The sequence below is a fragment of the Schistocerca gregaria genome, chromosome 2, assembly GCF_023897955.1.
Source record: "Schistocerca gregaria isolate iqSchGreg1 chromosome 2, iqSchGreg1.2, whole genome shotgun sequence".
Lineage (NCBI taxonomy): Eukaryota > Metazoa > Arthropoda > Insecta > Orthoptera > Acrididae > Schistocerca > Schistocerca gregaria.
This window is the reverse complement of record NC_064921.1, coordinates 416,584,370-416,728,548: the sequence shown is the minus strand read 5'-3', so window position 1 is coordinate 416,728,548 and position 144,179 is coordinate 416,584,370. Positions and strand designations below refer to the sequence as shown.

Here is a 144,179-nt window from a genome sequence, read left to right as displayed (position 1 = left end):
GTCCATTGTGCATTCCGACGGACGTGGCAATTCCAGCAATACTTTGTGACACCCCAAACGTCCAGAACAGCCACAGAGTGGCTCCAGGAACAGTCTTCTGGGTTTAAATACTTCCACTAGCCACTACACTCCCCAGACATGAACATTATTGAGCAAATCTGGTTTGGCTTGCAGCGTGTTGCTCAGACGAGATCTCCAGCCCATTGTACTCTTACGGATTTATGGACTGCCCCACACGGTTCATGGTGTCAGTTCTCTCCTGGACTACTTCAGATATTAGTCGAGTCCACACCACGTCAGGCTGTGGGACTTCTGCGTGCTCGCGGGGCCACGCACGGTATTGGGCAGGTGTGCCAGTTTCCTTGGCTCTTCGGTGTATACACATTTACAGGGGACGGTGCCTGTAACTTTGACCCACTGTAGCGTCGTCGAATTACATTTGCGGACAAAGGTTCCTATTCAGAATCTTATCTACTCACTCTTCTCTGCAAGTCTTACAAGTTCATGAAGGCGAATTTTCAAACAGCCTGTATAGAGTAGCCACCTGCGCTTTCTCCCTTCACGTGTATGCTGGAACGTTAGGCCCGCGTCATTTAGTTAGGGGGAGACTTTCGTCCAGAAGAGAGAAGATGTCTCAGGTGGGGGCGCCATCCAGGGCGACGTAGCGCATCGCGGCGCGACGTAGCACCGATCCATCAGTCAGCGGGGCGGCGCGGCTGGCGGTGACAGCCTCACAGGCACGCACCACACCAGCGGCGCTGACCCCGTAGCCGCTATAGTAACGCGCCTCTCCGTTGGAGTCACACTAATGCACTACATTTCGACAAGTTATTCTCACCTTTTGTCGTTTTAGCCAATAGTATTTCTTCAATTACGTGTGCCCTTATCCGAAGATTGGTTTAGTCCAGTACTCCGAGACAGCCTATCCTTACATTTATTCCTCTTTTCACCGCAATTGCATTATGAAGCAGCTTACTACAGGATGTCTCACATATTTTGGGAGAAACTGATACAGGTGATAGTGTGTCTATAACCGATTTTACTGAGATAGGGAAACAATCGTCGGAAATGCGTATTTATTGTGTTATGGACATGCACATATTACTCCGCAAAACAACAACGTAACTCACAGTAACTGTTCAAAGAGACGACCACCAGTGTGGACGCATGCATGGCAACGGCGCAAGAATTTCTTCCGCACTCTCTGCAAGATCCCTATTATCTGCGGAGGTGTCATACGCCTTGACATCACCCAAGAGGAAATCCAAAGATGTGAGATCCAAAACAATGGTTCAAACGGCTCTGACCACTATGGGAGTTAACATCTATGGTCATCAGTCCCCTAGAACTTAGAACTACTTAAACCTAACTAACCTAAGGACATCACACAACATCCAGTCATCACGAGTTATGAGATCCAGTAAAGGCTCTGAGCACTATGGGACTTAACATCTGAGGTCATCAGTCCCTAGAAATTAGAACTACTTAAACCTGACTAACCTAAGGACATCACACACACCCATGTCAGAGGCAAGATTCGAACCTGCGACCGTAGCGAGATCCAGTAATCGTGCTGGCTCTGGGACAGGACTACTTCCATTCCAACGACGTGGATAAGCGTAGTTTACGTAGTTATTAATATCGAAGTGGGGTGGTGCACCGTCGTGTTGAAAACACATCTTTTCGTGGACAGCAATCCAGTCTGCAGTAACTGTAGCAGCACATCTCGCAGGAACATTAGGTTACATGGCCCAGTCAAACGGGGATGCAGCAAATGAGGTTCTATTAGGTAATCTTAGACAATGCCCGCCCATACATTAAGAGACAATTGTTCCTGGTGGCTAACGACGTGGATGGAGTGGGGATTGTCCTCATTACAGGTATAGTTGTTTCGGTTGAAGAAAACACCGTCTCAGGTGAATGGAGCCTCATCCGTAAACAATAAGAGCTGTACGAAGTTTGGCATTAGGCACTGTCGTCAATTCACTGACGGAAGTGAATGCGCGGCTCAGAGTCTGTTGCTCCCAATGCCTGCACACGTTCTTTATGATATGATATGTAATACCTGTTCTAGCATTACTGTCCACACTACATCCTCCGAAGTGTGCATTTACGGGCAAGTTAACGGATCCTCTTTGCTGGGTGGTTGGGCACCTTGGTCCTCGAAGTCTGGTGTTTGGCTTTGGCAGGAACCTTGGCCTGCTCCCTGCCTCGTGAACGACCCCGCCTCTCGCGAGCTAGTACCCACGAAGGTAAGCTTCCTCCATTTGAGCTGATGCCTGTTGGTCAAGCGTCCTCTACGTTCGTGCTGCTATATGGGCGCTACCTCCCGCTGCACCGTATGTCATATACAGGTCTGCCAACTCTCGCAGCGAGTAACGCTCCATGAGCGTCATGCGCTGTACACAGTGACACTCCTCACCATGTACACAAAACAGTCCTTATGGTGCAATGGACAACGGACTTCCAGGATAGTGATGTGCGTGTGGCACAGGGCAATGCTCCGGTGTGATGCATGCGGTAGTCGTATTACATACATGCTGTGAGATAAGTCGTGTCCAGTGTGTATGTTTGGTGGTCACGGGTATCTACTACTTACCACCTGCTGCGTGCTACAGTGTACGACACCCGGAATTTTTGTGGGTTTGTGACAGAACTGCATGCGCAGACTGACGGTCATCTCTTTGCAAAATTAATGTGTGCTATGTTGTTCTTATGCGATCTACGCTGTTTACACCCATAACACAATAAATATGCCTTTCCCACCTTTAGTTCCCTACCTTGTTTAATCGGTTATAGACCCATTATCAACTGTCTCAATTTAATCCGAAAGCTACTGTGTAGTCAAGGCTTGTTTTCCCTCTATAATTTTTGCAGCCCGCCTCCCCCCCCCCCCCCCCCCCTCGGTCCATTACTGAACTGACGATTCCTTAACGCTCCAGCGTGTGTCCGTATCACGCAGACGCTTCTTTTAATCTATTTGTGCTACAAATTCATTTTTTTCTGAATTTAATTAATGAATCCTGCTTTTCAGATATCGGTTCTACACATCTAATTCTGCTGTTGCACCATATTTCAAAAATATCTATTCGCTTGTTGTTGACGATTTATTATTCAAGTTTCACAGCGAGACAGCGTGGTGCTCTACACAAAACTCTTCAGAGAAGACTTTCTAAGACTTAAATTTATATTCTTCTCTTTTTTTTTTAGAAATGCTTGTCCTTTTATTACCAGTTTGCATTTATTTTGTTGCCCAAATAGCGAAAATCATCCACTACTTTGAGTGTTTAAGTTCGTGATCTAACTCCTTCGCCACAGCCTGAATTGAACCGGCTGCATCCCATTGCCCTTTTCATGTTTACTTTATACCTATTTCCAACTCACTCTCGATTCAGTACTACAGATCTTCCTATTCCTTTGCCGTCTCTGATAGATTTAAAATCGATAAGCTTCGAAATTTTCGTTTCTTCGCACTCAAATTTAATTCCCTCTCCAATCTCTTATTCGTTCCCTTTACTACAGATGAATAGCATAAGTATATTATATAGACACAATGACTCTTAGTTTATTTCGGAAGAACTTCATGTAAGTAGCAGATATAAATTACCTTAAAACACTAGCACTCACCATCTGTCAGATGTTGAATGAAAGAGATTGTTGATACAGTACACTGCATGATATTTGTTTATAGTCTTACCAAGCTAACCAATCCCACGAAGATCTGCCTGTTGTCAGGGCCTGCTCTTCAGTCGTGCTTTACCTGAATTACGTCAAAGGAAGTGAAGAATGAAACCATCTAATATTGTGAATTGTAATTAGTTATTATATCAAGTTAATTACTGATTTTATACAGCATCTGTTTGGTTTCTATTGAAACTGCTTGCAAAATGGCTGCTGACAGGCTCTCTATACATGATACGTTTACATTAATAGTGGTCGTTTATGGATGAATAAATACATAAAATTGTTCAGTTCTGCCTAGTAGTCGAATGTGGTGTGCTTAATAAACCTGTTTTCTGATATCGCTAGAGAAAAAATTCAAGCAAATCATATTAATGAGTTTCACCACGAAATGAGCAATGACAATATTTAAGTTTTGCAAAACAGACATAATGTCTGATGGGATAAGAGCAATCAGTGTTTCTATCATGTTACTTGTAATCCGTCTTGATTGCAAATTTTTTATTCATATGACCGGTTTCGGTCCATTCAGAACCATCTTCAGATCTGATATTTCAGTTACAGGAGTAATCCATCCAAATCCAGCAACTTTCACATGCTGCGTCACATGTCTGAAATGGTTCTGAATGAACCGAAACCGGTCATACCAATAAAAAATTTGCCATCAAGACAGATTATAAGTAACATTATATTTAAGTTTAACCATAACAAAGAAGTGCAACAAGCAAAGGGTGACATCTAAAACAAAAGACGTTCTTCAGTATATACAATTCCTAAGTCGCTGGACTTGAAGTGCCTAACCCTGATACTGCTGTAGAAGTGGGCCGCCACCAGTCGGCCCGGCACTTATGTCCTCTTCGCATAGAGGTCGCTACCGTCGCATTGTCGTCCTGGAGATGGGTCGGTCAATGTGCAATCGACTGCTGTCTTCTTCACAGCCCTCTCTGCTCTCTCGTTTCCGATTGGTGTGCCGGCGCTTGACTTTGTGCCGTAACAAAAATGTTAACCACCTACAGGAGGAAGAATAGCTAAAATCCCCCTGTAGCGCTACAGGGTTCCTTTTTAGTGGGTATAAAATGAGACTAAAAATTCAGTGAATTGCGGAGTACGAGCACACAGCTGGTACTTTGTCAGTATGATGGTTAACCACTCTGACCTCTATTGAACGTATGTGTTTCACTGGAAAAGTTTCCATACAGCCATTGTATCCTGTCCTGTGGTAAGTTGTCCCAAAACTGTAATAACTGACCATTCGTTAACATGGACATCGTTTATGGGATTGAGCTGATGTCCTTGCTGGTCCCACACTTGTTCTATTGCAGAGAATATAATGAATTTCCTTGAGACAGAGAAGTTGCTGTCCATGCATCAGCACGGCTTTAGAAAGCATCGCTCCTGCGAAACGCAACTCGCCCTTTTTCACATGATATCCTGCGGACCATGGATGAAGGGTATCAGACGGATGCCATATTCCTTGACTTCCGGAAAGCGTTTGACTCGATGCCCCACTGCAGACTCCTAACTAAGGTACGAGCATATGGGATTGGTTCCCAAATATGTGAGTGGCTCGAAGACTTCTTAAGTAATAGAACCCAGTACGCTGTCCTTGATGATGAGTGTTCATCGAAGGTGAGTGTATCATCTGGAGTGCCCCAGGGAAGTGTGGTAGGTCCGCTGTTGTTTTCTATCTACAGAAATGATCTTTTGGATCGGGAGCATAGCAATGTGCGGCTGTTAGCTGATAATGCTGTGATGTACGGGAAGGTGTCGTCATTGAGTGACTGTAGGAGGATACAAGATGACTTGGACACGATTTGTGATTGGTATAAAGAATGGCAGCTAACTCTAAATACAGATAAATGTAAATTAATGCGAATGAATAGGAAAAAGAATCCCGTAATGTTTGAATACTCCATTAGTAGTGTAGCGCTTGACACAGTCACGTCGATTAAATATTTGGGCGTAAAATTGCAGAGCGATATGAAGTGGGACAAGCATGTAACGGCAGTTGTGAGGAAGGCCGATAGTCGTCTTCGGTTCATTGGTAGAATTTTGGCAAGATGTGGTTCATCTGTAAAGGAGACTCTTATAAGACACTAATACGACCTGTTCTTCAGTACTGCTCGAGCGTTTGGGATCCCTATCAAGTCGGAACGAGGGAGGACATAGAAGCAATTCAGAGGCGGGCTGCTAGATTTGTTACTGGCAGTTTTGATCATCACGCGAGTGTTACGGAAATGATTCAGGAACTCGGGTGGGAGTCTCTAGAGGAAAGGAGGCGTTCTTTTCGTGAATCGCTACTGAGTAAATTTAGAGAACCAGAATTTGAGGCTGACTGCAGTACAATTATACTGCCGCCAACTTATATTTCTCCCAAAGACCACAAAGATAAGATAAGAGAGTTAGGGCTCGTACAGAGGCATATAGGCAGTCATTTTTCCCTCTTTCTGTTTGGGAGTGGAACAGGGAGAGAAGATGCTAGTTGTGGTACGAGGTATCCTCCTCCACGCGCCGTATGGTGGATTGCGGATCATGTATGTAGATGTAGATGTAGAGAAACTGTTGGGCACCTTACTGATCATGGGAGTATCTCAACATCACGCAGGCAGCTCACAACCACGGAACCATCCAGTACCTGCACGGCACGCAGACCGTCAGCTGCTGCTGAGACAGAAGACACTACAACCTAGAAGTGCTATAGTCTACAAGGGATAAATAGAACAGTATGTAAGAGTGTCATCTTTTTACTTAATATGACCTCTGTATGACAAAGATTGTTGATGTAACACCTCTGTAAATGTCTTATTCATTATTTAGGTCAATCTATATCTAACGATGCAATTTAAAAAAAATAATATTCTGTAAAAGAATGGAAATGTTAATACTTCACTTGTGATACTGGTTCATGCATAGGGAATGTAGATTTACAACCGTGTAAAACTTGGAGGGAAGTCCCTCCGCGATGAAACCGGCTTGGCGGGAATAGAAAAGGTCGAACTGGTGGCCGAATTCCAAGGCTCCTTTGTGGCAAGAGTCAGACTGTGGCCAGCGGTAAAGTGTTCGCGTCTTATGAACTGAACGGGACAACAAGAGCAGCAAAATTAATTTATGTAGCCTCGGTTGTGGAAGAAATTAGTTTCTGAAATGCGAAAATACGACGCCAAGAAGAGAATTGTCAGAGCTTGTTGTACAGCAGGAGCCATAGATAATCTTGCCACCAGTTTTTAACAGCCACAGACTGAGACTGCCATCACCATCTCAAAGAATCAGCTGAGTACTGTGTAATTGCAAGGACCAATTACGCGTTTTATTAACCAATAATAAGTTTGTGTTTCTTAAACTTTGTGTTGAGCATGTGTATTTTACACTTACTCATTTAGCGTAGCCAGGGTCCTGTTCCGAGCGCTACGATATTTCCTAGTAAACTGTTTCACTGAATTGAAAAGTCATTTCAGGAAACTTTCACCACAACTAATAAACGTTGTAGAGTAGTAAACTTCATAATTATTTAGAGAGCGTAAAGTTTGAAGTACTCTGTATATTTTTCATGCAATGATAGTTATAGTTTCACGAAAGCACCAGTACCAGGAAGAGATTTAAAGTATTTAGCTTAAAGATTTCTCTTATTGAAATCTGAGTACATTATTACAGTTACCTGCAAAAACTGTGTTGATTCGCAATAGTTACTGGGTAATAGACTTGAAGGTTCAGCATACGGATTTATTATTATTGTCCAGGTTTGGAAATAACAGTGTTTATAGTTCCATGTGTATAGAGTTAATAGTGTTTCTCGTATTGTGTTTTGACTAAAATTTCAGCCTAGGTCAGAATCTACTAACAGATTTGTTTCTAGATCCTCGTGCTAATAGTTCAAAAATAGTTCAAATGGCTCTGAGCACTATGGGACTTAACTTCTGAGGTCATTAGTCCCTTAGAACTTAGAACTACTTAAACCTAACTAACCTAAGGACATCACACACTTCGATGCCCGAGGCAGGATTCGAACCTGCGACCGTAGCGGTCGCGTGGTTCCAGACTGTAGCGCCTAGAACCGCTCGGCGACTCCAGCCGGCTAATAATAGTTGAACCAGCTTTAAATTTCATGTTAACGTAACGGTACACAAGAAGTACAACTGTCATTCTATTACTTGTATGCACCCTACAGTAGGCAAATAGCTGCAACTATTCAAACAGTACTAGACCCAGACATCACATGTCCCATCTGAGGTGAGTAACATAAAAAAGTGAATGCTCCTTGAAAATACAAATGAGTATCAGTACAAATGATATACTGAGCTGACAAATAACTCTATGATAATATTTTCCAATAATTAAACTGATAAAATAACCTCCTGCCTAAGTTAGTAGTGCTCCTCCGTAAGTAAATCATCTATTTGTAATGACTATTTTACAAATAGGTAAGTGCTGCTGTGAGCTGGTTCTTGACAAGATGTTTTAATATTCCTCCTGAGTTATTCGTGCCAAACCACTTTAAAAGCATCACCAGTGGGTTTGTTCTTCGCGCTTTTAGTTGGCATCTGCGTTTCCTTGCATCTGGTCACGTGCTGGAGCTCGTACTACAGCTCTATTTACGAAACATAATCACGTTTTTATGTTTCAAACTTTTTTCTTACCGCTTTTCATCTAGTTTCCACATAATTGTGACGCACTATTAGTCTTCTGTCGCTAATTATATACATGTGATCGAAGAATTAACTACTTTGAGTTCACTTGGTGTCTCATCCTGTCAAGACACATATTGAACTCAAAGTAGTTACGTCTTGAAATCACAGCACCACTCAGTTAGGAAACCACTAACTCAGCGTACGAGTCTCACTCAGGTTCCATGTCTTCCGTAGCCTGAGAAACTGTAGCGGCAGGCCACCAAGCCATCTCCTCCACATCGGCCCGCATCGGAATGCTCACGACACTGAGTTACTGCGGCTACGTCCTCCCTAGTTACCAACAAACTTTGCAGCGAATCCTGCCGTTCTTCGTGTTTAAGCACTTCTCGGACGGTGAAAACCAGTTGCTATGACTAAATGCACTCTCGTGCACGGCGTTTTCTATTGTTTCACACATGAGTGCGTACGTCAATGCTCGAGGGTGTGTAAATCGATGTATGGCATCCACTAGCAACTTTGTAACATTTGACTTTATATTATGAAATTCAGTACGGTATATTTTAATAACATTTTCTCCATTCTGTTTCACATATTGTATATGATACCCGCAGACTTCTAGAACAATATAATAATTCCAATACCAAAGAAAGCAGGTGCTGCCAGATGTGAAAATTACCGAACAATGAGTTTAATAAGTCACGGATGCAAAATACTAACGCGAATTCTTTAGAGACGAATGGAAAAACTGGTAGAAGCCGACCTCGGGGAAGATTAGTTTGGATTCCGCAGAAATATTGGAACACGTGAGGCAATACTGACCGTACGACATATTTTAGAAGCTAGATTAAGGAAAGGCAAACCTACGTTTCTAGCATTTGTTGACTCAGATAAAGCTTTTGACAATGTTGAGTGGAATACTCTGTTTCAAATTCTAAAGGTGGCAGGGGTAAAATACAAGGAGCGAAAGGCTATTTAAAATTTGAGCAGAAACCAGATAACAGTTATAAGAGTGGAGGGTCATGTAATGGAAGGAGTGGTTGCCAAGGGAATAAGACAGGGTTGTTATTCAACCTGTATATTGAGCAAGCAAGCAAATTAAAAATTCGGGATAGGTATTAAAATCCATGGAGAAGAAATAAAAAGGTTGAGGTTCGCCGATGACATTGTAATTCTGTCAGAGACAGCAAAAGACTTAGAAAAGCAGTTGAACGGAATTGATAGTGTCTTGAAAGTAGGATAAAAAAAGCAAAGCGAGGATAATGGAATGTAGTCGAATTAATTCGGGTGATGCTGAGGGGATTAGATTAAGAAATGAGACACTTAAAGTAGTAAAGGAGTTTTCTATTTGCGGAGCAAAATAACTGATGATAATCGAAGTAAAGGGATATAAAATGTAGACTGGCAATGGCAAGAAAAGCGTTCATGAAGAAGTATAAGAACATCGAGTATAGATGTGTCAGGAAGTCGTTTCTGAAAGTATTTGTATGGAGCGTAGCCATGTATGGAAGTGAAACATGGACGATAGCTAGTTTGGACAAGAAGAGAATAGAAGATTTCGAAATGTGGTGCTACAGAAGATTGCTGAAGATTAGATGGGTAGATCATATAACTAATGAGGAGGTATTGAATAGGATTGGGGAGAGGAGAAGTTGATGGCACAACTTGACTAGAAGAAGGGGAACGGCTGGTAGGACACATCTGAGGCATCAAGGGATCACCAATTTAGTATTGGAGGGAAGCGTAGAGGGTAAAAATCGTAGAGGGAGACCAAGACATGAATACGCTACAAAGATTCAGAAGGATGTACGTTGCAGTAGGTACGGGAGATGAAGAAGCTTGCACAGGATATAGTAGCGTAGAGAGCTGCATCAAATCAGTCTCAGGACTGGAGACAACAACAACAACAGATTGCTTGAATGCGAGAAGTAAGTATAAAATTTACTTACCTTATTTTCGATACTGTCGGGAGATTTTTGTTGTTGAAGTTCATGTGCAGTGTCTTCTTCTCCCAGAATACTGTCATGAGTGGTTCTTAATTACATAAAATTAGCTGAGTTTTGCTTTTCAGATACATACATTAGTCACTAATTTTGATAATCCACGTTTACTACATTATTATTTACACCGTCAGGATTACAACCACAGCTGGAACTGCTTCAGACTGACTTAATATGCGACTCACGAACAGACTCTCTGCAACTTGACATTCCTGCTGTCCAAATGACAGTTGGTATTGATTGTTAAAAATGAGTCATTTACAAATTACAATTTCTGAAACCTTACGTGGCTTCCACATGATAACAAATTGTTTTTCAGTTACATCTACATCTACATCTGCATCATAATTCCGCTAACCACCTGACGGTGTGTGTCGTAGGGTGCTTTGAGTACCCTTATCGGTTCTCCCTTATATTCCAGTCCCGTATTGTTCATGGAAAGAAGGATTGTCGGTATGCCTCTGTGTGGGCTCTAATCTCTCTGAGTTTATCCTCATGGTCTCTTCGCGAGATATACGTAGTAGGGAGCAATATACTGCTTGACTCCTCGGTGAAGGTATGTTCTCGAAACTTCAACAAAAGCTCGTACCGAGCTACTGAGCGTCTCTCCTGCAGAGTCTTTCACTGGAGTTTATCTATCATCTCGGTAACGCTTTCGCGATTACTAAATGATCCTGTAAGTAAGCGCGCTGCTCTCCATTGATCTTCTCTTTCTCTTCTTCAACCCTATCTGGTATGGATCCCACACTGGTGAGCAATATTCAAGCAGTGGGCGAACAAATGTACTGTAACCTACTTCCTTTGTTTTTGGATTGTATTTCCTTAGGATTCTACCAATGAATCTCAGCCTTGGATCTGCTTTATTGACGATCAACTTTATATGATCATTCCATTTTAAATCACTCCTAATGCGTACTCCCAGATAATTTATGGAATTAACTGCTTCCAGTTGTTGACCTGCTATTTTGTAGCTAAATGATAAGGGACCTATCTTTCTATGTATTCGCATCACATTACACTTGTCTACATTGAGATTCAATTGCCATTCCCTGCACCATGCGTCAATTCGCTGCAGATCCTCCTGCATTTAAGTACAATTTTCCATTGTTACAACCTCTTGATATACCACAGCATCATGCGCAAAAAGCCTCAGTGAACTTCCGATGTCATCCACAAGGTCAGTTATGTATATTGTGAATAGCAACGGTCCTACGACACTCCCCTGCGGCACACCTGAAATCACTCTTACTTCGAAAGACTTCTCTCCATTGAGAATGGCATGCTGCGTTCTGTTATCTAGGAACTCCTCAATCCAATCGCACAATTGGTCTGATAGTCCATATGCTCTTACTTTTTTCATTAAACGACTGTGGGGAACTGTATGGAACGCATTGCGAAAGTTTAGAAACACGGCATCTACCTGGCAACCCGTGTCTATGGCCCTCTGAGTCTCGTGGGCGAGTAGCGCGAGCTGGGTTTCACACGACCGTCTCTTTCGAAATCCATGCTGATTCCTACAGAGTAGGTTTCTAGTCTCCAGAAAAGTCATTATACTCGAACATAATATGTGTTCCAAAATTCTACAACTGATCGACGTTAGAGATACAGGTCTATAGTTCTGCACATCTGTTCGACGTCCCTTCTTAAAAACGGCGATGACCTGTGCCCTTTTCCAATCCTTTGGAACGCTACGCTATTCTAGAGACCTACGGTACACCGCTACAAGAAGGGGGGCAAGTTCCTTCGCGTACTCTGTGTGAAATCGAACTGGTTTCCCATTAGGTCCAGTGGCTTTTCCTCTTTTGAGCGAATTTAATTGTTTGTCTTTCCATCTGCCGTCTAATTCGATATCTACTTGTCATCTGTGCGACAATCTAGAGAAGGAACTAGAGTCCAGTTTTCCTCTGTGAATCAGCTTTGGAAAAAGGCATTTAGTATTTCGGCCCTTAGTCTGTCATCCTGTGTTTCAGTACCATTTTGGTCACAGAGTGTCTGGACATTCTGTTTTGATCCACCTACCGCTTTGACATAAGACCAAAATTTCTTAGGATTTTCTGCCAAGTCAGTACATAGAACGTTTCTTTCGAATTCATTGAAAGCCTCTCGCATAGCCCTCCTCACACTACATTTCGCTTCGCGTAATTTTTGTTTGTCTGCAAGGCTTTGGCTATATCTATGTTACATAAAATTTTAAATATTGTATTTAGAACGCACACACATGTTATAAAAAAAATATGTATTTTAACTGCTTCTTCCATCATGGACTATCATTTTCCTTGAAACATAGTTAAATACCTCAATATTATCAAAATATCATAGTACAAAACTCTGTTTTACAAACAATACCAATAATTCGCAATATATTTAAAACAATGAATTACAAAATTATGATTCTGCTTCATGGCAGAACATTTAGCTTATCTCACTATTTACACTATTTATAATTATAGAATTCTGACTTAGCACTATGTGCGTCTTATTATTTTTGTTCCCGTCGCCTCTCGTGGGCTGCGCAGATGAACTGTATGTGTAGTACGTATCTGTGTACAGTTGTTACTAAATGTAGTATTTGTGGCACTAGTGTGTTAACGAACTTCCAGCATCCTCGAATAGCTCTGCGTCTTCAAATTCTGTTAATCAATACAACAAAAACCAGTCCAATGTTGCAAATTTCACTTTTTTTAATTCACTCGATGGCTAGTTTTGGGCCGGGACTCATTTTCAAATCACAGTAACATAGTCAAAACTCGTATTTCCCGAAATGCAAAAACATGTCAAAAATGGGCAAACGAACTGTAAGCGCTGTAACTGCATTTCAATGATTTGAAAATGAGTCCCGGTTCAAACCTAGTCATCGAGTGAATAACAAAAGGGAAATCTTGCAACTTTGAACTGGTTTTTCGTCGTGTTGATTAATGTGTTAATCCTGAGCAATCGTGGTGACACTTTGTGTGGCACTGTGTCTCTCACTTTCACTTGTATATTAAGCATAACTACTTCCAACGAACGATGGTAAACACAGTGGTAGCTTGTGCAAAACTGTACCAACGTGCTACAATGCAGTAGCCTATAGCCTTTTGAGTTACAAGGATAGTAATCATAACTAAATGGAATATACGAATTTTTCATATATAAATCTATGTGTTTAAAACATTTAAATTTTATAATTATTAGTTTAATATTGTTAGGAATCAAAACTGAGTTAGTATCTTGTGGAATCCAAGGCAGGGCAGAAAATTGCCAGTCCATGTATTAGAGCACCCTTCCACACTGCTCTCACGTGAATGGCTCATGAAAAATCCCACATAGTCTACGTGTATGTCTTTGGAGAGCGGTTAAACTTTACCTGTTGGCCACTCAGGCGAAACGTTCTAGGAACTTAAAACGAACATCAACCTGCTACTGCGCACATAGTTTTATTTTACCTGCAGTTTCTATCGAATGAATCAATGACCTTTTAGAAGTCAACAGAAATCTTTTGAATCGAAACTTCGTGGCAGATTAAAACTGTGTGCCCGCCCGAGACTCGAACTCGGGACTTTTGCCTTTCGCGGGCAAGTGCTCTACCAACTGAGCTACCGAAGCACGACTCACGGCCGGTACTCACAGCTTTACGTCTGCCAGTACCTCGTCTCCTACCTTTCAAACTTTACAGAAGCTCTCCTTCGAACGTTGCAGAACTAGCACTCCTGAAAGAAAGGATATGCGGAGACATGGCTTAGCCACAGCCTGGGGGATGTTTCCAGAATGAGATGTTTTCACTCTGCAGCGGAGTGTGCGCTGATATATCAGCGCACACTCCGCTGCAGAGTGAAGATCTCATTCTGAATCTTTTGAATCCATTACGCCTAAACTGTGGAGAATGATTGGCTTCAGATTAAACATTTGTTAGGAATTTGATCTGCCCTTCTAAAATCGCGTTGATAGTCACGCAAATTACTCTCCAGTGTTGCTCTTTTTTATCAATGATCATCATCATCATAATCCTGAACGGTTTCCTGCCATAGGCTGGGGCTATTGCATCATAAGCCTTTCAATCTAGTCCTGTTTTCCCACCACATTTCTGTTTTCACTCTGGAATCTGGAAAATATATTACTTGCAACTAGTTGTAAAGACATTCCTTTGTAGTTGTTAACATCTTGTTTATTGCCCTTCATACGAAGTAGATGTACCAAGGCCACGTTTCAGCGTCTTGCGAGTTTTCCTGTTTTCCAAGTTTTCTCAAAGATTAATTTTGGTCATTTTTTTAAATTTTTGGTAGAGACAATTTCAAAAGTTCTACTTTAATAGTCTTCTCCACTAACTTTATAAGGGTTTGATAACTTTTTTCAGTGTCTTTGACAGTTGGGGGTTAATCTTATTCAAGATTTTCATGAATGAACATTAAAGCTTATGAGTTGTTTCTGGACAATTAAGAGAACTCATCAAAATATTTTTGGAGTATTTCGAAATTTCATCATTGCATAGCCACGCGGCTCGACCGTCTGTTGTTGGATTTACTTTCGAAGTACACCTACCTAACTCTATTTAAATATTACTTTCTGTGATGTAAAAGTACCTCTTCAGCAGATCATCTACAGGGTACACTTTCATACTATTTTTTTAAAGCCAGTACCGCCTTTAGATTGATTTTTATTTGCAGAGTTACATTTACACGATCATGATTTCGCATTACAATGCCATTATCAAGTGTTTTAATGTTATACAGTTCCTACTAAATTTCCTCGTACACTCGATTTCTACCACCATCTAGCGTACAGTAACGGTAGTAATCGTAACTAAATTTAACATACAAAATGTGTTGTTGTTGTTGTTGTGGTCTTCAGTCCTGAGATTGGTTTGATGCAGCTCTCCACGCTACTCTATCCTGTGCAAGCTTCTTCATCTCCCAGTACCTACTGCAGCCTACATCCTTCTGAATCTGCTTAGTGTATTCATCTCTTGGTCTCCCTCTATGCTTTTTACCTTCCATGCTGCCCTCCAGCACTAAATTGTTGATCCCTTGATGCCTCAGAATATGTCCTACCAACCTATCCCTTCTTCTAGTAATGTTGTGCCACAAACTTCTCTTCTCCCCAATTCAATTCAATACCTCCTCATTAGTTATGTGATCTAACCATCTTATCTTCAGGAGTCTTCTGTAGCACCACATTTCGAAGCTTATATTCTCTTCTTGTCTAAACTATTTATCGTCCACGTTTCACTTCCGTACATGGCTACACTCAATACAAATACTTTCAGAAACGATTTCCTGACAGTTAAATAAATATTCGATGTTAAGAAACGCTTTCCTTGCCATTGGCAGTCTATATTTTATATCCTCTCTTCTTCAAATATCATAAGTTACTTTGCTCCCCAAATAGCAAAACTCCCTCACTACTTTAAGTGTCTCAATTCCTAATATAATTCCCTCAGCATCACCCGAATTAATTCGACTACATTCCATTATCCTCGTTTCGCTTTTCTAGATGTTCATCTTATACCCTCCTTTCAAGACACTGTACATTCCGTTCAACTGTTCCAAGTCCTTTGCTGTCTCTGACAGCATTACGTTATCGGCGAACCTCAAAGTTCTTATTTCTTCTCCATGGATTTTAAAACCTGCTCCGAACTTCTTTCTCGTTTCCTTTACTGCTTGCAGATTGAATAACATCGGGGAGAGGCTACAACCCTGTCTCACTCCCTTCCCAGCCACTGCTTCCCTTTCATGTGCATCGACTCTTATAACTGCCATCTGGTTTCTGTCCAAAATGTAAATAGCCCTTCGCTCTCTGTATTTTACCCCAGCCGCCTTCAGAATTTGAAAGAGAGTATTCCAGTCAACATTGTCAAAAGCTTTCTCTAAGTCAACAAATGCTAGAAACGTAGATTTCCCTTTCCTTAATCTTTGTTCTAAGATAAGTCGTAGGGTCAGTATTGCCTCACGTGATCAACATTTCTACGAAATCCAAACTGATCTTTCCCGAGGTCGGCTTCTACTAGTTTTTCCATTCACCTCTATAGAATTCGCATTAGTATTTTGCAGCTGTGGCTTATTAAACTGATAGTTCGGAAATTTTCACATCTGTCAAGACCTGCTTTCTTTGGGATTGGAAGTATTATATTCTTCTTGAAGTCTGAGGGTATTTCGCCTGTCTCATACATCTTGCTCACCAGATGGTAGAGTTTTGTCAGGACTGGCTCTCCCAAGGCTGTCAGTAGTTCTAATGGAATGTTGTCTACTCCGGGGGCCTTGTTTCGACTCAGGTCTTTCAGTGCTATACATGGTAAAACTGAAAATGACAATAAGTGTGTAACTAAGTGGCAAAACTGTCACCACAGCGTAACTGTAATAATTGTGCTTCATCTTTATGTAAGTACAAATATATTTTCGTAGAATGCTGCCTTACCACCTACAATTGTCCCACTTGTACCTGTGTAGTCACCAGCAAATAATTTTTTGTCTTTTTACAGTCATCTGCAACAGTATAAACATGTGCATGAATGTTTAAACACCTGAGGATGGGCACAAGCCCGAAACCGGTCGTGTGACAAATAAATAACCTTTTATTGTGACTGGTAGCGGATATTTTTCTACACCCTATAAAGGAATAATCACGGAGTTCAACAGCATCCACTACGTATAAAATTCATTCAATATAAATTAATATAACGTGCCTTAAATGTAATACGCCCTGTTGATTTTAGTAACTGTTGTTAACCCTACTGTGCGCTGATACGTGGACAACATACCTAATTTTGGCTCATGACCATCTAGCCCATTTAGCATAGTACAGTATTCTATTACGTTTTGCAGCCTTTTGGAATAAAATGTTACCCTGTGTTGTCATACGCTTGTGACCTGTCCTTGGCGCTTTAGCTAAGACACCGCGCCAGGCGTATCGATTAATAGTTCCAATGTTGGCATCACACAATATCAGAGGCAGCCACATCAACCGTGGCCGCTAACTAGCGACCGCCCTATGGACACGCCCCTCCCGCCTGGGGCAGGCAGCACCGCTAAGGAAGTGGATAAGAGCCACCGCATCCCACCAACAGCCCTTCAGCCTTGCTGTAGCAGTGTGTGAGTGGGCAGCCCCTCTCTCTTCGTCAGAGACGTCCTATACATTTGTTTGCATGTATATTCGGCAACTCATTGAGTTAAGTAAATGCCTGTTTCAAATTGTGATTGTGTCTCTCATTCTTTGCTTTCTGCCTTTAGAATCCACGCATCACAGTAGGATACAACAATACACACTCTCGTTGTAAATGCTTCTTAATTCTAGGTGTAAAGTATTTGGCAATGTTATTAGATGACACTTCACATGTGTAAGCCACATAATATCATTGTACTAACATTTCGGCCTATGACTATGTGGAATTGTAACTTAACGTACAGTTGCACTGCAGCATAAGAACATTAAGATACCTCACAGCCGAAAAAGTAAAAAAAATTTTAACATGTTGTGTCGTCAGGGGAGACCACTTGCAGCTATTGTCCACAATAAGCGAAGTTTTCTTATGAAAAATTTTACAGGAGAGAATATTACAATAAACTGTCTAGTTTACTTAGCTTGTCTTGTTGTGTTGGCTCCAATTCTTCTTGTCTAGGGGTCTGATTCTTGATACCGAAATGTCACATTTTAGGCCCTCACAGTTGGATTGATCTAAATAAATTTGAAGAATGTTGTTGCAAAATGTTTTTTTGTGTAAATCTATTTAGTATATCATAGAGTCTTTTGATTTTTGACTTTAACAAAGCCTAAATTACATTGTTCACACAAAATACAAAAATACGTCCGTTCACATCAGAGGCGTGCTTACGACTCTCACACTCTGCGGAAATAACCGTATTCCAAAGGTTTTGCAATGTTTCTTAATAAATGGATTTCTACAAGTTTCTGTTAGGTAATTACATTCGGATATTATTTCATAAATGAATCCAGGAATAAACATAGTAACCAGTACAGTTTAACGTAATTAATAATAGAAATTTTAAATGTGCCAATCATTTGTAATTTCAGATGCTCCTAAAAAAATAATTTGAACTGTACGTTCAGAACTAGTACTTATCTTTTATAACATTGAGACTAAAATATTTTATAAAGTAATTTATATTGATAAATTTTAGATTCACTGTGTATAAAATTACGTGAAAGGCTTCAGAAAAGCAACTGAGATAATACTGAACTGTCCAAAATTCGAAATATTATACTGGTATCGACAAGTTCTGTTGAGGAAAAGTAATGCTAGAGTAGGATGTCCCGTTACAGTGGTCAAAGCTTGTCATATCTACGCACCAGCGTAATGCAGTTTTCAATTTTTATAGAAAGTGAACAAATGCATCTGAGGATGCGGCTGGTAACCCCAAAATGGATCGTGAAATAATAAAAAGAAAGTGAGGAGCATTTTTCCAGCAAGAGGTAATTTTTATTGATAATCAGAACTTACCTGTAACTCTTATGTTTTTCTTCTAACGTTATGAAGATTATTTAGTTCAACAGTTAATAGTCGTGACAAACTGTGATGCAACCCTCACATTAACCCCTCCGTGTGTTCTTCTATGATATGATGATAACATTTTTCTGGAAGGGTGTTGTGAAACAACCCTCTTCATGACTTTTTGACACTAGATCACGTAAGTTTCTAGTTCCTATTCATCGCATAGATTTCACTGACTCCGAAACTGTATCAGTGAGTCACACTAGCCCCTCAGGGCAAGATATTCAGTCGTACTGGTAACCTTGGCTGCGTTACTGTCACGTTATTTTATATAAGAAAACGTTAGCTTTCCCAGTTAAGGGTAAATACCTTTCCAAAATTTCTTGGCAACGAGTATTGTGCCAGGTTATAACAATCCATAGTTCAGAAAACACTACGTATTATCAAAAAGTATAATTTCAATAAGCTGGCCAGATTATCATCTCAGAGACACGTTGCCAGCGACGGTAACATCTTCTGTGGCACATAAAATCTGTTAATTCATAAACTAGCGAAGTTTCATTTTCTGTTGGGAAATTCAGTTCTATAAAATGTCTGTCCGAGGTGCCACGAAAGCAGATGTAGACACCACGTACAAAGGTCGACATATCCTCTCAAAACACTGAGAAAAATCACAGAAAAATATCATATCAGCTAACTCGCGTGTTACAATCTTCAGGAAAGTTAAAATCTTGGGAACCCAGTCTTAGAGCCCGTATCAGATAAAGATATCTTTCCGTACCTTTACAAATGAGGCTTATCTCCAGTGCACATGACTCTGTGGACTGTGCGTCACCACCAAGCGTTTCTCAAGCTTCCGCATCCTGTTGTGAAACCAACACCTCAAGCTTTACCCAGGCTATCTGCATGCTTCTCTAAAAGTTCTTCGGAGTTGCGTCGGATCGTACTGTCTAAAATGCACAATGTTTCCACGGGCAGCTGTTCGTCATCTACAAGTGCAAGTGTTGTGGATCGCCAATTTATACACTGGTTCGCTGGAGAAGCGTAGACGTCAAGAAGCGAGGCTACAAATTCAGCGCACGCGCTTGCCGTCTATAGGCAAACTGCTTACTTTTTTGCCGTCAGTAATACATAATACGCGGCTGCGTCTCCTGTTCGCGATAACGTATAGACCGGAGAAGCAATGAGTGCGGTTTTGATGTTATACTTTCCCGTCTATAGCTATTGACTTGACGGGCACGATCCAGGTATATCATCCCTCCCTTATGGTTTCTCATGCACAAATTAAGTCTTAATAGTGTTTCATTTATTTTCACCTTACCAATGAATCTCTGCGCTATAATTTGTTGAGGACTCATCCACCATATTCGACTGGAATCCAACTGTTTTTATTCAGTGATACACCGCCTTTTAGCGGTGTTTTGTTCTGACTGAGAATGATTGTTGGTTACCTACTTCCGAACATTTTAGCTCTAATGTTTTAGTTGCTTGAGTACAAATATTTTGCCTTTCTCATGTAAAAGTTTTAATGGCTTTTTAAATTGTTTTTCAAAATCATAAAATAATTTTTAAAAGTTCTAATATCAGTGGATGTCTAAGGGCTGTCTTTACTTCTGGTTTTACTGTTATACAGATGTTAACTTCAAGATGCCATGAAGCTGGTAATTATCTAAAATGAAGGAATAAATAAAAAAATGGTTCAAATGGCTCTGAAGACTATGGGACTTAACTTCTATGGTCATCAGCCCCCTAGAACTTACAACTACTTAAACCTATCTAACCTAACGACATCCCACACACCCATGTACGAGACAGGATTCGAACCTGCGGCCTTAGCGGTCTCGCTGTTCCAGACTGTAGCGCCTAGAACCGCTCGGCCACCCTGGCCCTTTATTAAAACCCAAAGTGATACCTGTGGTGGCCCTAACTACAAGGTTGCCATCAGAAGATTTTATGCGACGACCTTTGGACAACCGACATATTAGTGACTTTCGATGTGGTCTCTCTGCTCAAACAAATGTCTTTGGTGTACTGACTAAAACTCACACGAGCTCAGCTGCTAGAGAACATCATATATCTTTTCAAACATACTCTCACTTTTTATTGCGCTATGATAGTAGTATTCGCTACAACATCATGCAACTTTTCCAACATGTGCTTACTTCGGCTTCGACGTACATTTTGTTCAAAGATGACAGTAGCATTTGCTACAGCGACTTTTTTTAAATTTATGAAGTCACGTGAGACAAGTCACTAACATACCCATAGCAGAACTAGCTTATTGTACTTTGTACCCCCGCTCCTTCTCTCCAGCCAATCACAGCGTGGAATTAAAATGCACCAGCCGCAGTCAGAATGGACACTACTGGCCATTAAAACTGCCACACCACGAAAATTGCTACAGACGCGAAATTTAACCGACAGTAACAAGATGCTGTGATATACAAATGATTAACTTTTCAGAGCATTCACACAAGGTTGGCGCCGGTGGCGACACCTACAACGTGCTGACATGGGGAAAGTTCCCAACCGATTTCTCATACACAAACAGCAGTTGACCGGCTTTGCCTGGTGAAACGTTGATGTGATGCCTCGTGTAAGGAGGAGAAATGCCTACCATCACGTTTCCGACATGATAAAGGTCGGATTATAGCCTATCGCGATTGCCGTTTATCGTATCGCGACATTGCTGCTGGCGTTGGACGAGATCCAATGACTGGTCGCAGAATATGAAATCGGTGGGTTCAGAAGATTAATAAGGAACGCTTTGCTGGATCCCAACGGCCTCGTATCACTAGCAGTCGAAATGACAGGCATTAGTCCGCTTGGCTTTATCGGATCGTGCAGCAACGTCTCGATCCCTGAGTCAACACATGGGGACGTTTGCCAGACAACAACCATATGCACGAACAGTTCGACGACCTTTGCAACCGCATGGACTATCAGCTCGGAGACCGTGGCTGCCGTTACCCTTGATGCTGTATCACAGACAGGAGCGCCTGTGATGGTATACTCAACGACGAACCAGGGTGCACGAATGACAAAACGTCATTTTTTCGCATGAATCCAGGTTCTGTTTACAGCATCTGTGTTTGCCGACATCGCGGTGAACGCACATTGGAAGCGTGTATTCGTCATCGCCATACAGGCGTATCACCCGGCATGATGGTATGGGGTGACATTGGTTACACGTCTCGGTCACCTCTTGTTCGCATTGACAGCACTTTGAACAGTGGATGTTACATTTCAGATGTGTTTGACCCGTTCCTCTACCCTTCATTCGATCCCTGCGAAACCCTCCATTTCAGCAGGATAATGCAAGACCGCATGTTGCAGGTCCTGTACCGGCCTTTCTGGATACAGAAAATGTTCGGCTGCTGCCCTGGCCAGCACATTCTTCAGATCTCTCACCAATTGAAAACGTCTACTCAATGGTGGCCGAGCAACTGGCTCGTCACAGTACGCCAGTCATTACTCTTGATGAACTGTGGTATCGTGTTGAAGCTGCATAGGCAGCTGTACCTGTACACGCCACCTAAGCTCTGTTTGACTCAATGCCCAGGCGTATCAAGGCCGTTATTACGCCTAGAGGTGGTTGTTCTGTGTACTGATTTCTCAGGATATATGTACCCAAATGACATGTCACTTCTAGTATAACATATTTGTCCAATGAATACCCGTTTATCATCTGCATCTCTTCTTGGTGTAGCAATTCTAATGGCCAGTAGTGTATTTAAAGAAAATAAGAAAATTAAATAAACAAAACTTTCCAATTTGCCCATTTGTGCTTTGTAACACGTTTCCCTCCAACAGTCTCTTGTGCCACTCACAGGTTAGCATTATGAAGGGCGTTCAGTAAACAATGCATTATTTATTTTTTTTTTTTTTTTTTTGTGAACGCAGACTGGTTTTATTCTGGAGTTCCTACTCTTGTGGCTACAAAGTTTTGCGAATTCCTCTTGGATGCCCAGTCATACATGAGTTTTTGCATTTTCATGGAGAAGGACGAATTCATTTGCCATTTTCTTTCTTAAATAACGCAAAATATTTCAAAAGAGAATATTGCACTATGAAGGAGGATACCAAACATAATAACCCCTCCAGAGGCCTAAAAGACAGTCACCCTAACTTTACCGGCTTTGAACTATACCTTCGGAGACGAGTTGATGTGGTGCCACTCCATGGATTGCCGTTTTTCTTTCGGTTCGAAGTGATAAACCCCTCTTTTCGGCCTGTGACGATATTCGACAAACATCTGTAACGATTAATATCGTAAGTCGCAAGCAGTTCCGCACATATTTTTTTTTCTATAAGTTTGGAGTCTCTCCAAGCCCACACCGACATGATGGCCAACACAAAAAGTCTACTGCCATCTCTCCCTATTGGTTAGTTTTCACGAAGTGAGGTCTCGCAGGTTGTGGGTATTGCAATGTTTGCGTACTTCTGGTTATGATTAACCATTAATACGCGCTCATTTGGAAATAGATTGGGTCCAAAGTTGAAAGAAGGGTAGCGGTTTAAAGCGCAGAGAGGGAAAATAATGTTAAGGCAAGAGCCTTTTGGAAAAAAGACTCTGCGATAGTTGCGTGGGATTGTAAGTGCATTAGCGATTTTCTTGATGCTTGCGACAGGTCATGCAGGCGTAGGCAATGTTAGCAGTGAGTATTACGCACATCGTTACAGCTGTAGCGGTATTTTCAATCTCTAGTTCAGATATCACTTATATATACCCTACAATTAGGCATGAGTATATGTGGTAATATTAATACGTTGCTGTTTAAGAATAATACTGTTCACTACTGCTATAGTACGCTAAAGTCCAGAGCCTCTCGGGTTCGATTTCAGGCCGGGTCGGAGATTTTCTCCGCTTGGTGATTGGACATTGTGTTGTCTTCAAATTCCTATCGTCATAATTGACGTTTCACTACTGAGATGGCAGTATGGGCTCATCCCGAAAGCCAATAAATTAAAAAATGTGAGAGAAAAAGAAAAAACTCCACAGACGTTCTCTTGCATACTTTACGGTGATATTACTCGTGGTAGGAGGGAATGTCGCAAAAACTGATTAGCCACAGCCTAGGTTTTCGAGTTTGAGTTCCGGTCCTTCACACAGTTTTATTTGTCAACAAGTTAAACGATTTATCTTGTTTCTTTGAACCAGACCACCATTCATTTACCATACTGAAACAACATAGTCGTGAATACAATAACTAGAAGCACCTCTCTCCTAAAATATCTGTGTAGTAGACATATTAAATTATGAGCGCGGTTCGTAGTAGACAGAACATACTATTAACTGCGTAGAAGATTAACTGCTAAACTGTTATTGTGATGTTACAACCCATACGGAAAGAGCTGAAAATGATTCACATCATTCTATGAAGATCTGAAAAACGAGTGAATTTTTTTATTGGCAATTAACAGCATTTGTTTCATGTACAGGATGTTTCATTTGTCTTGACCACTGCGGGTAATTCTTTTTAAAGCGAAAAACAAAGGTATGAAGCAAAATATTGTTTAACTATTAGAGGAACACTAATTAGCATAATTGTCTTTCTACAGCTACATCTACATACATACTCCGCAAGCCACCGTATGGTGCATGGCCAAGGGTACCTTGTACCACTAATGGTTACTTCCTTTCCTTTTCCACTCGCAAATAGAGCTAGGAAAAAGAGTGTCTACATGCCTCCAAGCGAGCCCAAAATTTTCATATCTGCGTGGTACTTACGCGAAATGTCCGTCGGCGGCAGCAAAATCGTTCTACAGTCGGCTTCAAATGTCGGTTCTCTAATTTTCTCAGTACTGTTACTCGAAAAGAGTGTAGCCTCTCCAACTAGGGATTCACATTTCAGTTCCCAATCCATCTCCGTGATACTTGCGTCTTGTTCGAACCTGCCGATAACAAATCTAACAGCACGGCTCTGAATTTCTTAGATGTCTTCCATTAATCCGATATTGTGCGGGTCCCACACGCTCGAGCAGTGTTCAAGAATTGGTAGCAGAATAGTGTTCTACAAGCGGTCTCCTTTACAAATGAACCACTCTCTCCTAAAAATCTCCCTACAGATCGAAGTCGACTATTCGTCTTCCCTACTACATCCTTTCACCTCATATAGTTTTGCAATATAACGGCTAGATATTTCTTCAAATGTGTGTGAAATCTTATGGGACTTAACTGCTAAGGTCATCAGTCCCTAAGCTTACACACTACTTAACCTAAATTATCCTAAAGACAAACACAAACACCCATGCCCAAAGGAAGAATCGAACCTCCTCCGGGGCCAGCCGTACAGTCCATGACCGCAGCGCCATAGACCGCTCTGCTAATCCAGCGAGACATTTAATCGAAGTGAATGCGTCAAGCAGAACACTACTAAAGCAGTGCTTCAACATGAGGGGCTGTAGCCTTCTCATCTGCATAAACTTAATTTTTTGTACATTTTAGAGCCAGCTGCCATTCTTAGCACCAACTACAAATTTTGTCTAACTCGTCTTGTATCCTACTACAGTCACCCAACTTCAATACCTTACCGTAGACCGCAACTTCATCAGCAAACAACGCAGACCACCCTTTCACTTAAATATGTGGAATATAACACATTTTCCTGTGGTACCCCTGCCGATACCCTCTCTTGCCGGTGAGGACGACGTACTGGATTCTGTTACTTAAGAAGTTTTCAAGTCACTCACATATCTGGGAGCCCATTTCGTATACTCGTACCTTCGTTAAAAGTCTGCAGTGGGCATCGAGTCAAATGCTTTTCTGAAGCTAAGAACATGGAATCTGCTTGTTTCCCTTCATCAACAGTTCGTAGTATATCATGTGTGAGAAGGCAAATCTGAGTTTCGCATGAGCTATGCCTTCTAAAACCGCGCAGACTTGTGGACGCAAGGTTTTCCGTCTCGTGGAAATTTATTACATTCGAACTGAGAATATGTCCAAGAATTCTGCAGCAAACCTGTATCAAGGACAATGGTCTGTAATTTTGAAGGGGCAGTCTTTTACTCTTCCTCGTTTTTTTGTAGTCGCTTTGTGGGGCGGCGAAGAAGTCGTCGAATGAGTTGTTTGAATGTTCATTTCACGTAACAGACTATTGCCGATGCAACATATGTGGGACGGCGAAGAAGTCGTTGTTTAATGTTGAATGAAAGTTGAACATTGCCACCTTAAATCACGCGAGCCTGGCAACTAATTTGGTGGCCAGTCAGAAAGCGAAGGGAAACTTACTGACCTTAGTTCCCAGTCTGCACGGCCACATTCCTGTACAGCCCAGCTAAACGAAAAATATCCATAGTTCTTCACGGGATTAGGGCTGCTTCAATAAAATTTAAAGTTCCAAACAAGATTTTATTATCTTAAAGGCTCACACAAATTACTCGAAACTTCTGAAAATGCTAAAGACATTAAATATTGTTAATTCAGCCAATCGTTTAATAGTTCAGAGGCGACTTCTACAGCAAGTTCCTCCCGAATAGTTCATTACTCTAACTAACGGTGCTCTATTAATAGTTCGCAATAATGTTAAAAAAAAAATTAATGCTCGCCTTAAAAGTGGAGTTAGTCACCACTTGCCACGCGGAATTATACTTCACACGGACGGCACAATAACAGTTTGTTACCGAAGTCTAAACGATCCAGGACGGTGTACAGTCCTCGCGATTTTCAATGTCCGTTTACATTGCTAAGTACGCGCATGTCGCAGCCCGCTATGACGTCACCCGAGGCGAGGCGCGATCGGACGTTAAGCTCGCGTGGACTAAGCGTTGGTCTAATGCGGAGTGAGCTTACTACTGCCTCTGCCGCTCTTTTTATATAGCTCCGGCGCGTACCGCCAAGAGAGCATCTGTTCTTTTCGTTCCTATGCAGATGCCTGCAACCTCCAAATGATCGCTATCTCAGGCACATAATCTTAAATATCACATTTAATAATAGCTTTACAAACTTCTCAATTTTTGTATACATACATCTGAGCAGTACAGAAGCACGTAGAAAATCTCAGCCCGCTAAAATTAAAACTTTACTCTCTAGAATTTTTACAATGGAACTAACGGTAGATTGTTACCTCTGAACCATAGCTTTATCAAGACTTGTATCAGCTGTTAATTATGCTACAAGACTAAATTGTTAATTGTCCTATCTGATCATTGGTCTTAAATAATTTGTTTTATCATTAAAATTTAAAGTACTTAATCTATAATGCTTATGTACATTTTACTCACAAAAGTAGTTTTTACTAAATTACTAAAAAACTAGAAGAGGTAACTGATTGTGGTATTTCCATTATTATTATTAGGGTGAACTGAAGCATCCTACCAATTTTCAATATTGTAGCTCTATTATTTCGCGCCTCTGATTTTTCCGAAAAACGCGGATTCTGGAGTCAATTTTAGTTTTATGGTTTTGGAAACCAGCACCACTCATTAATGACTTCTTACTGCACCTTCTCACCAAATTTTGGCTTCCTAGCGTCATTATTTAGCGCCTCCTATTTTTCTTTCAAAACGTGAATTTTACGTAAACTACTAATTCTATAACATTAAGATTTGTTACCTGAAACATTATTACATAGAACTATACTTTAACAAAGTTTTACACACAAATCTTAATTTTTACTTTTATGTTAAATGTGGTGCAATACTATATGCAGGCGCGTTACGATGACGTGACGCTACTAGCAGTGAACTAGGGTAAGTCCCGTGCACTCGCTCGCCTCTGTATCTTATACATGATACAGCGCTTGCTTTGCTTCATCACCCCCTTTTTAATTTTCGTGAAAATCTATTTTTGAACAAAATTAAATTTCTAAAAGAACAAACAAGCGATGGATTACTTTAGTATACCTCTTTCAACTTAAGTTGCTTCTTCTTAGGAAATTCCTTATTACTACATACACAAAATAACCATACTCATATACACATAGAAAACCTAGTACAGAAGACATTCACAAATTATTTACATACATTTACATGGAAATATAAATTTTTCAATGGTTACAAAATAGTTATTTTTTTTTTTTTAAATCAGTCTCTTCCTGAAAAAGAAAATACACACGACTTTTATCACTGCAACGCACTCACATTTTTCTTTTACTATAATACTCGGCACTGTGGTGGGTGTCCTATTGTAACACTCATTTAATTTCACTGATTGACAAAATTGTGGGAGGAAATTGTATTCACTGTGGTTTGCGTCTCTACTTCCAATCTCCCTACCGCTTGTTGTCAGTCATTCATGCAGCCTGCATGTCCCTGAGAAACAGACAATACAGTCTAAGTTTCTGTTTTGAACTTATATCTAAGGTAGGACAAAGTACATTTTATAGTTTATATTCTAGCACTATTTTACTAATTGTGAAGTTGTCAGAAAGACATTTAGCACTAAGTCGTATCTGATACAATAGCTCCTACTTTCTTCTTTCATAAATAATCTTTTAGGTTCCTAAATAGTGAAAATTCTTTTAGCAAATTAATATATTAAGATCTTGCTTCAGCTTAGAAAATTGAGTAACCTTTTAGTTTTAATGTACTCTGGCTTAATTATCGTATGGATTAGTTCATCAAAGAAGTCATTTGCTGACCAGCACTTTGCTTTATTGTATGAATTACTAAAGAAATTAGTTATTTTCAGTATACCGATTCCAAATTTCTGCATTTTCCAATATTTGTGTGTTTCTGTTGTCTGTTTAACTATTTATTTGCCTCAAGCAAGATTTAGCGTTTTTCACCATTTCACGAGACGTGAGGGAATTATTCTTTAATCCTACATCATTTACTTCAATTTACTTACTTCACTTCTTCACCTTATTCATTTTCTCCCTTTACTTCCAGATTCAAAATACTTCATTTCTCCACTTCTTTCTCCCTTTTCCTTTTGTCAGCCTATTGACGTCCTGTTTCTATATATTTGGTGCGATCCTCACACCACTTCCACACATCTCCATTTATTTAATTCTAAAACGCCATTGCTTGCCTCTATGAGCATTACCTTCTTACGCTGTTTTCCTTCAGACAACCTTATTTCTAGCAACATACTACCTTCTGCATAATCTCATGGATTATTCATATTCATACCGTACTTCGTATACTGCAAAGTGTCTCTCTTAGTTGTAGTTCCTAACCCTTTACAATTACATGAAATATTTTAATTTATTTATTTTAGCCATGTTTGCCTCTTATTGGTACTCAGACTTTTGTTTTGCCATCCACTAGGTAGATCCTTACTAAGAATACTTAAAACCTAATAGCATATATACAACATGAAGACATATGTGATTCTTACCTGTTATGATAGACCAGAAGAAGGGAATGAAACTTGAAAAGGAAATAAAGTTTCACCCAGCTGGGACTGCACGGTACGCCAAACCGTGTATCCGCCAAAGAGTGGCAGACTCCCTACAGTAATTAATTACTGTTAATTTTAAATTCCTTTAGGATGTGTCTCTCTTCAACCTTAGCACTTTCCTCATTCTCACTGAAAACCAAATTTTCCTGCAAGTATCCTTTATTCTTTATTACTCTAATAGGCAGTTCCCAAGTTTCATTACTACCGCCTATATGACTTCCTATAAAAGACTCTCTTATCACTTTAGAGTCAGGTAAAGTTAAAATTAAGTTGTTCTGATCAAAATTGATCTTTCCCTGGTACTTTGATAAGAAATCAGTACCAATCAACATATCAACACTTAAGCCTAGCACAATCAAACAAGGATGATCTATTACTACGTCATTTATACCAATGGGTATCAAAGCTTCGTGTTGAACTGGTCTAGAGACTTTTCCAGTAGCACCTATAATCTTTAAGCCACTTACTTTCATAACTGTTAACTTCTCTTTATTGGGTATGGTGTCAAAAAATGTTTGTGATAAAGCACTTGCTTCACTGCCACTGTCAAGCAGACAACGCACAGTGACTCCTGATATGTTTACTTTGATAACAGGGTGAGTTATTTTACATTGAACAGGTTGCTCACACACCTCGTCTAATAAATCTCGTTCTATGTTCTTCCAGCTAAAGTAATTCTGATCAGTTGCAATTACATTTACATTTACATCCTGGGGCTCATCATGCTCTATAATCCTAGCTGCTTTCTCTAATCTGTCCACTAACTTTAAATCGAAGCATCTGACGACTTTTTCTACTTTTGTTTGCTGCACATCAGCCAAACTATCCTCTACCTCTGAGCAACTGCGTCCCTGCGCAATATTGCTGTTCATAAGAATGTCGTCACCTTCAACCATTTGTGGCACGTTTACACAGCTACTAGATTCTTTCACCTCGTTACTATTTCTACCCCCTTCATTCATCATTTCCTCCTCTCTAAAGTTTTGCAGTACTGATTCTACTTCTGCTACTTCTACTTCAGCTTTTAGATTGCCATTTTCATCGAAGATGTAAGCTTTTACTTCATCATTATTCCCATCAGACTCAAACCCATTATCTACCTTGAGTTCCTGTTCTTCCTTGACCCATTTTTCTAGTGTATCCAAAATACTATCCACTATTTTGTGAGAGTGGCTTAACACATCACTGGTATTATCTGTATTTATTTCGTCATCCATGTTGTCTGTCTGTGTATGTTGGCTGATTGTCTGTGTTTCCGTTACTGGCTGTGTTACTGTTACCGCCTGGTGAGCGCCAGTTTCCTCATAGACGGGATTTAGTTTCCCACACGCGGCCTGTTGTGTTCATCTGTAACACCACTAGATATAGTAGCATCATGACTCCCTTCTTGTCTTAATGGCATAGTATTTACTTCTCCACTTTCGTCATAGTAGTTGTTACGAAAGCGTGGTGAGTATCTACCCCCTCTTCCTCTGCCACGGCTTTGGTTTCGATAGTTTGTTTTGGTGTGCCTAACTTCCCTATTTCTAACGTTCACGTTTCCATTATTTTGTACGTGATTGTTAGAAGATTTGTTATTCTGCTGCACCTGCTCCTCAGCAGCAGCTACTCTTTCCACTCTTTCCAGATATTCAATAAATTTGTCTATATTGTCTCTAGGGGCGGAAATGATCCTCTTCTGCCAGTACCACGGCAGCTTACCTTCTAAACCCATAATGATCATATCTGGCTTCATCTTTTCTGTCAAATGTGACAGTCTTGAAACCCACTTCCTAGCGAAATCCTTTACTGATTCACGCCCTGGGAAAAACTTCTTACCACTCCAGAATTCCCTTAACACATCATTTTGTTTGTTATGTGACCAGTATTCGTTGAGAAATGCAGACTTAAATTCAGATAAAGTTTTACATTTGATCATTACATCCGCTGACCATCGCAAAGCATCACCTGACAAATGACTTCTTATAAATGAAATTTTTTCTCTTTCTGACCAAGTGTTGGGGAGAACATCCTCAAAGTCATTCCAAAATTCAAGAGGGTGAATGTACTTATCAGGATCAAAGCGCAAAACCTGTCGACACCCTATAAAAGCGGCGTCAACTGAAGTCACATGCTGTACAGTAGAATGACTAGAATTAACAGAGGTTACTCTATTTTCTAGGTTAGCAATGTTAGTATTTAATTCCTCTACTTGTGACTCTACTGCTTCTATCCTGGCAGAACATCTTTGTTCCACTGCACCACGAATTTCGGTACAGGTTTCTTTTACTTTCTCAATGTTTTTCTGACAAGTATCTACTTTAATTTGTACCTCTTTAACTTTGTCAGAGCAAAGTTTGGACTCGTTGCTCAATCTTTCGGACAACCTCACTTCCAAAAGTTCATCTGCCTCTTGATAATTTTTTTGAATTTGATCTATTTCACATTTGAAAGTACTATGCATTTTAGTTAACTGTTGCCCTACTTTTACTTGAATGTCATGATGAATAGCATCTATCTTATAATTCAAACTATTCCATTTTGATTGCAGTTCTTCTTTTAGTTCTTTATTACTATCCTCAATTTTATTCTCCAACTTTTTATTACTATTTTCAATTTTATTTTCCAACTCTTTATTACTAACCTCAATTTTATTCTCCAATTCTTTATTACTATTTTCAATTTTAGCCTCAATTTTATTTTGGTTTGATTCGAGTTTGGCAAACAGTATTTGCATCCAATCCGGAGCTTCTACCTTGATACTTTGTATCTCTTGACTTGACTGAGCTGGAGATATATTGAGCTCAGTTTCACTACCTGACAAAGTTAGCAACTCTACTGGCTCCCTTTTGACTTCTATTTCACTTATTGATTGCATCCCTGCACTCTCATTTAAATCAAAGTCATAATTTACTGGTGACAAATTACGTTCTAGTTCAATATTTGAGGGATTAATGGAACCATCCTCATTAAACTCAATTCCTGATCGTGAGGATTCTTGGTCAGAGACCGGTTCCCTTCTGAAATGTACACTACTTTCCATATCTTTTAGTTTGTTAGCAGCAGTTAATAAATATTTTAAAAGTCTTTGACTTAACTTAAATGCTTGATTTCGACGAATGATGTCGTCGCGGTGTACCAGCAATCGTGATGCGACGCGTCGCGACGTATTGAAGGCAGCAGCAGCAGCCGTAGCGTCGAGTACCGCCACAGGAATCGCCTACTGCAATAGCTCCAGGGGGGGGGCAGCAAGGCACCGTTGACCGCTCGGCGCAGCCGGCAGCTGTCTCGCAGATCAGCGCAGCTCCGCGATGACGCACCGTCTTCCTTTAGTCTCAGCGCCGTCGGCAGCCGCGATCCAGCATCGTCGCCTTCCTCACCATCGTCACTAACCAACGTACAGCGGTAGACACTTATTGTTTATACACTACACCTGCCTTTACTGGTAACACTGTTCCCACACTAGCTCAATTCAGTGTCCTGTTATTGCCTACCGAGTTCGTTAATTTATACCAATCGCTTTCACACATCGAGCACTTTTATTTGCTTTTAATTCAGTTTTCCCGGCCGATAAGCACCATATGTGGGGCGGCGAAGAAGTCGTCGAATGAGTTGTTTGAATGTTCATTTCACGTAACAGACTATTGCCGATGCAACATATGTGGGACGGCGAAGAAGTCGTTGTTTAATGTTGAATGAAAGTTGAACATTGCCACCTTAAATCACGCGAGCCTGGCAACTAATTTGGTGGCCAGTCAGAAAGCGAAGGGAAACTTACTGACCTTAGTTCCCAGTCTGCACGGCCACATTCCTGTACAGCCCAGCTAAACGAAAAATATCCATAGTTCTTCACGGGATTAGGGCTGCTTCAATAAAATTTAAAGTTCCAAACAAGATTTTATTATCTTAAAGGCTCACACAAATTACTCGAAACTTCTGAAAATGCTAAAGACATTAAATATTGTTAATTCAGCCAATCGTTTAATAGTTCAGAGGCGACTTCTACAGCAAGTTCCTCCCGAATAGTTCATTACTCTAACTAACGGTGCTCTATTAATAGTTCGCAATAATGTTAAAAAAAAAATTAATGCTCGCCTTAAAAGTGGAGTTAGTCACCACTTGCCACGCGGAATTATACTTCACACGGACGGCACAATAACAGTTTGTTACCGAAGTCTAAACGATCCAGGACGGTGTACAGTCCTCGCGATTTTCAATGTCCGTTTACATTGCTAAGTACGCGCATGTCGCAGCCCGCTATGACGTCACCCGAGGCGAGGCGCGATCGGACGTTAAGCTCGCGTGGACTAAGCGTTGGTCTAATGCGGAGTGAGCTTACTACTGCCTCTGCCGCTCTTTTTATATAGCTCCGGCGCGTACCGCCAAGAGAGCATCTGTTCTTTTCGTTCCTATGCAGATGCCTGCAACCTCCAAATGATCGCTATCTCAGGCACATAATCTTAAATATCACATTTAATAATAGCTTTACAAACTTCTCAATTTTTGTATACATACATCTGAGCAGTACAGAAGCACGTAGAAAATCTCAGCCCGCTAAAATTAAAACTTTACTCTCTAGAATTTTTACAATGGAACTAACGGTAGATTGTTACCTCTGAACCATAGCTTTATCAAGACTTGTATCAGCTGTTAATTATGCTACAAGACTAAATTGTTAATTGTCCTATCTGATCATTGGTCTTAAATAATTTGTTTTATCATTAAAATTTAAAGTACTTAATCTATAATGCTTATGTACATTTTACTCACAAAAGTAGTTTTTACTAAATTACTAAAAAACTAGAAGAGGTAACTGATTGTGGTATTTCCATTATTATTATTAGGGTGAACTGAAGCATCCTACCAATTTTCAATATTGTAGCTCTATTATTTCGCGCCTCTGATTTTTCCGAAAAACGCGGATTCTGGAGTCAATTTTAGTTTTATGGTTTTGGAAACCAGCACCACTCATTAATGACTTCTTACTGCACCTTCTCACCAAATTTTGGCTTCCTAGCGTCATTATTTAGCGCCTCCTATTTTTCTTTCAAAACGTGAATTTTACGTAAACTACTAATTCTATAACATTAAGATTTGTTACCTGAAACATTATTACATAGAACTATACTTTAACAAAGTTTTACACACAAATCTTAATTTTTACTTTTATGTTAAATGTGGTGCAATACTATATGCAGGCGCGTTACGATGACGTGACGCTACTAGCAGTGAACTAGGGTAAGTCCCGTGCACTCGCTCGCCTCTGTATCTTATACATGATACAGCGCTTGCTTTGCTTCAGCTTGTGACTTTGCGCTGGACGAGAGATTCGCGATAAATGCAAACTAAGTAAGGGACCATTCCGTAGAATACTCTTTGTAAAGTTGAACTGGTATTCCATTGGGACCTGGTGACGTATTCGTTTCCAACTCTTTTATTTGTTTGTCTACTCCTGGGATGCATATAACTATGTCCTCACATGAGAGTCTGTGTGGCGATCAAACGACTTCTAAAACGCGAAATTTATAACTTCTGCTTTCCGTTTACTATCTTCTACTGCCACTCCACACTATTTAACTTCGACCGGCTGAGCAATTATACATAGAACCGAAATTTGCCCGGGTTCTCGGCAGGAACGTTTGCTAAGACATGTGTGGATAAAAAACACTACGTCAAGATCTAAAATCTCTGCGATCTTGACGTAGCACTTTCACATGATTTAAATCAACTGATAGCGTATCTCCCCATTGACAATGTAAAAGAATAGCATATTTTGCTAAGGTATGACGGTACTCGTCGCTGTACGCTTCTCGCGTCTACCTTCTTGCAGACGTTTGACTCTCTACTTACTTCTGCTTGTCATCATTTGCGCGTTCTCTTTTGAAGCGAGAGTACAAGAGCCCCTACTTCCTCAGAGTTTGCAGAATCTTGTTGTTAAGCCACAATGGGTCTTTTCCGTTCTTAATCTAGTTACTCTGCATGCACGTCTTAAAGACACGACTTGCGATCCTTTTAAATTTTGCCCAAAGTTCTCTGCTGCCATCATGTGTAACTAAAAGATTTCAGTTCATTGTTAAGTTGGACGCTAGCAGTTGCTCATCTGCCCTTTTAAGCAGAAATACTCTCCCATCCTTCTTCAGTGATTTATAAAATTTAGTAACCTCCTTGCTATGATGGCGCTTTGATTACTAATCCCCGCCTCTATACTGCCAGCGTCGATAATGTCAGACCTTTCTGCAGCTACAGGGTCTACAATATTTCAATTGCGTGTAGACTGCCGAACCAGCCAGTTCAAGACAGTTTTCAGAAAAGGTGATCAAAACTACATCTCAACACTGCCCGTACCTCCTGAAAAGAATCTCTGGATGTCCGAGTCTATACTGGATAGGTTAAACTGGCCTCCATCTAATACTCCATGACCTGCATATTTCCGCGATACTGAGTTTATACTTTCTTTCAATAACTTTAAAACTGTCACAGCGGAATCGGGTGGCCGGTAGAAACACCCGACAGTTAACTATATTTCACCTAGACCTATTATACACATCCGTATAACATGAATGTCATACTCAAATTCTACCTCAATAGAGACAATATTTTTGTCAACTGCAGTCCTCCAATGCATAGTTCGTTGCGAAGATTTGAACTGTTATACCTCTTTTTAGATAGGAAGCTATACATTTTACTCGATAATCCAGTTCCTCTCCTCAAGACAAGTTCAAAATCGTATCAAAGTGTACCAATCACCTAAACATGACCTTATGAAATACCTCACACAGATCTGACTTTGACCCTCCTGTATAGCACACCGTGTAGGTACCCAGAATAACGTAACTCTCACACTTGCTGGAGCTAACAGTAAACAAATGGGAAAAGTGAGGACAAGTAGAGCTCGTTTTTTTTTATTACCGCGAAATAGCGGAGAGAGTTTCACTGATATGAGACGCAAGTTGGGCGACAATCATTGTAACAGAGCGTTTATCTTTGCGGCGAGATCTTTTCAAGAAATTTCAATCACCAAATTTCTCCTCCGAATTCAGGAATATTTGCTGGGTACCATCTACACAGCGAGAAATGACCATCGTAATGAAATTAGAAAAATCAGAGTTCGGGCAGAAAGATTTAAGTGTTCCTTTTCCCCACGCACTGTTCGAGAGTGGAACGGTGGAGAAATAGCCCGAAAGTGATTCGAAGAACCCTCTGCCAAGCACTTGAACGAGAACTGCTGAATATTTATGAGGATGTGAATGCAAAAAATGTACATCAGCAATCCAGTTAGCCGCCTTCAAATTAAAGGTCTATGTCAGTACAGTGCATGCCAACGAAGAGAAGATACATTGGCTACTCAGCTACGGTGAATGTAAGTTAGCAAAACGGTAATAGCAATAATATTTTACTATTCACAATGCTGGTAACTGCAGTACTTTTAAACGATATGTTAAGTACAGTAAAGGAATTCTTGATTCAAAACTGCGTCATCAAAACTTTTACGTTATTTTGGTTCAAGGTAGGAGCGCTAGAAGACCGTGTACACTGGTTTTAGGGATGCCAGTCTCCCGTTTAAGCAGTTGTGCGCTAACGTGTGAATTCATTGCAACCCAGCTGACAAATATAGCTTCCTCTGTGTGACTTCTACGACTATTCCGTTTCCTTGCGTTGAAATTTCCCATTTTCTGAAGCGCCACAAGACGAGAAAACATCGGTCGGGAATGTGGATTCTTGCCGGGATGGCGCTCTCCGTAGGGTTGCTCTGCCTGAGTAGCAATGCGCCGTCTTTCAACCGCAATAAAAGAATAGTAATGACGATGTAGGTCTTAATCAAGGACTGCGTTTAACGTACACAACAAACAGAAAGTACTTCAGTACTGTACTGCATATACCGGACTTGCAAATAAGAAATAATTACTGCTGTTATTGTTCTGCTAATTTACATTCTCCGTTGATGGGTAACATTTCTGCCTTCTCTTCGTTGGTTTACGTTGCAGTCTCACAGACTTCCAACTGGAGACAGGTGATTAAATGAGCGGTGTGCAGTTTCCTTGCGCTTCCGTTTGTTTACTGTCAGCTCCGGCAAGTGCTATTGCGGGGGAAGAGAGTCAGATCCGTTTTGTGTTCTGTTTTTAACAACGTCATGTTTACTTAATGTTACGATGTGATACATTTTTGAACAGGTCTGGAGGAGATGAATTGCGTTATGAAATGAAACAATAGGGTGCTATTTCAAATGCTTACTGCTGTCGATTTCTTCGTAATAAACATAGTTAGAAGAGAAAAAATAATACTGTTAATTGTTGTTCTGGTCCCCAAGCAACATTTGCTCGATACGTTTCTTATTCGGCTTCTGGACGAAAAGTTATTTGGGGTGGCCAAGATAAACAGGTCACCAAGCGTGTGACAGTCGCCAGTCAAATAAAAGCATAAGTTAAGACATTACTCCAGCTCTAGAGTAATTAAAACTGCAAATCTAAGGCGGCATGGTCCTCATCAGCGAATTTACATCCAGCGCCCCTCTAGAATTTTCCGTAGGTAGCTCTCCTCTGCTATGTACTTACATGTTGTTCCTGCATGTTTTCTAACGTCGTTTTCCACTAGATGCTCGTCTCGGTGTTTTCTTAATCCCTTGGAGAATCTACCATCCATTCGCCTGGCTACATTTTCCGCCTCCTCCACTCCTTTTAAATTTCTATTTATTCAAAATTACACTTATCGCTACTTACTGCTTCCTGATAAATTTGCTTTCTTGTCTCTTCTACTTATACCCATCACACAATGTGTGAGAGAAAAGTAATGAGACTAATTTTATATTTACCAATTTTTTTATATTTTTCAAACAGCAGTATTCTGTCCTTCAAAGTAGTTCCCTTTGGCAGCTATAAACAGGCGGAATCGTTGTCCTCGGTCTTCGTAGCGGCGCTGATAGGCTTCAGTTGCTAGGTCTTTTAACATGTCCATCACAGTCTTTTGAATGCTTTCAGAAGTCCCAAAATGACGTCCTTTTAAGGCATGTTTTCAATTTGCGGGAAAATACGAAATTCATAAGAATTCAGATTAAGTGAGCAGGGAAACCGTGGAATAAGAGGAATGCCCTTTTGTGGTAAAAAATTCCATAATATAAATGGCCATATGACATGGGACACTGTGGTGATGCAGCATTCACTTATCTGCAATGTCCTGTCTCACTAGACTGACCCTCTTCCTGAGGCTTTCAAGAACATCTCTGTGAAACACTTTGTTGACAGATTGTCCTGCAGGAACAAACTCTTTATGCATGATACCCCTACTGTCAAAAACCAAACCAGCATTGTTTTGTCTTGGATTTGCTCTTTCGAGCTGTTTTCATTCCAGCAGATTTGTCAGTGTGTGACTTCTCACTTTGTCAATTTACCTCAGGATCGTACTCAAAAATCCAGTATTCATCACCTTCAATTCCACGACTGAATCATTTCTGGTCATTGGTAATCTTCTAAAGAAGATCAAGGTACATGTTTCTTCATTGTTCTTGTACTTAGTTGTGAGGTTTTTCGGCACCCTTTTGCACAAACCTTTCACAAGTGCAGAGTTTCGGTCAAAATTTGATTTACAGTGAAAGTTTAATAGGTCACCACCATCGTTACTGTTAAACATCTGTCTGACCTCACTAGAGCGTGCAAGCGTTGTACATTTTCGTCGGTTTCTGAAGCTGAAGGCCTCCCTCAGCGAGATTCACGTTCATTGTGTTCTCGGGCTTCCAAAAATTATAAGTGTTCGTGAAAAACTTGGGCACTTGATAAGGAATGTTCCCCATAGCTCTGTTTCAACTTTTCAAGGACCACACTCGCTGATTCCCCACGTTTAACACAAAACCTGAGGCATAACGTTGCTCTAAATATCGCAGTTCCATTTCATAACACATAACGATAACATAACTTCACTGACGGCTCTCTCATAAATCACGCGATCGGTGTACGAAGCTGAAACTCGGACTGAGCACCTGGAAGAGATGAACACACTGGTCTACACAAATAGAATAATACAGCGTTGCCATATCGATCGCCGGGTTTACAGTCTCATTACTTTTCTCACACACATCTCTTGTGCATCATCAACAAATGGTAATGTTACGGTAGTTTATGGACAACGATTGGAATATGACCTTAGTGAAAAAATTGATACTGTTTCTTGAACTTTTAGTTTTATTTTATTTCATATCTTTATTCAAATATGTATAGGTAAACTGATAACAATTTCATCGATTTGTGATATTAAATACTTTTTATTCGTTATACACACAAATTAAAGAGCAACATACATAAACCAAAAAGCAGCAATGTTTGTTAGACACCATGGTTAGTGAGGTACATTCAGTCTATCACGTTTCAGTTCGTTAGCTTCATTTGCTGCATTTTATTCTGAAAGTCATACCTAAATGTGAACTACATAGTACTACGATCAATTTTATGAAGCAATTTCTTTATGTGTGAAACGGAGAAGCTATATTTCAACATTACGTTGTTACATTTGTTGATATTAGTGCAGTCATCTATTATGTTCGTTCTTTTGTTTCACATGTGGATAGCAGTACCACATACCATGGCTTGCTGTAGGAAACTGTCACTTGTGATGCCCATGCCATTGCGAAACATGAGGGGCTTCATCACGTCATTAATATGGCGTCATTCGTTGACTAATAGCTAGTCGAAAGATACTGACGGGAACTGGGCCAGTCCTGTACACCTCCTGCCTTTGCTAGCGCAGTGATGCATCGAGAGAACAACCGAAAGCCGTATCAGTTGCCCCGCAATTACTGGCAAACACACTTGCATCCCTTTATGAGGTCGTGGATCACTTGCTAACGAGTTATCATATGCGGGTAGCCAGCCAATATCAGCACGTTGAACTTGAGCTGTCTTGAAGTTTGTCATCATAAATTGTATTTGAATTCAAAACCAGATTCTAAAGTAGGCGTCGAGACGCAATGGACGTGCAGGTTTACATAACACTACGACAGTACACCAAATTCAGCGTATTTACTTGTGAGACGATATTCCGCAAAACACAAGTGCTAAACCTTGATAGAGTCGTTAGTCGTCATCCTTTGTAGGGAAATGTCTGGAAGGCATAAGTAGTTCGAACTGAGACGAGCAGTTTGTGCGTGATCCTAGTTGTACGAGTGTCGCACGAGCAGCCACACACTGCAGGCGATGGTCATCAGCTTAAGAGCCGACGTCGCCTCCACGCCGGACAGCGAAAAGGTTCCCTCCACCGCGAGGTGAAGGTAAGGCACTTTGTCATTGAATTCGCCGTACTCGCAGCAGTAAGCCCGGCCGGCCGTCTGGTTGGTTGGTTTCCAGTGCAGCCAGTTCACTCTGCAGGCGTCCTGCTTACATAACCTGTACTCTTCTGGAAGCTTACTGGAACTGAGGTAGGGATTGTTTACGCCCACGAACACAATCGCCCGCTTAGATTTCGGCTCGTAGACGACCTTCCAGAAGAACTTAGGCACCGGCACCTTCTTCTCCGACGTGCCTACGTATAAGTAGATGTCCGTCTGGTTGCCGTTCTTGTCCTCGAGTTGCAGTGTACCGTAAGTGCCCGTGTACACCTCAAGGTCGAAGTTGTTGTTGCTGGCGAAGTCGCGCACGTCCAACTCCAGCTGGTTCCAGTTGCCGGAGTTGAAGGCGTACCACTGTGGGGCCGAGTTTTCGTAGTAGAAGGTAGCCGACTGCTGCACGCCCAGCCCGAAGTCCGCCTTGGAGGCCAGGTGTCCTCTGCTGAGGTAGTTCTTGCTCATGTTCTCGGGCGTCGCACCTAGTAGATTCACGAGGGTGTCCCGCTGAGTCCTGTACTGGTTTGACATGTCCACTGAGCCGTACAGTTGGCCCTGCTCCCATTGATCGGGTCTGGGGAAGGAGGCCTGGAAGCCCTTGATGCCGGCGATGACGGTGGCTTTTGTAAACAACGGTGTCAGCTCCTTCGTGTCGAAGCACACTTCGTACAGTTTGTTGAACTCCTCCTCCACCGTGAAGCCGATCTGTACCTGTTTCGAAGACGTTTATCACATTACTTAAGGTTCAAAAGCATTAAAAACAAGAATTCTGCATTAGACAATGGATTAATTTATCTACTTAGGCACATAAAAGAGTTCGGTATCAGAACTATACAGACATTAGATGAAAGTAAACTAAGGTAGTTAGGTGATTAGTTACTTGTAGACTGCATCAGACCAAAGGGCTCAGTTTCAGAACTATACAGACTGCAGGGGACAGTAAACTAAGATAGTTAGTTACTTGACTAGTTACATGTATAATGAGACTTCATCACACATAATGAGTATTGTAGTACCCTATAACGTACTGAATTGAATACACTGGGTTTTCCTAAATTTAAGAGAGACCGCCTGCGGATAACCGGTCAATAACAATTCTAAACTTATTATTTCCAGGCTAACAGCTGCATTATGCAATACACAACTGTAACAGTATATTTTATTAGAGACTGTCGATTTCGGCCTTAAATCCGACCATCTTAGAGTCCAGAAACCATCCCAGCTATGCCTTTCCGTTATTGGAATAACAAATGTACATTGCTCCGCCACGAACATTAGTTGCACATAAACAGCCGCGCGGAGTGGCCGTGTGGTTTGAGGCGCCATGTCACTGACTCCGAGGCCCCTCCCGCCGGAGGCTCGAGTCCTCCCTCGGACATGAGTGGGTGTGTTGTTAGCATAAGTTAGTTTAAGTTAGCATACGTAGTGTGTAACTTTAGGGACCGATGACCTCAGCAGTTTGGTCCCTTAAGAATGCATACACATTTGAACATTTTTTAGTTTGTGTAATGACACATACTCTATGAGACTGAATGGACATAATGTTACGTATATATAGTTACTATGAGTGATGGAACAATTCAGATCCTATAATTGTCATTCTAGTTACGCAAATGCAAAGCTGAGATGGTTTCTGGAGTCGATGACGATCCGATCCTTGACCGATCGTCTCTAATAAAATACACTGTTACGCCTGTGAACTACATGATATAATCCTTAAGATTCATTAACGCTGTGCAACGCCACATCCAGAAAATATTTCTAATATTACAGTTATATTTGTCATGTAGGTAGGAAAAATTCCATCTTTGGCAAATAACCAAACACGTTACTCCTATTCAAGTTAGGCATCGTTAGTGGTCTATAATATAAATAAAATAACTTAATTGTACATATTTTGTTAGATCTGTAGCCATGCTAGGCAGCTGATTTAAATTGCTTAGCTATTTACAAGCATATAGTTTTTCTATCGTTTTCACTTATCCATTTGTTCTTCTGTAGGCAATAGATGAAAATTTCCAGTATATAGGTCACTTTTATAAATCATTAGACATAAGCTATCCCCTTGCCCACTGCACATGAATTGCTTACTAGCTATAGAGTGGCTGAGAGATCATGAGAGCTGAAGAGCAGAGGGTGTACAACTCGCAACATGTGGCGCAAAGAAAGTGTCATTGCGGCCCAAGAATTAGGCACCTGTCACACGAACAATAAAATAATTAAAAAATTAAAGTTACAACAAATTCGATATCTTCTGTTTGAAACTCTCTCTATACGATGCTATTCTCTTATTGAATCATATCATTCTTTTTTTTCTCTACAATTATTGTTAGTGCTAAACATATTATGTGCAACCAAAAAATAATCGTCTTCTTCCAATGTGTCGTAGGTGAGATAAAAGGTTGGACAAACTTGCTATAGAAGGTAGGAGTGGAGCATGGTGTCGGGGATTGGGACGGAGGGAGGGGGTGCAACGAGGACATTCAGTATGCATGTGTGTGTCTGTGTTTTTTGTTTATTTGTTTCCTTGTCTCTTTCACTTCTTTTGTAGTATGTTATGAACTGGTGGGAATACTGTACTCCTGCTGTTGCTTTTTTATACACAGCTCCCTGCAATGGAACTCTATTTTTCGTCCTCAAGGAACTATCAGGCAACACCAACCTGCAAACACACACACAAACAAACATACATACGAAACTGAATAATTAAACAAAACCCATAGACCTTCAGCTACTTAGATGCACACAGACACACACACACACACACAAACACACACACAAAATGCAAATACACCTCACAAAAATTCAAACCTCCCGCCCATAAAACATTCAGCTGTTTCACTGACCTCTATCTTGTATTTGTAGTTTGTAAACGGTGATATTGAAAGTCACGTTGTGCAGTTTTTCGTATTAAGATTATTGGGAACCAGAACAAATAAGGGAAACGTACTACAAAGATACAAACATGCACTCTTCCTCATACAATTAATTAACGCTAGGGCTAAGCACAAAATACCCAGCCGTACAATTTCTAAATAAATAACTTTTCTGCATTATGCTCTATACGATTACAGATGAAAAACTGTGAAAGAAAAAAAGTATAATGCAAAACATAAAAAAACATGGAAACCACAGCATGTGGTAACAATCTATAGTCTTAGACATAAAAACTGACCGAAGGCCGGCCGTCACTGAACCTAAGTCCGAGTCGTTCACTTACGGTGGCCAATAAAACCGACCACCCCTGACAACATCAAGTCCAGCCATCTACACAATCTGGCAACACTGTAAGATGCGAAAATGTCAAAAGGAACTATTGTCTTCTTCCGATATCTTCTTAGTGTGTGTGAGCGCATGGTCTAGTGATTATGGCACGGTAGCTCAGCGTATTCGGTCAGAGGGCTTAACTACCCTCTGTAAATAAAAAAAGAAACTGAGTGAACGGATCAACAAACAACCTGAATGGGTGTCATCGGACGTCCACCACGAACAGTACAGTACAAAATGACGTTAAGAAATGGTAGACCTTGTGCATTCTAAACTTGTAGTCGCATGTTCGCGGCCGACTCTGTCTCTTTTTTTTTTTTTTTTTTTTTTTTCATGCTTCAGTCCTCGTCTAAAGTTATCAGTTTGATTTCACATAGAAAATAATTCGCTTCATACCCCGCCGGCCGCGATGGTCGAGCGGTTCTAGGCGCTTCAGTCCAGAACTGAACGGCTGCTTTGGTCGCAGGTTCGAATCCTGCCTCGGGCATGGATGTGTGTGATTTCCTTAGGTTAGTTACGTTTAAGTAGTTCTAAGTCTCGGGGACTGACGACCTCAGATGTTAAGTACCTTAGTGCTTAGAGCGATTTTAACCATTTGAGCTTCATACTGTACCCACTAGTAATAACAAATATACTCCCAGGAACAATTCCGCAGGACAGCTCGTGCTGCGTCGCGATCAGAACTGCTTACGATCGAGCGGTTCCTCGCACTGCAGCGGCTACCGGCCTCCTGAAATCGGGCGCCGCGCAGCCCAGGTGAACGCGGTGCGACGTTGTCAGTGTGTGTATCAACTGTCACTTTCGAATTTGAAGTTCTAGTTATCATTTTGCAGTTAAACATTGGATTTTGCCCAGGCCAACTTGAAAATCATGAACTACTGTTAAGCGTTGTAAAATGTGGGTCGCAAGTGGAAAGAGCTGTAAATCTTCATCACAGTAGTCACTTTTGGTATAATAGAGGGGTGAATGTAGAGGACGCAACTCGAAAGATTTGAACTGTTTGTGGAGAGAGTGCTTTTGGGAAAAATGCGTCAGAAAAAGATCGTTCAACAAAAGATCGTTCTGGCATGAATGACTTTCCACATTAACGAAGTCTAGATTACTGATATAAGTGATGGATTACCACTTAACCATCACGCGACATTTGCATTCAACAGGCAACTTTCAGAACTCTGGTGTACGAGTACTGCATGCTCTAATTCGAAACAACAAAAATCAACGGGATGATTATTATTGCAGTTTTACTTGGACGTCATCACGTCGCTCATTGAGCGTTCCTATGCAAGACTGTTGCTGGTGGCGATTTATGATGCCTTTATCGCCAACATCCTAAGACGAAATGCTATCAAAAGACGTAAAATCGAGCAAAGAGTACTGTGAACATAATGTTTTCCGTCTGTTAGCTCCAAAAGTGCGTTTTGCACTACGAATTCTTTCCCAAGAGTGTGTCCATCACAGCCGGAATTTGTTGCCAGCAAATGAGACACCTTTCGGTCGCAGTGTAAGAAAATCGACAGACAAAACTACATCACGTGTGCCACTGCATGATAACGGACTCCGTTATTCTCAGAAACAAAACTATCGAGGATATTAATGGGAAAGTCATCTCACAGGATCTTTTATTGACAGGGAAGTCATGTCTCAGGCAATCGTCCCTCTAATCGCATACTCGTAAAATTTTACCTTTCCCTCTCTTTATGGATCAACCGTCAAGGCAATTCATTTATAGATGAAAATACTCTTCAAACTACACTCGTTCAGTAACATTGTTAAAATCAGCAGTTTCTACAGTGGTATAATTCGTAAACTACTTTAGCATTCTCACATCGTTGCAATAAGCGGCAGAAAAGCGGCTGTGAAGCACCAATTAATAATGCAGTCAGAATTAACGAAATCTGACAAACTCCATTTGTCATCTACTGATTTTGAAAAACTACTTTTTTCATCCTCACAGCATCGCAGTATGAACTCAAGGAATTCGTAGGATTCCTATAATTAATTTCGTTATGATCGTTTTCAACGACAACAGAGGAGGAGCAAAACCATCTGACTTGAAATATACTTTTCCAGTGGGATTTGAATCTTTGGCTGCAGTTGCAATGGCACATCCAGTGAGGTATCAAGAATATGAACATTCACTCATTGCTGTAGTACCGGCTAGGGTAGAAGAAAAATGTTTCCCACCATGTAAATGATGAGAGACAATGTAATTAACTCATAAAGTAACAACTCGCAAAAGTATATTTCCCAATTCGCTGTCACTTTTTAAACTTGAATTGTTCAGAAAATTAAAACTATATCTAGTGAAATGAGTAGGTTACTGCAGCTCCAGTCCGTTTCGGACATGTCTGAAAGAACAGACACTACGAATCAAAACAGACAGGCTTCTTAATCAATTAAATATCGAAGGACAGATGTCCAGACTGTCTCTCGGCTTTGAAATACAGCTACGTTGGCAGATGAAAATTTGTGCCAGACCAGGAACTAGCCCGGATTCATGGTGTCATTTCTTTCGGACATATCCGAAAGAACAGATACCACACATATATGCATATACAGGGTGTTTCAGGAGGAATATCAGATATTCTAGCAGGTGGTAGTATACAAGAACTCCATTAAAAAAATTCCACATAAATGTGTGCACTTTTATTTAGTACAGTGATACAGCTGTTAGTACGTAACCCTATCCGCCCGCTGTGGCAGAGCGGTTCTAGGCGCTTCAGTCCGGAACCTCGCGGCTGCTACAGTCGCAGGTTCGAATCCTGCCTCGGGCATGAATGTGTGTGATGTCCTTATGTCTAAACAGGCCGTATCGGGCGGAAAAGTGGGATTGGACGACCCCGTGTGTCCTGTGAGAGTGACGACCAATGTATGTTCGACAGTATACACCCCAGTCCATTCCACAGGGGCCGTCAACTGGGGGAGGTTTCTCGGTTTCCTGATGGTGCAAAAACTGTGAGAAGGAGACTGAAAGATCATGGATTTTTATGCCGAAGAGCTGCTATGAAGTAACGCTGGACGGGTTATCAGAAGATCGACTGTATGGCTTTTGCGGAAGAGATATCGAGTTTCACTCGAGCAGAGTCATATTTTCTGACGAGGAAATATTTTCTTCCTTTACTAATACTCCGGTTCAGGTGAGATATTAATAGAATTATTGTATATAATATCTTAAATGAAATTGTTTTCGATAGAAATGACATAACGATATTTTAATGCAAAATAGTTCTTGTTTTGTCGTAAAATTTGTTTGGTATCGCCTTTATTACAAATGTTGTTTTGTTGAATTCGTCAGCGTTTTTATTAACATATAGAGGTTTTTGATATTGTAGGTGTTCCGGCCACGGGGAGAGCATTTCAGTCACAAATATGTTGTGGGAAGAGAGTGAAGTGGACGCTTTTCTGCTAGCGTTTGAGGGTACATCTCGACTCGGGCAGCAGGGCCCCTATTGCATATTGAGGGGAACCTCAACGGAGAGGCGTATGTTAAAATTTTAGAACATATAATGAAGCCACGCGCTGAGCTGCTGTACCCTCAAGGAGACATCTATTTCCTGCAGATATGAACAACAAGCAGCATGAAAGCTGTTTCATAGTTGGCAAATTCTGATTCACTCTTTTCCTATGGCCTACAATTTATCGAAGAAACCATTATATTCCGTCGTTGGTAGTCTCTTGATGTTGCCGATATCGTTGTTGCATTTTGTTCTGGTCATGATGTCCTGAAAGTAGAGATTCCTCTTCGCCCTCGTAGCCCCTAGTCGCACACGTTCTCCGTAAATACATTGATGAGGATAATGATGTATATAAAGATGTATTAAATGATTTGCATCTTGCTTCTGTTTATTTTCTCCATACGCCTTTCTTTGCGTCTCGTAGTGCTTTCAGATTTTTGATTGTTTCCATCCATATTGTCATAGTCACTGTAAACTACCGTCGCTTCCAGAAAGTTCTCTGCTTGATTCCACAGAGTTATAGAGATGTAAATCCCGTACAGATTATTTTGCATTGCATTTGTGTATTACCTCTTTGATGTGTTTAATTGTTGAAATGTCTTGGCTATAAATGCTAGCTTTGTTATTACGATTCTTCTATTCACTGTTATCGTTAACTAAAGGACACATTCAATGTAGATGAAGAGTTCGACATGATTAACTTTTAGTACCCACTGCTGCGTTGATCTCATTAGTAATTTCCTTCGTTGCCGTCCATTCTATGGTCTGCTTAATGAGATGTTACTTTGACTCTTCTCTTTCATAATGCGTTGGAGGGCACCTGAATGGTCATTTTTATTTTCTGAATTTTCTACTGCTACTACTACTATTATTATCATTATTAACTTATTTTCATTGTTTAGACACATACAGGATTACATAAAGCAAATTATGATCTGTTGCTGTTATTTTTCTTGTTCTTCGAGAGTTCTTTCATCATCTCGCTGTGTTTAGCGCGGCGTCCTTCTGTTCATTCTGTCCTAGATATGTTGAGTTTATCTTCTGGTACTGTTTCCCAACGGTGTGTTTTATGTCTGAAGACTTTTCGGTCGTCGATGTCTGCGGGTGTGATGGTGGCATTTTTGAGATCAATTTGGACTTGTTTGATCGAGACTTGCAGCTTTTAGTTTCCGTATATACATCAACATTTTCCTTGTTAGTAGGCTGTCATCTAATCTCGTGATGTGACTGTAGAAATTCAGTCGTCGTTTGCGGAAATCTGTTTCCATGTTGGAGTATTTTTCTATCACAGTGTGTGGTTTTAGACGATATCTTTCATCTGTGAGTTTTAGTCCATGGATTTTTCGCATGATTTTTCTTTCAGCTTTCTTGATATTCTCCAGGTCTCCTTTGTAAATCAAGTTTAGGGTTTCACTGGCATAGAGTGTTTCACGTTTGATAACAATCGTGTAGTCTCGAATTTTGGTTTTGAAACTCAAGCATTTCTTGTTGTAAATGCCCGCGGTTTTTCCACATGCTTCCCGCATTTTCAGTTTGCGTTTTTTTTTTTTTTTTGCGCTAATATTTCTGTACCTGTTGGTTCAATGTTTTCATCTAAGTATTTAAAGTAGTTGACTTGTTTATTGTGCCATATTCTGTGATCAAATTTTGTGTTTTGTGGCCATGAATTCGGTTTTAGAGAAAGAAATTTGTAGTCCAACTTTCTCGGCACATTCTTTGAGGACCTCGATTTGATGAATTGCTGTTTGTTCATCTCCGTAAAGGGTTGTAAGATCGTCAGCAAAGGCTAGGCGTGTGACGTCGATGTTATGCTGCTGTCTTCCTGGCCTGGTGGGTCTCCAGATGTTTCTGTTTCTCACTTCTTTTTCCCATTCTTTGACGTCTTTATCTAGGGCGACGTTGGAAAATAATGGGGAGAGGCCATGGCCCTGCCGGCGCCAGTCTTAATGGAAAAGTGTTGTGAGATTTCTCCTTTGAATTAGACTTTGGAAGTTGTGTCTGTTAGGTTTGTTGGATGCGACGTTGTGTTTTGGGGTCGAGATTAATTTCATCGAATACATTAAAAAGGGATTGTCGGTCGATGGAGTCGTAGGCTTTCCTGAAGTCGACAAATGTGCAAATGGTTGAAATACTTCTTATGGCTAGTATTTTCAGTGTGGATTTCACGTTGAAAATTTTTGTTCTGTGGCAACAAACCTGTGTGGGCTGAACCCCGCATGTCATTCACCAGTTAGGCGTTCTATGTGTTCTTGTGCGCGTTGTAAGAGGCACGCGGAGACGATTTTATAAGGGACTGAAAGGAGAGAAATTCACATCAGATTTGTCTCGTGTTTTGTGGAGTGGGTGGATCAGTGCACATTTCCAGTCATCTGGGAGCTTTTCACTTCGCCAGATTTCATTAATGATCTGTGTGATTTCCTGTAGTGATCGTGGTCTAAGACTTTTCAGTAGTTCTGCTATGATTCCGTCTTCTCCTGACGATTTTTCCGTTCTTGAGTTTTTTGATGTGGTGCTGGATTTCTTCTTGTATCGGTGGATCGGCATCGGGTTTTGTGTATCTTCGGGATATATGTGGGAATCGTTCGGGTGGTTCGGGGTAGTTAACGAGATCGGAAACGTAGTATGCCAATTCTTCACAGTTTTTTTTTGTTAGTGACGGCGAGTTTTCCATTTTGTTTCTTGAAGGTCAAATTTTGTGGTGAGTAACATTTAATTTTGTCTGCGAAAGTTCTAAGGGTCTGCTGTTGTAGTTTCTGAAATTGTTCTCAACTGATTTCTGCTGTACGGTGACGTAGCTGCATTTGGTTTTTCTGATAGTTCTGTTTGTCTGTTTGCGGGTTTCTAGGAAGTGTTGTAGGGTTCCTGTCGATATGTTGCTGTTGTGTATTTGGAAGGTGAGTCGGCAATTGATGATGGCTCGATCGCATCTGAAGTCCAAAAATGGGTGTTTTGCCTTTTTTTAAGTGGGGTTAGTTCTTTGACTTTCCTAATAATTTTGGTCCAGAAGACAGTTCAGTTGTTCGGCGGTTCTTTTTCCCATTCTGCTGTGATATTGGTTTCTTGAATTTTGGGAGTGTCGAATTTTTGAATGCAGAGATTTTTGAGGTGAATTCTCTTCGAAGAGAACTTCACCTTAACGCGACTGAGTTAGTAGTGTGAGTCAAAGTTCGCGCCTCGTCGAACTTGAATATCGTGAATGATTCTGTAGTTGGCGTAGGAGATGGCAACGTGGTCGATCTGGTATTCACCAAGGTGCTGGATCAGGGATTTCCAGGTTTTCTGTTTTTCTGGTTTCTTCCTAAAGTGGATAAACATCATTTTGAGGTTGAAGCGTTGTTGGCAAATGTCAATCAGAAGTGTTCCGTTGGTGTTAGTGTTTTTGTGTGCTGAATTTTTACCGATAATATTTTTCTATAAGCATTTTCCTGTCCCAAATTGAGCGTTGAAGCCCCCCCCCCCCAATTAGGATATTCATCATCTTGATGAATTCTGCTCGTGGTTTCTTCCAGTGTGTTCCAGAATTTTTCGACATTTTCGGGCTTTTTCTTATTTTCGATGTTGGTGGGGGCATTGTGTATTGGTGAGTGTATACTTTTTAGTGGCGCTCTGCGCATAGTCATGAGTCGGTTGTTGGTGATTGTGATTTCTTTAACAGAGTTGATGATGCATCTGTGTACGAGAAATGCCATGCCGAAGATTGATGCGCATTTCGCTGGCTGTTGTTGTGTTTTGCTCTTTAAGATGCCATAGTTTCCGTAATGCAAGGTTTCATTGTTTCTTGAGAAGCAAGAATGAGAACTTCTTGTTGGTCTATTTCTTATGGGAGATTATGTAGTTTTCCTGTTTGGATCAATGTATTGATATTTACTGTTCCAATGAATGTTTTCTCTTGTAGGGAAATTTACCAGAGATCTCCAATATTCTTTGCTGTGCTAGCCTGGACTCGTCAGAATCCGAAAGCCCAGTTGTACGTCTCTCGACGGGCGGGTTGTGTGCCACCTGGAGTAAAGGTGAATTTACTTGCAAATGTTCGCGTTTGTTGGTGTTTCATTAGTTTGGCCTGAATGATACCAGGACCGGATAGGACCAGAGGTTGTTGAAGCCCTTGGAACCAAATGTTTTCATCCGAGCTCATTGAGCTAGCAGACGCTGACCAGAGTTCCGGTGCTCGTGACTTTCACTCACACGTGTCTGGATTGTGGGTTCAAAGTGCTGAATAGCTATTGAGGTCTGTGTTAGTATTTGACCCACTCCCAGTATTTGACTTCCTCGGTACCACCCATATCTGGGAGGCTTTCCCCTATCTGCCACCTGGGGAGGCGCCCGATCGAGGACCTAACAACCTCACACGGGATTATTATCATTATCATCATCATTATTATTATTATTGCATCAGCAAATTCGACCTGGTGTATCTTTCCACCACTGAAACAGATGTGTTTTGTTCGATTCAATGTTTGCATTACATAAATATAGGTTATAATTACGTTACATTGCTGCTAGTAGACATATGCCTCACTTTTTCTTAGACTTCTTTTTCTTAGACAGTTGCTACCTGTTACTCCACCAAAGTAATTTATCTGTGCAGCATTGTTGCAATACAGACGTTCAAATTATCCGATTTCAATAGTTTCAGTTCGATACCAGGTCCTACTAATCGGATTCAGCCAGTCAGTCTTAATGTAGACTTCTGACTACGACTCTCATCATATGATAGATTCGGTAAACGACATTCCTAATTGGACTGTTGAATCTAGATCACTTACCTATGACAAGGTCTGAATTTACGCGTATCAGCGATTCAATTCGAGGTTAAACACATAAAAGGGACTGAGAATATACAGGCGGACGTCCTCAGCCGTATGTTCACCGAACACCCACCTGATGATCGCGTCCAAGGAACGAAGGAAGGCGATCTTAGTTAGGTCGTGTTAGGCGAGATCCCTCATTTGTTTGGTGATGTTGCCGAGCATCAGCATCAGGGCCCCACTTGGGGACCGGTGAGGGAACGCCTGTCGCCTGGGGAATCTTTGGATGGATACGTTATCACGAAAGGCATTTTGTGTAAAAGGGTGGGGTGTGATAAGGAGTAGATCTGTCTACCAGCCACAATGGTGCGTCCAGTTTTCCATTACATTCACGATTCGTTGATTGGCGGGCACTTAGGAACCTATAAGACCTTGCAAAAAATTATGGAGCATTTGACTTGGCCATCTCTAGACCGGGGCGTTCGAGAGATGGTTTCCCGGTGTCGCTTGCGTCGTGTGGCAAAACCTAAGAAAGCTCTTCAACAGGGTTTCCTGAGTTCTGACGCGAATCCTGCCCCATGCACAAACTTTATACCGATTATGTGGGGCCCTTACCTCGCACCAAGAGAGGCCATCGGTACGTACTGGTTATTATTGATGAGTTTTCGACGTTTACCTGGCTTCTTCCGAGACGTAATGTAACACCTGCTACCACTGTCTCGCAGTTATTAGTGTTTTTGGGCCCCCTAAGGAAATCGTTAGTGGTAATTCCCGGCCATTCTTTCGGCTCCCTTTAAAGCTTTATGTTTTCAAAACTGTGTCAAGCACGTGACCATTACGCTGTAGTACCCGCAGGGCTCTTTTGCCAGGAGGGTCCATCGTAATCTCAAATCCGCATTGATTATTTTCCATCATAAGACGCCCAGTAATTGGAATTCTAGTCTGCCTTAGTTTCGCCTTTAATACCGCCAGCCATGAGGCTTTGAAGACTTCTGCTGCCTCCTGGATATTTGCTTATCCTGTTAATTCCACCCTTTCGAACTTATGTGGAATTCAAGACCTAATCCCTGCGGGTATTACCCCTCAGATTGTCAAGGAAAACTGGAATCGTGCCAGGCGCAGTATTCTCAGGGCCCACAACGAACAGGTTGAACGCTACAACCGTAATCGGACATTCTTTAGGGGTAAACCTAATTATCCTAGCCAAGTTAAGTTTGGTTTGACCGGTAGTAGGGTTACACCCGGGTTTATGTTTGAGGGGGGAGCTTCAGCCGTGCGCAACTCGTGTTCATGACGTTTATTGCTTGACATCTTGTCAATGAGGTTATGGCATCTCGTTTCTTATTCGATCTACTGCCGTCACTAAGTTGCCGGCTTACCTGCCCATGAGTAGCAACAGCGGTGCTTATCAATACGAGTACTGTGGTACTATCTTTGGATCGACCGCTAGTATTCCTGGGTCGTTGTTTGGAGTGGAGAGTTGCGAACGGACATCAGGTCGGTTGCGAGCGAACCAGCGAGAAGGTCCGTGCAGTGCGAAGGCAAGCCGGGGCAACCGGCGGCGTGCTGCCACCGCCGTATCGAGGAGGGGCGGCGGCGATAGCGACGACTTCGTTGGACACCGGACCCTGGACGTTTAAGTTGAGTGAAGACTTAACTGCTAATGAAACCTCTTCTATTCTGAGATCTAGCCTTTGGTTGGTGGATTGTTGCTCCTAGGGCCGCTGAGCCTGGCGGCAACGATTCAAGTGTTTTTAGGTGGTGAAATATTGCAGCCGTCGTTCTCTATTTGTTATTCATCATTGCATTTAGTACTATTCTTATTAGTGAAGTATTTTCTGCCTTATGGCCGCTAACGCGCCAGTTACCTACCCTGGAGGTTAGCGTTCTTTTCCGGCAGTGTACCTTTCCTCGTCGTGTTGATGCTGTAAGACACAGCGTGTAGTTCTATAGCCTCTTGTATTGTACTGTGCAATTTTTTTTTTTTTGGGAAATCTACCTTGGTTCTAGTGTTGGGGTGTTTTCTGAAGAGTTATTGCTGTCTGTCTCTTCGCCCTTGCCTAAAAATATTCCACCGTTGTACCGGTGATCGGACGTTAGTCGGATTGGTTAGTCAGTCGGTCTGCGCTTAAGCTTACCCTAATGTGCGTTGCCTTCCTGTTACATGGGTACAACTCTTGGCTGCCTGTCTCACCTTACCTTATGTTTCATTTACCCTCCCAGGACGACCCTTGGAACACATGCTGTGAACCTTGTCCTGATTCCTTAGATTGTGATGTTTGTTTGTAAGAATTTTTTTGTAATTTTCTAAATATTGTTGGTGTGGCCTTCAGCCTAGCAATAATTTCACTTCTTTGGTGATAAGCCCTTCAGCTAGTAAGCTTTTTCTTTTAGCAAACTTGTTTTCAAAGCAAGGGGTGTATTTTAAAAGTGCTATTTGGAATCGTTTCCTGACTTCTAATTCAGGCCTACAGCCGTTTGTTGTTTGAGGTTACTGTTGGCGGCCTTCAGCCCTAAAATTATGGAATTTTTTTTCTGTGTTAGGCCTTCAGCCGTCACACAGTCAACTGTGTTGTTTTAAGAGATTGTTTTGAACTTTTATTTTCTTTGAATAAAGTTTACGTATTTGTTGTGCAACCGAGAGTAATTGATTACTGTCCCATCCACAGTCGTAGCCGTATCCTGCCCCATCCTGAGAATCCAGCTCTCAAATGGCCTAAGGCCGAAATTGTAATCGTGATATAAAGAAAGTGTTACAGACACAGACGTAAATATGATGTCTTTTAACGAGTTGTAGACCAGAGTAGAGAAATGGCGGACAGCACCGTCGGCTGTTTCCTACGGCGATGGTACTGGAAAGACGGTACAATGCTACGACCAAATTCCTAAGTCCTTGTAGCAACTATGTAGAGAAGCAGCTGGAAGGCGTAGCTAACTTCCATATAATTATTCTTTTTAATTTCGCAGTAGTTTTTCGGTTCGCGACTAACTGGACATTAATTCCGAATAGTCATCGTAAAAGTTAATATCATACAGAAGCGTGTCTGTACACTACTTATAAATAAGTCACTTGCTGACGTATACTACGCTGAAGGTCCTATAGAACATAAAGAGGACGCTGCGGTTGCAGAGACAAGGAGTAGCCTTTTCAAAGAAGATGGAGACCCGAATTATCCTGAAGCAGGAGTCAATGACTTATTCCTCTTCGACTGAGTAAAGAAACAACTGCGTGGGAGGCATTTGCACAGTGGTAACAAAGTGATTTTCGCTATGGGATGCTTCGTAAACGGCAAACTGCAAGTTGCTACTAGTCTTCGTTGGAAAAAAAACAGCCGATTTGAAAGATGAACATGTAGAATTGAACCACATCTACAGCTCGATATTTCCGAGGTGATATCTGAGACTTCATAACTAGCCATTGTAGTTAACTTGGCCCTAGAAGAAGCGGCATAGAAACAAAAGTGTTGAGTGTAATAGGAATAAATAAATGAAAAGATTGGCCTTTTGGCTGCCTTGGACGTGTATAAAATTCCTTCTCAGGGGACGTGTATACGCGCGTCTCTTGGGACTTCTTACAGTGCTACTGGCGTTTGTATGCATCCTGAGCCGCAAAACTCGCACTGCTGCGCACTTACTTCTGCGTGTCCGGGAACAAAAAAAGTTTCGAGGATTTGTAATAAAATGTAGTGCCTCCTTGAGTGCTATCATTTGCAAAAAAATTCTGCTCGATATCTGGAATGATGTATGCAATATGTCGATTTTTATGACCATGTAATTTGTGGTGTATAAGGACGGGAATGTGTGCGTTTTGCAGGACTATCTGTCTCATATAAGAATCAATAGCTCGAGAACGAAATGAGATATCGTTCTGTTCTTAATTTCAAATAAAGTATCATTGCCGTGTCCACATTTCATTCACTGCAACGTATGAGATAAAATCAGCTCTAAGCAAAGTTTATGCAATTTTTAGAGGAATTTGAAATATATAATCACATTCTCAGTAAACATGACTGCTCACAGAATGATCAACAAGAATTAAAAAATCAAATGTATCTTCAAAATATAATATAACTCCTATAATTTAAATGATAAAAATAATAATTTATTGATAGAGAGGAAGTTTTTCATTACCATCTCTCAGACCCACAAAATTAAACTACTAATTGCAAAAATTATCTGTAATTTGAAGAAATATCTTTGAACTGTCGTACATGTGTACACATATCACGTTTTTTGGCACATCAAACCAGCAGCCAATGTACACAAAGTATCCCCTATCTTTTATTTTGTTCAGTTCACTGATCAGCACGGGTTGTAAAAAAAATCAAACCTGTGTCTTTCAATATGTAAAGGAGGGCATTTCAAGTATCGAGTACAATGTATATAGCATACATAAATGTAAAACTATGTAATCACGAAGAATTTTGTTATATTTTAGGACACAACTCTAGAACTTACAGAGAAGTCAACGCTACAATCTGACTATGGAGTCAGGTCCAAATCCAGTTATTGATTGGCGACTCCATGGCGTGTTCTGTGCACCACGACCAAATAGTGCATAAAATTGGAAGAAAATCAGCATTGGCCGTATTTTGCTGTTTTATTGTCAGCAAAATCGATTTTCGGCCACCTAGTGACCATCCTCAGTGCTGTAATATACAATTAAAATTGGTAGGCACTGGTATCAAGCTGTAACCAAAAGCTTAGAGCGATCACATAAACTCCACACTAACATTGTGGTTATAGCTTGATACCATATTTGCCTACCAATTTTAATTGTATATTACAGCACTGAGGATGGTCACTAAGTGACCGAAAATAGATTTTGCACACAGTAAAACAACAAAATACGGCCAATGCTGATTTTCCTTCCAAATCCAGTTGTTGTTGTTGTTGTCTTCAGTCCTGAGACTGGTTTGATGCAGCTCTCCATGCTACTCTATCCTGTGCAAGCTGCTTCATCTCCCTGTACCTACTGCAACCTACATCCTTCTGAATCTGCTTAGTGTACTCATCTCTCGGTCTCCCTCTACGATTTTTACCACGCTGCCCTCCAATGCTAAATTTGTGATCCCTTGATGCCTCAAAACATGTCCTACCAACCGATCCCTTCTTCTAGTCAAGTTGTGCCACAAACTTCTTTTCTCCCCAATCCTATTCAATACCTCCTCATTATTTACGTGATCTATCCACCTTATCTTCAGTATGCTTCTGTAGCACCACATTTCGAAAGCTTCTATTCTCTTCTTGTCCAAACTAGTTATCGTCCATGTTTCACTTCCGTACATGGCTACACTCCAAACAAATACTTTCAGAAACGACTTCCTGATACATAAATCTATATTGGATGTTAACAAATTTCTCTTCTTCAGAAACGCTTTCCTTGCCATTGCCAGTCTACATTTTATATCCTCTCTACTTCGACCATCATCAGTTATTTTACTTCCTAAATAGCAAAACTCCTTTACTACTTTAAGTGTCTCATTTCCTAATCTAATTCCCTCAGCATCACCCGATTTACTTTGACTACATTCCATTATCCCCGTTTTGTTTTTGTTGATGTTCATCTTATATCCTCCTTTCAAGACACTGTCCATTCCGTTCAACTGCTCTTCCAAATCCTTTGCCGTCTCTGACAGAATTACAATGTCATCGGCGAACCTCAAAGTTTTTACTTCTTCTCCATGAATTTTAATACCTACTCCAAATTTTTCTTTTGTTTCCTTTAGTGCTTGCTCAATATACAGATTGAATAACATCGGGGAGAGGCTACAACCCTGTCTCACTCCTTTCCCAACCACTGCTTCCCTTTCATGCCCCTCGACTCTTATGACTGCCACCTGGTTTCTGTACAAATTGTAAATAGCCTTTCGCTCCCTGTATTTTACCCCTGCCACCTTTAGAGTTTGAAAGAGAGTACTCCAGTCAACATTGTCAAAAGTCTACAAATGCTAGAAACGTAGGTTTGCCTTTTCTTAATCTTTCTTCTAAGATAAGTCGTAAGGTCAGTATTGCCTCACGTGTTCCAACATTTCTACGGAATCCAAACTGATCCTCCCCGAGGTCCGCATCTACCAGTTTTTCCATTCGTCTGTAAAGAATTCGCGTTACTATTTTGAAGCTGTGACTTATTAAACTGATAGTTCGGTAATTTTCACATCTGTCAGCACCTGCTTTCTTTGGGATTGGAATTATTATATTCTTCTTGAAGTCTGAGGGTATTTCGCCTGTCTCATACATCTTGCTCACCAGCTGGTAGAGTTTTCTCATGACTGGCTCTCCCAAGGCCGTCAGTAGTTCTAATGGAATGTTGTCTACTCCGGGGGCCTTATTTCGACTCAGGTCTTTCAGTGCTCTGTCAAACTCTTCACGCAGTATCGTAACTCCCATTTCGTCTTCATCTACATTTCCATTTCCATAATATTGTCCTCAAGTACATCGCCCTTGTATAAACCTTCTATATACTCCTTCCACCTTTCTGCCTTCCCTTCTTTGCTTAGAATTGGGTTGCCATCTGAGCTCTTGATATTCGTACACGTGGTTCTCTTCTTTCCAAAGGTCTCTTTAATTTTCCTGTAGCCAGTATCTATCTTACCCCTAGCGAGAAAAGCTTCTACATCCTTACATTTGTCCTCATAGCCATCCCTGCTTAGCCATTTTGCACTTCCTGTCGATCTCATTTTTGAGACGTTTGTATTCCTTTTTGCCTGCTTCATTTACTGCATTTTTATATTTTCTCCTTTCATCAATTAATTTCAATATTTCTTCTGTTACCCAAGGATTTCTAGCACCCTCGTCTTTTTACCTACTTTATCCTCTGCTGACTTCATCCCTCAGAGCTACCCATCCTTCTTCTACTGTATTTCTTTCCCCTATTCCTGCCAATTGTTCCCTTATGCTCTCCCTGAAACTCTGTACAACCTCTGGTTCTTTCAGTTTATCCAGGTCCCATCTCCAGGGTTCTTCCATGTATGCAGCCTTCTTTCATGATTCTTGAACCAAGTGTTACCTATGATTAAGTTGTGCTCTGTGCAAAATTCTACTAGGCGGCTTCCTCTTTCATTTCTTAGCCCCAATCCATATTCACCTACTATGTTTCCTTCTCTCCCTTTTCCTACACTCGGATTCCAGTCACCCATTACTATTAAATTTTCGTCTCCCTTCACTATCTGAATAATTTCTTTTATTTCATCGTACATTTCTTCAATTTCTTCGTCATCTGCAGAGCTAGTTGGCTTATAAACTTGTACTACTGGAGTAAGTGTGGGTTTCGTATCTATCTTGGCCACAATAATGCGTTCACTATGCTGTTTGTAGTAGCTTACCCGCATTCCTATTTTCCTATTCATTATTAAACCTACTCCTGCATTACCCCTATTTGATTTTTTGTTTATAACCCTGTAGTCACCTGACCAGAAGTCTTGTTCCTCCTGCCACCGAACTTCACTAATTCCCACTATATCTAACTTTAACCTATCCATTTCCCTTTTTAAATTTTCTAACCTACCTGCCCGATTAAGGGATCTGACATTCCATGCTCCGATCCGTAGAACGCCAGTTTTCTTTCTCCTGATAACGACATCCTCTTGAGTAGTCCCCGCCCGGAGATCCGAATGGGGGACTATTTTACCTCCGGAATATTTTACCCAAGAGGACGCCATCATCATTTAATCATACAGTAAAGCTGAATAACCTCGGGAAAAATTACGGCTGTAGTTTCCCCTTGCTTTCAGCCGTTCTCAGTACAAGCACAGCAAGGCCGTTTTGGTTAATGTTGCAAGGCCAGATCAGTCAATCATCCAGACTGTTGCCCCTGCAACTACTGAAAAGGCTGCTGCCCCTCTTCAGGAACCACACGTTTGTCTGGCCTCTCGACAGATACCCCTCCGTTGTGGTTGCACCTACGGTACGGCCATCTGTATCGCTGAGGCACGCAAGCCTCCCCACCAACGGCAAGGTCCATGGTTCATGGCGGGGGGGGGGCTAATCCAGTTATGCTACAATATTTCCAACAGCGCAGTTTACGACATCAGCTGCGGTGTTCTCCAAACAAAGTGGATAAAGTAATGTGTCTGTGAAATCCTTTTTTTTTTTTTTTTACTTTTGCAAACTCTTTATAATTTCGTGCAGTGTTTTACTTAATTTGATGCAGCGCTGTAAGTATGATGCATAATGAAAAGAAATTCAGTTCCCTGTCGAACGAAGGTACCAGACTGTAAGGTGTGCAAAAATCAATTTTTTTCACCGAATGGTTTCCTTAAAATCAGGCCTGATAATTTCCTTAAAATCAGGTGATAAGTATCAGCGCAGGCACCAGAATTTGGCGAGCAGTACAGGCACAACAAAAGCCTGTATATCGCGGGATGTAGAGAGGACGTCTGTAGAGTAGTGAAATGGTTACTGACTGAAAAGAACAGGGAAACTTAATGTGAAGAGTCTGCACAACCGAAAGTGAGTGGCGCTTTTACTCAGTGCGGCTTTACCCGTGAGACAGTTAAAATGCTTTCTGACCTTTACTGCATTGACATAGCACTGTGCGCCGGTGTTGACAGCGCTGGCGCTGGGCAGCTTCTTGCAGGCGAGTGCTGAGATCGTGTAGGCGGTTCCGTCTACGCTGAAGACGGTGCCAGAGACGCAGGTGGCATTCAGAGTCTGCGCGTCGATCAGCTTGAACCCGGAGTCAGGACAGGCGAACAGCAGCTGCGTGCCCTCGCTGACCACGATGTCGCCGCGTGCGTCCGGCGCCAGGAAGCTGCTCAGGTCCTTGTCTGCGTTTCGGTTGAGCAGCAGCGGTTGAGGCGACGGAAAATTCGGAGAGTTTACGTTCACCGAGCACTCTGCGGAAAGACGTGCATAGGTGGTCAGTGTCAGCTACCAGTCGCTAAACTGGCACGACCAATTGCTGCTAGTCTACAGGATGTTACAAAAAGGTACGACCAAACTTTCAGGAAATATTCCTCACACACAAATAAAGAAAAGATGTTATGTGGACATGTGTCCGGAAACGCTTAATTTCCATGTTAGATGTTATGTGGACATGTGTCCGGAAACGCTTAATTTCCATGTTAGAGCTCATTTTAGTTTCGTCAGTATGTACTGTACTTCCTCGATTCACCGCCAGTTGGCCCAATTGAAAGAAGGTAATGTTGTCTTCGGTGCTTGTGTTGAGATGCGACTCATTGCTCTACAGTACTAGCATCAAGCACATCAGTACGTAGCATCAACAGGTTAGTGTTCATCACGAACGTGGTTTTGCAGTCTGTGCAATGTTTACAAATGCTTAGTTGCCAGATGCCCATTTGATGTATGGATTAGCACGGAGCAATAGCCGTGGCGCGGTACGTTTGTATCGAGACAGATTTCCAGAACGAAGGTGCCCCGACAGGAAGACGTTCGAAGCAATTGATCGGCGTCTTAGGGAGCACGGAAACTTCCAGCCTATGAGTCGCGACTGGAGAAGACTTAGAACGACGAGGGCAACTGCAATGGACGAGGCAATTCTTCATGCAGTTGACGATAACCCTAATATCAGCGTCAGAGAAGTTGCTACCGTACAAGGTAACGTTGACCACGTCACTGTATGGAGAGTGCTACGGGAGAACCAGTTGTTTCCGTACCATGTACAGCGTGTTTAGGCACTATCAGCAGCTGATTGGCCTCCACGGGTACACTTCTGCGAATGGTTCACGCAACAATGTGTCAATCCTCATTTCAGTGCAAATGTTCTCTTTACGGATGAGGCTTCATTTCAACGTGATCAAATTGTAAATTTTCACAATCAACATGTGTGGGCTGACGAGAAACCGCACGCAATTGTGCAGTCACGTCATCAACACAGATTTTCTGTGAACGTTTGGGCAGGCATTGTTGGTGATGTCTTGATTGGGTCCCATGTTCTTCCACCTACGCTCAATGAAGCACGTTATCATGATTTCATACTGGATACTCTACCTGTGCTGCTAGAACATGTGCCTCTACAAGTACGACACAACATGTGGTTCATGAACGATGGAGCTCCTGCACATTTCAGTCGAAGTGTTCGTACGCTTCTCAACAACAGATTCGGTGACCGATGGATTGGTAGAGGCGGACCAATTCCATGGCCTCCAAGCTCTCCTGACCTCAACCCTCTTGGCTTTCATTTATGGGGGCATTTGAAAACTCTTGTCTACGCGACACCGGTACCAAATGTAGAGACTCTTCGTGCTCGTATTGTGGACGGCTGTGATACAACACGCCATTCTCCAGGGCTGCATCAGCGCATTAGGGATTCTATGCGACGGAGGGTGGATGCATGTATCCTCGCTAACGGAGGACATTTTGAACATTTCCTGTAACAAAGTGTTTGAAGTCACGCTGGTACGTTCTGTTGCTGTGTGTTTCCATTCCATGATTAAGGTGATTTGAAGTAATAAAATGAGCTCTAACATGGAAAGTAGCGTTTCCGGACATATGTCCACATAACATATTTTCTTTCTTTGTGTGTGAGGAATGTTTCCTGAAAGTTTGGCCGTACCTTTTTGTAACACCCTGTATAGAGTGCTGCAAGAGGGATAGTAAATGCTCTAGGACGTGGTTAATATAGATTATTTTCAGTGAAAGATTTGTATGACATAGTCCAATTTTTAACGTTAACAGAATACAACCCAAAGAAATATACACTATGTGGTCAAAAGTATCCGGATACCTGGCTGAAAATAACTTACAAGTTCTTGGCGCCCTCCATCGGTAATGCTGGAAATCAATATGGTGTTAGCCCACCCTTAGCTTCGATGACAACTTTCACTTTCGCAGGCATACGTTCAGTCAGGTGCTGGAACGTTTCTTGGGGAATGACAGCCCATTCTTGACGGAGTACTGCACTGAGGAGAGGTATCGATGTCGGTCGGTGAGATGTGGCACGAAGTCGACGTTTCAAAACATCCTAAAGGTGTTCTACAGGACACAGGTCAATGCATTACAGGGATGTTATTGTCGTGTAACCACACCGCCACAGGCCGTGCATTATGAACAGGTACTCGATCGTGTTGAAAGATGCAATCGCCAACCCCGAATTGCTGATCGAAAGTGGGAAGCAAGAAGGTGCTTAAAACATCAATTTAGACTTGTCCTGTGATAGTCCCACGAAAACCAACAAGGGGTGCAAGCCCCTCAATAAAAACAACGCTACCACATCATAACGCCCCCACCTCCGAATTTTACTGTTGACACTACGCACGCTGGCTAATGACGTCCACTGGGCATAAGCCATACCGACATCCTGTCATCGGATCGCCACATTATGTACCGTCATTTGTCACTTCGCACAACGTTTTTTCACTGTTCAATCGTCTAATGTTTACGCTCCTTACACCAAGAGAGGCATCGTTTGCCATTTACCGGCGTAACGTGTGGCTTGTGATCAGCCGCTCGACCATGAAATCCAAGTTTTCTCATCTCCAGCCCAACTGTCGCGGTACTTGCAGTGGATCCTGATGCAGACTGGAATTCCTGTGTGATGGTCCGGATAGATTCTGCCTATGACACATTACGATACTCTTCAACTGTCGGTGTCCCTTCACGTTTCCATTTCACTGTCACATCGGAAACAACGGACCTAGACATGTTTAGGAGTGTGGAAGTCTCACGTATAGACGTACTACACAGGTGACAGCCAATCACCTTTCCACTTTCGAAGTCCGTGAGTTCCACAAAGCGCGCCATTTTCCTCTCTCACGGTGTCTAATGACTACTGAGGTCGCCGATGTGGCGTAGCTGGCAGTAGGTGGCAGCACAAAGCACCTATTATGAAAAAGTATGTTTCTGGGGGTGCCCGGATACTTTTGATCACATAGTGTAGAACGTGTTAGGCAAAGGAAAATGGTCTTCTTAAAAATAGTAGAATGGTAACGAAGACTCTTAACCAGAGTCATGAGGTGTCTGGGACGATATTACGTCATCACTCTTATCAGTGACGTCATCTCCTTATGACATCATCATGCCACGCCTAGGGTTCCCCCCTCCTGTCCACTATCTCCAGCCTGTCACAGTCTAGTATTAAAATCAAACAGCTATTCAAAGTCCAAGATGCGAGAAAAAACTCAGTTGTGTTTTATGACCAACCATGGTTTCCAAACTGTCACAGTGGCGTATTAAAATGAGTCATCCAATACATAAATTTAAAAAAATCCAAGTTGAAGAATTAGCCAAATTTTTCTAGCGGAAAAATGTAAAAAGAAATTGAAAATGGTGGTAAAAGCCCAATTGTGCGTTGTACCTCATGCCCCCCCCCCCACAGTACCATAAAGTGAGATGTAGAAATGACGCCAAGTTGCATTATTTCATTGATAATTTTGTATCCCTACATGTTTCTGGTGTAATACTAAAATTGTGTATAAAAATAGCATCATAGTGAAAAATATGTACTATTCCCTTGAAGGACAAAGAAGTTCATACACACATACGTTTCTCTGGCGTAATATTAAAATGATGCGCGAAATTGGCACCAGTCTAATTATTATTGTGATATTTACATAAAATTACGTAAACACACACAAACACACACACACACACACACACACACAATCACACACATTAAAAGTATGTCAATTGCTAAAATGAAGCCAAACGTTTTGTGAACTATGTTTTTCTTATCGAATTCAAAACATCGTTTATGAACTGGCTCTCCAGTTTTATCTGTGAATTTCATTGAAACCTATATATTATTCGCTGCGGAATATTGGAACAAGTATCTGAGGGCAGTCATCAGAAAGCGAGACACATGGAAGAAAGGTAAGTAAACAGTTCACTATCTCAAAAGTAATCACAATAGCTGTGTTAGTATGCGTGTCTCCCTGTGAGACAAGACGATTAATGCCTTCATGGAAAAATGTTTGAGGCGACACACGAAAAACCATGACTGTACCCAGGTGTGCACTTCTTTGTCCGATGGAAATCGCCTGCCACGAACGCCTTTCTTCAGCGCTCCAAAACAATAGTATGGACCTCGTATGGGGAGAGACCGGAACTGCAAGGTGGATGTGTAAGGGCTTCCCAGTGAGACTTCCGCAGCGTACTCGAAACGACCTTGTCAGCACGTGGGTGGGCGCTCTCCTATGCATTGACACGTATACACGAAAGTTATGAAAACTGTAACACCCAGAAAGAAGGTTTCTTTATGATTTCAAACACATGGGCTGAACAGTGCAGCAGCAGTAACTAATTCCGTTGGTGTACACGAAGAGTTTTGGCTTGAACTCGCCGGCAGCGGACGTCGTAGGCTTTGACTTCATACGTAATACTTTTTTTGTTTTAGGCTGCTTCAGCTCTTCCGTGCTGTACATGGGGGTGCTGCTAACGGAAGCCGCTTCGTGCTAGTGGCATCTGGAGGCGAGGATGGCCCAGTGTGACTACACCGTGGTGCAGCAGCCGAGTAGCATCTCTTATAAAAGCGTTTAACAGTATTTTGTGAGAAATGAAAACCAAAACATCTGCAGCCATCACTTCTCCATTTGATTTACTTATGCGACGAGTTTCGGTGTTCCACGACACCATCTTCAGGCCCCTTGACCAACGTATCTTGGGAGAAAACCAGTCTCGTGTGCAGTCATGACAGGGGCCAATCCTGTGTTACTAGAGTCCGAAGATCTCTCGTTTACACGACATATCTCTTCATTCATCAACCGACGACTTGAGTGAACTAGAGATCTACCGACACTGGTTCAAATGGTTCTGAGCACTATGGGACTTAACTTCTGAAGCCATCAGTTCCCTATAACTTATAACTACTTAAACCTGACTAACCAAAGGACATCACACGCATCCATGTCCGATGCAGGATTCGAACCTGCGACCGTAGCGGTCGCGCGGTTCTAGACTGTAGCACCTAGAACCGCTCGGTCACACCGGCCGGCTCTACCGACACTAGTTATGCACTGAAGTGACAAACGTTACGGGATAGCGACGTGCACATATACAAACGGTGGCAGTACAACGTACATAAGGAATAAAAGAATAATTTATTCGCGGACTTCTCATTTGTGCTCAGTTGATTCGTGTGAAAAGGTTTCCGTCGTGATTATGGCCACACGACGAGAATTAACAGACTTTGAACGCGGAGTGGTAGAAACCCATAGGGCATTCCATTTCGGAAATCGTTAGGAACTCAATATTCCGAGAACAAGGGTGTCAACAGTGTGCCGAGAGTACCAGATTTCAGGCATTATTTCTGACCACGGATAACGCAGTGCTCGGCGGCCTTCACTTAACGAGCGAGTGTAGTTGCATGTGGTCGGCGGTTGGAAATACGAGTGTGCTGTCCGAAGGCTTGAAGTACATCACGTCGGCAGTGTTCGTCTAGAGCAGTCTCTCCCTTCCTGGAAAGCACCAATTGGAGCAGTGTCTTGAGCTACGTATGTGTGGCCCTGCGTGCAGAGCAAGTTCTTGTCAATTCCGCCCACTTACCGGCCGATATTGTCAGAGGATAGATCAGACAGTAGTGCTGTGTGGCTCATATGGGCTGTAACTCTGTGTAAGCTTAACTGTGCACCATAAGTACCCCTTTCGAACGAGAGACGGAGCTTAGCCGCGATCAGGAATCGCAATAATTGGATGGTGAAGGTTGAAATTTCGCGCTGGATTGGGACTCGAACCCGGATCTCCCGCTCCTTCCGGACACCCTTCTCCTCCGACTAAAATCCTCAACCTGTCAACGCTAGTAGCGCAGATTGTCCATTCACGTTCTTGCTCGCAGCGTCTCCTGTATTCCCGCAAGATGCACTGACCCTGTTGCCCATCCGCACTGACATTATTAAGGTAACCACGCCTACAAAGGTACTGTATACGTGTGTGGTCGGTGTTGTCGAACATTTGGATGCACAACAGGGTCCGGACCTCTGTCAGGAATACAGTACTCGCAGCGAGCAAGTAGATGAATGGACACTGGATGCTATTAGCGAGGGACAGGTTGACAGTTTGGCTCGGACAGGAAGCATGTCTGGATGGCCTAGGCGTGAGACAAGAGATACTATTTCGAGTCTCCGGCCGGCACAACTTTCCAACTTTCACCGTCGAATTATTTCGATGCCTGGTTGCGGCTGGCGACGGTTTTTCCTTCGAAATTAGATATTTACGGCCGCTTTATCAACAACAGTATGGTATTTGCCCGATCTGCGTTGTGCATGGCCTGTGGGCACTATTAACAAGAGCAAACCTGTATGTGTAGTCCAAGGTATTGGCCGTATTCCCAGTAATTCTGTGGTCCACTTGTGAGCTACTTGTATGGTGAACACATTGCAAAGAGTCAAGAAACTGCAGGAAGTTAGACTAGATATACGAACCTACAACATCTGTATCTATATAGCACAGCTCGTCTCAAGGTGTGTGGCAGGGGGCACCAGCAGTTTTGTAATTATTTTCCCAATTTCAGTTTCATTCCCGAACGGAAGGTGAGAAACTCCTTTTGACGAGGTGTCTAGCTACGAACACTAGTATTAGCGCCAGGCTTTCTTGACGCCTAATGCTGTTTGAGTTTACTGAACTTAGACACAACTACTTCATCCCAGTACCCTTTCACAATGGCTGAGAAGATAATCTTCCCTCTGACGAAGCGTATCCAGTGCCTTTAGCTGTGGCACATCCCTTCCACTTATAGCGAAGTGATGTGATTTCTCTTGTTTTCTCAGCTGTTTGTTTCCGAATTGCCAATTTAATGTCCTATTTCTACGTTCTACAAGGTCATTATATTTAGAGTATCTTGCCTCACGCTGATGCTATGATTCGGCAGATAGTTCAAGAAGGGTAGCTCCAGTTTCGTCTTACGGAAATGTAGGCATCACTATAAAATTTAAATCAATAAAGAATTGTACATGTTTCAGTTGTTATTGCTGGGAACATGTCAGTTTGTGCTAACAATTCGATATCTGATAAAGAACGTAGGCAGATTCGTCTCCCTTGAGAGCAAAAACTACTAAAATAAGACGTTAAGGAATAATGGGTGATTTTATGGCGGGATAAAAATTTTCCAAAAAGTGTTTCCCTTTAACTGTTAATATATTAGCCAAAAACTGAAAATGATTTAACACTGGAATATTTCACAATTATTAATTTTTTGCACGTTTACATAGAACTGTAGAAAAGAATACTGTAGTAGGAATTTAATTTCGTGCCCATGCGTAATCTGATGCAGTCACTCGTGGAAATTTCTATCAGAAGGGGAATAACTTTAATCCAGACAAGATAAGATTCCTATCCGTTTGCACAAGCGTCTTTTGTTATCGTTTCATGGGAACATTCCAGCAGAAAAATAAAAGAGTAATAGACCTAGTTAGAGTAAAAGGCCGTTATCTAATAATGGCGGGGGGAAGGTTCTGAACAAATATGCAATATAATACAAAGAAGCTTCCATGTATAGGCGAGTTCAAATCTTTGGTGCATGACGACCATTTACAACTTCTTTACATAAAACATATTCAGTCACTTTCAATTTGCATCAACGTTTTATTATTCACGTAATGGACATGTTACGGAAAAATATTCTTTTTTAACGTCATAAAAACACAGTTGAGAATCCATAAATAAATATCAACGATTAATGAAAATCTAATTTTAAATGTGTAAACTTGTGTGAAAAGAAAAACATTATTTTTGTTGCATCTTTGAAATCGTGTCATAGAAGTGAAAATAAATCTTCTGGGAACCAAAGAAACTTGTTGATGAAAGGAAAAGCTGACTCAGAAGAAGAGGTATGTACGAAGTACTTGTTTCTAATATTTAACATTATTACTTAATATTTGCCCATTTTATGCCATTTTTACAGAAGAATGACTTAGCAATTTTTTCATTAGCCAGAATAACGACAGACTCTATGTGTTACTTCGTTAAGTTACAAATTTAAGCTTCGGTGGGTGGGGTTGCTTAAACAAAGAACAGTTCTTTTCCACTTCTCCCATGCTCCAAACGCAGTGTGAAGCAAGACTCCGTTTTGATCGGTCTGATGGACATTACTTTTGTAAACAGAAGGTATCATGGTTGGGATGATGATACAAAAGACAACAGACGGAAAGCTACGTTTGTTATTCGCTGCCAGATGGGAAGGGTGACGTTGTACATGTGTGTCTTCGTAAAAGCAAACACAGAATCAAAACTCTCATGTCAGCCATTAGTGTTCACAGAAAAGCGGGGAAATGAGATTTAAAAAATTAATGGATTAATACTAACACAACATCGCATCGATGTAATAACGACTTGTTAGTTAAGAATAAGAGGGATCCGCAACAGATGCTTCCAAACTTAAAGGAAGATAAGAGAGCATTCTACGAAGAACTATTCAAATATTGCTTTGTGTTAGTAAGAAGTAAAAATAAGGCTTCAAAATTATAAATTGCATAATGCGTACGTGCGCAATCAAATTATTAAAAACAAAAACAGAAAAGTTTGTAATTTTTCATTTCTCTTACTTCGTTTCAATTGATAAAAGCATGGCATTCATCACGCGCGACATTTTTCCTTTTGCGTATAAAGTTTTACTTTTCAGTCATAAGGAGAAGGAAATTTCAAAAATTTTGCGATAGTAATATGAATCTCACTGTAGACAGTAAAAGATTATTAATCAAAATATAACCGAACGAGGTACCGCAGTGATTAGCACACTGGACTCACATTCTGGAGAACGACGGTTCATAACCAAGTCAGGCCATCCTGATTTAGATTTTCAGTGATTTCCCTAAATCGCTACAGGCAAATACCGGATGGTTCCTGCAAAAGGGCACAGCCGACTTCCTTCTCCAACCTTCCTTAAACCGATGGAAACTATGACCTCGCTGAGTTGTCCTCTCCCCAGAATCAACCAACTAACCAACCAACCAGTGAAAATATTTGTTGTTGTTGTCTTCAGTCCTGAGACTGGTTTGATGCAGCTCTCCATGCTACTCTATCCTGTGCAAGCTGCTTCATCTCCCTGTACCTACTGCAACCTACATCCTTCTGAATCTGCTTAGTGTACTCATCTCTCGGTCTCCCTCTACGATTTTTACCACGCTGCCCTCCAATGCTAAATTTGTGATCCCTTGATGCCTCAAAACATGTCCTACCAACCGATCCCTTCTTCTAGTCAAGTTGTGCCACAAACTTCTCTTCTCCCCAATCCTATTCAATACCTCCTCATTATTTACGTGATCTATCCACCTTATCTTCAGTATTCTTCTGTAGCACCACATTTCGAAAGCTTCTATTCTCTTCTTGTCCAAACTAGTTATCGTCCATGTTTCACTTCCATTGAAAATATTTATGATGAAATAAATAAAATCTGATATCTCAGAAGCAAGTTCTTGGCAAATGGCCTATTTTGCTGTCCAGTCTTCAATTACGTTGAGTGAATTACTTATACATCATATTTAAGACTATTACCATGGTAGTATAATTAAACCTTCTTCTGTAACAGTAGTTATTACGGTATTATGAGAAATGTTTCGAAAAACATATAAATTACACGCGAGCATTAGCTAAACCGTAACATTAAATGGTGCGCTTAACCACGTTCATTAAAACAAGCAATTTAAGTACAATATCACTAACAACACATCACACAAAAATTGAAGAAAGATTACTAAGGTCGAGTATGTTATCCATTCTGGAAGCAACTATCTGAGAATCTCACATGTCTTATGCCTCATGCCAACTAAGAGCACGTGGTAAGGTTTCGCGGATTCTGTCTCAACAGTTCAGTGCAACCGATTTCCGTGGTGCCTGTTCCTATCTAAAGTAAATACTGGTTTCTGCTGACTTTAAATTACATACACAAGGTTAGTTTTCATTTGCCTGTCATAACTTCAACACTGGCCAGCGAAGGTGCTGTTGCTTCAGACAGTGTCGCTAATGCGGGTGAAAGGAGCTGCAGGTACCTCCCATTTCAGAACTTCACTCACATCCGAGAATATAAACTCTCACAATGCAAGACAACAGATATATATAAGTTACCAACGAATATTCTTATTAACTAATTTTCGCAGTCGTTAATTCTGTGGTACATCGTAAATCTTTCAAATTGTCGTTTCATCAGCTGTACCGGTAGATCTTGTCGCCGTATTGGTAGCATTTCTTTCTCATTCGATAGATGCGACAACATTATTGTTACGGTAATTTTCTATCTTAGTCCTGTCAAGACCAGCCAGTATTAAAATCTTCTCTAGTTGTCGTTTCACTAAAGCATAGCGACGGAAACGTTTTTTTAAAGTATGCAGACGATTTTAATTTCTTTTATGTACCTTTTTTTCAGTCGAACGTAATGGAGTACTGAGAATTTTCTGCCTTTTTCTCAAAAGTAATTAAGGACACTGGACACGAGTTTTCACATATAACACTGTAACAGATAGAGCGATTTCTTTGGGCTGTGTTTCCATTCAGTTTATTTAACGAATAAATACAGATGACATCGGAAACACAAGAGCAAGCTCCGCTACAGACTGCATTTTCTGCTCCCTGGAGGGCGCTTGATTGACAGTTAATTCCAGTACTTTCAATGGTAAAAATACTTCAGGCGGATAATGTGTTGTGCCACGACATAAGTCTTCACATCCCTTTTTGTGTAGCTATCAATTTTAATTCTCATTGTATTTTATTTTATTTGTATGGTAAACCCACCAGGTGTTTTGTTATTACTATGTGAGTTGACATCCTGTACATTTGATGGATTATACTTTGTGAGTCGTGGTTGTGTTCTTTCTACTAAATAACTACCGGATGTTTTATGTTTACTGTTTTAGCTACGATGCACTCCCACCTGAGGATGGTTACACAGTTGAAACTGCACGGAAGTGGTTAAAGCAAAATAGAAGCATAATTGAGTTTTAATCCAATTAACGACAGCCAACGCGACAGGTTGTTGTCATTCGCAAAATTTATTTTGTTTGTTGAACCTATTACGGATAAGGAACTGTTCTCGCAAGTGAGCGGAATCTGTGAAGGCACTCGTTATTCACAACAGTGTTGAAACCGACTGAAAAGAAATACGTGATATACTGTCGTCTTCCACGATGAATCATTCATTCAGCAGAAAATTGTACACGTGATCTTAGTTTCGATACAGATCAGAACTATGCAGCATCTGGAACACCACCTGCGTCATTGTTTTTGTGGGCATTTTCTTACCAAGTAGAGCAATCCGGCAAGGTAGGTGAAATACTTAGGTTTGATTGTGTGAAGCTGAGAAAGTAGATCATAGGTAGCAGGGGATTTGAGAATTGAACCTTTGACCAAGCCGATGAGACCTATTCGGGTTTTTCACCTAATAATTTCCCCACAACGAGCAAAGGTGAGTGCCAAGGTCCATTCCGAGAAACACATTTAATCTAGTAGGCACTTTCGAATCACCAGCTGCAACACACACGATGCTGAGACAATATTTTGTTCAATTCAGTAGTCACAAATAAATGACAATATATATCCAGTCTGAGAGTTTTCAGCGTATTACGCGCTATAAAGAACACATACGACTTTGCTAAAACGTTGGAAATAAGAGAGGCGCGATCACCGTGGAATAAAGAAGGTCTTTATTTGAATGCAGTAAACACCAGTTGCAGCACACAGTGAAATCTACGGAGAGAAGCACGCAGTATCTTAGCTAACTCGTAAGTAAAGTACAAATGTCATACAGTGCGACCGACCTGCAGAGCTGCCTTGATGGACCAGAATGACGGAACACGCCAGGAAGAGGAGTTGGGAAGCTGCCGTTCGATCCATGATGTTCGGTGTGCAATCACAAGCGTCTCTCGGAGAATGAAGTCGAGTGTTTGCCAGAGCTCACTGAGTAGTCCCTTGCCCGATAAGATAACTGTAGCGGTCAGCCCAACCGCTATATCGTTGCCAGAGATCTCGACTGTCGGTGAACAAGGCGTTTATCTCTCATGGCAAGCAACAAGCGTTTCCGCGAACCTCTCTCGACCTGCACTTGCACAACAGTTATCATGAGGCGAAATCGGTTTCTTGTTGCCTGTGTTGCAAAAGAAGGAAGATGGTTAAGTGAATTTGAGAACCAGTAAAGCCACAAATGTCTTCGGACAGCGCCTCCGTTGCTGCCTTGATTTCTACCGTTGTAATCCCCTTGATCGTTTCTCCTTGATATCGCATGCCTGTACACATGGGTACAACCAGGTGCATCTCAGCTGCGTACACGTTGTCAGAAAATAGGATGGCCAAGGAACGTCTCTGCGTTTTCTCCAGGGATGCCTCATTCTTAAGGAAATGTACCTGTCTTGCTGTACTCACGAACTGTGCGTCAATGACGTTCTCGTGTACACTCTAAAATAAAGAAAAAAACACGCACCACGAAAGAACTATCCGAATAGGACGGAAATCAGAAGATGTGATATACACTCTGGCCATTAAAATTGCTACACCACGAAGATGACGTGCTACAGGCGCCAAATATAACCGACAGGAAGAAAATGCTGTGATATGCAAATGATTAGCTTTTCAGAGCATTCACACAAGGTTGGCGCCGGTGGCGACACCTACAACTTATTGACATGAGGAGAGCTTCCAACCGATTTCTCGAACACAAACAGCAGTTGACCGGCGTTGCCTGGTGAAACGATGTTGTGAAGCCTCCGGTAAGGAGAAGAAATGCGTACAATCACGTTTCCGACTTTGATAAAGGTGGGATTGTAGCCTATCGCGATTGCGGTTTATCGTATCGTGACATTTCTGCTCGCGTTGGTCGAGATCCAATGACTGTTAGCAGAATACGGAATCGGTGGGTTCAGGAGGGTAATACGGAACGCCGTGCTCGATCCCAACGGCAGTCGAGATGGCAGGCATCTTATCCGCATGGCTGTAACGGATCGTGCCGCCACGTCTCGATCCCTCAGTCAACAGATGGAGACGTTTGCAAGACAACAACCATCTGCACAAACAGTTCGATGACGTTTGCAGCAGCATGGACTATCAGCTCGGAGATCATGGCTTAGGTTATCCCTGACGCTGCATCACAGACAGGAGCGCCTGCAATTGTGTACTCAGCGACGAACCTGGTCGCACGAATGGTAAAACGTATTTTTTTCAGATGAATCCAGGTTCTGTTTACACCATCGTGATGGCCGCGTCCGTGTCTGGCGACATCGCGGTGAACACACACTGGAAGCGTGTATTCGTCATCACCATACTGTCGTATCATCCGGCGTGATGGTATGGGGTGGTTGAGATTGCTGTCTCTCAATTACAGATGTTGAGATTATTTCATACTGGTGTCCAAGTTCTCCCTATCCTCCATTCCTCTCATTTCTAACATCCTATGTACAAAACACGTATATTAGCCTTGTACTTTTGTTTGAAGGTGATGTTTGAACACAACTAACTCTGAACCCTTGTTTTACTTTTTTTTAATCTTCTTTTGTATTGTCTATTGTTTTTTATACTTTTGCCCTTTTTTAGCAGTTCATTATTTTAATATTTTGTCTTTCGAGATTTAATGCGCAGTCGCTGTTCCGTGATAACAATGCTGTCTGCTGGTATGTAATGATAGCTTATATACGTAATGGCGGATCGTTCCAGTAGAGTGCCAATGTTAGCAGAGTTACCACTGCCAGCGACCCGCCGTTACCACGTAGATTATCATTATATACTAATAGGTGGCATTTTTGTTATGGCGCTGAGACCACCATGAAATGTCGAGAGGCCAATTTTTTACATGATCAACTGCTGAAACGAGTCCAAAAATATGAAATGAAGGTGTCACTTTTAATCAAAACTAAGGTTCAAACTATAAGTGTGCAATGGTCATTTTCGAACAAAGATATACAGGCGATGATGCGAAGAGCAGGAATCGAGGAAAGGGAGGAAATGTTAGTTGGTACGAAATAATTTCCGCTTCTGTAAACAAGAGCCGACGATCTCAAGCACTGCACAACTGGCACGATATTTTGTATCAAGGATGTTTCTGATATACAAGCATACCTGTCTATTATTCTGAGAAAGTTTGCAATTAATCTGGCATATGAAACATGTGCTTATACGACATTTATGATGTTTTTTCGACAGATATTTTGACAACGGGCCGTGCACGAAACCAGTAGTTAGAGATTTTACACTAAGCGGGTTCCTGTTATTTAGCAAATGTTGCGTGCTCGGTGCCTAGTTAATCCTATTACCGACGCCCTCGTCGTATCTTAACTTCAGGCAAAAATCTTTGTAAAGTAAAAATGTGTTTGTTTTGGTTATCAACTAAGAGGGTCGTTTGATGGGAATTCCTCAGTCGTGTCGCTTGCCATACTTTGACTTTAGTTTCTTCATCCCACAGCGACCATCTACCTTACGCACTCATGCCTGGACCTACTGTTAATTTATTTCTTTGGCCTCCAGAGTGTACACTCTATTCAGTCACTTAAAAGCTATAGTTGCAAAGTACCATGAAGGCAATACAAAAACGCATATTTGCAGATATAAGAGCCCAGGCTGTCACAATTTAGTCCACCACAAATGATTAACAAATAGATTTGGAAGTAAATTAGATAGTTTTGTCATTTCGCACCACTTCTGAAATTCCATCCTAAAAAATACATAATAGCGAAATATGCGTACCACTAAAACTTTTTCCCAGTGCTCGCAAGGAAATTAAGAATTATAGTAACGAAAGAGAAGAAGAAGCAGATTGAGGAGACAGTGGTATGCCAGCGTTAGTAATGCTTGTAAAACGTCTAATCTTTCACAGTCAAAATTAGAACATCAGATCGAGATGTGGTTTACATCAGCTATCGATTCAGACTCACACTTTACATCTACATCTACATTTATAGTCCGCAAGCCACCCAACGGTGTGTGGCGGAGGGCACTTCACGTGCCACTGTCATTACCTCCCTTTCCCGTTCCAGTCACGTGTGGTTCGCGGGAAGAACGACTCTCTGAAAGCCTCCGTGCGCGCTCTAATCTCTCTAATTTCACATTCGTGATCTCCTCGGGAGGTATAAGTAGGGGGAAGCAATATATTCGATACCTCATCCAGAAACGCACCCTCTCGAAACCTGGCGAGCAAGCTACAACGCGATGCAGAGCGGCTCTCTTGCAGAGTCTGCCACTTGAGTTTGTTAAACTTCTCCGTAACGCTATCACGGTTACCAAATAACCTTGTGACGAAACGCGCCGCTCTTCTTTGGATCTTCTCTATCTCCTCCGCGAACCCGATCTGGTACGGATCCCACACTGATGAGCAATACTCAAATATAGGTCGAAGGAGTGTTTTGTAAGCCACGTCCTTTGTTAGTGGACTAAATTTTCTAAGGACTGTCCCAATGAATCTCAACCTGGGACCCGCCTTACCAACAATTAATTTTATATTATCATTCCACTTCAAATCGTTCCGCACGCATACTCCCAGATATTTTACAGAAGTAACTGCTACCAGTGTTTGTTCCGCTATCATACAATCATGCAATAAAGGATCTTTCTTTCTACGTATCCGCAATACATTACATTTGTCTATGTTAAGGCTCAGTTGCCACTCCCTGCACCAAGTGCCTATCCGCTGAAGATCTTCCTGCATTTCGCTACAGTTTTCTAATGCTGCAACTTCTCTGTATACTACAGCATCATCCGCGAAAAGCAGCATGGAACTTCCGACACTATCTACTAGGTCATTTATATATATTGTGAAAAGCAATGGTTCCATAACACTCCCCTGTGGCACGCCAGAGGTTACTTTAACATCTGTAGACGTCCCTCCATTGCGAAAAACATGGAGGGGAACGGTAAATGTTGATTCGACTGAGAGCTAAAGAGGCGTGGTTGAAGCGGAGTCGAATGATGGTGGAAATTGTTCTTCGGTTCGAATGTGTCCTCGTGAACCGTGGCTTTATAGGATTTCAGGGACGTAACACTACATAATAATCACCTTTCGCTTGGTGGCACACGATCCTCATCTCTTGACTTTGGATTTTCCGTGGCTCTTGACATCACGTCGTGGTCTGTGTACGACAATTTCCGATGAAGGACAGTGTCTACAGGGGCATCTTGCCTCGCTAATACGTCAACCTTCTCGCTACAGCGGCTGCCACCGTCAACATTCACCCACAGCATCTGCCAATTTCGCACCATTGAGATATCTTTTCTAAATTGTTTTGCAATTTGTGTTGATCTTCTGATGACTTTATTAGTCGATAAACGATAGCGTCATCTGTAAACAGCCTAAGTAGGTAGTGTAGTTTGCGATAATATATTAGTGTGACCAGCAGAAAGAAAGATGGATTGCTCCTGTATCAGCAGAAGTCGAGTATAATGCTGCAGTGGATGTAGGGCAAGTTTTGTGGTTTTGTTACGTGTTTTGATTTGATCATGAGTTGGCCGGCCGCGGTGGTCTCGCGGTTCTAGGCGCGCAGTCAGGAACCGTGCGACTGCTACGGTCGCAGGTTCGAATCCTGCCTCGGGCATGGATGTGTGTGATGTCCTTAGGTTAGTTAGGTTTAAGTAGCTCTAAGTTCTAGGGGACTAATGACCACAGCAGTTGAGTCCCATAGTGCTCAGAGCCATTTGAACCATTTGATCATGAGTTGTATGCTTGTGGGATTATGGTGTTGGTCTTGTAACCAGTAACGAACCACACTTGGACCTGAGTGGGGCCTCACCACCCTGACTTCTGAAGCGTTTGGTGTGTAAAAATAGCTTTTAAATACTTGTATTAGTAATGCTCGTAAATAGTAAGGCAGGGTGTGCCTCGCTTATATATCACTCTGCGAGAGAGAGAGAGAGAGAGAGAGAGAGAGAGAGAGAACAGTCAGATACAGATTGTAAAATGAAATTTTGTAACTAGTTTGTTATACAGGGTGATCCATTGATCGTAACCGGGCCAAATATCTCACGAAATAAGCGTCAAAAGGAAAAACTACAAAGAACGAAACTTCTCTCGCTTGAAGGAGGACACCAGGTGGCGCTATAGTTGGCCAGCTAGATGACGCTGCCATAGGTCAAATGGATATCAACTGCATTATTTTAACAAGGAACCCCTATTTTTTATTCCATTTTCGTGTAGTACGTAAAGAAATGTGAATGTTTTAGTTGGACCACTTTTTTCGCTTTGTGATAGATGGCGCTGTAATCTTCACTAACATATGGCTCACAATTTTAGACGAACAGTTGGTAACAAGTAGGTTTTTTAAATTAAAATACACAGCGTAGGTACGTTTGAACATTTTATTTCGGTGGTGCCAATGTGATACATGTACCTTTGTGAACGTATCATTTCTGAGAATGCATGCTGTCACAGCGTGATTACCTGTAAATACCACATTAATGCAACAAATGCTCAGAATGACGTCCGTCAACATCAATGCATTTGGCAGTACTCGTAACGACATTCCTCTCAACAGCGAGTAGTTCGCCTTCCGTAATGTTCGCATATGCATTGACAATGTGCTGACGCATGTTGTCAGGCGTTGTCGGTGGATCACGATAGCGAATATCCATCAACTTTCCCCACAGAAAGAAATCCGGGGACGTCAGATCCGGTGAACGTGTGGGGCATTGTATGGTGCTTCGACGACCAATCCACCTGTCATGAAATATGCTATTCAATACCGCTTCAATAGCACTCGAGCTGGCCGGCCGGTCTAGCGGTTCTAGGCGCGCAGTCCGGAACCGCGCGACTGCTACGTTCGCAGGTTCGAATCCTGCCTCGGGCATGGATGTGTGTGATGTCCTTAGGTTACTTAGGTTTAAGTAGTTCTAAGTTCTAGGGGACTGATGACCACAGTAGTTAAGTCCCATAGTGCTCAGAGAGCACGCGAGCTATTTGCCGGACATGCAACATGTTGTTGTAAGTACATCGCCATTCTGCCATGCAGTGAAACATCGGTAGAACATTACCTAGGAAATCAGCATACAATGCACCATTTAGATTGCCACCGATGAAATGGGGGCGAATTACCCTTCCTCCCATAATGCCGCACTATACGTTAACCAGCCAAGGTCGCTGATGTTCCAGTTGTCGCAGCCATCTTGAATTTTCCATTGACTAATAGTGGATATTATGCCGGTTTACATCACCCCTGTTGGTGAATGACGCTTCGTCGCTAAATAGAACACGTGCAAAAAAATCTGTCATCGTCCCGTAATTCCTCTTGTGCCCAGTGGCAGAACTGTACACGACGTTCAAAGTCGTCGCCATGCAATTCCTGGTGCACAGAAATATGTTACGGGTGCAATCGATGTTGATGTAGCGTTCTCAACACCAACGAGATTCCCGATTCTCGGGCAATTTGTCTGCTACTGATGTGCGGATTAGCCGCGACAGCAGCTAAAACACCTACTTGGTCAATATAATTTGTTCCAGGTCGTGGTTGACGTTTCACATGTTGCTGAACACTTTCTGTTTCCTTAAACAATATAACTATACGGCGAACGGTCAGGACACTTGGATGATGTTGTCCAGGATACCGATCAGCATACATAGCACACGCCCATAGGGCATTTTGATCACAATAGCCATACATCAACACGATATCGACCTTTTCCGCAATTGGTAAACGGTCCATTTTAACACTGGTAATGTATCACGAAGCAAATACCGTCCGCACTGGCGGAGTGTTACGTGATACCACGTACTTATACGTTTGTGACTATTACAGCACAATATATAACAAAGCGAAAAATGTGGTCCAACTAAAACATTCATATTTCTTTACGTACTGCACGAATATGTAATAAATAATGGGGGTTCCTATTTTAAAAAACGCAGTTGATATCAGTTTGACCTATGGCAGCGCAGTCTAGCGGGCCAACCATAGCCTCCTTCAAGCTTGACGAGTTTCGTTCTTTGTAGTTCTTTCGTTTGATGCTTATATCGTGAGATATTTGGCCCGGTCACTATCAATGGGCTACCCTATATAGTGAAGTTATGTTTGTTTATTTCTCGTCGGACCTGCAGCATATATTATGTCACAGTAGGACATTTTTGCTGCTTGGTATTTCATTTTGGTGTATAAGCTTATTTTGGCTTTATGGCCTTCATCGGTACCTCTACAAACATCGTTTTATATTTTTCATAATACATAATTTATAAAGGTTTTTACATTTCGTGTTGAACTCAGGTCCTGAAATTATAGATGAACATATGTCAACTCTGACTAACCCATTATTGCTGTTTGTAGTTGTTGGTCGTAATACTATTTTCAGCGACGTTTTATAACTGTTCAGTAATTTGTTGTTGCACGTATATAATAGTACTTTTTTACTATCTGACTGTTGTATAAATGATAGATTCCCAGCTACTTACTTACTCAAAGATACACTGAAAGCTCTCTGTTAGATTCCTTTCATGCTCTTTTCCTCGATTCATTGTTGTTTTCGTCATACATTTGCACAACTAAATATACTGTAGTATTTCAAAATTTATCTTGGAGGAGACAGAGCAGTTCAATATGTCATATTGACAAATAAACACGAACAACTTGTTACACAACATTTTCAAACACAATTTTATATGTAATTTTTATCATACAGTTTCCTATGAAACCCACATCCGACTCCTTTATGTAGTGCGTATGATGTCTCAAGATATTGTCTTCTTCCCTTCTGGCGTGAAAGGATGAATGAGTGAGAGTATTTGTAGTTGGATGCTCAGTGGTAGCAGAGAAGTTCTGTCTGCGAGAACCAACGTTTGAGTAGGTAGGTACGATTTCTAAGGCAAAGAGGTTTGTCTCCTTAGTGTAGTTCCGTCCGTCCCTTCTCAGTTTGGTACAGGAAGCTACCTCTCTGGTCACTTCCTATTGTACCTGTGTGACACCATCGGATGATGCCCACGCTAGTCAGTCTGCAGGCAATTTCCCAAGTGGTAACATCTCCGGGTAAGCGCGTATTTGGCGAGTCCGAAGTATAATGAAACACTTAAAATTTCAGCCTAACTGAAATATTACTTACTTTTCTTACAGATCTACACCGGAAATGTTTTATACATTATTTTAAATCGCGCTAAACTGCGCTTTCATTGTTTATTTCGGAGTGTATTGCGGTAGTTGCTTTGTTTCCACTCCAATAAAGGAAAGTTAAAGCACGTTGTCATGAGGCGTAATTCTGATTAAAATCATTGCTCTTTAGTGTGAATGTGCGTATAAGGGTTTTCTCTCGTACGGTCGCAGGTTCGAATCCTGCCTCCGGCATGGATGTGTGTGATGTCCCTAGGTTAGTTAGGTTTAAGTAGTTCTAAGTTCTAGGTGACTGATGGCCTCAGAAGTTAAGTCCCATAGTGCTCAGGACCATTTGAACCATTGTTTTCTCTGGTTGAAATTCTGTAATTAATAATTTCTTTTCGTGTTAAACTCAAGTGGTGTGCGCTGTGTAGTAGCAGTACCACGTGTCGTAAAATTGTTTGTGACATGAGGTCAATACTATGCCGTTATTAACGCAGGTCGGAAGTTTCTTGTGTAATTAATGTGTTTGGATTTGATTTCGTCATTAAAATCGTTGTGGAATTACACATTTTCTGTATTTGTGCGCGTGGAACATATGCTGTAGGAACAAAACTAGTCCTCCGCTACTCTTTTGCATAAAACTTAATTAATCGCTATCGCGTGCAGTTTTCCTATTTCACAATTTGTAGACGCTTTTTATAGGGCACTTTCCTAAGATTGTGGATATATCGAGCCACGTGATTTTTGTCTAAACTTCCAATACCAGTCTGTGATTATCCACTGGGAACACGACTACGCCAGAAGCGGAATTTCCTTGCCTTAAGTAGAACGGATTGGTGATGGTTCGGTTTTTTTTGTGTACACTTGTACGATCTTTGTGTGCTTCTTTGAGTGCGGTATCCCATACTGTTTCCTATTCTTTGAAAGTCACGTTTTATGCTAATTGAAGCCCCTCTGAGTAATACTTTTCTTGGTTAATTCGCAACAGTAAATAAGGCACTAGCTTTAAGGCAGACTTAGCATGTGTTATACGGTTTATTGAACATTGATGAATTTGAAAATATATATCAACGTTTAAACTTACTTTATTTTTCTTTAATTAACTTTTCTCTATCATCTAATTACTTAAAATAATAAAATTATAAAAATATGTGCTGATAGTGTGGGTGACTGTTCCATGGATTTAAAAATTCATAACGGTAGTAAAAATTTGTCAGTCACCCAAGCATACTTCCCACCCTAGGTTCGGAATGTTTCAAAAACACTGGGCTCATTATATATGGCGACTCTGCTTTTTGATTCCGCTAGACCTTGGAATTGCTGATATGTTGGATTGCGTAGCATGTACTAATCTAATTATTTTTCAGCGCTCAAACAATTTCTGCTTTGTTTCTGAGAAACCTTTAGAAAAATTCACGACGTTGTTGAGCTGCGTTGTTGTGTTGTTGTTTTTATCCTATAACTGCTTGTCCTATATGTATGTACTACGCTTTTTTTGCGTGTGACTAATTGCATACCAGGTTATGTTAAAAGTGTACGTTTGGTGTGACTTGTGTTTTTTAGGGGATATATATATTGTCATTGGGGTTCCACGTAGCGGGTGTAAGCAGAGAAAGAGACGCACTATCAATATAAGAATACACGGCGAAACAACTTACCTGACGTGGAACAGGTGCATAATTTAGTTTATAGCACTGACGCGTCGAAAGGATCTGAAAATGCAATGGGGATACTTCGTATGTTGTACAAGCGAACGAACAATTAATAAAACCAGATTTCACCTGTGCTGCCACGATCCAACTTAGAGAAAGTGCGCATACGGCTCCTCCGGCCGAGACTGAAAATCAAAACATTACGAAGAAAATGGTTCAAATGGCTCTGAGTACTATGGGACTTAACATCTATGGTCATTAGTGCCCTAGAACGTAGAACTAATTAAACCTAACTAACCTGAGTACATCACACACATCCATGTCCGAGACATAATTCGAACCTGCGACCAGACTGAAGCGCCTAGAACCGCACGGCCACACCGGCGGCAAAACATTACGAACGGGGTCACGTCTAAGCCACAAATTAGTTTTCCTCCAAGCAACCAAATTGATTTCGCAGAGATCATGAATGCCTCGATGCAAGAACCAGGCGAGAAACTGACACAGCAGAGTGAAAAAGCAGGTAAGTCATTGTGAGAAAATAAAAAATCTTCCGACAAATGGATGCGAGAACTAGACGAGAAACATACGCAGTAGACAGAAAAAGTAGAAAAGTAGATGCGGAAACTGTCGGACAATGTCTCAATGTCTCACAAGAACTAAAAACCCTGACAGTTGAAATAAAAAAGGATATTATGATAGAAACAGGGAGTAAATTCGACAAAATCGATCAGCGTATGAACGCTTTAGAAGCGGGTAAGCTGAGCCGCGATGACGACGTGGAAGAGACAGAGACCGGTCGGAGTGGCCGTGCGGTTCTAGGCGCTACAGTTTGGAACCGAGCGACCGCTACGGTCGCAGGTTCGAATCCTGCCTCGGGCATGGATGTGTGTGATGTCCTTAGGTTACTTAGGTTTAATTAATTCTAAGTTCTAGGCGACTGATGACCTCAGAAGTTAAGTCGCATAGTGCTCAGAGCCGTTTGAACCATTTGAAGAGACAGAGGGTTAGCTGCTCGGGAAATTCCACGCGCTAGAAGCTGAATACGGACGTAACCAGGCACAGGTGTTGTCTAGGATTGAGCATGCTGGGACACATGGTCCCGAGTCCATTAGCAAGGATGTGAGAGAGAATAGACAAGCTGTTCTCGTCCTTGAACAGGAGATGGAACAGCTGAAGCAGACTGGGGCGGACGAAAATAAGCAAATACGAGATGAGATCGCAATATTAGCAGATATCGTAGAGACGATTACGATCGCAGAATGCGATGCCAAGACAACACCGGTATCTGTTGCAGAGACTCTGAAGAGGTGCCTATTAAAAGTTCAAAAGCGACAGTTCAAGGTAAACAGAAGCACATAAATATCGCAGGCGAACTGCAAGAACGCGTGGTCCATCTGGAAATCTGGCTTGGGTTGGACGCAGAAGTAAGCACCAGCAATAAAAAGAATCTTCCGGACAGTACAGATAGGGACTCCGGCCATGATGACGACAGGGAAGAATGTGTTTTGAGGGGCAGACAAGGAAGAAGTAGGAACTTTCGGAAGCCGTGTCCTCGGGAGGAAATGTGGGAGTTTGACTTTAAACACTTCTTAAGGGTGAGGAAATTCGAAATATTTAGGGATTCTCCAAAGGGATACACCCAAGGGGATGGCTAGAACAATTTCAGATTTGTTTTCTTCCCGACTGGGCAAGTTTCCATAAGACTGAATATATGTTTGGGTACCTAAAAGGCAAATCGTCAATACACATGAGATCCGCAGCGCGACACTGCAAGTCAACTAGAGAGCTAGAGAGTTTCAACAAGCCCTTCTGTCCACTTATTGGTCGGAAGCGGCACAGGATAGAATGAATCACAGCATAATTATATTGCCAAACTTAAATCAGTCCGATTTCGGGAGTCCTGCACGTTTGTTTGATCAAATGCTGCAGTAGAATCAGTTCCTTTATGACCCGCGCGGACCCGTGGAGTTATTTCGACTATGCATCATAAAACTGCCGATGCATTTGCATCACATCATTCTTGCGGGTCATGCAAGAATGACGTGGAAGCCTTTAAAACATAATCAAGCTCAAGGCTATTATGAACACGGAGAAGTAGCAACCAATGCCGTGACTGGTCAACGCGACAAGACTAGACGAATGATCGGCACCGGCCATATAGAAACTAGGGAAATGGACAAGTATACAGGAGAGACAATGGCAGTGAACGAGAACGAGGGCACTCTCGTGAACGAAATAGCTATGGAAACCAGAATCGGTACCATGGTAAACAGGGTGGAAATACACTCCTGGAAATGGAAAAGAGAACACATTGACACCGGTGTGTCAGACCCACCATACTTGCTCCGGACACTGCGAGAGGGCTGTACAAGCAATGATCACACGCACGGCACAGCGGACACACCAGGAACCGCGGTGTTGGCCGTCGAATGGCGCTAGCTGCGCAGCATTTGTGCACCGCCGCCGTCAGTGTCAGCCAGTTTGCCATGGCATACGGAGCTCCATCGCAGTCTTTAACACTGGTCGCATGCCGCGACAGCGTGTACGTGAACCGTATGTGCAGTTGACGGACTTTGAGCGAGGGCGTATAGTGGGCATGCGGGAGGCTGGGTGGACGTACCGCCGAATTGCTCAACACGTGGGGCGTGAGGTCTCCACAGTACATCGATGTTGTCGCCAGTGGTCGGCGGAAGGTGCACGTGCCCGTCGACCTGGGACCGGACCGCAGCGACGCACGGATGCACGCCAAGACCGTAGGATCCTACGCAGTGCCGTAGGGGACTGCACCGCCACTTCCCAGCAAATTAGGGACACTGTTGCTCCTGGGATATCGGCGAGGACCATTCGCAACCGTCTCCATGAAGCTGGGCTACGGTCCCGCACACCGTTAGGCCGTCTTCCGCTCACGCCCCAACATCGTGCAGCCCGCCTCCAGTGGTGTCGCGACAGGCGTGAATGGAGGGACGAATGGAGACGTGTCGTCTTCAGCGATGAGAGTCGCTTCTGCCTTGGGGCCAATGATGGTCGTATGCGTGTTTGGCGCCGTGCTGGTGAGCGCCACAATCAGGACTGCATACGACCGAGGCATACAGGGCCAACACCCGGCATCATGGTGTGGGGAGCGATCTCCTACACTGGCCGTACACCTCTGGTGATCGTCGAGGGGACACTTAATAGTGCACGGTACATCCAAACCGTCATCGAACCCATCGTTCTACCATTCCTAGACCGGCAAGGGAACTTGCTGTTCCAACAGGACAATGCACGTCCGCATGTATCCCGTGCCACCCAACGTGCTCTAGAAGGTGTAAGTCAACTACCCTGGCCAGCAAGATCTGTCCCCCATTGAGCATGTTTGGGACTGGATGAAGCGTCGTCTCACGCGGTCTGCACGTCCAGCACGAACGCTGGTCCAACTGAGGCGCCAGGTGGAAATGGCATGGCAAGCCGTTCCACAGGACTACATCCAGCATCTCTACGATCGTCTCCATGGGAGAATAGCAGCCTGCATTGCTGCGAAAGGTGGATATACACTGTACTAGTGCCGACATTGTGCCCGCTCTGTTGCCTGTGTCTATGTGCCTGTGGTTCTGTCAGTGTGATCATGTGATGTATCTGACCCCAGGAATGTGTCAATAAAGTTTCCCCTTCCTGGGACAATGAATTCACGGTGTTCTTATTTCAATTTCCAGGAGTGTAGAAACGCAGCTGGTGCACCACACGGAGTAGAAACTAGACCGGCTAAACCAAGGCACAACCAAGCAAACAGGAACGTGCAAAACCAACAATGACAAGCGGTCAGCGCAGAAGGCGCTCAATAAGACCAAACGATGGAAAATGAAAAAGATTGTCTAGGGTTTATAGAGAGGTGAGACATTAGAAAAGATTTGTTGCAAGAGACGTCCAGTGCTAGAATTTCGGCAGTAAATCCAGTCGTGGCAGTTTCAATAAAGGAAGCATGTGTTAAGTGTGTTACTGACACTGGCAGCCTCTTCTCGACTGTTAGCGAGACAGCATTTCCAAAATTCGAGGGGACTGAGACTTGGCCCGTTTTTTCAAGTGCGGGGAATGAAAGTGAGGGGCGCAATCTACGGTAAGAGCATAGAAATCCGAAGGCAGAGTCGGTTTCATTTTACTTGCCCGGGAAGAGACTTTGAGTATAATTTTTTTACTCTCCCGATGATGAATGTGGCAATGGTTTTAGGAAACGACTTCATGAATGCCCACCACACAGCAATTGGCGCGAGTGGAGGAATAATGACAGTTCAAGTTGGGGATCGCCCCATTAGATTAGTGTCTGACGAATGTACATTACACGCCGAGTCGTAAACTAGCTGCCTAAGATTTCTAGCTCAAATCGAGTACCAACCTGAAATAGAGCTGCTTGTTAACTATGTCGGTGGGTCGGGTTGTACGTCTGGCGATCATGGGAGAGATGTGTCTGAACCAAGGAATCACGAGCGGGTATTTTCAGAGACTTCTGAGGCGATCAAGGGGTTTACCTACCAATTCAGAGTACGTGACCACCAGGAGTCTTTTGTTTGACCATACTCCATTTCTGTGGTGCATAAGAAAAACGTGAGGAAGATAGTGTTTCATGTGGGACAAAAGTTTCTAACTAGAAAACACAAGTTGTCTAATAAACGCTCAGCTGTTAGTGAGAAGTTTTTTAATCTTTTTCACGGTCCGTATCGGGTTAGGAGAATCTCCCATGAAAATGCAATTGAGCCTGAAACTCTTCGATCAAAGAAATCGCAGGGCTGCTTCATGTATCAAATGTAAAGCCATACATTAAGTAAGTAGGACCATGATGAGAAAGATCAGTTTAGGTTTAAATTTTTAATATGCTATTAGAATAATATGTTTATTCCAATACAGTGCCTAGTTAAAGTTCTGTTTGGGTTTTTGTGGATTGAACTGGGTCCCTTCTGAGTGGAGGAGGATTTGAGTTTGATTAACTCTCATTATAAAACTTAGAGGAACATCCGACGTGTGGATATTATGGGTCTGGCAAACTCATGTCCCCAGCTGTTAGTAGCCTTGTTTCCGATTTTCTGTTTTCAATGCTCCTATCTACTTATCACTATTCTATGCCTGTCGGTATAAATGAGGATCTCTCACTAGAGAATGCGTGCTATATGAGTATTTTAAGCTAGGAAACCTCTGAGAATGGAATAATTAAGTTTAGATCATTAAAAATAGGATGCAGTACTACATGTGTTTAAGTAATGGCTTTTTTTTTAGCTGAGTACGTAAAGTGCTGTCTGTGGATTGATTCCCTTCAAGGTGAAAGAAGAAATGTGGGTCGTGTTATTTACGTGGCCCTGAAATATTGTTGTGGTATTCTAATGACCAGAAGTTTTCCAGCAAATGGAGATTGGAACAGAAATGTGGGTCTTTTTGCAGTCTTGATTGATATTGAGCCACAGCTTGAAAGATTATTCTGCGTTAATTCTTGGCAAAGGAAGTTGACGTTTATGTGTTTTGCTGATGCTGTGAGCATTACAGCTTATTGTTTTCGCTGATGCGGGATGCACTGCAGCCTATATGAGTTGAATTAAAGAAATTTCCATCTTGAAGGTTGAGGAGGATTAAATATCTTTAATTATGGGAATGAAGGAAAGCTTGGTTTAATGTATTAAGGGTGAAGCAAAACATTTGTCATTCAATCTGCAGGAGGATTCAGATCTTTTGTGCCAGTCGTTAGTTCATTAGCATGTTAAGATGAAACCGTTTTACAGAATGTAGCAGACCACAATTCTCCCATTAATGAGAGAGGAATCCAGCATAACAGTCACAGGTGTAATAACTGATTTGGAATCGAATGGTAACTTAAAGAAGTCAAACGAAGTGGAACCAAAACGAGTAATGAAAGGTAGTATAACCTGCACGACGAAAATATTTTTACCTTTCTCAGCCGTGTGATTAATTGTAATCAGGTAATTTTAGGTGAAATTGTCTTACTGTTTTATCTATAAACATATGAGTATGGTATATGTATAATTGGGAGTTTCTTATCAGGTGTGTCAACTGCTATAAATATTTTTACATGTAAATAACCATTGTTGTTTTTACTATGTATGTTTAAGAAAAGCTTCTCCATATTTATCATGTTCCAAGACATGCCACGAGCATTAAAAAGAGGCCGAATTGAGGACAATGTAGTACTGGTATAAAAAAGATAATGTTAAAACACTGTGTTGAAGTAGCCTTGAAGCAGCTTGTTGGATTAATTAGTAGTGGATTGAAGTAAATTTTGAGTAATTCATGTTTATGGGTAGTTAGTTAGTAGAATAGACAGCATGTATACATGTGTGTTTGTAAATAACATGTGAAGCTTATGCTGTCCTGACCCACCCTTGCACAAGGCATAATCCTACTTATTTTAGTGAATAACTAATTAGCGTTTCATTTATTAAAATGGAACTGAAGTATTTAATTTTGAGTCACACCACATTAATGATGTCGATTTACATAATTTTATATTGACAATTCATTTAACTTTTATTTGCAGAATTTGTCTCACTTTTAATCTTAAAAAGTGGTGACAAACAGTACTAAGTGGTATTACGCAAGAAATTTTGTAATCATATAACTATGATGAACAATTCCTATCAATCCAGTTGAGAAGGAGAAGCGAAGCAGCTAAACTCTTACGAGGCAGTGGGTGCAGACTGACGAGGGATTAGCCGCAAACATGCAGGTTTCCCAGCCGGACACGCTGCCAGCCAGGCCACTTTTGGAGTGCACACGACAAGAAACAAGGGTGCCAGGAACAAATTTCCCATACATCCGCAGCTAATGACAGGCCTGTGTGTGGCTGATGACCTGAGACGGCGAGCGGTTGGCTGTGTAGAAATCCACATGAGCGCAGCGCACCAAGCAGACCCAACTATGACAAGAAGGCTGCAGCAGGTGAGCAAAAGATTGGTACAGTCACAGACCGCATATTTATAGTGGTGAACCCCATAAGGGTAACAATCACTTTATTATTTTTTGATTCAATTAAACGACACAGTGACCACTGGTTTTGTTGACTGACTGATCTATAATAAAATCATTAAATCAATGCCACAAATTTATTAAATCTGGAAATTATTAGATTTATGGAATGTTGTTGTTGTTGTTGTGGTCTTCAGTCCTGAGACTGGTTTGATGCAGCTCTCCATGCTACTCTATCCTGTGCAAGCTTCTTCATCTCCCAGTACCTACCGCAGCCTACATCCTTCTGAATCTGCTTAGTGTATTCATCTCTTGGTCTCCCTCTACGATTTTTACCCTCCACGCTGCCCTCCAATACTAAATTGGTGATCCCTTGATGCCTCAGAACATGCCCTACCAACCAATCCCTTCTACTAGTCAAGTTGTGCCACAAACTCCTCTTCTCCCCAATCCTATTCAATACCTCCTTATTAGTTATGTGATCTACCTATCTAATCTTCAGCATTCTGCTGTAACACCACATTTAGAAATGTTCTATTCTCTTCTAGTCTAAACTGTTCATCGTCCATGTTTCACTTCCATACATCGCTACACGCAATACAATAACTATCAGAAACGACTTCCTGACATTTAATCTATACTCGATGTTAACAAATTTCTCTTCTTCAGAAACGCTATCCTTGCCATTGTCAGTCTACATTTTATATCCTCTCCACTTCGACCATCATCAGTTTGTTTTGCTACACAAATAGCAATACTCCTTTACTACTTTAAGTGTGTCATTTCCTAATCTAATTCGCTCAGCATCACCCGACGTAATTCGCCTACATTCCATTATCCTCGTTTCGCTTTTGTTGATATTCATCTTATATCTTCCTTTGAAGAAACTGTCCATTCCGTTCAACTGCTCTTCCAAGTCCTTTGCTGTCTCTGACAGACTTACAATGTCATCGGCGGCCCTCAGAGTTTTTATTTCTTCTCCATGGATTTTAATACCTACTCCGAACTTTTCTTTTGTTCCCTTTAGAGATTGAATAGCATCGAGGAGAGGCTACAACCCTGTCTCACTCCCTTCCCAACCACTGCTTCCCTTTCTGTCCCTCGACTCTTATAACTGCCATCTGTTTTCTGTACAAATTGTAAATAGCCTTTCGCTCCCTGTATTTTACCCCTGCCACCTTCAGAATTTGAAAGAGAGTATTCCAGTCAACATTGTCAAAAGCTTTCTCTAAGTCTACAAATGCTAGAAACGTAGGTTTGCCTTTGCTTAATCGTTCTTCTACGATAAATCATAGAGTCAGAATTGCCTCACGTGTTCCAAAATTTCTACGGAATCAAAACTGATCTACCCCGAGGTTGGTTTCTACCATATTTTCCATTCGTCTGTAAAGAATTCACGTTAGTATTTTGCAGCAGTGACTTATTAAACAGATAGTTCGGTAATTTTCACATCTGTCAATACCTGCTTTCTTTGGGATTGGAATTATTAAGTTCTTTTTGAAGTCTGAGGGAATTTCACCTGTCTCATACATCTTGCTCACCAGATGGTAGAGCTTTGACAGGACTGGCTCTCCCAAGGCTGTCAGTAGCTCTAATGGAATGTTGGCTACTCCCGGGGCCTTGTTTCGATTCAGGTCGTTCAGTGCTCTGTTAAACTCTTCACACAGTATCACAGTAATATTTATGGAATATTGAACCATTATTATTTAGGTAACTATTTTGCAAAACACTCACATCAAAGAAAGTTTTGCATCACCTCAGTTCCCAGAACACCTAAAGATAGACGTTGACTGTGGTCAGACACAGTCCGTTTGACTGTTCATAGATGTCACTAAACCAGCCCAAAGATGTAAACAACCATGCATCAGCTGCACCTATAATAAGGGGGGGGGGGGGGGTTCGACAGCCCATCAGTTCCAGTCATTCCAGCAGGAAGGTGGTACACGGCTCGTGTTGTCCGTAGTTCAACCATGCTTAGACGGTCAATACCGCGGTTCGATCACGTCCGCATAGTTACTTTGTGCCAGGAGGGCTCTCAACAAGGGAAGTGTCCAGGCGTCTCGGAGTGAGCCAAAGCGATGTTCTTCGGTCATGGAGGAGATAGAGAGATACAAGAACTGTCGATGACATGCCTCGCTCAGGCCGTCCAAGCCCTACTTCTGCAGTAGATTACCGCTATCTACGGATTATGGCTTTGAGGTACCGTGACAGCAATGCCACATTGTTGAATGATGCTTTTCGTGCAGCCATAGGACGTCGTGTTACGACTCACACTGTGCGCAATAGGCTGCAAGATGCGCAACTTCACTCCCTACGTCCATGGCGAGGTCCATCTTTGCAACCACGACGTTATACAGCGCGGTACAGATCGGCTCAACAACATGTCGAATGGACCGCTCAGGATTGGTATCACGTTCTCTTCGGGGATGACTGTCGCATATGCTTTCAACCAGACAATCGTCGGAGACGTGTTTGGAGGCAACCCGGTCAGGCTGGACGCCTTCGACACACTGACAAGCGAGTGCAGCAAGGTGGAGGTTGCCTACTGTTCTGGGGTGGCATTACGTGGGGCCGACGTACGCTGCTGGTGGTCATGGAAGGCGATACATGAACGCCATCCTCCGACCGATAATGTAACCATATCGGCAGCATATTGGCGAGGCATTCGTCTTCATGGACGACAATTGGCGCTCCCGTCGTGCACATCTTGTGAATGACTTCCTTCAGGATAACGACATCTCTCGACTAGAGTCGCCAGGATGTTCTCCAGACATATATCCTATCGAACAAGTCTGGGATAGATTGAAAAGGTCTCTTTATGGACGATGTGACCCACAACCACTCTGAGGGATCTACGCCGAATCGCTGTTGAGGAGTGGGGCAATCCGGGCCAACAGTGCTATGATAAACTTGAGGATAGTATGCCACAACGAATATAGCCATGCATCAATCCAAGAGGGCGTGCTACTCGATATTAGAGGTACCGGTGTGTACAGCAATCAGGACCATCACCTCTGAAGGTCTTGTTGTATTGTGGTACAACACGCAATGTATGGTTTTCATTAGCAATAAAAAGGGCGGAAATGATGTTGATCTCTGTTCCAACTCTCTGTACAGGTTCCGGAACTCTCTGAACCGAGGTGACGCAAAAAAAAATTTTTGATGTGTGTGTACAGGTCAACTATGCGCAATGGGCTCACAAACAACAGATAAATACAGACCCGCAGCTTTATTATCTTTAGTGCGATGCTTATCTCCACTAACGTGTCGCAGGTACAGACAGAGCCAACGTTTGTCTGGTTCCGGGTTTAATTCCTTACCCATTAAAGGATATACCTAAGCTGTTGCGGTAGTTTTAAGAACCATTCGTATCTCGTAACTTCCATGCTATGCTGTGAGTAGGGGGGACTTACAGACTGGAGAAGTACTTATACATCGCAGCTAAACTTTAACATTTTCTTTTACTTTATTTCAGTCGCTCACATTTGTATCAACGCTAAGGACCCTTATGGTCAGAGGGAGTTAAACAACAGTGTTGCTGCTTTAGAGATGTGTAGCCATATCTTCTCCAGATATATCTTTTGAAATGATAATTCAGCACAACGGTAGAAGTCTATCAAAATACTTACAGAACTGACAGTCACTTTGCTGATAGCTTCCATTATAATTAGGTGACAAAGTATCAATACAATGAAATACGTAGTCATTGAGGTAGTCTTTTAGTTATTACAGTCACTCATATCAGAAAAGAAATTGTGGTTAAAAGTATATTTTATCCATTACGACGTTTAGAAAGTTCCAAAATGAATACCGCTTGCACTGTAGTAACCATGTAAACATTAGTCCTAACACCAACACGAGTAATTTTCAGTATACCAAATGCTGGCCATAACTAAGACGTAAATCCTGCCAGTGGTAAATAATGTTGTTGACAATGGAAAACGCATGACAGGCAATTCCTCCACTGTACTTCCATGAACATGATCATGTATATCCGTCGTCCCTTCTTCTACTCTTTGAGTGAGTATGCATAGGATGTGTCGCACATACCTGTCATGTTGTTATTTTGACCAACAAGTAACTGCGTTCGTTGGATGTAAGTCAGCTACGATATTCGCACAGGAGAAGAAATAGTGATCGGTCACATCGCGCCAGTTAGAAGAATGCTGACTACAAAAAGAGACACTCTCTATTTCTGTTACTTTTGCAGATAGTTTTCATGGCCAACACGAGTCCTCTGTGAGGTATTCACTTGGCCTCTCTCACCATGCTGTGTCACACACGGCACTCAGACTATATCCCTTTTCGTATAATGTCTTAACAACTCGACGTAGCATTATTCAGTAGAACAATTACTGGAAATTTACGAGACGTCTAGAACATCATTGAGAGTCATCTCAGAGCCTTAAAATGCCTAAAATATAATGGAACTGTATGACCAGCAAGTGGCCTGTGGACTTTGGTGTTAGTTGGCCACAAGCACATAGTACAACTACTGCAGTCATCTGAAGAAAAGACATTTCTAAATATTTAATATCAAATCTGCTAATTATTTATCGGCTGACTAGTTTCGGGATTTACCGGTTTTGACAAGCCACCTACTACAGTGAACAATATCTGTTATGAGTGTATGCATCTAATGTAAATAATAGAGTGATCAGTAAAATATGGTATGTGGTAATTAACTACGTATTTTGGAATAAATTTGGTGTTCACAGTTCTGTTTTTGTCATCACGCTTAAATTTAGTTCAGATCTGCGTTTAAAGGATGTCACAAATTCAAAATACACCTTACTGTAGCATGTTAATGTATCAGCGTAGTATATATTTCTCTCAATTGTTTTCCTTCATTATCCAGAATAATCTGATCCATGAAACGACAGTATTTTGTATAGAGTGGAGAATATCTTGTCAATAGAGAAAATGTTCTCATTGGAGTACACTGTGGGTCACACCGACTTATTTTTCGTAGATGGGAAAATAGGCAAGGTCCAAAATTAGTCGGCCAATAAATAATCAGCGGCTTTGGTATTAAACGTTTGAAGATGTCGTTTCTTCAACGCGTTTACTGAAAACCTTTATATTAAATGTCATAATTATTTCGCATTTCGCACGACAAAAATCAAATTAGTTTGCTAATTGTTTGGTTGACCAATATATGTCAGAGATTTATTTATATGAAAGCAAGATAAAATTTAGGCCAGCTGAGGTCTGAAAGCAACTGAAAGGTTACGTGGGACTATATGGGAACTAGCGATGGTTTTTCAGAGCTATTTGTTTCATAGCTTGTGTTGTTACCGTTATTGGAAACGAATACGTTGCGTATTTGTAAAGTGACATACAAATAGGTACACTATATTCTGTAATACGTCTAGACGCTACTTTATAAAATACCTCAGTCGAAAACAAACAGTGCAACTACTGAAACGGTGCCTTTCCCACATGAATATACTGTTTTTGAGCACATATGAGTCATCTATCAAAACACTTATATTGTAACACACAAGATTTGAACTGAACAATCAGAGTAGCCTGGAATAAATAACCTTATTTCAGAGATTGTTGCTGACCTGCCAACAGGTTTAAGTGAGTCAAACAGTACAGTTACAATGGAAAAATGGATGTGTGTATGTACGCTAGGGGTTCAATTGTTGGTCCATTGCTCTTCTCCCTATGTAGACAACGACTGAATCTTGGCAAGAATACCGAAAATTGCTTAAAGAAAATACAGGAAATTTTCAAGACAATTTTCCATACAAATTTGTTCAGATATACTGTAGATATTGAACCAGATCAAGAGAAAATTGCTCCGACCTGTAATTTTTCATCATCAAAATCCAAGGAGCAAGTAGAAACTTTCATGTGATATTGTGGGTCCTATACATCATTTATCAGATATCTGTGTTTGGTAGATCAGGTGTTAATATACTCACTGAAAAAGGACACATTATGTATTTGGTAAACTGAACTAAAAGAAGCTTTCCAAGGCGCTAAGTCAAAATTCTATGATCTTACCTGAATCATATTTCAGGGGATAAGGACAATCTAGAGCCATTATAACAGGAAGTGGAAGTTAATGGCCAGAACAAGTATTATACAACGAAACATACCAATTGTGTACTAAACCCTTGAGTATAAAACTACACATTTAGCTGAGAGAGAAGCGTTAGTCGTGATGTTGCAGGAAATTCTGATACGATGGAACAAACTATCATGAGTTTACACTATCTTATGAAATTTAAAAGAGAAATAATTGATTATCCTGCAGAACATACAGATTAAAAAGAAATATAAAGATGTCAATGTAATTAAGACATGAATAATGTGGGTATATAAATATGCAGCAGAGGAACTCATTTATTGCATAGTTCTTACCCATGTCTACTTTGTTTGCAGGATGTGCACAGGTACCTTGCATAAAAAGTCTGGTCCAATGGATCAGAAATGTGTAATAACATCCAATAACTGACAGATGAACAACTATTTTCTACAAAACACTAATGTAAAATACATCACATCGTCCCCAATAAACCCAGTCAGTTTGCCTTGATAGACTTGATTTTGCTACTTCAAGTAAAAGAAAATGACTCAGAATACAGTAATAATGAAAGTACTTTCAAAATTCCTTTTCTAAGTAAAGCTACAGCCAGTGTCATAATCAAGAATGTCAGATCAAATATTTTTCGTTTGTGATAATACCAGAGTGCACATTGACAGGTAAGTGACCCAAGATTGAATGCAAATTGTCTATAGAATTCATTGAAGAGCTTGGCATTGTACAGAAGTGTAGTTTCAGTTATCATCTAGCACCTAACGTAGTTGAAAGAACCATATAGGAATCAACGAAATTGTTTCATGTGTATTGCAGAGTGAAGCTTAACAACTGATTGTATTCGCTTCCTGATTTTTAAACTGAAATCAACAGCCTAAAATTCAAGAGTACTTGATCACTAGCTACCCAAGTATTTGGGAATATTCAAGCGTACATAAAGATTCTGCCAAAAGAGAATTGACACAGGAAAAATCAGTCAAGTTAACACTGAAATCAGTTCGTAAAAAAACCAAGACAGGAAAGAATTTATTGTAACTATATATGAATCGAAAATTATTGAATAGAATCAAATAACAAAATACTGAAAATTATATTTAAAGTTACAAGGATTGTAAAACGCAGAAATTATCGACACGAAAGGCGTATGGATTACGTCAAATAGAGAACATAAAGCATTAGCATCCCCCTCTAATTGCTGCAGTGACAGATGTAAAAAAGATCCAAGTTAGACAATATTTCATATCTGTGATTTATATCTTAATTTGTTCTTATCTGATAACTCATACCAGTGAATTATGTCAAGTGTCAGCATTTAGCAATTAGACTGATTTGTTCTCAAGTGTCTCGCATGGCTAACGCTGTTGCAGTGCAGTGATACAGAAGTTTGTTGTGTTAAAAGCAACGTTGCCAGATGCTGAGTGATGACAACACGGCACAGTGGATATTTATTCTCGTTACCCTTCAGTCTTTGCATTCTGAACCGCGTTCATTTTGACGTTTGCTTATGACATAATTATGTAAACTAGTATACTGGAGGCAGATCGATAGTGGGCAAACTCACCAAGAAGGAAATTTCGCTGGGCACGTCAGGTGGTGTTATGGTCGTACACACGTCAACCCGATACACACGCAGAAAGTCAATAATGATATCTCGTTGTGCTTAGCCGATTACATCCTGATTTACAGTGCCGCGACTCCAAGAATACATCATACTTCCTTTAACCCTGATACCTAGCCCAGATAGAAGCAAACATTGCATTGTGTCCTTCGAATATGTTAGTGTGACGACAAGTATAATTGGTCCCATGCTTCCAAATTTGTGGTGGAATCATATTTAAGCAGTATGTCGTTTTATTTCAGCACTGATTAAATATGCAAAGAAGACTGCTTACAAAACACTCGTGCGATCCAGCGTGGAATATTGCGCGAGTGTGTCTGGCCGTGCCAGGTGGGAATACAATGGGGTACTGAAAGCGCATAGGACCTGGGAGGCCAAGCATGACGAAAATGGTGGCTGAGCACACGATCATCACCAAACAATGCGCGCAAGAGATCTTTCACGCGTCAAGCAATATGGGGTGGAGCGCCATCCTGCATAAACATCGTACGTTCCAGCAGGTGTTTATCAGCCAGGCTGGGGCTGATGCGATTCTGTAACATATTGGCGTACCTCCCACCCGTCACGGTAGCAGTTACAAAATGAGAATCACGCATTTCCTCGAAGAAAAAAGGCCCGATAACGGTAGATGTGGTAAATCCAACCCATACCGTGACTTTCCCGTGGTGTAATGGAGTTTCCACGACAGTTCTAGGATTTTCGGTAGCCCAAATTCTGCAGTTGTGGGCGTTGACAGACCCTCGGAGCGTGAAATGAGCTCCATTTCTTCCTGAACTGTCTCAGCAGCATTACGCCTTGTGATCGGTCGACCACTACGGGGTCTATCGTCTAAACAACCCGTGGCTTCAAACTTCGAAATCATTCTCGCTACAGCTGCATATGTCAACGGACCTTTACTCGTTCGAATCCCCTACCTATGGCGATAGGATCGTAACGCTGAACTAGCACATTTCCCATTCTGATAATACAGATTCACTAAAAGCGCTTTTTCAGGTAACGTCAACACGCTGTAACTGCTGCCGCAGCTGTTTCTCTCTTTCATTACAGTTCCTTTTATACACGATTGTCATGTGCAATCACTGACGTTTTGCTGTCCAGCGCCATCTGTCGGACATTTTGTGAACTTTGTTTTTTTTGTTCTAATAAACCCCCATGTCATTCTAAGCATATGTGTCAATTTTTACCTCTCTATCTACATTATTCCGTGATTTATTAAGTTTTCAAATTTATACTGACTTTTTGATCACTGATAGCTGTAGATGTGTATCTAGATATAGGCATGGATGTAGAATGCTAAAGATTACGATATTTTTCAATAATAAGAGATTGTTTCAGACGCGTATTCATCGTCATATTTATTGTGCTCATGTGGTAATCATTTACACGAAGGCTACACTAAGGTTCCCTTTATTTTTCTGGGTATATGTCACTTAAATAAAAGGTTAGTTTACTTCAGTTATTTCTGACAGATTATATCACAATGTCATGTGACGCGAATTGATGTATTGTATAGTCTCATGTGCACTACAATTAATAAAGGTCATCTTGATAATAAATGCTGTTAATTGAAGAACATTACATTATACAAATCTGGAGTCAGTTATGCTTATACTAGGCTTCAGTAAAAGGTGTTAATTTTCACTTAATATTCTGTGTGATATCCAACCAGTTACTTGTGTATAACAAATTAACATCGTTTCATAAATAATTGTAATCAAAAATAGTTTAACGGTAATACTGGCATGAAAATAAATGTTTGTATACTGAGCCCTTTATGGTTTACTGCTTGATTTCAATATTGTTTGTTTCGAAATAAAATCAGATATAATACGGACTGCACATGCGTCACATTACACTTTCAGTTACAGACATACACACACTTCTATGTATGTACTATGTTTTCATTCTCGTGAAGCTATTTTAATCACATAAATCCTTGCTGTTTGTTTTGCCTTACTGCTATTTTATGTGTGATCATAAGAACTCCTTTTAGTGGACAATATCAACATGAAACGAAAACAATTATGAACTTTTAACGAAAAATGTCTGTTTTATTTATATTACTCTTATGTTAGGCTAAGTAACAGACACAGCATTTTCCAATCCTTCTTTTGCTAAAAGGCAACTCACTTGGAGATCGGAACATTTTGGTAGGGACTACCCGCAGTTATGATTCACCATTTCAAATTGTTGACTTTAGTAATTATTTGAAGATTTTTCTTGCCATAAAACTGTATCAAAAATTTACTTTTGGCGGTGAACAGGTGCGGGGTTCTGGTAGCCACCATACTGCAACAAGTATGTGAATTAGAGCGAGAACCCGTTGCTATTTGATATTTCGTGCTGTGGACGCCTTCAGGTCTGCTCCGTTCATCATAAGAATAAACCTCATACAAACATTACACTACGTATTCTTCGTCGTTTGCTGGAACCCCACTGGACTTCGTTTCACATGGAGCAGAAGTCAGGCTGTCTCGAGTACAGTCAAGTACGATAATGAGGATGCTGTGTGTCACGCGTATATCGACTCAGCGATGGTACGGGGCAACAGCTCTGCCGGCGCATTTAACTTTGACTGCACTGGCCAGGTAAGTGATCCAACGAAGCTGCAGTGATGTGAATAGTTGCAGTAAAGACTAACAAGAGACAAGCAGAGAAACAATATAGCATTAGAATGTCATTTATTTTTTAAACAGAAGGAGATAATATATGGCAAAACTCAAACGATACGCTTCTTAGGTGACCGGGCGCAAAACACAACATGCTCTCTATCGTAGCTGACATAGTATTGAAATTAAATTATAGTTTTGCTTGTTTCAACGACTCTTATCACTCTGTCTCTTGTGAGACCAATCTGTCCTGCAAAACAAAGGGCATGTTCAGATAAAGAGTATCTGATTTTTCATTTTATCCAAAAAAATTAGTTGTGTAATGTTTTCTTAACTTTAACAGCATTTTATAAAAAATCGATAATTAAGAACATATGTTTGCAATGAAAACCAGAATTTTATGAGTGATACGTAATTATAAATTAGAAGACGTGCATTGTTCTTGAAAAATGATGGTTAAGTATGAGTTAACTAACATGTGATTGATGAATTTTATATTTAAATGATTTAGATATTCAAACCGAACAAAAAATTTATAATCCAGAAAGAGTTTGAAACCGCCGCCAACCAGTACATACGGTTATCATTCTACGACGCTACCGTTAACTCCTCACGTGTAATTGACCTAATGTCCCTTATATTTATTACGTTCTGTTTCTTGAAAATTTAAAAGCTGATTTTTCTCTATAATCTTGTGAAAAACCTTAAAGATAAGTTGTTTAGCGCCATTAACGGTGTTTCGCTTACGTGTTTCACTGCGAAGCAAGAAGCAGTGTCATCAATTTTCAGATCGAGATAATCAAAGCTTAATTTGTGTCTACAGAGATTGTGTGACTGTAAACGATTTTCGAAAGAAAAATTATTTAGCTAATGTATGATTAAGAAATACGTTGATGGCTGTTAATACATCAGAATGCCTCAACGGTTCTTTTACAGTGACATTTGACGAGATATATCCAATACATAAGTTGGACTTACTTCCTAGACCGGAACAACACCAGTGTACAAGAACAATGACTGCTAGCCAATCACTGGGTTTCTTTTTGTTTACATCGGGTTTACTCTTACGATGAACGAAGTATAGTTGCAGAGGGTCGACGCTCACTGGGGCATCGTTGAGAGATGCCGTGGCAGAATGGAATCTGTGCAGTCTCACTGGCGAACATTTGCAGCAGACGGAAACAATGGAGTTAACATTGGGGTAGTGGCGCGTAAAGATATTGCTGCACACAGAAAGTTTATGAATGAGAATTACCAGGGTGTGAAGGAAATTAATGTCTCCGAAATTTTCACCTGAAAAATCTTAAAGCTTTTCAAAAGAAAACATATATTATTAACCTTTTACATGTTTATTCTTCATCTCTACGTTACGTTACGTGTTCGATGCCACAGAGTGTTGCTTTCCGTCCGGAGTGTATCGCTCGCCAAGAGGTGAGAGGCGTAGAACGCCGAGGCCTTAAGCATGAAGAGAGCTCTGGCCCGGGCAGGTAGGGCCGAGTTGAACGCGGCTCGAACTGTTCGAACAGTTTACGTTACAGTCGGGAAACCTCAGGTTCTGTTCGATCTTTTGATCAGCCTGTGACTATTGACTCTTATTGATACTATCATAATTACCTTGAGAGGGAACAGTTTGTTCCATCTCTTTACAATTAGTTTTTTGTTGCATTGTATTGAATATACTTTCAACACTTTTTTTTTTAGTTTAACTCGAGTGAAGAAGTGGACTACCTGTTTATTTAATTCATAATTACACAAATGCGCTTCCTTTCCTTAATTCCTCAACGTTGCCTTGGGTTAATTAACTTTGGGGTTTGTATTAAGAGTTCGTCGGCTGGTAGTGCCAAGGCAGAGATGTGGTCACCCTGCAGGTCGATTAGTGCCAACGTAAGCCTGGAGTAAAGACAGCGATGATGCACCTGTTTGCCAGGGGGTAGTTCGGGGTTGGTAACAGGTCCCCCTCCCCTCCATGTAAGGGGAAATGCCATTGAGATCCCCCATGATAGAGTCACTCTTGGAGTAGTGGCTGAACTGAGCGGACGGAATCGAGGGCGGAGTAGACAACATTCCATTAGGACTACTGACAACCTTGGGAGAGCCAGGCCTAACAAAACTCTACCATCTGGTGAGCAAGATGTATGAGACAGGCGAAATTCTCTCAGACTTCAAGAAGAATATAATAATTCCAATCCCAAAGTAAGCAGGTGCTGACATTTGTGAAAATTACCGACCTATCTGTTTAATAAGTCACTGCTGCAAAATACGAACGTGAATTCTTTACAGAAGAATGGAAAAAGTGGTAGAAGCTGACCTCGTGGGATATCAGTTTGGACTCCGTAGAAATGTTGGAACACGTGAGGCAATACTGACCCTACGACTTATCTTAGAAGAGAGATTAAGGAAAGGTAAACCTACGTTTCTTGCATTTGTAGACTCAGAGAAAGCTTTTGACAATGTTGACTGGAGTACTCTCTTTCCAATTCTGGAGGTGGTAGGGGTAAAATACATGGAGCGAAAGGCTATTTACAATTTGTACAGAAAACAGATGGCAGTTATAAGAGTCGAGGGACAGAATGGGAAGCAGTGGTTGGGAAGGGAGTGAGACAGGGTTGTAGCCTCCCCCCGATGTTATTCAGTCTGTATATTGAGCAAGAAGTAAAGGAAACTCAAGAAAAGCTCGTAGTAGGTATTAAAATCCAGAGATTTTCTGTCAGAGACAGCAAAGGACTTGGAAGAGCAGTTGAACGGAATGGACAGTGTCTTGAAAGGAGGGTTTAAGATGAACATCAACAAAAGCAAAACGAGGATAATGGAATGTAGTCGAATTAAGTCGTGTGATGCTGAGGGAATTGGATTAGGAAATGAGACACTTGAAGTGGTAAATGAGTTTTGCTATTTCGGGAGCAAAATGACTGATGATGGTCGAGTAGAGAGGATACAAAATGTAGACTGGCAATGGCAAGGAGAGCGTTTCTGAAGAAGAGAAATTTGTTAACATCGAGTAAGTGTCAGGACGTCGTTTCTGAAAGTATTTTTATTGAGTGTAGCAATGTATGGATGTGAAAGATAGTCTATAAATAGTTTAGACATGAAGAGAATAGAAGATTTCAAAATGTGGTGCTACAGAATAATGCTGAAGATTAGATGGGTGGATCACTTAACTAATGAGGAGGTATTGAATAGAATTGGGGAAAAGAGGACTTTTTGGCACAACTTGACTAGAAGAAGGGATCGGTTGGCAGGGCATGTTCTGAGGCATCAAGGGATCACCAATTTGGTACTGGAGGGCAGCGTGGAGGGTAAAAATCGTAGAGGATGACCTAGAGATGAGTACACTGAGGAGATTCAGAAGGATGTAGGCTGCATTAGGTACTGGGAGATGAAGAAGCTTGAACAGGATAGAGTAGCATGGAGAGCTGCATCAAACCAGTTTCAGGACTGAAGACCACAACAACTCCGTCTTTGCCGCCAATTTCACTGTGGGATGAGGTATTATGTGTTACACTGTTATAAATCCGCTATTTTTCAGGACTGAATTAGTTAGTCTGTCGTTACGGCCATTCATTCATTTTTTGAGAAATTTTGCCTGTAAAGTTTTCGGTTAGGGTTCCTTTTCCAGAGGGGAGCATGGGGGCTCGTGTTATCCATTTATAGTTCTGCAACGACTTGGTGCCTTCAGCACACGAGAGCAGTAACAGCCCTAAAAAAATCGTATAGTTTCACTTTTAGAAGCAGAGTTTTGCAATGTTAAAGTAACCTGGTGCCTCACCCCACCTAGTTAACTTAACACGTGGCCGTAACGGCTGCTGAATAATTTCGATGACGATTCCGTGTAAAACCTGGTAGGAGATGAGTGTGTTTCGTGTGAGTAACTTAAGGTTCTAAGCGTGTGACGTAATTTTTTAGGCCATCTCAAAAAATTTTGTTCACGGATCCTTTTAACCCCAATTTGCAAGCACCACGTCCTAACTACTTTGATAAAGAATAGGTTGAGCGTGTGACCAGTTCTATAGAATGAAAAGAAAGAACGAACAGAGGGGTGAGTACAAAGAAATTAGCATTTGGTATCGGTCACTCACGTGGTGTCGAATTGCACTGCCAGCGAGCTACCAGTACGTTCTTGGAAATTAGTTAGGGTGAGGATGCTTGCGTGTGCTGTTAATTGTTTATTTGTGTGTGCCATATTTCACAGGATTTTTTTTTAAGGAATTTGCTTTCTTTTGTATATATGGGAGACGTTTGTGTCTGCTTTGTCCCCCGTTTTACCGCCAAAAGTATTTTTGTTATTCGGTCCACGCAGTAACCTTGGGAGCGAATTCCGATCACTGTCCCAGCAGACGGACCACAAGGGCAGCAACGTTGTCCCATCCTCTTTCCCAGTGCTTAAGTACCAACGAGATGTCTGTTAGTTTAAGCACCTTCAGTGCGAGACAAAAGTAGAAGTTATTTGACTTGGCTTTCTTTGCTGCAATTATTAACTTTGTAAAGTTTCTGGGAATGTAAATAATAAATGTCTTATAAACTTGATGTCATGGATTTAGTGGTCATTAGAAACCCCAGTCTTGTGTAGAGAGCAATGTTACCAACAAAGTTGAGTCCTTATAGATGTTAGAGCGTCGCGTTTACTTACTTGCCCACTTGGTTGCTTGAGCCCTCCACCTCCATTGCGCAATTTTAACATAACTAGACGTCGGGCCGGCCCCCTTAAATTCAATCCTTCCGAGCATTGTACCAAGCGTGTAAGCATGTGTAAATGAAGCGCTTTGGCCACATGCACGTCTGGCACACTCTAGCGTAGATAGAGGGAAAGAGAGGAATAGAGATACAAAGGTAACGATACGCAACCAGACGGAAAACTCAATCTGTCTTGATGCACTATAGATATTAACAATACGAGTAACTCTGAATCACGCACTGAAATATGTTCTAGGGTGCAGGTCACGCGTAACAATGGAAACTAACAAATAAAAGATTACAACAATGATTCTGTGTAGTTCTTGTCTCTCGATCTGGCGATGGCTGATGACACTATCTCCAAGACGGCTCATTCCGCAGTAATTTATTGGCACGATAAAAATTACTATCACTTTATTATGATACAGTTCGTTGGTTCTGCTATTCATTCTTGATTAGTTGTCTTGATTGTGTATCTGAAAGTTGTCGTCTTCTTTTCAAACTAATTAAATCTGATAGAGTTTTTACCTGTTTTTATCTGCTATCCAAATACGAACAGGAATTGAACTGCTCGTTTGCAAGCCACCTGGTAAGTCACTACTGCCTCTCATAACCAAATAAAATATTATACTGGGTTCAGTCAAGCCATATTTTTTTGAGAACAACATTTTTGTCAATAAGTTTCCTTTAATTTACATCTATGGTCACAAACTTTTTGTTAACAGATTACCAGTTTCGGTCTATAATGACAATCATCAGATCTGTTTTATAAAAACAAAGTCCTAATGTACTGCAGCCATAGTGGCATCGTCAAATGTTAAATGTAAAATCAGCACCTGCATCGTCATATGTATTATGTTGTTAGTAGCACTTCACGTGCTACCACAGCACAACTTCAGTGATTGAATCTCACCACCGTACGACATCCTCCATACAGTCCAAATTTAGCACCGTCTGACATCCATTTGTTGCCAATAATGAATGACGATCTGCGGGGACATTATTATGCTTCACATGAGGACGTTGAGAGAACTGTGAGAGTGTGATTTCGGAAAGAGAGAGTCGACTTCTTCCGTGACGGCTTCAGAAAACTTGTTCATCGTTGGCAGAAATGTATCCAATTTGGTTGGTGATTATGTGGTAAAGTGAATATTGGTAATTAAAGATCACATTCTAAGGATTGTTTCTGTGTTTGATTTAGTAAAATATTCCCATCCAAACCAAATTAACGAAGGTGGAGGCAATACTTTTCATTTTACCCTCGTAAATCAACCCCAGCCTCCGTGGCTGTCGTTTAATACGGAGTGTGGAAATCGCAAAGAGCCAACACCGCTTCGCGCTAGCTTGACATGAAGTCGGCGTGACGGTTGACAGTCTCGTGGGGGACAATTTGGCATTGTTCAGGAAGAGCAGCGACCACGTCTGGATCTCTACCGGAACATACTTCCTGTCATTAATAAGTCTTACAATTCCAGACATGTTTAACAAAAGTAATTGTCGGGCAGCACATTACAGTGCGATAGCTTTCCCTTGTAAGTCTAGCAAACTGCCATCGTAATAAAACCGTCATGTCAGTGGTACCTCTTATTTCACTCAGTGTCTAAATATCCGATGTGTTCTCATAGTTTCGTACGCCACATTTCAGGTAAGTGACGTCATTAGTGCACTACACAGTGCTAGGTGTCTGAAGTGATCTGAGCGCCAGACACTGCTGACTCTAGGACGTCAAGTACCTGAGCAACACGCTACTAAGCAGTCGCGTACCTAACCATCGGAACGACCGTGGTTATTGCCCTGAAACAATAGTTAGCAGTTTTGTTTCAAGACTTCCGCACAGAATTTGCTCCACAATACATGTCAGAAAATTTTGGTTAATCCTCTAATTTTCCTGACTACTTTAGAAATTGCTAAAGAATTCGTTTTGGAGCATAGTTGACAAATGAAGTTTTGATCCATTGTGAAAAGAAAATTATAATACAAGAGTTTAACAGAGGATGGTGCTACTGCCGATTTCGCTGAAGGTCATTAACATCGTACACGGTTTCAGCCTATCGACAGTTCTTTAGTTCTTCTTTCTTCGAAAATAAAAGTAAAGAATTTTTGAGATATTGAAGCTCTCTCGTCCATGCTTAAAAATTATTGCTCTTGGTGTGGTTAAAATCTTCTACTTACAAGGCATTCAGTACTGAGAGACGCAACAACCGACCAGTTTCACTATGAGCATATTGGATTTCCTGTCAGAAAGGTCACAGTTCGTAGTAATAGACGGAACGTCATCGAGTAAAACAGAAGTAATATCCGGCGTTCCCCAAGGAAGTGTTATAGGCCCTCTATGGTTCCTGATCTATATTAACGACATAGGAGACAATCTGAGTAGCTTTCTCAGATGGTTTGCTGATGATGCTGTCATTTACCGTTTAGTAAATGGTGCGAAAAGTGGCAACTAACCCTACATAAACAAAAATATGAAATTATTCACACGAGTACTAAAAGAAACGGTGGCCGTGCGGTTCTGGCGGTGCAGTCCGGATCCGCGGGGCTGCTACGGTCGCAGGTTCGAATCCTGCCTCGGGCATGGGTGTGTGTGATGTCCTTAGGTTAGTTAGGTTTAAGTAGTTCTAAGTTCTAGGGGACTTATGACCTAAGATGTTGAGTCCCATAGTGCTTAGAGCCATTTGAAACATTTTTGAACTAAAAGAAATCAGCTAAATTTCGATTACGCTTAAAGTCACACAAGGCTGTAAATTCAACTAAATACTTAGGGTTTACATTTACAAATAACCTAAATTGGAGCGATCACATAGCTAATATTGTGGGTAGAGCAAACCAAGACTGCGATTCATTGGCAGAACACTTAGAAGGTGCCACAGATCTACCAAATAGACTGCTTACACTACGCTTGCCCGCCCTGACCTGGAGTATTGCTGTACGGTGTGGGATCTGCATCAGGTGAGGCTGACGGATGACATCGGAAAAGTACTAAGAAGGGCAGCTCGTTTTGTATTATCGCGAAATGGGGGAGATAGTGTCACAGACATGATACGTGTATTGGAGTGGCAGTCATTAAAACAAAGGCGTTTTTCGTTGCGACGGGATCTTCTCATGAAATTTCAATCACCAGTTTTCTTCTCCGATTGCGGAAACATTCTGTTGGCACCCACCTACATAGGGAGAAATGATCATCACGATAAAATAATAGAAATCAGGGCTCGCACAGAAAAATGTAAGTGCTCGTTTTTCCCGCGTGCCGTTCGAGAGTGGAAGGGTAGAGCGACAGCATGAAGGTGGTTCATTGAACCCTCCGCCAGGCACTTTATTGTGAATAGCAGAGTATTCACGTAGGTGTAGATGAACATTTGTATACACGAAATATTATGTCGAAAATTTGTCACTTACCTAGAATTGGGGGCCTAAATAATGAAGACGGAACTTTATTATGTATAAGTATAAAGCATTATGTGTAAGTATAAAGTGCTGGCATATCAGAAAAAATTGTCATGGCCGTAAGTGTACATTCACTTAGTAGTGTACAGTAATTTCATTATCGCCGTAACTGTTAAATTTCTTATTGCGTACCATACGTTTTGTGATAAATTTTATTTTGAAGACCCTTTTGCAGATTTCGACACCATTACACTTGCATAATCCCACATTTGCGTCAGTTTCCTTTGTTTCGGGTTTGAGTGCCAATGCTAAACTGATTTGAAGAGCCTGGCATCGTGTAGTATTTTGTAACAGACTTAACACTGGATATCACGGAACTAATGCAGACGACATATTCCAAAACTCATTTTTTCCTCTCAAAATATAATAAATATACTTATAATGAAGCTCAGAAGTATCTGTTCATTAGCGTCAAAGGAAGCAGTTCTCTAGTAAATGTCAGTGTATAATTTAACTTACTAGTACTTTATTTATTTAATCGGTACATATTACAAAAATGGAAGTATATATATATGTATATTCCATATACCTTCCTCAACCACTCCATCGATTTCAGCCCGACTTAGTGTCTGGGAAGAAGTACGAGTGCCGTGGAGCAAAGAACCAGCTTCTCTCAAAGGCGTGCGGGTGGCGGTGGAAAAGAAGCGCAGCTCACCGCGCGCAGACAGCCGGACTATACCCGTCCAATATCTGAGAATCAGTGCACTTAGCGACTTACAACAAACTTTTCACACAGTTTCGAAGCTTATCGCTGACCCCCTTCACCCTTCCCACTCTACACAAAACGATGAAAGAAAAAATGTTTGTCGCTTACTATATTTTCGCTGTTCGTGCAGTAAAACTGCCGCATCGTAAATGACGTTTTAATCTATTACTTCTTTACTACTGGCTCTATTCACAACACATTTTGTAGACAGTATCCACATGTACTACTGAGTGAACCTGTAAAATGATACCGCTGCACAATACGCAATTGCCGGCCGCGGTGGTCTCGCGGTTGTTGGCGCGCAGTCCGGAGCCGTGCGACTGCTACGGTCGCAGGTTCGAATCCTGCCTCGGGCATGGATATGTGTGATGTCCTTAGGTTAGTTAGGTTTAAGTAGTTCTAAGTTATAGGGGACTAATGACCACAGCAGTTGAGTCCCATAGTGCTCAGAGCCATTTGAACTATTTTTGAATACTCAATTCAAGAGATATGCCTTCGTAAACAATGACCTGCGTGGAGACGAAATTGTAAAGCGTAATTCGTTACACATGGAGGTGAAACAGATGCACACATACGTGTGAAAAGTGTTAAATATATGCGACAGGTGAGTATGTGGGTAAAGTTACCGCTAAAGAGCTCCTTCTACATCCTTGGATCGTTTTCAACTAAACCTGGTACACTTGTTGCTTACTATCTGGAAAGAATTACAGTGGGGGTAAGAGCTACCAACCTCCTGCTCAGCCAGTAGTGATTACGCAATGTTGAACAGAGACGGCTGGAGGTGAAGACAGAGATGAGGGGAGGAGGAGATGGAGGATGGTTGATGGGCAGACAGAAAAAGGTACGAGGAGGAGATGCACAGTATGAGGAGAAGAAGGTGCTAGACAGAGAGGGAAGAAGGAAATGAACTAAGATAAAATTGGAATACATACCCAGGTAATGCTGTGTACTCAGCTAGCACAGTATAAAAATATCTTTGCTCGTTGTTATTATCTTTTATTTCACCATCATAAAGAACTCTCATTAAAAATACATTTTCATTTAAGAACAGAGATAATTCAATTAGTAAGTATTGTTCAGCAAATATTTTACAGTTTCCAACACACAGAACGAAGACTCTTTCATTTATTTTTGTACCAATATTGTGCAGTAATGTAGCTTTTGTAAAACCACAGTCGTATGTCACAGGAACGAGAAAGAGAGGTGAAAGTTTCCTACTGCCCACCACAGTACCTCTTACAATCAAATCCCTTTGGGACAATGGAATATAGACGTCACGGTTTCTGCGAAGTATTTTTCAGAGGTGACTTACGTTTCTGTGACTAAACGTAATTTCAGACTCCACCGAAACTACTCATTAAGGTCACAGTTGCAATTAATGCGGCAGTGAGTGACATCGCTACCGCAGAAGCTCCGGAAGAAATTACCACGTAGCCTTTGACGTCAAGTTCCGGCACTCCCGGAACAACTCGCCTGAAATCGTCGTAGGAGCAGCAGTACGACAGCCCTGCGGTCTGATTGGACTGGTCCCACGTCAGCCAGTTGACCTTATCACAGATGTCTGTACACAGGCGGTAGTGCGTTTCGAGCTCCTGCTGGTTGGCAAACGGGTTGTTGACAGTGATAAAAACAGCACACAGGCGGCTCTGCGGATCGTAGGCCATCTTCCAGAAGTACCTGGGCACCGGGAGGGTGTTCCTGCTACCGTTAGCCCCCGACAGGTAGAGCGCCGTAGGCACGCCGTCGCTGTTGTTGAGCGCAAGAACGCCTAAGGCACCGGTGTACACCTCCAGGTCCCTGTTTTGTGTCGTCGTCACGTTGCGCAGGCTGTCCTCGAGCGTCGCCCAGTTGCCCTCGTCCAGCTGCGTCCAGCGCGGAGCCGAGTTGACGCCGAAGAAGGTGGCCACTTGATGCGCTTCCAGCATGAAGTCTGTCGCTGGGGCGAGTGCGCCTCTCTCCAGGCGACCCTCGGCGAAGTAGTCGTCAACGTCTGTGTTAAGTAGGTCGCCAATGGTCCAGTTCTGTTCCGAGTACGCAGCTTCGATGTCCAGATCCCCGTAGAAGCCGCTGTCGATCCAGTTGGCCGACGAGAGATCAGTCACCTGATACCCGTCGATGGAGGCGGGGATGGTGTGATGAGTGTAGAAAGTGGTCAAGGTCTTGTTGGAGAAGCAAACGTCGTACAGGCGGTAGAACTCGGTGCCCACAGCGAAACCCACCTCGACGACGGAGAAGTGTCCGAAGGCGCCGCACGAGGTGCTGGTGTAGCGCGCCGTGGGCGTCACAGCCTCGACACACGCCAGCGCGTTGAGAGTGTACTCCACGGAGTTGACGGAGAACCTGGTGTCGGTCACGCACTCGGCAGTCACGTGGTCACCGGCGTTATCCAGCAGGAGGAAGCTGGAGCCGGGACAGGCGACGGTGACTTGCAGCCCCTGCCCGACCTTCAGGTTGCCCGTACCGTTGGGGAGCAGGAAGCTGGAGAAGTCTTGCGCGTTTCCGGACGACAGGAGCACCGGCTGTGGCCATGGCATCGAGGCGGTGTCCACGCCCACGGAGCAATCTGCAGGGGAACCGTGTGTCAGCCATGTTGCCGCAGCTCATGCATTCACATTTATATGCAGTCACGTATGCTTAAATTTGTTCGCCACTGCCTCCCAGAGTAGAGTGGTTTGCCCTTCTCTCGGCTTCACACAGGCGTAAATGGTCAAAGTCAGTTCTGTAATATGGAAATGAGTATTGGAGTAACGCAGAAACTACCTCGCAATACTTTTATGAAGTGTTACTTGTGTTTGTCATTTGTATATAATGAGTGCCTGTTGTTGCCAATTAAAAGGGGTAAAATGGTGAAACATAGAGCTGGCACTTAGACGCAAGGAAGGGGGGAGGCATGTTACGGAGGGTCCAGGACAGATCACCGTCATCAGTGGTCGTTTTGATGTTATTTTTTGATATTGCAACCACTTTTGGTTACTCAGTACACCATCTACAGGCCTTAAGTTTAGGGGGTGAATTACAGTCGTTTATACGATCCCATCAGTGGCCAACATCTAAGAACTGACTTCCGTAAAATACTGCAAAAGGGACATCATGTGATGATTGCAGGCACATATTCACTCTTATAGTATTCTGTGGCAACCAATTCATATACGTTGGCCATTGATGGGATCGTGTATACGACTGGAGTTCACCTCCTCGGCGCAAGTAAAGGCCTGAAAATGGTGTGCTGAGTAACCGAAACTGGTTGAAATATGCTAAAATAACATCGAAACGGCGGCTGTAGTTGTTTTATTTTATTACGTAAGTGAGCGGCCGAAATCTCGCAGACTATCACATAAGAGCCGACATACCAAAAAAAACTTATTCAATAAGACATTAAGGGCAGCTTGGCAAGATGACATAGGACATTATTTGGCTGTCATATTACAACACAGATGAAGAGATGATTTTACAGAAATTCAGTAATAAGATACAACCACAACTAATGGAAGAACAACAAGGATTTCGACCAGGAAGATCAACTATACAAGCAATATTTACAGGCTTACAGGACGTAGAAAAGAAATAGTTATTTGGGAAGACGTCGCAGCTGCAGTCACAGATGTAAAACAAAGGCTTAAGATACTGTTACAAGGCAAGAGAAACGGCAAGGTATGGCTAGACTGGAACTGTCAAAAAGTATTCAACTAAGAATCATAAACATCTACAAAAAATGCCTAAATTGTGTTATGATAGACGGCAAAAAATCAGAATGGTTCACAACGGACGGAGGATTTCGACAAGCAAGTGTTGTCTCACAAGTGCTTTTTAATATAATCATGGGCGACTTCATAAGGAAAGTTCATCAAGGGTCTACAGCAGATGATATGAAAATCACACCATATGCAGCCTGTGTGAAGATTTGGGAAGAAAATGAGCAGAAATTGGAAGAACAGCTCAGTACTTGGCAGACAATAATTGAAGAAGCAAGCATGGAAGTAAGCTTAACAAAAAGTGAAATACTGAAAATCAGCAAGAAAAATTAAAAAAAATAAGGATTTAAGTTGCAGTTCAAGAATTTAGAAAATAAATTAACCAAGAAAGGAAACATCAAGGATGAAATTTCAGAGAGAACAGAAAATTGTTCGATTTTTTATTATTGTGTACATGACATTATTAGAAATCGTAAAATATTTGTCAAAGCAAACATCATGAAATACTCGCAAAAGCCATATTATCTGCTATTTTTTAGTGTATGGATTAGAATTTGCATTTGGACAAAGAAAGATCTGAGCAGAAGACAGGCAACAAAAATGCGCTTTCGACGAGGGATCCTGAGTAAGTCTAGAAAGTACAGTTAGCATGTAGCTACATTTTATCTACACGACAACTTGGAGTGAGATCCTACTTAAAATGAACACATTTTACAACAAAGCTTTTTGAAGGCCTGAACATGACAGCACAGTCTGTTGAAACCGGTTGTTTGTGGACAAAGAAATTTTTATTCAGTCTTGGATTTACAATTTTTTTATCAAGTAAAATAGATCGATCCTCTTGATTTCAACTGGACAGGATAGGGATGGTATAAGAGAAAACACCATCCAGATCAAGCCTCTAAAAGAAGTTATGGAGGCGAAAAAAGGCTTAAATGTTTTGGCAACATTGAAAGAATGAGAACAGAAAGACCTCCAAAAATAGCAAGAGAATGGAGTGAATCTGGAGAAAGACGAATTGGAAGCCGACGAACAATAAGGAGAAGATAGGTGAAGGATGGTGTGAACAGGAGAGGATTTAAAATGGGAGAAGATGCTGTTGATAGATTGTCTGAGAGAAGAGAAGCTCAGAAGAGCTTCTGTTAACGACCTGCAAAAGCAAAAACGTTTCAGGAAGAAGAAGAATACTACAACATGAAGTATGAATCGAGCAGAGTCGGCTTTAGAGACGTGTCGTATAACAGGAGTGACAGGCTCGTGGTAAATGAAAATAGTTGCTCTGAGACGCCAGACTTGATGCAAGCTCTCTGACTGGCCGCACCTTCAGCGGCTTACTTGCCAGCCTTATTTCCTCTAGCAGCTTTTCATTTGATCTCTGGAGTCATTCCACACCTTACCACCCAATAAAAGTTACGAAATTAGCCCGTGCGTTTCAAATAAACCATCCTGGAATTTACTTTAATTGATTTAACCCTAGATTAATAAACCCTCGTAAAATTTACGATCGCAGTTCGTACCTCCCTGGGTACCCTCCGAGCTAGACACATGAGCAACACGTGCTCTTGCGTACCTTCATGGCAGACATGGCTGAATTATTTATTCGCCGGCTCCAGCGCTTTGCCGACACTGATGCTCCTGTCTTAAATATGACGAATGTTTAGTAACGATGTGCCTGTTTGCTAATAGTCGGCACATTCGTTGTATCATTTAGCATTTATCTTAGAGTGGCATCTTTGGAGAATTATCAAGCAGTCGCACTTAGCAAAATGTTCACATTGCCCCATTAAGTGCTGATCTCGATATTTGCTACGGTAATTAGCAAAATATGCATGGTACTAAGTTCGATTTTGACATTAACATTCTGTGTGACTTGCTCGAAGAAGCTCACAAAACACAGAGAATGGAAAATGTAGTGAATAGGAAGATAATCCTGCGTGTACAGATGATAGTGATGTAAATCCAGACTTTGAAAAATCAAATGAGGAAAACAAGAAATCAGAAGTAGAATTCCTGGCTGACCGTAGATAACCGAACAATTGCGATCGTATTGAGAGAACAGCGTCTAAAGCAGAAAACTCTCTATTCATTTTATGTGTGAAATACACTTGCAGTTCTAATTACAGCAATTTGTAACTAGTGGATGACATAAATTATAACTTCTTTTCTAATAACCTTTAGAGCAGTAAAATCTTCATTGAAGTGTATAAAGCAGGACATTTTGTAATTATTCTGCAGTGACTTAGCGCCCGCTGATTCGCTTGCGTTTGCGTAGGAATTAGATCAAAAATAAACAAATATTAGGGCTACTGAAAAATTAATGTATTTCATAGCTTTTCCTCTTTCTATGCAATTCCGAGAAAGGCAACTTTTCGTGGTGACTGTCAAATAGCTTTCTTTGATTTGGTTCACTTATTGCGACCCCTTCTCAACTTCTCATGCCAATTAAGGCTAGTAAAGTATGGTCTTTTCCTAATATACTTCTGACGAAAGCGATTCTGGTAACTGGAGTCTAAGGGTTTTGTTAATCATGCGTTTTGCGCTCTTGTGGTGATATTTCCATAGAAACTTTCATCCTCTAACACATATTTCTTTATGTCTAACCCAGAAGTAAAATATCAGTTTTCATACACACTCCCTTCGGGGTCGCATTTCCAAAAACAGAGACACATGTAATTTTATTTTTTACAGCAGAGAACCAAAATATAAATTTTCATAATGATAATGTCATAAACCTTTTCATTTCCTGTTTCACTCCATTACGGGGTTGAATTTCCAAAAGCAATGCAACAGGTATTTTTTTATTCCAACCGAGGAATCAAATACGAATTTTCATAGATACATCTTTAAAAATACTTTCGTAGTTCTTTAATAATGATTTATTTTGAAAAAAACTTTCACCATTTATTTTATCGTCGTAATGGTTAAATTTCCAAAAATTGCTAAAACACGTATTTCTTTATTTCTGAACGAGAAATCAAATACCAATTTTCAGTGGTCTAGTTTCAAAATTGCCTTAATGTTGACAAATTTTCCAAAGGCTTTCAATCACTATTTCACCCCCTTAGGGACTGAATTTCGAAAGCTCCCTTAAACGACACGTACTACAGCATAAATATCCTCTTCAAATTTCAAGCTGTTTGGGGTGGGCGATGATGAGTCACTCAGTCAGGATACTGCCTTTTATATACACTGAAGCACCAAAAAAACTTATATAGGCATGCGTATTCAAATACAGAGATACGTAAACAGGCAGGAAACGGCGCTGAGGTCGGAAACGCCTGTAAAAGGTAACAAGGGTCTGCGCAGTTGTTAGTTCGGTTACTGCTGCTACAACGTCAGGTTATCAGGATTTAAGTGAGTTTGAACGTGCTGTTATAGTCGGCGCAAGAGCGATGGGACACAGCATCTCCGAGGTAGAGATTATGTGTTTTCCCGTACGATCATTTCACGAGTGTACCGTGTTTATCAGGAATCTGGTAAAACATCAAATCTCTGACATCCCTGCGGCCTAAAAAAGATTCTGCAAGAACGGGAAAAACGACGACTGAAGAGAATCGTTCAACGTGACAGAAGTGCAACCTTTCCACAAATTGCTGCAGATTTCAATGCTGGGCGATCAACAAGTGTCTGTGTGTGAACCATTCAAAGAAACATCTTCGATATGGACTTTCGGAGCCGAAGACCCACCCGTCTACCCTTGATGACTGAATGACAAGCTGATGTGGAGTACCAGACAGTAGGTAGCAGCACAATGCACCTAATATGAAAAACGTGTGTTGTTGGGGGTGTCCGGATGTCTTTGATCACATAGAGTAGTATTGGTTATACAGAAGGAGATCAGGTAAGAGGCCACAGACGTTCAAAGACGTACCCTCTGTTTTAGTTTTCCGTTCGTTCATGAAGTCCACACAACCTTGGAATTTGATCCATGGATAAGATACGTTGTTAAACTGTCTAAATAAGAAGTGATTAATGTTCAGTACGATTTCCTAGCACCGCTGTTTATGTTAAACTAGTATCCGAAGAAGTGTCGGAGCATGTTGACAGAGAGTGCGACGGAAATTGGGATTTTAAAACCATTTCGGAAGAAATTAGCAAAGTTTCCGGTTGAATCTTTGGCTGATCTGCAATACAATAAGGTAGAAGGCACAAGTAACATACCAGTAGTTCCTAAATCATTGGAAAAATGGCAACCAAACGACTAGTTACGTTCACGTGTGGAATCTGAAGACACTATCAGGCTTCCGGAAGAATATTATCTGCACAACTGTGAAGATAGCAGGGGCAGATAAGATGAGAATTATCGCACAGTCAGCTTAACAACTCAAACATCCAAGCTGCTCACAAGAATAATATTCACATGAGTATAAAAGAAAGTCGAGTGTCTGTAAGATAACGATCAATTTTGCTCTAGGAAAGACGACGCCAACACAGGGGCAGTTCTGACATTGTGCACGAAACTTTAAGTGGGATTTAAGAAAACTCAAGACAAATTCATAGTATTTGTCGATCAGTAAAAAACATTCGAGAACATAAAATTGTCAAGGTCTTCGAAATTCTTAGAAAAACTGGTGGAAACTACAGGGAAAGATGGGGAATATATAACACGTATAAAAACCAAAAAGAAACAATAAGAATGGAAGATCAGAAACGAAGTGTCGCACCAAAAATGCTGCAAGACAAGAATGTAGTCTTTCCCCTTTCTATTCGGTATCTACCTCGAAGAATTAACGATGGAAATAATAGAAGGATTCAGGGTGAAAATATATTAACTGCAAGATTCACTGGTGACATTACAATCCACAATCAAAACGAATTACAGGACATACTGAATGAGCACAGACAACGAGTAAAATGAAGAATCACCAAAGTAATGAGAAGTATCAGAAATGAGATTAGCGAGAAACTTATCTCAAATTCGACGACAACCAAGAAGATGAAGTTATTCTGCTGCCTTTGAAGAAAAATAAGAATCACGGACCGTAGGGAAACAGCAGAAAAAGAAAACCGAAGCGTTTGAGGTGTGGTGCTACAGAGGGATATTGAAAATTTGGTGGACTGAGAAGTAAAAAGGAGATTCTCTGCAGGATTGGTCAGGACAGAAACACGTGGAAAAGGGACAAGATGAAGGATGATAAGACGTGTGTTATGGCATCAGCGAAAAACTTCCATAGTACTAGAGGGAGCTGTAGGTGGTTAATGAAAAGATCGTATAGCATTTATTGGCCGGAACAACCCCTTCGGTGTTCGGACACCGTATTGCAAGTCTCTTTGGTTGACGTCACTTCCGAAACTTGCGTGTCAGTGATGATGAAAATGATGATGGAGGACACACAACACCCAAACCCCTGCCGGGTATCGAACCCGGGCCTCCTTGCGTGGTAGGCGGTAGCGCTACCGCTGCACTTCGGAAATGGTAAGAACTACAGGATAAAACAAATATGGGAATGTAACGGCAAATAATTCAGGAAGTTGGGTGCACGTGGGACTAGGAGATGAAGATGTAGCCATAAGACAAGAATTCGTGGCGACCCGCATGAAACTAGACAGATGACTGATGACCCAAGAGAAAACTACTGCCGTAAAAATAATTTGTTCATCTCACTAGAAAGTTGCCGTTCACCATCATCAGGACAACCAGGAGATTTGCATGAGAGAATGTTAAGTTGTACCAGAGCTGAGAATGTAGTGTCCCTCTAGGAAGGACTGCAACAAATTTCTATGACGGTAGCCGTCCAATATTACATTCTTTGGTCTAAGGGTAGCAGCTTTGATTGACAATCAAAACGTTCTCGGTTCTAGGCTCGAAGCCGGCACAGCTTAAACTATGAATAAAAATCATCAGTAATGGTAGCCGAGAACTTTTAGCATAACGCTAACCTTCGTTCTGCCAACGGCCATGTCAAAGATGGCGGAACAGCGGTCAGAAGTTCAGGGCACCCTCTCGCCGTTGAAATTAGAAACTACCCCTAAATGACGGAAGAATCAGATATGACCAACGGTATGACAATATAGAAGGCAATGGAAACCACTGTATCCAAAGTTCTTGTGACCTGTGATTGAAGAGGTGTCACGATGAGATCTCCATTGGGAAAAGATTCCGGAGTAGTCCCCCATTCGGATCTTAGTGAGGGGACTAAAGGAGGAGGTTGCTATGAGAAAAAGACTGAATAGACAACGAGTCAAGGCATGGGATGTCAGAAGTTTGAACGTGGTAGCGAAACTAGAAAAACTGAACAGTGAAATGCTAAGGCTCAATCTAAATATAAATGTGGTCACTGAAGTAGAATGGAAAGAAAACAAGGATTCCTGGTCGGATGAGTATAGGGTAATATCAATAGGAGCATAAAATTGTATAACGGGATTAGGATTCGCTGTGAATGGTAAGGTAGGGCAGAGAGTGAGTTACTGTGAACAGAGAGGGTTGTTGTCATCATAATCGACAGCTAATCAACACAGACAACGAGACCTGAGGCACACGTACCGTCGTTGCAAGCGGAAGATGAAGATATAGAGAAAATACTTGAGGATATCGAACGGATAATTCAGTAAGTAAAGGCAGGCGAAAATCTAACAGTCATGGGGGACTGGACTGCGGTTGTAGGGGAAACAGTAGAAGAAAGAGGTACGGAAATATATGGGCTTGGTACTAGGAAAGAGAGAGAAGAGAGACTAATTAAGTTCTGCAATAAATCCCAGTCCGTAATAGCAAATAATCTGTTTAAGAATCACAAGAGAAGGAGGTATACTTGGAAATGTCAAGATAAACGCAAAGATTTCAGTTAGAGTACATCATTTTGCATCACCCCAGTTCCTAGAACTCCTGAAGATAAACGTTGACTGTGGATATTGTATCACAGACACAGTCCCTTTGACTGTTCAGAGATGTTACTAAACCTCCCTAAAGACGTAAACAACCATGCATGAACAGCACCCATTAGACGGAGGGGGTCCGACAGCCGATCAGTTCCAGTCATTCCGCCAAGAAGGAGGTACAAGGCTCGTGTTGTCTGTTGCTCAACCATGGTTACACAGTCAATACCGCGCTTTGATGGCGTCCGCATTTTCCTTTCTGCCAGGAGGGGCTCTCAACCAGGACTCTCGGAGTAAACAAAAAAAAAGGCTCTAAGCACTATGGGGCTTAACATCTGAGATCATCAGTCCCCTAAACTTAGAACTGCTTAAACCTAACTAACCTAAAGACATCACACACATCCATGGCCGAGGCAGGATTCGAACCTGCAGCCGTAGCAGCCACGTGGTTCCGGACTGAAGCGCCTAGAACCGCTCGGCTACCATGGCCGGCTCGGAGTGAACCAAAGCAATGTTGTTCAGACATGGAGGAGATACAGAGAGACAGGAACTCGCTCGCTCATTCCGCCCAAGGGCTACTAGTGCATTTGGCTCGGAGGAACGCAGACAGCAATGCCACCATGTTGAATAATACATTTCGTGCAACCACAGGTCGTCGTGTTACGACTCAAACTGTGCGCAATAGGCTGCATGATGCGCGACTTCACTCCCTACGTCCATGGCGAGGTCCATCTTTGCAACCACGACGCTACGCAGTGCGGTACAGATAGCCCCAACAGCAAGCCGAATGGACCGCTCAGGACTGGCATCACGTTCTCTTCATCGATGAGTGTCGCATATGCCTTCAACCAAATCGTTGGAGACGTGTTTGGAGCAATGCAGTCAGGCTGAACGCCTTAGACACACTGTCCAGCGAGTGCACCAAGGTAGAGGTTCCCTGCTGTTTTTGGGTGACATTATGTGGGGCCGTAACGGCTGTAAGATACGTGAATGCCATCCTCCGACCGATAGTGCAACCGTATCGGTAGTATACTGGCGAGGCATTCGTCTTCTGGGACGACAATTCGCGCCCACAACGTGCACATCTTGTGATTTATTCCTTCAGGATAACGACATAACTCGACTAGAGTGGCCAGCATGTTCCCCAGACGTGAGCCCTATCGAACATGCCTGGGATAAATTGAAAAGGGCTGTTTATGGCCGACGCAATCCACCAGCCACTCTGAGGGATCTACGCCGAATCGCCGTTGACGAGTGGGACCAACAGTGCCTTGATGAACTTGTGGATAGTATGTCACAACTAATACAGGAATACTTCAATGCGAGAGGGTATTCTACGGCGTATTAAAGGTACCCGTGTGTACAGCAATCTAGACCACCTCCTCTGAAAGTCTCGCTGTATGGTGGTACAACATGCAACGTGTGGTTTTCATGTGCAATAAAGAGGCGGAAATGATGTTTATGTTGATGTCTATTCCAATTTTCTCTGCAGGTTCCGGAATTTTCGGAACCGAGGTGATGCAAAACTTTTTTTGATGTGTGTATGTATTGGATTGTAGGGCATGCCCAGGAACAGATATAAATTCAGATCACAATTTAGTATTAATGTAGTTTCGGCTAAAGTTTAAAAGATTAGGAAGAATCAATGTGCACAGAAGTGGGATATGGAACCACTAAGCTACTAAGGTATGAAGAAATATGCATGAAGTTCTCCAAGGCTGTAGAAACTGGACAGCATAGTAGACAATTCAGTTGAAGAGGAATGGACATATTAAAATGGGAAATCACGGAAGTTAGAAACAAAAATATAAATACAAAGATGCTAGCCCGAAAGAACCATGAATAAGACAAGGAATATTTCAGTTGATCGATACAAGAAGAAAGTATAATAGCCTTGAGGAAAGTTCTGGAATACAGAAATAGAAGTCACTTAGGAATGAAATAATGAGGAAGTTCAGGGAAGCTAAGGCGAAATGAGTTCATGAAAAGTGCGAAGAAATCGAATAAGAAATTATGATCGGAAGGAATGTCTCAGCCTATAAAATAGTCAAAACAACATTAAGTGAAATTAAAAGTAAGGGTTGGCAACATAAAGAGTGCAATTTAAGATTGCAACGGGAATTCCTCTGTTGAATGCAGAAGAGAGAAATGATAGGTGGAAAGAGAAAACTGAAGATCTCTATGAGATGTCTGATGACATACTGAAGAAGAAAACGGAATAGATAGAGAATAGCTAGGGGATCCAGTATTAGCCAGAATTTAAAAAAGCTTTGAAATAATTAGGCAAAAGCGATAGAGGACATTCCTTCGGTGTTTCTACAATAATTGGGGTAAGTGGCAAGAAAAAAAAATAAAAAATAAAAAATAAAAAAAGAACGGCTATCGACGTTGATACGCAGAATGTACGAGGATTGGAACTTTAATAGTGGCAACTATTTATTTACAGCTCGTACAAAACAGATACGTTTTTCAAAGTATAACTGACCTTCAAAGTGGTCACCAGCATTGTGTATAACCCGTTGCCAGCGGTGTGGAAGTTGTATCTTAGCAGTGCCAGTTGTGTTGACAATTCGAACGGTGCGGTCTATTGCTCGAAGAATTTGTAGCAGTTCTGAAGCGAATGCTGTGAAGTGTTATTCAGATTAGAAATCGATTTGAACTCACGAGGGATTAAGCCAGGGGAGTGCAGTAGGTGGTATAGCACTTAGCAGCCCCATCAGTCAAACAAATGAGTAACAGCTTGCACTGGACGTGCTTGAACATTGTCCTGCAAAATGATGGTCAGGTCCTGCAGAAAGTGTCATCACTTCTGTCTCTATGCTGTTCATTTCTGGAACACAACCTACGACCGCCACTCGAACTGTCAACACAACTGGCACTGCTAAGAGTATCCTACAACTTCCACATCGCTGACAACTGGTTATACCTAATGCTGGTGACTGCTCTGAAGGTCAGTTACTCTTTGAAACACGTATATATTTTGTACGAGCTGTAAATAAATAGTTGCCACTATTAAAGTTCCAACCCTCGTATAAGACTGGCGATATACCACCACACTTTGGAAAAACATCATCCACACAGCTCTGAAGATTGCGAAAATTGACAAGTGCGAGAATTAACGCGCAGTCACCTTAAACAATTCGTGCATCCAAGTTGCTGACATGAATAATATACAAATGAATAGAAAAGAACATGATATCAGTTTGTGTTTGGGAAAGGTAAAGGCACCAGAGAGCCAGATCTGACGTTGCGGGTGGTAATGGAAGCAAGACTAAAGAAAATTCAAGACACGTTCATGTGATTTCTAGTGCTGGAAGAAGCGTTTGACAATCTCACATGCCGGTAGTTGTGGCCGTGCGTTTCTAGGGGCTTCAGTCCGGAACCGCGCTACTGCTACGGTCGCAGGTTCGAATCCTGCCTCGGTCATGGATGTGTGTGATGTCTTTAGGTTAGTTAGGTTTAAGTAGTTCTAAGTCTATGGGACTGATGACCTCCGATGTTAAGTCCCATAGTGCTTAGAGCCATTTGAACCATTTTTATACAATGTCAAATGGTACAGGATGTTCAAAATTCCGAGGAATATAGTGGCATGCTTTGGAGAGAGACGGATGTTATGCAACACGTACAAGATCCAAGAGGAAAGTGGAAGACTAACAGCGAAGGGCGAGGTTTAAAAAGGGTGTAAGACAGGGATGTAGTCTTTCGCCTCTTTACATCGAAGAAGCAATGACATAAATAAAACACATGTTCAAGAATCGAATTATAATTCATGGAGAAAGGATATCAATGGTAAGATTAGATGATGACAGGATCTGCTGAATGGAATGAACTGTCTAATGAATATAGGATATGGATTTGTAGTAAATCGAAGAAAGACGGAAGTAATTAGAAGTAGCAGAAATGAGAACAGCGAGAAACTTAACATCAAGATTGGTGATGCAAAAGTAGATTAAGTTAAAAATTGCACTACCCAGCTAGCAAAATAACCCACTACGGCCGAGCAAGGACATCGAAAACAGACTAGGACTGGCAAAAAGGACATTGCTGGCCAAGAGAAGTCTACTAGCATCAAAACATACGTCTTAATTTGTGGAAGAAATTTCTGAAAATATACGTTTGGAGCACAGAATTGTTCGGTAGTGAAACATGGACTGTAGGAAAACTGGAAAAGAAGACGATCGAAGCATTTGAGAGGTGTTGCTACAAAATAATATTGAAAATCGGAAGGATTGGAAAGGTAAGGAATCAGGAGGTTCTACGCAGAATCGGGGAGGAAAGGCAGATATGGAAAACACTGACAAGAATAAGGTACAGGATGGTAAGACATCATACAGAATTCGCGAGACGATAAGAACAACAAGTTTACCGTGTTACGTGCACTCTTTCCGCCTTTCCCTAGGTATGCTGAGCGTCGCACTTGTCATTGGGTCGCATAATAACGTCCGCACGTACAACGATTGGGAGCAGTCCCTACCAGTTATCCACTGGTGACTCAGAAAGCTGTAACGGCGCCGGTTTTGCATTTATCACAGCTTTTGGCTCGTGAGGGGGCATATGATAACAGCAGAATTAACATCCATACTAAGATTGTAAGAAATTCCCTGAAACTCTCTGCGGCAGTGAGAAAGATACCACAGCACCACTCTAGGCAATACCACAACAACTCCTAGTGTTCGATATAATGCAGCAGGTGGGCAATTTGAAGCAGTACACAAGGAAATACTTTTTTTGGCGGGGGGGGGGGGGGGGGGAGGGAGTTGTAAAAGGTGCAAAGACAAAAAAGGCAACTAATTTGGCAGACAGGCACGTAAATGACGCAACCGTTACGGTCAGTCACTGTTACGGCTAGGTCAACATATTATATTTTGTAGAAACTTTGAAGGAGAAACTTAAACACCAGTGAGACAACTAAAAACCGTTCTAGCGCCTCTTTGGTGTGGTAATGTAGTGAGCTTTTCACTGTGCCCCCGCCCCTAGAAGACATATGAAACAACCTGCATCACGGCACGGAGACTAAAACTTAACATATAAGGCAAAATCATTAATCATACTGTTGTCAACGTTGGAAACAAGCGGCAGAACGGTCCTCGCGGCGCCCCTCCCATAGGAGGTTGGATTCCTCCCTCGGACATGGGTGTGTGTGTGTCATCCTTAGTTTAAGTTAGTTAAGTTAGATTAAATAGAGTGTAAGCTTAAGGAACGATGACCTCAGCTGTTTGGCCCCATAAGACATTAACACGAATTTCCAAAATTTCCAGGCGGCAGATGTTCATGCTCTTGCAGTTGAGGACTATTCAGTTGAGGACTATTCGCCTGGAAAGCGATCAAAAGCTTCTAAATATTGCCGAATTAGTGGAGTTCTAATGGCGCCTACCTATTCTAAAACTCAGAGACAGAACGTTAAAGAAACTTTACTTTATTGAATTACTGTTTGTGTGTGCGATATTGTACGTTTTACTACCTTTGTTACATAAATCATGTAGCTAGAGCTGTACACGTACGTCATGGTCAACTCGCTGATATGTAAACGAAATGATGCATATGGAAAAATAAAATCTTCCGCCCCTCTCTCTCTCTCTCTCTCTCTTTGTGTGTGTGTGTGTGTGTGTGTGTGTGTGTATCTGTGTGTGTGTTTGATTGCATTTCTTTATTGGAAACGGCTGTATAATTGCAAGAATCAGAGTCAGTTAAAAAATTGTTACAAAAGTAGCAATACCAAGTGTCTGTACCCCGTACGCATTCTAAACTGTTTCCGCATCGTCAGTGTTTGAAAGTCACCTCCTGAAACTAAACCAAGAACGTAGTTGGTGTTCATTTAGACAAGTGTGGAAAATTCCCGCCTTAAAACTACACCTATACGTGTCTGTGCGACGAACAAATTTTCATTGTGGGAATTCTATGTGGAACGTGTCGCTTTCGTGCGAAAATGTAAGATGCCAAAGGCAGTTAACTGCTCTTAACCTAGTTTAAAAGTATAAATTTCATGAATCATAAAGTTTTTACAAGTTTTTAATATTATGGAAAGGGCACTTACATTGACAAGACATTAAAAGTCATGTGTCATTACCTCCAGCTCCAAAAACTTCTTAAGCGATAAGAAATAGTTAATTATGTGTTTTCTGTATTAAAGAACGCACGATTGGGAAGGAGAAAGCGAGAGAAGAACGGGTGAGTAATTCAGAGGCGGTGTAGGATGTGTACTCGTGACAAGTAGGTGGAGTGAGTCTGACAACGGAGCGTTTGGTGATAGGAAAGTAAGGGATTCGGGTTATGGGTCAAAAGCGTATAACTCGTGCCGTGGCTATTAAGGCTAGAAAAAAGTAGAAGATAATAAGAGAGGTGGTAGAAACACGGAGGAATAGATTAGATTTCACAGGAATGATGAATATGACAGTGGATTTCATTTTTGGGTAGACGGTGTTGCAAATGAAGAAAGATTAGGGATTAACGTCCCGTCGACATCGAGGTCATTAGGGACAGAGCACAAAGTCAGACAGTTACAAGGAAGAGGAAGAATATCGCCCGTGGCGTATGAAAGGATCCGTCCCGGCCTTTGCCTGGAGTGACTTAGGGAAATCATGGAAAACGTAAATCTGCACCGTCGGACGCGAATCTGAACCGTTGGCCACCCATATGCTAACCTATTGCGCCACTAAGCCACATCGTTCGGTAGGATATTGCGTTTTGATTTATTTTCATTAGCGCACCACATATTTTTTTGCACTTAAGATTTCCTGGGCAACTTGTGCCACTGTCTAGCAACAGAAGCCCAAAACATTTTACATGGAATAACAAATGCCCCATGAATCCTTCGCACCGCGTAATAGAAAAAAAATCGATTAGTCACGTCTCTTTGAGTATTTCATCTGATATTCAGAACAGTGAAGGTTAATCCAAACATAAATATTGCATTCAAATCCAGTACACCCGTCCATTGTGAAAATACCCCTGTCTATGCGGTGTGCAAGAAATGTCGGATTTGTTACTCTAACTTCCGAAGGCAGTATCCACCCGAAAAACGTTTTCCCACAAATCTAGCGAGTTGGTGTAGTCGTTAGCGCATAGGACTCGCACATTCGGGGGGACGACGGTTCAAATCAACGTCCGGTCATCCAGATTTAGCTTTTCCGCGATATCCCTAAATCGCTTAAAGTAAACAGCGGGATAGCCCTTTGTAAGGGCACTACCAAGTTCTTTCCCCATCCCTCCATAATCCGAGCTTTTGCTGAGTTGCTAATAAACTAGTCTACGTGACGTCCAACTCTTATCTCCCCTCCTTCCTTTTTTTTTGACAAAATTCAATAAAATTAAAAACTTGAAGTCATTCAGACTTCTGACTGGTGGCCACATTAATGTGACTGAGCAGTATATACAGCAACTGTGCTGTATCTGGAAAGGACATTACAAGTACCCGCGAGAAAATTAAAGCGCAAGAAATATCCTCGAATTTTTTGTTACTAGGTGTACTGTTGTCCACATTTTGTTCAACTGTAAAGACATGATTTTATCCCTAGAATAGTGTGGAATTTGCGAGATTTTCGGCAATCTATATGCAAAATTATACGTAGGTAAGTCAGGTATAAGTACTAGACTGACTGAGCGTGAAAGGTGTCGGAAACTGAAAAGTAAACACTAGCTTGTATGAGGGACAACTGCAACCATAAGTAGACATCTAGACTAATAACCGCTTACCTACTTTTTTAATAATTTATTTAGCGATAGGATTCGTAACCTAGAAACCACATCGGATCAGACACGGGGAATTGTAATGTTAAAACTGCAACACGAACGAGACCGAACATTCCTCGTCATTGCTTGTCATTAAAGTTACAACATGGCTGGTATCAAACATTCCTTGTTTATGAATAAATTACATAATTACGACGTCAGGTGACCGTCAGGTCGAGATCGAACATTCCTCGTCTATGACTAAATGACGTAACTAGTGTCTGGCGCTTAGCTGACGATCTGCTAATTATGTCATTTATTCACAGACATGGAATATTCGGTCCCATCGATGCTGAAATTTTAATGTCATGATTCACCATATTTAACCTGATGACGTGGCTTCTAGGATACGAAACCTGTCGTTACATAAATTATTGCAAGAGCAACTAAATGGTTACTATCCAAGATGAAAAATAAATATCCCGTCTTTGATAAACGTGCTCTGAATGAATGTCATTCTTGTGATATTAAATGTGATGTTCCCATTAGAGTAACTAAAGGCAGAAAACTGACATTACTCGAAATTCTGGCTATTAATAATCACCAATCAACGAATCCTGGCCTGGAGGACGACGGTTCAATCCCGTCTCCGGCCATCCTGATTTAGGTTTTCTTTGAATTCCGTAAATCGCTTCAGGCAAATGCGGGGATGGTTCCATTGAAAGGGCACGGCCGATTTCCTTCGCCATCCTTCCCTTACCCGAGCCTGCGCTCCGTCTCTAATGACCTCGTTGTCGACGGGACGTCAAACACTAATCTCCTCCTCCTCCTGGTCCTTATGACTAATCACACTTTCATTGATCACCCTTACTAAAGTAGCAGCAGCCAGCTGATATTTTTCTAGCATTGGATAATATGTTTGTTATTACTACTCCACACTCAATTTTCATAGACTCCTGTCTCCCCTCTGCCTCCCGCCCCCTTCCCCCTCCCCCTCTACCCCCCCCCCCCCATTTCGACCTACATCTACATCTACATCTACATGACTACTCTGCAATTCACATTTAAGTGCTTGGCAGAGGGTTCATCGAACCACAATCATACTATCTCTCTACTATTCCACTCCCGAACAGCGAGCGGGAAAAACGAACACCTAAACCTTTCTGTTCGAGCTCTGATTTCTCTTATTTTACCATTTGTCCATATAACACAGTAATCTGTTCCATTGCTCACTTCTACAACATTTTTGACTTACACATTCCTGTACTTTTAATATTTGAATATTACTGACATCTACAACTTTTTTGGCTTATACATTATACGCTTTTAATGTTTCGGTATAAAGTTACATAAAATTTGTTTGCTTAGTGCTTCTTTTTTATTTTCAGTATGCTTGCGTTTTTGTATCGATGTTGTCTGCGTTCCTCCAAATACTGACGGAATATTCTGTGAAAATTCAATATTGTGGTTGTTATACCCTTGTCCACATTGGAAAGGTGAAGAAACCTTCCGAAGTACGCACTTCATGTGTTATTTCCCGATACACTAAACTTTGTGAAGAATGCTACCACTAATGAAGCACCCTTATCTTCATATAAGACATACATTTAATGGAGAAATATCAGATCTCATGCTAATACCACCGCTGCTCAAAACCAGAACGATCTGACCGTCACTATGGGCACCTGACTAAACAGACCGGCACTGCTCACTTCATGATCACAGGTCCCGCTCCATTTCCAGGGGACAACGGCTCATGTCGTTCAGTCTTCCACAATTTACTGTGTAGCCGTGCACTAATAGGCGTAAGCACATAATACACTTAAAAACCACTTGTAGTCGAGTCGGAACCGGGAGTGTAAACAAAACCGCAGGATACCAGACAACCGGAATATCTGCTCTCAGTAACCTCTAGATCTAAATAATACCGTGAGAAATTCTGCAGTCACAGTTTCTCGAAGTAGAGACACCTATGGAACCGAAGCAACTTGAGTGTGTCGCTCAGACCAGACGCCAGTTACGTAAACCACTGCCACACAACTTGGACCGGATAGTGTGGCTTTTCATTATTAGGGCGCAGCAGTGAACCCGCTACATTCAGAGATATGTGAACACAAATGGTATTCCAAGTACAATAACGCAATAACTGAGAAGTCGAACGTATTACTCAAGAATGTTGCATCTTTTAAAAATATAGGTAAGGAAGAAATCAAGAGTAGATAAGTCTACAACAGTTGATGTGTTAAAATCTTTGTTTCCTGGACTTACGACTCCGCGAAAGCTATGTTGTAATGTGGAACATTCGTATTGACGAATAATTTACATCAGTTTTTTGTCGCTTAAGTAGTGGAATATTCCGCTAATCACTGAAAGTGTTGATCTCACCACGTCGCGTGATAGTGACACTAACAGCATAAAATTGCAATGTATTGCCGCTTCTTTGTGTGATCTGTTTTTAGAGCTGTTCTTCTCCCTGAGAGTTGAATCTCCATAGATATTTCTCTTTTCCTCTTTTTTTAAGATTCTACCATCTGATCTACTACGGTATATCTCTATGAATATCACAATCATAAGAAATGACTGAGTTTGTAATGTACTTCACATATCCCTGGGCTGGCCGAAATTCCATTGGATTACGAAAAGTATACGTCGTAACTATTGGACAGTCAAAGAGATCAGCGATATTTATGACGTACGTACCATCAGGCATGTAAATCCTGTTATATGTGTTGGAACTTTTCGTAGGAATAAGTGCAAATAACACAGGTATGTGAAACATGCCGGTTGATACGTACATCATCAACATCGCTTCATACCTCACTGGTTAATTAATGAGTTAGTAGAATAAGTAATTGCACTATATTGTATTGATTCTGGATTGAGGCAAAATTACACAACTTAGAGTTGGCCATGTGTTAATTTCACGTACAATGTTGTATTTTTATCTACTAAAAAGTACTTTAAACAACGTCAATGATTAGCTGGATGCAGCGAATATTTATTTATGGATGAAGCGAATATTATCGAGAGGTTTGTTACTGTTTATGTTTATGAGCAGGCAGCTTCATTGTATACTAAGATAAACAGGCACTGTAAAGATGTAACAACTACCGAATAAAATAAATTGCTCCTAATCTTCCTGTTCTACCGGACACTGAGTCCAAAGACTAAAAAAAGGTCAACAGCTTATAACAGGAATTTCTTTGACCAAGACAACCTGACACTGTCCTTCAGTCAAGATGGTGTACACAATAATGAAACAAAGCAGTATGCTCTGCCAGAAATATCGACTCTTAGACAATGTGTCTAATAGTGTATTTTAATACGACAGTATGCCGTCCTAGGCTTGTAAGTAAGCATTACAAATATGGATTGTATACCGTTACATCACTTGTTATGTATTTCACTGTTATTGTCTAAACTGCTTTCAGAAAACACTTGATAATGGCACATTGAAGCGGAAATCATGATTGTGTAAGAGTAAATATGACACTGTAAATAAACAACAGCCTAATGGCGGTACTGACTTTAAACATAATAGAAACTGTCACAGAAAATAACGGAATAACCATAGTGTAAATGTAACACTAATGCCAGAGAGGAAAATGAAAAAAGTGTCAGAAAGCAGAAAGACAACAAGTATATGAAATAAAGTACAACTTACGACGCTAATTTGAAACATATTGACACTTGTTAATGGAATAATCACGACTCATACGTAGAGATGACGTTTTTCATCATTAAACCATAAAATGTATTAATTATTGACGGATACTTTGTGGTATGTTAAAACTAACATTGTTCTATGTTTGACACTCATTTTTGGTTCCTCTTCTCAATTTCTCATCAGTAAACACAAATTTGTGATTGTTTACAGCTGTTATACAAGATTGCGAGAAATATAAGATATTATTCATTTTTTTCTAAGATATTGTTTAGTTACATACCGCCTGACATGTTACTGTGGTTTATTTGCTCAGATGCTTTTGCGCTGGATTATGATTACGGCAGAGCTACCTTACAATTAAGCTTGATAATGCAGTGTTTCCTGCCCAAAAGATGCATACCGAAAATGACTCATTTCTTATCAACGGATGTTTGCTTATGAATGGCATATGTACAAGGTAAACATTGAAAGTTCGGAGATCTAAATCCGTACCACGCACATAGGGCTTGCTGTAGTAAAGTATAAATCATTCATGATATGGCCAGTTGCATTTTCAGCCTACGAAAGATTGCAGAAGACGGACACCTACAGAACATGAATACAAGGATAGATTATATGAAGATGATGCAACTGTTGGAACAGGTCACAGCTGCAAACATCTTTTGTGTGTTTTACTCCTAATAACGTTGTTTCGTGGGAAATATGAATTGCTGACACTTTATGCTCATATGGCTAAGGTAAACGAAATTAATGATTTTAGGTTTCAGTATATTATTGGTGTAATTACTGAGGGCAGGAATTTCGAAGTTGGGTGGCATTACCTACATGAACTAAAATTCCTCGAGAATTATGTAGATACGATCAGTCATAATCAAAATGAGAACCTTACTCAGCCTATCAGTAATTGCCGTCGTTAAGCTCCTAGTACAGGTGGGCTTCAGTTGGCTCCGCCTGAAATGTTACGGCCTAATTCGTATTTGTATCCTGCTGATGAATATGATAATAGCTTGTGCAGTATGTGCTGCACGGGAAATACTCTGAATGAATACCAGAAGAAAGAAATTAAAATTTGAAACTTAATGCTAAATGTAACTTCTTCTCCTCGAAAAGCACCAAAGGGGCCACTGATCTTAACGTCTGTATGCGGCAGGAGGACCACCACTAATCTTATCACATTACATTAAGCTATGAGACACTGTGGAAAAATTTGCTGTTTCACCTCTTATACTACCCTAAGTTCTTGCCGGTCAAATACCACTATTAAATACTTTTTCTTCCTGAAATATCTATCCGGCTGTCTCTGGGTCGAAGTTCACCCCAATTGCTTGCGCTAGAGTCATGGCCTACGATGGTGAGTCCCTCCAGTTACAAAAGTAATACAAATCATATATTTCTGTATCTACTCAACTGTGTGTTTCATATATCAGAGTAAACTTTTACATCTGTTGGCGATTCATATCTGAATGCAAAATGCTGCTTCTACGTACATTTACTAATAGTTCTATGAACTTTTAGTGATCAAAGCTAGGGTTAGCAACAAATAAAAATTTCTTAGTAAATGTCTTAGGGATAATACCACATGTGATTTGTCGTCAGCTATCGAAAATACCACTGAAGTCAATAATGAAAAATCGATTATAGCATCTACTTCACCAAAACAGAATGTGCACTTCGGTCTGCCTTATACTTGTACCAGATCTGAGCATTAGCAAATGTAATCTACAGTCAGAATTAGAGGGCCGTGGAAGAACTGGCGAGGCAGTGACAGGAATAATATCTGGGCTGTTATTCGTATTGTATGGAACTAAAGTAACTAATGTGCGCCCTGCAAGGTAGATATAATACCATCTAAAATAACATAAATTTTAAGGCCTCAACAATCTCAGGTGAAGAAAATCCTCATGTAAGGAAATTCAGTCATGTAGAGGTAAATATTCAGCAGGAACCGTGACATAATTTTCTTAGAATAATATGTTTCACCTGTCGACCTTCCATATCATTACCTGTAATTTTTATCCAAACATAACATTTATCGTGAGGCAACTATTTCTTTTATTTGGAAAAATCGTTGATGAAAGTCAGTGGTTAAAATAGAATATTTAAAATTAATTATAAAATAGTCTGGATCTCAAAGACACGTTTATTGCAAGCTGACCAGTTTCGATTATCATGTGATCATCTCCAGACTTTGAAAACTACACTGATAGACAAAGGCTGTATCCGTAGCAGGAACCGCTTGACGACAACCAGCTGCTCAACTGCTTGACTGTCCTCATCCAGTGATTCCTGCTTCGTGCACAAGCGTTGTGTATCAATATGGTTTTGAAGGTCTGAAAATGATCATTTGATGAACGAAACTGGTCAGCTTGTAATAAACGTTTCTTTGAGAGCTAGGCTGCTTTTAATTAATTTTAATTACATATTTGCCGGTACACGCCCATCTTAAAAAAAGATAAAATGGAAGTATGAAATCGATAAGATAAGCATAACATTTTAAGTGGATCATGCATGCTCTGTTTTCGGAAAATGTTGGCAGACGTATGTATGCGACCGGGAGCAACCAGTAGTCGAGCCTCTCAGCATCTATCTCTCACGATCCAGCCGTCGACGTCACTCTGAACTCAATGCCACATATGGTTCTGTGCCCCACTGCAATTACTTTGTCATGTAAATTTATTCTGTATTATACCTGGCTGTATGGTCTAGTGGTAAAACGGGTACCTGGAAACCCAAAGCTTGCGGGATCGAATCATTGTCAGACCACGGGTTGCAGTTTGCCTTTAATATAGCGTTTACTTTTCAGTGAAGTGAAGATTCGCCAGGAATGAGACATCGTTCGGATTTTCCAGTAGGATAACTGGGGTAGGGATGCTGATGAGGCGCAATCCGCCAAACTCGGGTCCGATGAGAAGACTTGGGCCTGGCCGTTGAACCACACGGAATAATAATAATAATAATATAATACTGGTCATTAAAATTGGGACACCACGAAGATGACGTGCTACAGACACGAAATTTAACCGACAGGAAGAAGATGCTGTGATATGCAAATGATTAGCTCTTCAGAGCATTAACCCACGTGATGACATGAGGAAAGTTGCCAACAGATTTCTCATACACAAACAGCAGGTGACCGGCGTTGCCTGGTGAAACATTGTTGTGATGCCTCGTGTAAGGAGGAGAAATGCGTACCATCACGTTTCGGACTTTGATAAAGGTCGGATTGTAGCCTGTCGCGATTGCCGTTTATCGTATCGCGACATTGCTGCTCGCGTTGGTCGGGATCCAATGACTGTTAGCAGAATATGGAATCGATGGGTTTTGGAGGGTAATACGGAACGCCGTGCTAGATCCCAACGGCCTCGTATCACAAGCAGTCAAGATGACAGGCATCTTATCTGCATGGCTGTAACGGATCGTGCAGCCACGTCTCGATCCCTGAGTCAACAGATGGAGACGTTTGCAAGACAAAACCATTTGCACGAACAGTTCGCCGACGTATGCAGCAGCATGGACTATCAACTCGGAGACCATGGCTGCAGTTACCCTTGACGCTGCTTCACAGACAGGAGCGCCTGCGATGGTGTACTCAACGGCGAACCTGGGTGCACGAATGGCAAAACGTCGTTTTTTCGGATAAATCTAGGTTCTGTTTACAGCATCATGATCGTCGCATCCGTGTTTGGCGACATCGCGGTGAACGCACATTGGAAGCGTGTATTCGTCATCGCCATACTGGCGTATCACCCGGCGTGATGGTATGGGGTACCATTGGTTACACGTCTCGGTCACCTCTTGTTCGCACTGACACTTTGAACAGTGGACGTTACATTTCAGATATGTTACGACCCGTGGCTCTACCCTTCATTCGATCCCTGCGAAACCCTACATTTCAGCAGGATAATGCACGGCCGCATGTTGCAGGTCCTGTACAGACCTTTCTGGATACAGAAAATGTTCGATTGCTTCACTGGCCAGCACATTCCCCAGATCTCTCACCAATAGAAAACGTCTGGTCAATGGTGGCCGAACAAATAGCTCGTCACAATACGCCACACACTACTCTTGATGAACTGTGGTATCGTGTTGAAGCTGCATGGGCAGCTGTACCTGCACACGCCATCCAAGATCTGTTTGACTCAATGCCAAGGCGTATAAAGGACGTTATTATGCCCAGAGATGGTTGTTCTGGGTACTGATTTCACAGGATCTATTCACCCAAATTGCGTGAAAACATAATCACATGTCAGTTCTAGTATAATATATTTGTCCAATGAATACCCGTTTATCATCGACATTTCTTCTTCGTGTAGCAATTTTAATGGCCAGTAGCATAATAATAATAGTTTCAGACGTTTTGGTAATTGTCGTCATCGGATAGAAATCGTGTGAATTCTAAATTAAAGTTTCGAGCTCATTGAAGATGTTTCCATCTCCTGCTCAAGATCAAGACCAGGTGTTCTCCTTACAAAAGTGAATTTCTTTTATAGTGAGGAGAGGTTACTTATATGAGATCACCAGACAAGAAATTAGTCACTCCAGTGAGGACGGACAGATGAATTGTTAAGCTTTAGAGACGCTGCAGAGATCCAGTCTGAGTGATGAACCGCGCGGCCACTTCCTCTACGTGAGCATAAAACAGCAGCGGTCTATGAGACATTTATGTTTCAAGCGGGAGTTCTACGTAAACGTTGGCAATTATAAGGACGTGACAGCATGGAAAGAGGGCCAAACGTGTTTGGCCGTGCCCATGACCATGTGGTATGTGAAGTTCCTGGATTTGTTGGTATTTCCCTACCGACTGTTCAGCTCGTCTACAAGAAGTGGTGCTGACACACGTGACCACGAAACGCTATGTCAGGATTGTGGTCGGAAACAGATTTTGACTGAAAGGGACCAGAGATGCGTTTCAAGGCTTGTGAATCAAAATCACCTCCAAACCCGACAGGAATTGTTGCATGCAGTGACAGAAGGTCCGCTCCACCTGTTAGGGAGAAAACATACAAACAGGAACTGCAAGCAATGAACATTTGGAGTCGGTCACCTCACAAGAGGCCATTACTCTCGCAGGCACGTAAAGACGGAAACATTAAAGTTCATCGGGCTGTAAGAACGTGTTTGTGGTTTTATCCACACTCAACACTCCCCTCTCAACATTACATCTCGACTGGCCTCCAAAATCACCAACCTTGAACCCCATACGAAATCTGTGAAACATGGTGGAACAGCCGGTAAAACGCTGACATGATCACCTGGGCAATTTGGTGGAATCGCACGATCAAATCCTCAGTGAGTAGCTTAACCTGGATGCAACGGTGCTGTGCAACCCGGTGGGCACACTTCCTAACCAAATACAGGCACTTATCGAGTCGAGGAGCTGATTTAGTCGGTATTAAATAAAGCTTGTAATGATTTATGTGGCGATGAATATTTTTTTTCTCCATTGGACTTATTTCACTAAGAGTGCAATTCCCCACCTTCGCATATAATGGCGTAAGAGTGCCGTTATAAGGGAACGAACTGCTTTCTGAGCGTTTTGTAAAAGTGGTTGCAACTGCTCAAATGTCCCAGTTTACTCAGTTTCTGTCAATGTTATACACCAAGCGTGGGAGATGTGTCGGCATGAATAGAGCTGAAATCCCCATCCAGCTGACCACATTTGGGTTTTCCTTAGGTTTCTTAAATCCCAAATTGAGAGTGCCAGGACCGTTCATTACAGAACGAAAAGATCCATTTCTTTCCCAATTCTGATCCAAGTGAGATATTGCTTCGTCTCTAAAAGTACTGGATGTCTTTGAGAAGCGAAATTTGAGCACTGCTTCTGCCCAATAAACATATCTCCTGTTCGTCTATTGAGGATACCTGTCATGCTGTTGTGTCTAGTCGCAATGTTATGCCTGAAAGATGAGACTTGCTTGCATACGAGAATGTGGATTTCAAACCATACAATCTTTACCATTTTTACGCGAAATTAAGCTCTGGGGGTTCCTCGGAGAATATTCTGAATGTTCAAGGCAGAATCAAAGTTTTATTTTGATAACATTCTTTTGAATTTGTGAAAGTGTTGTGTTGAAATATTGTACGCAGCCGTCGTAGTGGTAAGTCATTTCGCTCTTATCTGAGTCTAATATCAGTTTAACAGAAGACTACTACACTTCTGCATGAAGGTTATTCAGTGCCCACTTACGCAACAACGGTCTTTTCCCTCGGATTTTGTTATAGCTGGAATAACGAACGGAGGTGTTCGAGTTTAGGCTTGTTCTGCGCTGCTATGTCACGCATACCCCGACAGCCAATGAGGGGTCAGAAGTGTTCGGAGCGCTCTCATGTGGATGTCGCACCTATGAGCGTTAAACGTGCTCATAGCGAGTAATGAAGAGAATTTTTATCCCTTCCATCGCTGATGGTGGTAGTAAGCGATAAATTTTATAGAAGCAGTCGAGAGAGATAATTTACAGGATACACGCTTCGTTCAGTCTTAAAGCAAGTATATAGGGTACCGATACTGTCGCTTAGGATCAGCAACGATGCTACTATCCTCGATGTGCATGAACTTCCACAGTTCGTCAATCTGATTATAACAGTCACTGAAAATCAACCGTCATGTACGCAGTCGAATTCGAAGGCGTGAAGTTAATGCTTTCTAAGTGCCCCCTGCCTGTATCGTCGTCTGAGGTCTCCATTTTAGTTCTCTTCATATGCACACACGAGCTTAACCAACAGAGAGACAGTACACAACCTTATGTACACAATCTTATGTAGTTGGGACGCCACTTTCAGCAGCACTTGTAGGTCTTATTTTTATTGCGAACAATTTCGGTGTTCATTTACACCATCTTCAGGTAACCGCCGTCGTCGTTGCTATTCTTGTTGTCATCGGTCTGAAAACTGGTTTCATATAGCTCTCCATATCATGCTATCCTATGCAAGCCTCTTCACCTCTGATGACCTCCTTACTGTATTAATGTCTAGGCCTCCCTTTACAATTTCCCTCCCCCCCCCTCCCCAACATACACTTCCCACTATTACAAAACTGACTGTTGCTTGATGTCTCAGAATGAATAAATTTCTTTTCTTCTTAATTTTATTCGTTACCTACTCATTATAGTATCTCAGTCAACCTGTATAATCTTCAGCCTTCTTCTATATCACCTCATTTCAACAGTTTATATTCAGTTTGTGGTGTCATCGCCAGACACTACGCTTGCTAGGTGGTAGCCTTTAAATCGGCAGCGTTCCGTTAGTATACGTCGGACCCGCGTGTCGCCATTATCAGTGATTGTAGACCGAGCGCCGCTACACGGCAGGTGTAGTCTAGAGAGACTCCCTAGCACTCGCCCCAGTTGTACAGCCCTAGCGATGGTTCACAGTCTACATACCCTCTCATTTGCAGAGACGACACTTCAGTATAGCCTTCAGCTACGTCATTTTCTACGACCTAGCAAGGCGCCGTATTCAGTTACTATAATTACTTCAAGAATGTATTCTGAACAGATAATATTGTGAATCATGTACCGTCAAGAGCGACGTTCATCATTAATGGATTAAAGTTAGTTATCGAACTAATTACGTCTGCTTTCTAAATACTAATTCCTTGTCATGTTCCAGACTTCACGTCACTGTAGTTCTTCCCTCTTCACGCCAGCCTGCGTGAGCTAAAACGCGTGCATTTCGGCCTCCACTCGTAACACGGTGTTGGCTCTTCTGCTAACACAAAACTATTTTTGCCTGAATTGCTTATCGTCTGCGTTGCACTTCCACACAGTATCTTGAGAGGTGACTTCTTAGCACTTAATTTTATGTTGGTTGTTAGTAAATTTATCTGCTTCAAAGAGAGTTTCCTCGCTATTGCCAGTATGCATTTTATTGCCAATCTATATCGGCCATCGTCAGCTATTTTGCTGCCCACAAACAGTAAGATTCATCTTTTACTTTTAGTGTTTCATTTACTAATCTAAATCAAATGGTTCAAATGGCTCTGAGCACTATGCGGCTTAACTTCTGAGGTCATCAGTCACCTAGAACTTAGAACTAATTTATCCTAACTAACCGAAGGACATCACGCACATCCATTCCCGAGGCAGGATTCGAACCTGCGACCGTAGCTGTCGCTCGGCTCCAGAATGTAGCTCGTAGAACCGCACGGCCACTCAGGCCGGCTAATCTAAATCCCTCAGCATCTCCAGATATAATTCGACTACATTCCATTACCGTTCTCTTGGTATTGCTCTTATAATCTGTTTTTAAGAATCTACTCGTTGCCTTCAGCTGCTATTCCAAGTCCTTTATTGTCTCTGACAGAACTACAAAATCATCGGCAAACATCATAGTTTTAACTTCCTTCCAAATTTCTCCTTTGTTTCCTTTACTGCTTGCTCAATTTACAGATGAAGTAACATCATGAATAGGCCACAGCGCTGTCTCACTGCCTTCTCAAGTACCACATTCCTTACTCGTAAAACTGCAGTCTGGTTTCTGTGCAACCTTCCTGTGCGAACTTACACCCTGTATATTTTATCCATGATACTTTCAAAATTTCGGTGTATTCCAGTCATCAATCTCGAAATTTGTTCTGAATCTTCAAATGCTGTAAATATAGGCTCGCCTTTCTTCAAGCTCCTTTCCAAATTGGGACTCACGATCAGTACTGCCTCGCATTTTTCCAGGCTGATCTTCCCAGAGGTTATCTACCAGTATTTCCAGTCTTTTATAAATAATTCGTCTCAATATTTTGTAAACATGAATTATTAAAGTGATGGTTCGGTACAATTCACAGCTGTCAGCACACGCCCTCCTTACAACTGGAGTTATTACATCATTAGATGAATAATAGAGGGCATAAGAAACCGCTACACATTGTGTGAACCCTGCTTTTCCGTTTATTGTACGAATTATGAGAGATACATAATGGTGATTAACCTGTATGCGCAGGATCATAGCATCATAGGCGAGCCTGAAAAGGTATAAACATCGAAATCGTTTGCAACAAAAATGAGGCCTGTGAGTACTGACGAAAGTGTCACCCTTACTAAATAAATGTACAGTAACCAGTGGTCCCATGGTCACCACAACGAAAGCCGCTTACCTTTTAATTATTGCCAGCCCAGCTCGCTTATTCTGTCTGTGCCACTCTCTCCAGTATTTCAGAATAATAAAGAAACGAGCAGACCTTTGATCTTTTTTCAATGTCCTCCGTTTATCCTCTCTGGTAATGAGCACATTCCGCGTAGCAGTTCTTTGGCAGAGGACGGACAATCGTACTCCCTGTAGCATATTTGTTACATCTCCTTTTCTGTGAACAAAACGCCCTCTTTTTTTAGCTTTCCTCAGAAGATTTTGTATGTGATGTTTCGAATTTAAGTTGTCCATAATTATAGTCCTTAGGTAATTAGTTGAATCGACAACTTTCAAAAGTGTATTGTTTATCATTTAACCGAAATTTAACGGATTCTTTTTAGTAATAATATCGAGGATGAAACTTCCTGGCAGATTAAAACTATGTGCCCGACCGAGACTCGAACTCGGGACCTTTGCCTTTCGCGGGCAAGTGCTCTACCATCTGAGCTACCGAAGCACGACTCACGTCCGGTACTCACAGCTTTACTTCTGCCAGTACCTCGTCTCCTACCTTCCAAACTTTACAGAAGCTCTCCTGCGAAACATGCAGAACTAGCACTCCTGAAAGAAAGGATATTGCGGAGACATGGCTTAGCCACAGCCTGGGGGATGTTTCCAGAATGAGATTTTCACTCTGCAGCGGAGTGTGCGCTGATATGAAACTTCCTGGCAGATTAAAACTGTGTGCCCGACCGAGACTCGAACTCGGGATATTTGCCTTTCGCGGGCAAGTGCTCTACCATCTGAGCTACCGAAGCACTACTCACGCTCGGTACTCACAGGTGAGGATGTCACACTTCTTATTGTTAAGGCTCAGTTGCCGCTTTTCGAACCATATAGAGATCTTGTCTAAGTCATTTTGTGATTTCGATGTATTTTCTAGTTAGTACTAGTCGGTAAACGACTGCATCATCTGCAAAGAACCTAGAAGTGCTCTTCACATTGTCTTTCAAATCGTTTATGTTGTTTAGAAACAAATGAGGACCTGTAACACCACCTTGGGGAGCGTCAGATATATTTTCTGTTTCACTCGATGACTTTATTTCAGTTACTACAAACTATGTCCTTTCAGACAGGTAATCATGAATGCAGTTGCACCACCATTGTGACGATAGGCGCGCAATTTAATTAGAAGCCGCTTCTGGGGATCGTCACCGGCAGTGTTAACTTATACAATGTTTTTCGAGCCATACCAGTGAACGCTCTCTTCACAACACCTCGCCAAAAGATAGTGGGCAAGTCTCTTGACGAAATATTAAAGAGCGTTGGCAATTCCATCCGATGAAAACCACCAATACGGAAATTAGCAAGACAGTACAGTATTTCTCTGGTGACACGAGGAAAGTTCAGTGTCTGTAAAAGCCTTCTACAGTGTAAAACTGAGTGATTTAAACGGATTATAAATCGCCCTCCGGAGGAGTAGGTGCCGAGTAAGTGGATTAAGAATGGAAAACACTCAAGTGGTTTATTAATAAAATTCAGACGGTGTTGAGGATGCAAAGAATGTTGCACTCTCGATTCAAAAGAGGACGCGCAGATGATAATAGGCAGAACTTAATAGAAATTAGTGCGTCTGCAAAAATATCGATTGGCGAAGCACAGAACCTACCACCGTCATAGCTTAGCAAAAGATCTCCTCGAGAAACTGAGAAAATTCTGGTCCTACTTAAAATCGCTAAACGTGTCGAAGGATTCAATCCAGTCACTCATTGACCAATCTGGTGCGGAAACAGAGGAAAGCGAAATGAATGCTGAAGTTTTAAATTTCGTTTTGAAGAAATCGTTCACGCAGAATGATCGTAAAAACGTACCGACGTTCTACCATCGCACAGATGCCCTTATAGTGGACTTAGTAGGAAGCATCCCTGCCGGTAGAGAAGCCACTTAAAGAGCTGAAAACAAGTCGCCAGGTCCGAATGGAGTCGCAGTTCAGTTTAGGGCATTGGCCCCTTACTTAGCTTGCATTTATCGCGAATCCCTCGCCAGAATCAAAGTCCCAAGTGACTGAAAAAAAAGGGCGGCTGACTCCTGTATATAAGAAAATTAAAGAACGGGCCCGCAAAATTACAGACCAATTTCGTTAAACGCAATTTGCTGTATAATTCTTGAACATATTTTCATGTCGACTATAATAAATTCTCTTGAGAGGAAAAAGCTTCTGTTTTAGAAAATATCGTTAGTGCGAAACTCAGCTTGCCATTTACTCACATGGTACCCTACGAAGCATGGATGGAGGGAAATAGGCAGATTCCCTACTCCTAAATTTTCTTAAAGTGTTCAACATGGTGGATCACAGACTGTTAACGAAGTGAGAAGCATACTGAGTAGGTTCCCAGGGTCCGTGACTGGATCGACGATTTCTTAAGTTGCAGAAAGCGGTATGTTGTTCTCGACAGCGAGTGTTCATGAGAGACAAGGGTATCGTCTGGGAAGCCCCCGAGAAGTGTGATACGACGCTCTTATTGTCAACAGGCCTAAACATAGGCATGACGGTTAGAGTTGGAAGCTATGTGCAGCTGTTTGCTGGTGGCTCTGCGATATACGGGAAGGTGTCTATAGCGAGGTATAAGACGACGTAAACAAAATTTCTAGTTGGTTTGATGAATGGCAGCTAGCTCTGACTGTAGAAAAATATAAGTTAACGTAGATGAGTAGGAAAAACAACCCCGTAATATTCTTATACAATATTAGTGGTGGTCTACTTGGCGCGGACGCTACGATGAAATATGTAGGCACAACGTCGCAGGGAGAGAAGAAATGAAAGTAGCCCTAAAGGATGGTAGTTGGGTAGCTCAATGGTCGATTTCATTTTATTGTGAGAATTTTAAGAAAGCGTGGTTCACCTCTAAAGGAGGCCGGGTATAGAACGCTAGTGTGGCCCGTTCTTGAGTAATTGCTCGTGTTTTTCGGGCCCCGCCAGGTAGGACTAGAGAAAGACACTGAAGAAATTCTAAGGAGGCCTCCTAGATTTGTTGCCGATAGGTTAAATCAACACTTGAGTATTACGAAGATGCTTCAGGAACTCAAACGGAAATCCCTGGACGGAAGGCTACGTTCGTTTAGAGGAAATTTAGCCAACCGGCATTTGAAGCTGATGCAGAACGATTTTACTGCCGGTTAACGTATATTGCGCGTAAGGACTACGAGATAACAGAAATTAAAAAGTTAACTCCAAGGCTGCAATGTTATCTTCGTCTGCTTGTATTTACAGATTTCTGCACAACAGGCTTGCCTGTTTTAGCTTACAATGCTATTTTCCAGTGCACCTGTCTGTGTTGTGAATGGTTAATGTTATCTATGTCTTATTTATGATCAATACTGTCATTACATTTTTACTTACATCTAAATGGAGTTGACGGTCATATTGCATTCATGAGCCTACCGTGAGTTGTCTATTATGAAATAATAGTATTAAAATTATGTAAAGTTTTGTAATATGAAACTCTTTGTCATAATCGTTAAAGATCCATTTGCCAGTTGATATCCTTAGGTGCTGTATGTTTACAGATCTTTCGTCTCTTGGAGTCAGGGACGGTGTGTGTGTTGCATAGATATTATTTGGGTAAAAGTCTTTCCATACGAGTTATTTTCAATTTAGTGTGTTTATCCTGTCTCGTGAGCGAAAATTTCAACAAAATGTTCTGTTGTGTGGCTGGTCCTGGCGGAGGTTCGAGTCCTCCTTGGGGCATAGGTGTGCGTGTTTGTCCTTAGGATAATTTAGGTTGAGTAGTGTGTAAGCTTCGTAACTGATGACCTTAGCAGTTAAGTCCCATAAGATTTCACACACATTTGAACATTTTTATTTATTTATTTATTTATTTATTTATTTTTAAATGTTTAGTGAGGCGCTTGGGCTTCAGGCCAATTTTCTCACTGAATAAGTCGTTCGGGAAATTTGTCGTTTGTGTGTACATCTCTAGTTCTCGTATTCACAGCGTGTCGTCTAGATATTTTGTGTAAAATTCGTACAGTGTTTTCGATGTGTCAAGTTCCATAATAAAAACTACGGGACTATAATAACATTACGTCATAACAGATAGCTCATGGTGCCATATTATCGTCACTGCACGTAGACATAAGTAAAAATGTAATTTATAAAAATGTCGTTATTGATCATGAGTAAGACATAAATAGGATTAACAATTTACAACATCCACAGCTGCATTTGAAAACGACATTGTAAGCCAAAGTAGGCAAACTTCTTGTGCACAAATCTCTAAATACAATCAAATAAAGATTACATCTCAGCTACAGGAATTGGATTCTTATGACATATCGTATTTCGACTTCGATCGTACTTCAGGCCCAGTCGATTTTCCCAAGAGGGACAGCAACTTCGTGGTAAAAGGTACGATCTGCCGCGGACCGCTTTGTGGAGTATGCATGTAGATGCAGACAGTACTGACCTGCTGCTAGGGCGGTGGCCCACACAACGGCGAAGGCGGCGAGCAGCGCGAGGATGGAGGCGGGAGCCATGGCTGCGGCTTGCGGCTGGCTGCTGTGGCGGTCGCTGGCTGCACTGCGCCCCCGCGGCCGGACAGACAGGTGCTGGGTGGTCCGCGCGCCGATAAGATAGCCGCTCCGCACTTTCGCAACACCACTTGTCTGCTGGACGCTACGGCCAATACCGTACATTTCTGCATCGAACACTTTTTCAGTCTGACTACGACATATCTTAGCGCCGTGACTGCAGCACAGATAGAAATTTTCGTAGCATGAGAAGAGATGACGTGTCACAGATGTTCTTGGTACATTGGACGTTTTCAGCTGTCGTTTCGATCCAGGAATAGCGTTTACGAGGCTTTTAAAAGATGACTTTCAATTTCTCCGTTCAGA

General features: G+C 41.6%; 1 protein-coding gene across 3 annotated transcripts; it reads right to left on the bottom strand.

The window, feature by feature from the left end:
- Positions 1-39,203: 39,203 nt before the first annotated feature.
- LOC126323728 (uncharacterized) lies at positions 39,204-143,906 on the bottom strand. 3 transcript variants are annotated; one of them, XM_049994739.1, is made up of 3 exons: positions 143,750-143,858; positions 60,336-60,661; positions 39,204-41,065 (listed from the first exon to the last, which is right to left on the bottom strand). In XM_049994739.1, exons 1-3 carry the CDS (start codon positions 143,817-143,819, stop codon positions 40,187-40,189), a joined length of 1,275 nt encoding a protein of 424 aa, XP_049850696.1. In that variant the 5' UTR covers positions 143,820-143,858; the 3' UTR covers positions 39,204-40,186. The 3 variants fall into 3 exon arrangements, with proteins under 3 accessions (XP_049850696.1, XP_049850688.1, XP_049850681.1); XM_049994731.1 differs by lacking the exon at positions 143,750-143,858 and adding an exon at positions 72,464-72,611; XM_049994724.1 differs by lacking the exons at positions 39,204-41,065; positions 60,336-60,661 and adding an exon at positions 109,363-110,949 and having other exon boundaries at positions 143,750-143,906.
- Between the last annotated feature and the right edge of the window lie 273 nt (positions 143,907-144,179).

Coding starts and splice junctions, on each gene's coding strand:
- LOC126323728 (XM_049994724.1), bottom strand. CDS start 143,819: ATGGCTCCCGCCTCCATCCTCGCGCTGCTCGCCGCCTTCGCCGTTGTG. Junction 110,950..143,749: donor GGCCACCGCCCTAGCAGCAG/GTCAGTACTGTC, acceptor GTTCCCCTGCAG/ATTGCTCCGTGGGCGTGGAC.